This window comes from Heptranchias perlo, chromosome 2 (genome assembly GCF_035084215.1).
Source record: "Heptranchias perlo isolate sHepPer1 chromosome 2, sHepPer1.hap1, whole genome shotgun sequence".
In the NCBI taxonomy this organism is placed as follows: domain Eukaryota; kingdom Metazoa; phylum Chordata; class Chondrichthyes; order Hexanchiformes; family Hexanchidae; genus Heptranchias; species Heptranchias perlo.
This window is the reverse complement of record NC_090326.1, coordinates 83842476-83986654: the sequence shown is the minus strand read 5'-3', so window position 1 is coordinate 83986654 and position 144179 is coordinate 83842476. Positions and strand designations below refer to the sequence as shown.

The 144179-nt window shown below is 43.9% G+C and overlaps 1 long non-coding RNA gene across 2 annotated transcripts; it reads left to right on the top strand.

Annotated features, from left to right (window-relative positions):
• The first annotated feature begins 90904 nt into the window (after positions 1–90904).
• Positions 90905–143604, top strand: LOC137333968 (uncharacterized). Of its 2 annotated transcripts, none has more exons than XR_010966020.1 (3): positions 90905–90991; positions 142343–142518; positions 143406–143604. It is a non-coding gene; the product is annotated as an uncharacterized lncRNA (long non-coding RNA). The 2 variants fall into 2 exon arrangements; XR_010966021.1 differs by lacking the exon at positions 90905–90991 and adding an exon at positions 140024–140109.
• The last annotated feature ends 575 nt before the right edge of the window (positions 143605–144179 follow it).

The window sequence follows — 144179 nt, the reverse complement described above, 5'->3', positions numbered from 1 at the left end:
CTTTGTTACCTCTAGACTCGACTATTCCAATGCTCTCCTGGCTGGCCTCCCATCTTCCACCATTCATAATCTTGTGCTCATCCAAAACTCTGCTGCCCGTATCCTAACTTGCATCAAGTCCCATTCTCCCATCACCCATCTCCCATCTACCATCACTCACTGATCTACATTGGCTCCCAGTCCGGGAATGGCTCGATTTTAAGATTCTCACTCTTATTTTCAAATCCTGTCATGGCCTTGCCCCTCCCTATCTCTGTAACCTCCTCCAGCCCTACAATCCTCCTAGATCTCTGTGCTCCTCCAATTCTTGCCTCTTGTGCAATCCTGATTTTAATTGCTGCACCATTGGCAGCTGTGCCTTCAGCTGTCTAGGCCCTGGGCTCCGGAATTCCCTCCGTAAACGTGCAAATCTCCGCAAATCGTGTTTAACTAACTTGATAGAGTTTTTTGTTGAGGTAACAGAGGGTCGATGAGGGCAATGCGGTTGATGCGATGTATATGGATTTTCAAAAAGCGTTTGCCACATAATAGGCTTTTCATCAAGATTGAAGTCCATGGAATAAAGGGGGCAATAGCAGCATGGATACAAAATTGGCTAAGTAACAGGAAGCAGGGAGTAGTGGTGAATGGCTGTTTTTTGGACTGGAGGGAGGTGTACAGTGGTGTTCCCCAGGGTCAGTACTAGGACTATTTCTTTTCTTGATATATATTAATGACTTGGACTTGGGTGTACAGGGCACAATTTCCAAATTTGCAGATGACACAAATCTTGGCAGTGTAGTGAACAGTGAGGAGGATAGTAATAGACTTCAAGAGGATAGAGACAGGCTGGTGGAATGGGCGGACACATGGCAGATGAAATTTAATGCAGAAAATGTGAAGTGATACATTTCTGTAGGAAGAACAAGGAGAGGTAATATAAACTAGAGGGCACAATTCTAAAACGGGTACAGGAACAGAGAGATCTGTGGGTATATGTGCACAAATCATTGAAAGTGGCAGGGCAGGTTGAGAAAGCGGTTAAAAAAACATACGGGATACTGGGCTTTATAAATAGAGTACAAAAGCAAAGAAGTCATGATGAACCTTTATAAAACACTGGTTCGACCACAACTGGAGTATTGTATTCAGTTCTGTGCACTGCACTTTAGCAAAGATATGAAGGCCTTAGAGAGGGTGCCGAAAAGATTTACTAGAATGATTCCAGAGATGAGGACTTTAGTTATGTGGATAGACTGGAGAAGCTGGGGTTGTTCTCCTTGGAACAGAGAAGGTTGAGAGGAGATTTGATAGCGGTATTTAAAATCATGAAGGGTCTAGACAGAATAGATAGAGAGAAACTGTTCCCATTGGCGGAAGGGTCAAGATCCAGAGGACATAGATTTAAGGTAATTGGCAAAAGAGTCAAAGGTGACGTGAAGAAAAACTTTTTTACGCAGCGAGTGGTTAGGATTTGGAATGCACTGCCCGAGGGGATGGCGGAGGCAGATTCAATCGTGGCTTTCAAAAAGGAACTAGATAAGTACTTGAAAGGAAAAAAATTGCAGGGCTACGGGGATAGGGCGGGGGAGTGGAACTAGCTGGATTGGTTACAGCACGGACTCGATGAGTCGAATGGCCTCCTTCCATGCTGTAACCTTTCTACGATTCTATATAAATGCAAGTTGTTGTTGTTGTTGTTGTTGTTGTTTAGACTTAAACAAAACTCAGTGCAGCTCTTTTGTGGCGAGATTAGTTCGTTTCCAGCTGGGAAGTGCAGCAAGTTCGCACTTTGATTGCAGCCGGCGAGGTCTCTTACGCAAAGCTGACAGATCACCGGTGAACCAGGAAAACCAATTCCGGATTTTCACATTTGACTGCGCATGTGCGGTTGCTGGAATGTGTTTTTCAATTATGACATTTACCGTTATTTGAAAGCAATTTCTGGCCTAATGACTTTTGTAAGGGTTCGGGCACCTTTTTGTGCATCACTCAAGTGGCTATGTGTAAGTCTAGATAGTGAGTGTTGGCATGTTATTCAACAGTTGACAGGGGGATAGTTGAACATGATTGTGTCATGTCTGATGTCTGGTCCAGAGCATTTTCTAGTTGGAGTCACTGGATAGTGATGAGGAATGGGAACCTTGGCTGATGGTTCTCCTTTTTTAGTCCAGGAGCTCTGAAACCAATTACAACACCCCACCCCAAGTTTGGCTGAGCTCAGACAATTAGGGCTCGAATTTAGCAGGCCTGCGGGTTCCCAGCGGGTGGTCCTCCGGGAGCGTGGTCAACACGCTCGGCGAAATTAGTGGGTTGCCCGCGCGATCGTAGCAGGCAACACACTAATAGGAATCAATTACCTGCTCCTCCGGGGTCCACGCTGCTGGTCTGCGCGTCGGGCGGGCTGCGCATGCGCAGTACGATCTGTCAGCTGGAGGCTCTCTAGTTAAAGGGGCAGTCCTCCACTGACAGATGCTGCAACCAATGGAACAAATTGCAGCATGGAGCAGCCCAGGGGGAAGGCTGCTCCCAGTTTAATGATGCCTCACCCCAGGTATCATCAGATGGGGTGAGGAGGAGGGGGAGGACACAGATCTTCCCCCCGGCGGGCGGGAGGAAGCGGCCTGCCTCTGCCACCAAGAAGGCCTGGCTCGAGGTGGCAGAGGGGGGTCACCTGCGCCACCAACATATCGCCCACCTGCTTACAGTGCAGGAGACGCTGCAATGACCGCAGTAGGTCAGCCACAGTGAGAACACGAAGTCTTTCCCCTACACTCCGTCTGCCACAACACTGCCCCCACCCCACATCTCCTTCGGCACCGCCAACACTACTCTGTCACATCACCCTTCATACCCACTCAAACCCCATCCTCATCTTACCTCCATCTACTCACCTCGCCAGTACTCAGCCTGCCACTAACACGCAACCCAATCCTCATACAATCTCATTGCTCCATCCCATACTCACCCTCTCGTGCATCTCCCTCACGGCCAGCCTCACTCAACCTGCCACCACCTGTGCTGCAGCCACAGGGCATGTATCACATATGTGCAGTAGGCAGCGTAAGGCAAACGTCTCGTCAGCATGAAGGGGGTGCACAAGGGTGTCTGAGGGTTTGTCCTGGGTGTTACCTATATTGAATTTCAGAGCAACAAACAGCACACATTATATTGACACCACCACTGCCATGTCTCCGCGAATCCTGTCCGTTGTGTCCAATAATGCCCGCTCCTGGGTATCACTATGAGGACACACCACTGATGCCACCCATCGTGTTACTGCAGAGTAGGTGCAGGTGTATTTGCAGGGCTCTTCCGCGCAGACGACTGAGAGACATCGGCGATGTAGCCGGCTGCACCCTGGAAGGATGTGGAGGAGAAGTTGTGGAGGGCAGTGGTGACTTTGACAGCGACAGGTAAGCAGTTGGTGCTGGGGCCAGCCAGGAGCAGCTCGGCACGAAAGAGCCTGCAGATCTCCACGACTACATGTCGAATGAATCTGCGCCTCCCTGTGCACTGCTGCTCGGAGAGGTCCGGGGAGCTGCGCCTCGGTCTGTGGACCCTGTGGCGAGGGTAGTGCCCTCTGCGATGCGTCTCTCCCTGCGGTAGCCCTCCCTCCTGCTGTGCAGGTGGGCGTGCAACAACACCGTGTTGGGGGGATCCACGTCTCTGCGGCGGACGGCGTGGACTGCGAGGCTGCTGGGGCTGGTCATGCTGTTCGTCCTCCGAGGGTGTCCACGCACCACCCAACTGGCAGGTGTTGGTCTGAGGGGTTGTGCAGGGTAGGTGGGTGATTCCTCGGACTGGGGCTGCGGTTTCGTGTCGGTCTGTCCTCTGGCTTGGCGGGGGGTGGTGGAGGGCAGGGGTTGCCCTATGTGACGCGGTGGCCTCCTGCGTGGGTGAGGGCTGTCCCCCGTGGAGTGCACCTTGGCACCTGCCACAGGCTGCTGGCTGCAACACGCCTGGTTGGAGAGAGACTGTTTCCCCCAGTGTGTGAAACTCACTGCCTTGAACCTAAAATCCCACACTTCCTCTTTTGACAGCTGCTTCAGCTCATTAACTGACCTCAACGAGCAAGGTAAGTACTCTCAAGTGGAACCCCGCTGGCTTTAATTGCCTGCGGGATTCCCACCAGCGGGGCTTGCGCGCGCAGCCCCGCACGTCAGCGCGGTACCCGGAAGTGGCCGGGATTTCGGCGTGATCCGGTCACGTGACCGGATATCGGGATTTTCGGGGCCACCCCGCTGGAAACCCGCAGGTAACCCGACGCGAAAATCGAGCGCTTAATCACAGACTAGGGATTAAAATGGAGGCTTCCAGGTCTGTATGTCTCAGTTCCACATTAGCCAGTGCAGTTAACAACTGAACCAAGGAAGGAGCTGTACTCAAAACATTTAAATGTTCCCAAATATGTCAACAACTCTACTATTTTGGTGTTTCTCAAGCAAACAAGCTGTAAAAAGATAAACGAAAAATAATTTTTTGGAGAAAATTTTACCAAGGAAAAAATTACCTCACATTTAACAGATGAAACATTTGAAATATTGGTTATAAGAAAAAAATTAAGTGATGATCTTAAAGGGATCCATTATGGAAAATATTTTCTTAATGTCTCTATGTGTACAAAGCATAGAGAGGATTATTTAACTGTTTGAAAGGAAATCTTGCTGTAGAAAATGATGGAGGAGGATGTATTTTTAAGTTTTCTCAAGAAATAATATGGATAATGAAGGTGTGCTTTAACTAACAGATCATACGGATGGGAGTAACAGTAAGGAGCTAAGGATTAAGAAATAGTCTGGATCATTCAGGTTGCATTTTATTGTTAAAAAATTCTTCAGCATGCATATTAGACAATATAACAATCTACCGAATCGACATGCACTTACAATGTCCCAACAACAAAGGTAGTCCAGCAACTGGCAGAAAGTAAACTATGATTGGTCCACGTTCAACAAAAAGACCCGCCTGGTTCCTGCTATAATTGTCTTGAGTTTTTGAACGCGCACACACACACACACACACACACACACACACACACACAAATCTAAAGTGGCAACACTCCATAAATTCACATAGCAAGGTGACATCCAAGTAAACAAGAGAGACAGCATTTACCTCAATCGGGTGCATTAGCTTCTGTTACAGCTGTTACAGACCATTAAAGTTGCTAATTAATTTACATTATGTGGCTTTACAGTTCAAAATGAAAGTGCACCAACTAACTTTACTGAAATGTACCGCACTTTTTTATGCAGGATCAATGTGTTCTGTTTGCGTGCTTATGTTTTCACAGACCCATTCAAATCATCTCCATCTTGTGATGCCTGTTCCTGGCTCCATGATTGGGAGGAAGCAGGGTCATAGGGTCATGACTGTAAATCGTAAACACAGACACGCACATAAGATATCAATCTTGCACAGACAGATTTGAATATCTTCAAAAATAAAACATGTTAACAAACAAGATTCTTACTTTTTTTGACCTTCAACAGTTTAAAGGTGTTTCAAGGTAAAAACATATGTAGATATTTAAACTTTATAGCAAAAATCCAGTCCTTTCCTAGATTTAATAGATTTTTTCATGGTGCTTTGACTAATTCTGAAACATACTTTCCTTTTATTATATAAGATGGAGGGAAAAATGTTGCTTAAGGTATACCTCATTCGATAAATATTATCTGCAGTTGCAGGAGGTACAGTTGTTACCCTAAGGGTTATTAGAAAGCCTGGGGTAGAAGGCTGGCAGCATTATTGCTCAGTGGGGAATCCCCTAATGCTAAAGTGGGAAAAATTTCTAATTATAACTGGTAAACAGCAATCTGTATTCATTTTATGATACCCTTGTGTAGGTTAATTAAAAAGAAAATGGGAAATGTTTTCAACTATTTCAGCAAGTGCTCAAAGAGGCGATGATAGCTTCTCCGCTGTGACATCAGCAACTGATTGTTGGCCAAAATGTCGCTCAACAAAATTGACTGTCTGCTGGTATCAACCTCAAGGCATAGAAACATAGGGCGCTAAATTGGGCCATGTAGTGGCCGTTGTTTCGGCGTTACACGGCCTCTCCGACATCCAAGATGGCGTCTTCGATGCACACACACGTTTCCTGTGTGACGTGCGCCAGACTCCATCTTGGTATAGGAGTTAGCGCAGGCACAATAACGAATGCTCGAATCATGTAAAGTAGGGAGAAAATGGCTTCATTCGGTGTGCAACGCTGATTTAAAGTGATAGACACCATTTTGGGACTTAACACTCAACTCAACGCACAGTCTTAACACCAACAATCTGAACGTGTCTTAGAGTGACTGGAGGACCCCCCACCAGCGCTATTTAAAGGGACCATGCAGGATTTACAGGTTAGTGGCTGGATTATTGCTTCTGGCTGCTGAGACATTTGTAACTGTTTTTGGAGGTCTCCTAGACTTGAATACTAGGATGCGGGGACTTAGCCTAACATTTAGAGCCAGGACATGCAGGACTGAAGTTAGGAAATGCTTCTACACGCAAAGGGTGGGAGACGTTTGGAATGCTTTTCTGCAGACGGCAGTTGATGCTAACTCACTTGTGAATGTTAAATCTGAGATTGATAGATTTCTGTGAACCAAGCGTATTAAGGAATATGGGGCTAAGACGGGTATATGGAGTTAGGTCACAGGTCCACCATGATCTCATTGAATGGTGGAACAGGCTCGAGGAGCTAAATGCCATTTCACTTGCTGCCTCCTGATATGCGAGACCTTCTCCTGCAAAAATGCGGGACATGTGTCTGGGTGATGTGCCTGGTTGAATAGCTGCCAGTGTGTGTGGCCTGTGAGTTGTGAGTGGGCGACTTGAAACAGTGGTAATGTGTAATGGTGAGAGGAAGCATCTGATTGGAAGAGTTGAGTACTGATGGAAAGAGTTTATTGGTATGTGGGGGATGGGGGGTGTAGTGTGTGGTGCAGTTGGTAGGAGACACCACTTGACAGTTGACCTCACTCACCTTGACCACTCATGTCAAAGCATTGAACTTTTCCTGGACTGCATCCATGTTCATGATGCTGTGCACCTGGCATTGACTTCGTCCCCTGCTGCCTCCCACTGTCTTTTGAGCATATGTCTGGAGGGCCTCTTGCCACCCACCCCCCCACCACCCACTGCAGATATAGGATATCCCTCCTTCTGTCCACCTCTTGCATCCAAGGTGTCTAGTGCATCTGCAGAGAACCTTGGTGCATGCACACTCGCAGGTCTGGTACCAACTCATATCGCAGATTGGTGAGATCTAGTGTGCAGATTGGAGGATGTGGGATTTAGTAGTGAGCAACCTTTATTCAATGTTTTAACATAATTCATCAGTGTATAAACATAGGGATGGGATCTGCATCTGTGTTTTACATGTGCAATGTCTGATCTCTGTTCAGACTCCGTGCTGACAGTAGACCGTTATTTTCAGCAAAAGGTACCAGCTACCGTTAAGAGATTTCTAAGAAACATCCTCCCTTTAAGAGATTGAGCTCCCTCTGGTGGTGGAAAGTGCAAATTGCTTTGATTCCATGTGCAAGGCCTGGAAAGGAACACTGATTGAAGGTAAGTCCTCCCACGGGTCCAAACTTGTGTCCTGCCTGCGCAGGGTCCGTCGGGCAGGGTAGGAGCGTCGCGCTGCCACCGCTCAAAATGGACCCTTATCAAAATTTTCCCCCATAGAATCATACAGCACAGAAGGAGGCCATTCGGCCCATCGTGCCTGTGCCAACTCTTTGAAAGAGCTATCTAATTAGTCCCATTCCCCTGCTCGTTCCCTGTAGTCCAGCAGATTTTTCCTTTTTAGGTATATATCCATTTCCCTTTTCAAAGCCACTTTTGAATCCTCTTCCACCACCCTTTCAGGCAATGCATTCCAGATCATAACAAAAATTTCTCCTCATCTCATCATCTTCATCTCCCCCCTGGATTTTTTGCCAATTATCTTAAATCTGCGTCCTCTGGTTACCATCCCTCCTGCCAGTGGAAACAGTTTCTCCTTACCTACTCTATCAAAACCTCTCATAATTTTGAACACCTCTTATTAAATCTCCCCTTAACTCTCTTTGCCCTAAGGTGAACAATCCAGGCTTCTCTAGTCTCTCCACATATTTGAATTCCTTCATCCCTAATTCCTAATAAGTCCCTAATTCCATTGCAATTGTGCAAACAAAATTATATGTGCTACTTTTCTTTGCCCCCTCGGGCTCTTCCCGGTCCATTCCATCTATTGCAGAGGCCATAACTATTAGAAAGACTCTGACTACGCAATAGGGGTAATTTTATGAATGTGCATTGCTCCTCATGATCTTCCATGATTTTAAGTTTCACTCCTGCAGCATGAATTATGTAAAATTAATCAATATAAATCCACCACTGATGTGCAATCATAGTTTTCAGCTACAGAAAAATACACACCTGGAAAGGGAATCCACAATCTGCTACCAAACAGCAAGAAGATCTGTCCCTGGTTCCTCCACAGGTTCTTCCTTGCACAGTCAGGAGATTCTGCACCAGCAGTCGATGAGGTACTACAGCTCACCGTTCCAGAGCATTGTACTGAAGCATGACATGGAAAACATCTGTGGTGGTGTGCAATCTGACAATTGACGGACTTGCCTTCTTATTTCAGCAGAGATGGCTGAGAAATGGAGTTTCTAATCAATCTGCGTAAAGTGGTGATGTGTAGTCTGCTTCACCTGCAGCTGATGTGACTTCCACCTTCCACCCTGTATATCATCCTTTGAAGGGCAGGTCTTTTTAAAACTGGGCTTTCTTAAATCTGAAAAGCATAAGCTAGAAGCTGCTTTGTACAATTAAACACTCAAATGTGCGTGGTAATAACTATAAGAAAATAAGAAATAGGAGCAGGAGTAGGCCATATGGCCCCTCGAGCCTGCTCCGCCATTCCATATGATCTTCTACCGTCCTATCCCCATATCCCTTGATTCCCTTAGTGTCCAAAAATCTTTTGATCTCAGTTTTGAATATACTCAACGACTGAGCATCCACAGCCCTCTGGGGTAGAGAATTCCAAAGATTCACAACCCTTTGAGAGAAGAAATTTTTCCTCATCTCAGTCCTAAATGGTCAACCCCTTATCCTGAGACTATGACCACTAGTTCTAGAATCTCCTGCCAGGGGAGACAGCCTCTCAGCATCTACCCTGTCAAGCCCTCTTAGAATTTTATACATTTCAATGAGATCACCTCTCATTCTTCTAAACTCCAGAGAATATAGGCCCATTCTACTCAATCTCTCCTCAGAGGACAACCCTCATCCCAAGAATCAATCTAGTGAACCTTCATTGCACCCCACCTAAGACAAGTATATCCTTCCTTAAGTAAGGAGTCCAGAACTATACACAGTACTCCAGGTGTGATCCCACCAAAGCCCTATATAATTGCAGCAAGACCTCCTTACTCTTATACTCCAATCCCCTTGCAATAAAGGCTAACATACTATTTGCCTTCCTAATTGCTTGCTATACCTGCATGTTAACTTTCTGTGATTCATGTACAAGGACACCCAATCCCTCTGAAAATCAATATTTACAAGTCTCACCTTTTAAGAAATATTCTGTTTTTCTATTCTTCCTACCAAAGTGGATAATTTCACATTTCCCCACATTATACTCCATCTGCCTCCTTTTTGCCCACTCACTTAACCTGTCTATATCACTTTGCAGCTTCTTTGCATCCTCCTCACAGCTTACTTCCCACCTTGCTGTATTGTCAGCAAACTTGGATACATTACACTCGGTCCCCTCACCTAAGTCATTGATATAGATTGTAATCAGCTGAGGCCCAAGCACTGATCCTTACGGCACCCCATTCGTTACAACCTGCCAACCCGACAATGACTTGTTTCTTCATACTCTCTGTTTTCTATCCTTGTTAATATATTATTCCCAATCCCATGAGCCCTAATCTTATGTAACAACCTCTTGTGTGGCTCCTTATCAAATGCCTTTTGAAAATCCAAATATACTACATCCACTGGTTCTCTCTTATCTACCTTGCTAGTTATATCCTCAAAAATTCTAATAGATTTGTCAAACACGATTTCCCTTTCATAAAACCATGTTGACTCTGTCCAATCATATTATGATTTTCTAAGTGCCCTGTTACCACATTCTTGATAATAGATTCCACCATTTTCCCTACTACTGATGGCAGGCTAACTGGCATATAATTCACTGTTTTCTCCTTCCCTCCTTTCTTGAATAGCGGGGTTACATTTGCTACCTTCTAATCAAAGGGGACCGTTCTAGAATCTAGGGAATTCTGGAAGATCAAAGCCAATGCATCCACTATCTCTGCAGCCACCTCTTTTAAAACCCTAGGATGTAGGCCATCAGGTCAAGGGGATTTGTTGGCTTTTAGTCCCATTAATTTCTCCAGTACTTTTTCTTTACTAATATTAATTACTTTAAGTTCCTCACTCTCGTTAGGTCCTTGGTTCCCCTCTATTTCCGGTATGTTTTTTGTGTCTTCTACTGTGAAAACAGATACAAAATATTTGTTTAATGTCTCTGCCATTTCCTTGTTCCCCATTATAATTTCTCCTGTCTCTGCCTCTAAGGAACCAACGTTTACTTTTGCTAATCTTTTCCTTTTTACATACTTGTAAAAGTTCTTACAATCTGTTCTTATATTTCTTGCTCGTTTACTCTCATATTCAATTTTCTCCCTCTTTATCAATTTCTTGGTTATCCTTTGCTGATTTCTAAAACCCTCCCAATCCTCAGGCTTACCACTCTTTTTGGCAACATTGTAAGCCTCTTCTTTTAATCTAATACTATTCTTAACTTCTCTAGCTTTTATTTCCAAGACCCTGTAGAATATTCCATCAAAAAATAACAAAATGTATACGAGAGATATCTTGGAGTGCAATTGCTAAAATATGCTCTGAGGGCCATCTAGTCTTCAGTTAACAATATGCAAGTACCATTCATATCACTTTCCCCCTCTCAGAATTACAAGGTGAAAATAGTCATCTCCAAGAATGAACCTGGTTAATGACTAAAAAACATTAGGTAAAGAAGTTCAGCAACTACATGATTAAAGAATAACCATAGCACTCTCCCAGTAGTACGCAGGAAAGATGGGTTATGCCAACACTAGAACCATAGTGAAAACCATTACTTTCATAACTATAAGTCCAAAGGATTTGGAGGTTTCCATGATCTTTGTGGATATCTTCGGGTAGGATTGACAGTGGGTGATCTGGGACTAATAACAGGAGTAGTAGATGGTAAATTCTCAGGTTGGGTTCAACACCATCACATTTCACAACTTTCTTTGGAGACATTCCTGGAGAGCTCACACCGGAGTCAGGGAGATGGTTGGTTTGTTACACATGGGAATAGGCAAATCATTTGAGGAGTGGTAACAGCTATTCCCATAGTATCTGTTGTCAACTCCTGAACTTGGCTCATTGGACATAATTGTCCGGGTCTTACATCAAGTACAGCAACACATTTACACCCATTTCTTTGAGGTTATTTTTCTTCCTGCTTCAGCAAATTTAGCATTTTGAGACTTTTAGTTGTTGTGTCATTCTATCTGCCCCTCTCCTCCCCACCCCGGGATTTTTTTGTTCACCTGAGGTCTATTAATGGTTTTGCTTTCCTTCTAGTTTCCAGTTGTGTGAATGGGAAATTTCACCTCCTGCTGGCCCCAAAATCCCTCTAGAGGAGTTGTCAGGGCTAATAACTCCACAGCAGCAAGTGTGGCAGTCGATATTGGAGAATTGATCTTCTATATAAATGCAGAAGTCGTTTCTAATTATCTGGGCACTGGCCTGTCCCAGGCTAAGCTACTTGAGTCTTTTTGGAAGTTACACTCTTGGACCCTTCCCCCCCACCCCCGCAATACTTTTTAGCAATTCAACTTTTGAAGAACAAACAGCAAATGTGGCTGATGTGGCAAGATTTGATTGGTAGTACGGGCAGATGGAGCAATGTCTGTTCTTGGACAGTCCCTACTGGGAGGTGCCAGATAATAACTGGGAATGCAGATTGAAACTCATGCATATCTCTGCGGTCAGTTATTTCAGGCAAGGGAATGTGTCCTGGATTTGAAACTCCATCTTTCTGTGGCCAGAATATGGGTCCAGTAGCCTTGCTATGGGCTGAGATAATGGATCACTATAATACTGGCTTATGTAACATGTACAAACAGGAATATGTTGACAATATATTATACATTACATAAAGTCGAGAACAGTTCAGTGATTTATCTGTTTAGGATGAGATGTTGCTTCAGACAATCGTATACTGGTGTATAAAGAGGATTCTAAATTATGAAAGGCATGTTAAGGCCAGCAACATTTGCTTCAACTTGTGATATCTTACATCATGCTCACTGAAGCAAGTTATGAGTCCAAGTACAGAAAATGAGTAAATATGAGATTAAACCTTCTATGACTGTATGAAAATGAACTTGAAAAGATCACAGACCACAGTATTGAGAATCAGCAAATTGCTGGACTCTGGTATTTGTGTACATAGCAACCTAGAATACTAACAAAGGCTGACAAACAGCTATAAAAAAAACTGATCCAGCCCTCAAAAAGCTTACAACTCAAAAAACAACAGCCAAATCAAAAATAGGCCCCTTATTAGGGCCATTGCTTTATGGTGACTGGAAAAGATAAATTCCATTTTTATTACGTGGGATTCTAATGCTTTGGTAATTTGGTCTGTTTTTCTGTGAAAAACGAAATCCAATGGTTTTGCTATAAAACATTAAAAACAAATAGTTACACTGGGCGTGCAGTGGGACATGATGTTGTTGTAACTTAAGCTATGGGCAAAGTAGTGCCAATTCCATAATCTGGCCAAGAAATGGACCACGATCTCAGCACTCAGGCACACCGACTCTGCTTGTGTTGTTAGATAACTACACCAGATTCCATGGGGTCAGCTGATTTAAATAATTTGCCTCAGCTCTTTGTGTGTTTCTTATGTGTGCAGAGAATGCTGAATTACTGGAGGGGGATGGGGGGGAGGGGCGAATAATCCTGACTGCAGCAGCTCTTAAATGGCTGCTGCACTTAAAGGGATGCACCACTGTTTTTGGTGGAGTCTGACTGTTGTGTATAAAAATGGCTGGGAGAGCTACAAGAACAATCCCCTTCACTGCAGTGAGGCTAGAGGAGGAGGTACAGTTTAGGAAATGGGCCATTTTTTTGGGCAGAGGGGAACCTTTTTATCAGAGCTACTGCGCAATAGGCATGGCAGGAGATGGCAAACAGAGCAAATGCAACCTTTCACATCCATGGATCATGGGAGGAAATATACAAAATGTTCTCAGAACTGTCAAGGCAGGCTTCCATAGATGGTGCCCACTGAAAAGAAAGAATCCATGTACAATGCATGCAGCAAGCTATCGTATCACAGCATGATACAACATCAGCAATGTAACCAGCAAAGCAGTGGCCCAAACCCTCATAGTTAACACCCTCTCACTCTCAGTGAAGGTGCAGTTCTAAGTTGAGGGCAGATAAAGATCAGGGCTTGACTTTCACTCACAGATCTGTTGCTATAGTTTACCCACTAATTATGGCTCCTCAAACTACTTACATGCTCTCCACTTCTCCTTTCACCCCAGGTGCAGCATAGGTTCAGCACAGGGCTGTAACTAGTCTTCAATGCTAATACAGAAGTTCTCCGTTTGTTCTGCTTTAGTAGTTGAAGGCCACACACGAGCTTCATAATGGAACACGCAAGGGAGTGGACATCGAAGCTATTGAGAGAATGGGTGAGAGACAGCTTGGTGGCTTTGTCTCAATATGAAAGCATGGTGGCTGCTCCTCAGTGAGGACCTAGTGACTTGCCTTTGGTTGATGCTCTGTTCATGTTGGGTCATGAGATGATCTTGCAATTCCTGCGAGCACCTGCACTGATTGGCTACTGTTGTCCCCTACCTGCATCTTCTACAGTCTTCTGAGGGGGTTGGCTTGCAGCAGCAGATGGATTCTCACCCTCAAAGGTCAAGTTCTCATCCATCTCTCCTCCTGCCATACCCCAGCTACTGGCTGCTAATTGAAGATGACCGGGGATCAATGTGGGAACAGACCCTTTCTTGGCCAGCATTAAAGAGCATGAAACCTGTCATCAGAATGCTCTCACACAGATCTCCTAGCCCCTGTAGACCAGATGTGAAAGTGTCCTGTAAATTGGAGACCAAGCTCCCAATAACAGTGTTGGGTGAGGAAAACTACTTCAGCATTTGGCCCTCTGTCCTTGGGAGTTCCTCTCCAGGATGCCCTGGAGTTGCTGCTCACTCTATGGTGCTTTGCAGGCTCATGAAACCTTTTTGCATGTCTACACAGATGTTACAGCGGCACTGCTGTATGCTCCTCGAATTCTATGCAGAAGATTCTCAAAGGACTGCAACAGCTGCCTGTCTGACACTAGCTGTGCCTTCCTCCTGTTGCTGCTCTTCTGCTGCCATCTCCACCTACTCCTCCTTGTTGGTGTTCACTGCTCCTTCCAGACTCTCCCTGTCCAAAATCCCCTGAATTGGATGTATCTGGGCTGGTGCTTGCAGGGTCTCGAGTGTGTGATGGGTGCTGAGGTAAATGAGCTGTCTCCTGCTCCTCCCTGTTGTTAGCTTCCTATTCTTGAGAGACCCTTACACAAGGAGACAAAAAACATGGAGGTGGTTTTAAACCCGAAGAACGGGTGGGTGGGAGTTGAAAATAGTTGTTTTTTGGGGTCACGACTGCAACCTGGCTTTATTTCCGGGGTTAACGTTTGCACGTAAAAGTACAAGCTTCCCACTGGGAATGCAAAGTCCGAAAATTTTGCGGTTGCGACGCAAAAAACAACTATTTTCAACTCCCACCCGCCCCCAACCCACCTGTTCTTGGGGTTTAAAGTTCCCCCCACAATGTGTTAACATAGAGTATGCAGCCAATGCTATGCACACAGTATCATGGCTGCTACAGTACCTTGCTGTAGAGGGGCAAATGTTAGTCGCTGATTGAGTGTTAGATACTGAAAAAAGAGGCTAGGGAAGTAATCCCACCTGTGAAGTCCTGCTCCTATACTTATTTCCTAATTTGTAACCCAGCTAGATATTACCCACAGATGTTACCCAGGTGTAGATTATCCACAGATGTTACTGAAATTAAAAGGAATTTGAAGTGATGCTTTACCTTGTTGGGCTGGCACAAAGCCACCAAGCTCTTTCTCTGGATTCCTCAATAGCCTCCACACTAATTATTTGCAATGCCTGCTCCTTGTAGTGGATGAGGCATCGTAGGTTGGCTATTCCACCACCAAAGTGGGCTCAATGTTGATAGTTGTGTGCAGCTTTCGTCTTTGAAAAGAGAACAGACCCTTTAAGCATTGGGGAATAACACAGGGTACTCCAATGAGCAGACTACATTCACCTGGTGTGATAGGATGTATAGAAAATGTGCAAGGAGGTCTAGGAGCCATGTAATGAGTTGGTGAGGAAACATGCCAGAGCTGTGCGAGTGAGAGAATGTCCTTCCATTTGGGAGCTTCCAAGTTGGAAATGCAGTTTCCGATATTTAGAAGATTTAAGAAGTGAGAGTTGGGGCCAATCAGGTTGCCTTGCAGATGTGGCAGCTTACTGTAGACTGAGTGCATGGTGTATGCATCATCCAACCGCCCCATGCTTACTGTGGCACCTACTGGTGTGCCCTGCCTTAACAGTCTTCTTGAGTCTAACTTTTTTCTCATTCGTTCCCATGAGTGATAAACTGGATAACATTGGTGTGATTGGTCAGTACCTGCCATGCTTCCTGTACACAGGCTCCATTTGCAATATGTCCCTCTGCTCCTAAACTCGCCATTTCTTCCTGCAGTATGATCTCCAGGCTTTTTTTGCTGAAGGGTACAGTTCTGTGAGTTCCTTCACCCATTATCCATAAACTCCTCAGCCTCCAACAAAAAAAATACTGCGGATGCTGGAAATCTGAAATAAAAACAGAAAATCTGTGGAGATGCTGCCTGATTTGCTGAGTATTTCTAGCATTTTCTGTTTTCCTAACAAAAAAAATTGCCTCCCTTTAAGACTGCAGCTCTTTAAGGGCTTCTGCACTCCTAATTCTGCTCGTGTTCTAGCCTTTATTCCATCTATTTTCTTTGTTTCCATGACCACAGTGAATATCACTCCTGCTTTGTTTGTTAAGTAAAAGAACCCAGAAAACAGATGGAGACAGATACAATCCAAGAAAGAGTCGACTTATTTATTTACACAATCTGAATAATTTCTTGTTTCCTTTTTCATCCAATAGATGTCAAAATAAAATCAACATATACTACATTTAAACTAAATAAGGGATACAAAAGCAAATAAAAGCAAAAACAGATGTCTAAACAGATCATTGGGGGCGATTTACAACTGCAGGCTGCCCATTTCTCACCTGAAAAGTGGGCATCCAGCAGTTCAAAATTGGGGGAGGGGCACATCGACCACCCATGGATGCCCAAGGCCTATCTGAAGCAGGCTTGTAAAAGGCCAGCAGCACGCCTGCCTGTTACAGGCGGGAGGCTGCTTATATACACAAATCAGGGTCCTAACAAATTATTTGATCCCCTTTGCAATTTTCAGGTAGAAATGGGCAGAATGGCCTAACCAGTGGTCCTTAAAGAGACTGCTGGAGGCAACTCCAGAAAAGGCCCCAAAATTTTTGCTTCTCTTGGCTCCATAAAACTACTGTGACCTACTGCTGGCCCTTGCTCGACCCTTTCTGGGATCAACTCTCTGTACCTTGGCCCAACCTGCCTGCTGGCTGAGTGTGGGAACTGGCCGATTTCCTGACCTTCCACAACTGGTGAGCTGCAGCAGAGCACCCATTTGGCTTCAGTAGATCATTGGCTCCATTCAAATGAGGCCCCAACCTGAAAATAGTTTGGGTCTCCGGATGCCAGCTTTGGACGGGTGGCACAGCCACTCCACCAACTTCCCGCTCACTTTGGGTGGCAGTCAATAATTCACCCGCCCTTCCCACTGCCCCAGGGCAAAAAATATATTTCTTCATGCCCCTGTCATGGAAGTTTTCCGCAGCTTTGAAGGCCACTTATCCTAGAAGGTACTTTTTCTTCTCTCAAGTGGTTCTTGGTGTTGGCGTGATCTGGTGGTCTCAGACAGGCTGAAGAGATGGAATAATGAACACTGGACCATTCCTCATTTTCCATCCCTGGGGAAGGCTTCTGAGCAACTGCCTGGACATTGAGTTCCAAATTATCATCTCCTTTGCTTTTGACTTTGATGGATCATCAATTTTTAGTTGTGTCTGGCTGAATCTTGTCGTTAATGCCACCTAATATAACAAAATAAAAAGCATGCTGTTTAGCTCACTAATTTGTTTTATAAGGTAGTGATACTGAACTATTGCCATGAGAACTGCGTGCCAAAAATCTGTGGGTCGTTATCCTGATGGTTACGCTGGGATAATGTCTGCTGGTGCCTTCCAGTGCTGACCCAACTGGAATGCATGGGGTTAGTAGGAGGGCACATGGTGAACATAGAACAGGCAAGCAGCACTTTGGGCGCATCTCTGGCATATGCCTGTCCATAGTGCATGGATGCTCCAACGCCAGTGCACCCTTGAGGAGTTGGGGTGTTTACTCAGGTCCCAACACCCCCACCATCCCCCCCTCCCCCCATAACAACCATGGCCATGGTATTCACAGTCCCCTTATAAGAGGTTGAGCTTTCAAAAAAGAATCCTTTACTTCGGGGTGTCCATGCCACTTCCCTACCCTGGACCCTACCTGTGGAGCCCACATTGGCCATACTGGAGGTTGGTATGCCTGAACTCACTTGGTGTAGACCTCCACTGATATACTGGGCTCCAACTGAACCAAAGGAGTAGGACCTTCCTGTGTAGATAGCCCCACCCTTGGCTCCATCCCCTTGACATAATTTCCCTTATAAGGGTTGGACAGAGGGTTTGACCCCTTCCAACGGGAAACTCACAGAAATTGTAGAGATCCAGTGCAACTGGGACTCTGCCACTTTCCGAGGGGTTCCGCTGGTCTACTGCCAGAGTTACGGTGGGCCAGCAGGACCCTTGAGGGATTGTGGCCTTCCTATCTTGAGTGGTATTAAGAGGGTTCCCACTGGGGTCAGACTATCCCTGTGGTAGAAAGGTGTAAGTGTGGGTCCTCATAGTGATCCTCAGGAAAGGGCATTATTGCACAAACCAGACAAGATTTTCAAAGACGTGGCAGTAGTGGTGACAATATAATATGTTATGTGAGTTGATCAGAAATCAAATATAAGTAAAAACCATGACAAACCCTCAAACACCCTTATGCATCCCCTTCATGCTCACGACACGTTTGCCTTATGTTTCCTACTACACTTATGTGATGCATGCCCTGTGGCTGCAGCACAGGTAGTGGCAGGTTGAGTGAGGCTGACCGTGGAAGAGATGCATGAGAGGGTGAGTATAAGATCGAGCCATTAGATTGTATGAGGATTGGGTTGAGCGGTAGTGGTGGGATGAGTACTGGCGAGGTGAGTAAGTGCAGGTAAGATGAGGATGAGGTTTGAGTGGGTGTGAGGAGTGATGTGACAGAGTAGTGTTGGCAGTGCAGAAGGAGATGTGGGGTGGGGGCAGTGATGTGGCAGACGGAGTGTAGGGGAATGAGTAAGTGTACTCACTTCGGCTGACCTAATTAGGTGATTGAAGCGCCTCCTGCACTGTATGCAGGTGCGCGATATGTTGGTGGTGCAGGTGACCTCCTCTGCCACCTCGAGCCAGGCCTCCGTGGTGGCAGAGGCAGGCTGCTTCCTCCTGCTCGCCGGGGAGAAGATCTCTGTCCTCCCCCTCCTCCTCACCCCATCCAATAGTACCTGCAGTGAGACATCATTAAACCTGGGAGCAGCCTTCCCCCTGGGCTGCTCCATGCTGTAATTTTTCCTATTTCCTGCAGCATCAGTCAGTGGAAGACTGCCCCTTTAAATAGGGCCCCTCCAGCAGACAGTCTATGCAGTCCACCCGCTGCACAGCTTTCCAGCACGAAACCCGGAAGCAATGGTAAGTGGATCCAATTAGCCTGCGATTCCGTGCGGAGCACCCCGATTTCACTGGGTGTGTTACCCACGCGCCCAGTCGACCCCCCACTACAAACCCGCCGCCCTCCTAATATCAGGCCCTTTATATCTGTAAGATTTAATTGAGACTTTATGTTTGTTTTTAATATGTAACATTTCACAATTATTGGACTTTTAATAATTTTTAATTTCTGTACACTCTACCACTAAATCGACTACCTAGACTGAAGTACTAATTCAACAGGAAATGAATGTTTCCTACATTGCGTCAGAAACTACATCTTAAAAGTATTTTATTGGCTGAAAAACACTTTGGGATGTCCTGAGGTTGTGAGAGCCGTTATATAAATGCAAGTTTTTTTTGTTCTTTAACAGCAAGAGCATAAAGTTATCCAGTATTTAATTCTTACAGATGTTAACCATGGAGGTGTCTCTCAATCTGTTTGCCGATTCTGCTATCCTTATTACGTTACTAATTGTCTGGAATGTCTTCATCTAAAATGTTTCATTCCACATTCCACATTCAATAACAATATTCCAGCCAAATTAAGGCACTTCTGGTTTAAACCTCATGCTGTGGAGTTGAACTAGGATTAAACTATGATAATTAAGCACATATTGAACCAAACGGTCTACCAGGTGTACATCCTGCAACTTTGAGGCATATATCTCTGAACCAATCACCTCAGTCAAATCCTTATTCTAGCTGGACCTCAATAAGTGCAGCCATTTTCAGACAATCTAAGAAAGGTGTTTGCGTTGTTTGTGTAATGAAGGTGTCTTGTTGTCTAGATCTCATTCTCTTTCTGCATGTACTGAAGGAGCAGATTCCGTTGTTTTGGTTAAAGCTGAGTGTATGTAATGAAAACATTTACATAGAAACATGGAAAATAGGAGCAAGAGTAGGCCATTGGGCCCTTCGGGCCTGCTGCACCATTCAAAATGATCATGGCTGATCGTCTAACTCAGTAAACTGTTCCTGCTTTTTCCCCATAGCCCTTGATCCCTTTGGCATTAAGAAATATATCTATCTCCTTCTTGAATACATCTAATGACTTGACCTCCACTGCCTTCGGTGGTAGAGAATTCCACAGGTTCGCCACCCTCTGAGTGAAGAAATTTCTCCTCATCTCCGTTCTAAATGGCATACCCCGTATCCTGAGACTGTGACCCCTGGTTCTGGACTCCCCAGCCATCGGGAACATCCTCCCTTCATCTAGTCTGTCTAGTCCTGTTAGAATTTTATATGTTTCGATGAGATCACCTCTCATTCTTCTAAACTCTAGTGAATATGGGCCTAATAGACCCAATCTCTCCTCATACATCAGTCCTGCCATTCCAGGAATCAGTCTGGTAAACCTTCGTTGCACTCCCTCCATGGCATGGACATCCTTCCTCAGATAAGGAGACCAAAACTGCACACAATACTCCAGATGTGGTCTCACCAAGGCCCTGTATAACTGCAGTAAGACATCCCTGCTCCTGTACTCAAATCCTCTTGCAATAATGGACAACATACCATTCGCCTTCCTAACTGCTTGCTGCACCTGAATGCTCGCTTTCAGCGACTGGTGTACAAGGACACCCAGGTCTCGTTGCACCTCCCCTTTTCCCAATCTATTACCATTCAGATAATAATCTGCCTTTCTGTTTTTACAACCAAACTGGATAACCTTACATTTATCCATGTTATACTGCATCTACCATGTTCTTGCCCACTCACCCAACTTGTCTAAATCACATTGGAGCCTCTTTACATCCTCCTTACAGCTCACATTCCACCCCAGCTTTGTGTCGTCTGCAAACTTGGAAATGTTACATTTAGTTCCCCGATTCAAATCATTGATATGTATTGTGAATAGCTGGGGCCCAAGCACTGATCCCTGCGGTACCCCACTAGTCACTGCCTGCCACCCGGAAAAAGACCCGTTTATTCCTACTCTCTGTTTCCTGTCTGTCAACCAGTTCTCAATCCATGGCCAGTATATTCCCCCCAATCCCATGTGCTTTAATTTTGCACACTAACCTCTTGTGTGGGACCTTATCAAAAGTTTTCTGAAAATCCAAATACACCACATCCACTGTTTCTCCCCTATCTATTCTACTAGTTACATCCTCAGTACCCTTGAGGATGTAACTAGTAGAATAGATTTAGTACCCCGAGGCGATTATTGTAGATGGATAAAGGAACAGAAACTGTCTTCAGACCTGCTATGGTTAATATACCTGCCTGTGCATATCCATGAAACAGCTACAAACTTGTAATATGATTAGAAAATGTCCTTTTGCGATTCTCCTCTCCATGAGATGTGCTATTTGGGCTACCATCTGCTCATGATAATTCAAAGTCCTTTTATTTTGCATTAAAAAGAATTGAATTAAGCAATGTAAATAACACAGCAAAGTGGGAATCTAGTGCTAAACCTTTTTTGAATTATCTGATAATTTGGATGAAGTAACTTTGAATTCCATCCCTCCCTTGCCTTCACATGGTCCATCTCCGACTCTTCCCTTCCCTTCCTCGACATCTCTATCTCCATTTCTGTGGATAGGATATCTACAAATATCTACCATAAGCCCACCGATTCCCACAGCTACCTTGATTACACTTCGTCTCACCCCGTGTCCTGTAAGGACTCTATTCCATTCCCCCAGTTTCTCTGTCTTTGTCACACCTGTTCTGACGATGCCACCTTCCATACCAGTGCTTCCGATATGTTTTCCTTTTATCTCAACCGAGGATTCCCCTCCACTGTAGTTGACAGTGCCCATTTCCCGCACTTCTGCCCTCACCCCTTCTCCTACCTCCTACAGCCACGATAGGGTTCTCCTTGTCCTCGCCTTCCACCCCACCAGCATCCACATTCAAAAGATCATCCTTCAACATTTCCGCCACCTCCAGCATGATGCCACCACAATTTCCCCTCCCATCCCCTTTCATCATTCCGATGGGAACGTTCCCTCCGCGACAACCTGATCCACTCTTCCATCAGCCCCAACACCCACTCTCCTCCCCACGGCACCTTCCCGTGCAGGGGCAGGAGACGCAACACCTGCCCTTCCATCTCCACCCTGCCCATTGTCCAGGGCCCAAACACTCCTTCCAGGTGAAACATTGATTTACTTGTACTTCTTTCAATTTAGTATACTGTATTCGCTGCTCACGATGTGGCCTCCTCTACATTGGGGGGACCAAATGCAGATTGGGTGATTGCTTTGCTGAACACCTCTGCTCAGTCCGCAAGCATGACCCTGACCTTCCGCTCGCTTGCCATTTTAATTCCCTGTCCCACTCCCACTCTGACCTCGGCTTCTTACACTGTTCCAATGAAGCTCAACTGAAGCTCAAGGAACAGCACTTCATCTTTCGATTAGGCACTTTACAACATTCCGGACTCAACACTGATTTCAGTAACTTCAGATCATAATCACTGCTCCATTTTTTCGGACAGCAGGTGGTGGTAATGGTTCTGCTGTTGTCATTTACAGTTCCTCTACACCCATCTTTTGTTTCTTTAATTGTCTCATTACCACCCTCCTTGTCTTGCACCATCATCCCTTTTGTCAATTAATCACTCCTGCCCTCCACCCTATCACAGACCTTCCCTTTTGTTCTTTCCTCCCCCCCACCCCCACTTTCCCAGACGCTGTACTTGCTTTTAAACTTTTCACATTGTTCACCTGACGAAGGAGGAAGCCTCCGAAAGCTTGTGAATTTAAAATAAAATTGCTGGACTATAACTTGGTGTTGTAAAATTGTTTACAATTGCTTTTAAACTGTTAAATCTCTAACTTCTTCCAGTTCTGACAAAAGGCCATCGGCCTGAAACGTTAACTCTGTTTCTCTCGCCACAGATGCTGCCTGACTTGCTGAGTATTTCCAGCATTTTCTGTTTTTATTTTGAATTAAGGGTAGTAGAGGGGTGAAGTTGGTCTTGTACAATATTGCAAAACAAGCGATAGAGAACCATTGAAGTCAATGGGCAAGAAAATCAGGCAGGTTGTAAAAGGTGCTGCCAATTCGTCATTGCCTGTTGTACACTACAGCCCAAGACCAATATCGCCCCGTATAGTCTAGTACTGTAGCACAGGCTGAACAATCCATTTCGCATCTTACACTAATCACGATCAATGGAGAAAGAATAGTGAGGATCTCTTTTATTATATAGAAAGTGTTTGTTATCTTCTTACTTTGCAACTCTAGACTTTGTTTTACAGATGTTACATATTAAAACAACACATGCACGATTTCCAAGTTGCAAAGCATGTTCAGTCCCCCAAGAGTTAAAATTTAAGGAGAGAAAAGCTGTATCTTGTTAATTGTGGCAGGTTGCGGAATTGTGTATAGACAGCTGAGAGTCATTTCCTACCATACAATCAATCACAGCGGCCCCTCCCATTCAATAAAGTAATGTTTTGAAAGAACTGTAAGGAGACCATTCAAAACACCGCTTGGGACTGTTTACCCAGCAGGCTCTTGGCCAGCTCTCTTCCTGCTTACAAAGCACCCCAGAGCAGACCTCTTTACTATCCATGATGTGGAGATGCCGGTGATGGACTGGGGTTGACAATTGTAAACAATTTTACAACACCAAGTTATAGTCCAGCAATTTTATTTTAAATTCACAAGCTTTCGGAGATTTTCTCCTTCCTCAGGCAAATTTACTATCCATTAGCCCTCACTTCTTAGACCACATGACTTTGAAGCCTGAGAAGCTGCCAATCAGGGAGCCGCAGCATCAAAGGCATCTATCATCTGTGTGCACAATGGATCTTTTGTACTGTTCTCACACCGAGATGCTGGCGGCACTCAGGCAGGCAGGGAACTTGAGCTTGTCTTCTCATCAGTCATTGAGTCACACCATCTGCTTGGTGCTTTTACTGTTGGCTGGAGAATGTAAATGTTAGAAGTAATTGATCTTTTAAGTGAAAGACTTAAAAAAAACCAAACTTCTCTGTCATCTTACTTTTCCCTGTCAGTATTTCTAAAAGTGTTCCACACAAATGCAACACATTTGAAAAGATGTTGATAGATGGGAAGTTGGAACTGTTAATGTTACCTCACATTCTTAAACTAACAAACTGTCTCTGTTAATTCGCACACCCTTCTCAATAAGGCAGTCCAAAACCTCAACAGAACTGAATTAAGGTGTGCTGATGGAGATTTGCCCTTCATTTATCCAGATAGTTTGAAACTGAGCATAAATCTGGGACTTCAATCTAATCAGCATTTGGGAATCTTGAGTTGGTACATTTAATGGAATGGAATCAGATGGATGCACATTATATGTAAATTGGCTTACATTTAGTTACTAAGCACCTGAATGAATTTTATATTATGCACTCTATTTCGACACCAAATATGCTGAATGCTATTATTGGAAAATGCAACACATTCTAGTTTTTCTTTTAATCTAGTTTTAATTTTTATGTGTCTGCACATTTGTGCATATGTTAATGAGGCATCCAGTGACTGATTTTAGATTTTCAACTAGGGATTGGGGCGGGTGGTAGAAGTTCCCTTCTGAAACAGATGGGAGTTTCATAACATAATTAACAGGACGTGACATCATACACACGTTGATGCAAATTTGTGTTTGCCTTGGAGGTTGGGTGCAGGTCATCTTGAAGCATGGGACGCAACGCTGTTATTCCCAGAAACCTTAGGCGTTCACAGATGGTAGACAGCCATTTCAAGTCCGACATATTTAAAGATAAGAGGGGTTAAATTGGATAACCCAGGAAAATGGGTGGGGGGGAGTTGGGTACACGATTAATCTGCGCCCAGTCGTTACACTGCAGGCAGCACGTTACATTTATGCTGTCTGGTGTTTTAAATGATTGCTGCATGCAGCCAGCGCTATCTGTGCTGTTGATTGGCTGCACGCATCAGTGGGGGGCCCCGATATTGCGAGTAGCTCGCACTTCTTAAAGGCAGCCTGCACCTCTTAAAGGGGAGGTGCATTGTGGCTGCAAGAAGTGGTGGGAGTCATTTCAAAACTGAATCTGTGCTGTGATACTTTGTAGAATGGCTGCGCCTGGGACAGAGCGTGCACCATGGTTTTCTGATGATGCATTGGAGGCCTTGGTTCAAGAGGTGGAGAAAAGGAAGAGCATCCTGTATCCGCAGAGGGGCAGGAGGCCCTCCAGACATATGTTCCCGAGGCAGTGGGAGGAAGTAATGGGGGAGGTAAATGCTAAGAGCATAGCTCCAAATTCATGAATGCAGTGCAGGAAAGAGTTCAATTATTTAACACGAATTGTCAAGGTGAGTAAGGTCATGTTTCAAGTGGCATATCCTACCAACTGCATCACTAGCCTCATTCACTGCTCAATTTACTACATCCCCATCACCCACCTACCAACAATCTCTTTCAGTCAACCGTTCAAATCATATGCTTCATCTCACCCTCACACACTTAGCACTGTTGCAAGCCTCACTCCCACAACTCACAGTTCACACACACTGGTAGCTATTCAACATTGATAGGTATATCACCCAAACATCTTGCAGGACACTCACTGACACACTTCCCTCTTTCTTGCAGGAGAAGGTGGTGCATAACTGGAGGCAGCAAGTGGCAGTGGCTCCATGGAACATGAACCTACTGTCGTCTCTCAGGATGACAGTATTCCAGCTCCCACCCCTGCAACTCTGCTAGTGCCCTTGCTGTTGCCTGTTAGCTAGCCACCCCACTCCCTGTAGAGTATTGAGACATTATCCAAGTATAGGAAACCTTAAAAACACGTACAAATGCACCAGCAGCCAGAAGAAATAATCCAGCAACTAACCTGTAACCCCAGCATGATCCATTTACATAGCGCTGGTAGGTGGTCCTACATGCCCTTTAAGTCACATTCAGCTGTGCAAGATTAAGACAGTGCATTGAATGGAGTGTGGAGTTCCAAAATAGCAGATGTCCCTTTAAATCAGCTTTGCACACTGATTTGCGTCATAATCACCCTACTCTGCGTGCTGATGGCTGTCATTAGGTGCATGCGCGCAAACCCCTTTACCAAGACGGCGTGATGGGAAGTGCGTGCACGCATCTTGGACCCCATTTTCGAGGGTTAGTTGACTGCTTAGTGCCGAAAAAATGGGCACTATATGGCCCAATTTCACCCCAATGCAGTTCTCACCATGTACTTTTATATCTCAAATTTATTTAGTGTTGGGATTAACTTTCACTAACTTATTTGATCTTTGTGTATGAAGGGGTATTACAGGAAGGATTTTGGTATGGCTATTTTTGCCAGCCTCCTAGCTCTTTGTCCCTAGGAGAATCTATTTTTATTTGGTTTACCCGAAGGAAGAAAAGGAGGAAGAATGATGCCAGGATTCGGGTAAAAGAACACCATGTTAGAGAAGAACTGTTCCTACCCACCTTTAAAACCCCCTTCCCCCACCCCCCCATAGCCACCCCCCCCCCCCCCATCACACCAACTGGGTATAGAGGCCAAGGCATACATTACTAGATTTATTAAAATAGCAATGCAAGTGGAGGGTGCAGATGACCTGCACCCAACCTCCAAGGCAAACACAGCAGTACAGGTCACTGCAGCCCTAAACTTTTTTGCCTCTGTCTCCTTCCTGGCTCCCAAAGGGGATATTGGTAATATCAACCAACCTGCGATCCATACAAGTATAAATCCAGATCAAAAGACGTTGTCACTTCCCCAATGGACAACTGGAAACGGCAGGAGAGGGCCTTGAGTTTTGGCTAGATTGCTGAATTTCCCAAAGTCTAAAGAAATGGATTGCATACATGTTTCTCAGCCAGCTCCCGAAATAATGCAGCCTTCATGAACCACAGGGTTTCCACTCAATCAATGTGTGGCCATCTGTATAGGATCATGCAGGTTAATGCCTGCTTTCCAAATGTGATGCTTTCTTTCTTCGACAACCCCCCATTTCTCCTTTGCTTGATGCTGGACACCAAATGCTCCACGCAATCCATGGCTTCCCACAGGCCTGGCTTACGATACCTGTGTACCATCCACAATGCCTATGGAACGCAAGTATAACAAGGTCAATATATCCACAAGAAACAACATTGAGCACACTATAGGAATGATGAAGCAATGATTCTGATGCTATGATAGGTCTTCCTCAATACAGCCTAGACAAAGTGTTATACACCATCATTGTTGGCTGCATTCTGCACTGCTGTGCAATGCAGAAGAAACATGGAGCTGCCAAGGGAGAAGGGTCCTCAGCCTACTGAGATACACCTGAGGTTGAGGATACTGAGGATCCTGCTAGTGACCTACATTTGCCAGCCAACATAGCAATCCATCAGGATCTGCATAATGAGTGATTCATACAATGACACTTTAGCTTGCTTTCACGAACAGTCCTCCCAACATTTTCACTATTCCTTAAAATGATGCACCTACACCACAATTAACAACTACTCCATACAGTCTCGCAGACCATTCATCTCATAGGAACATTAGGGACAGGAGTAGTCAATTTAGTCCGTCAAGCCTGCTCCTCCATTCTGTTAGATCATAGCTGATCTGCACCTCAACTCCATTTACTTGCCGTGCTCCATATCTCTTGATACCCTTATCTAACAAAAATCTATCTATCTCAGTCTTGAAAGATCCAATTGACCCAGCATCCACAGCCTTTTGAGGGGGAGAGAGTTCCAGATTTGTGCTACCCTTTGTGTGAAAAAGTGCTTCCTGAATTGCCTAACTCTAATTTTAGGGAATACCATCATCACCAAGTTCCCCTCCAAGTTACATACCATCCTGACTTGGGCATATATCTCCGTTCCTTTATTGTCGCTGGGTCAAAATCCTGGAACTCCCTACCTAACAACACTGTAGGAGCACCTTCATCACACGGACTGCAGCGGTTCAAGGAGAAGGCCCACTACCAGCTTCTCAGGATAATTAGGGATGGGCAATAAATGCTGGCATCACCAGCGATGCCCATATCCTGAGAATGAATAAATAATGGATTGAGTGTATATACAACTAGCTGAAAGCTAGTGAACTAACAGCTGTACTCTGGGGATAATTTTATCCGAAACCATCCGGCAGGAACCGCCTGCTTTGGTTCGGATGCCCGTTTTACACCCTGAGATTGGTCGCAAGCTCAGACATTATACAAGAATTTTCTGCAACTAAAGCATGAAAAGTTAGTTTCTAAGTTGTCATATGGTTCATATATTAAGATAATATTAATGTTTCAAGACCTTTAAAATCATTGGATGTTATTCTAGTGTTATCTATCACTTATCATTTTGTCAACTATTTTAATATTACCTAATGTAAATGTACCTTTTCACGATTGTACGTCTGCGGCTTTGGCACCAAATTAAGTAGGTAGTATTTAGTATCATTGTTTAGTAAAATGTAGAGGCCCCAAAACTAATCTCTGCATGTGGCCCCCGCAAGGCAAATGCTGCTCCTGTTTGTGCTGACTCTCAGAATGAGCTATCTACTCAGTCCTATTCCCCTGCCCTTTCCCCATACTTGTTTAATTTTTAAATTCTTTTTTCAAATATTACTCTGTTAAAGCCTATTTTGGACTCTGCTTCCATTTCACTGTGGTTTCTGTCCTAACAATGTTTTGTGTAAAAAGATTTCTCCTAACCTTTCCCTTCATTCATTTGGTGATAATTTTATATTTATGCCTTTTAGTTACCACCTCACCTGCCAAAGGAAATAATTTATCTCTATTTACCTTATCCAAACTCCTCATAATTTTATCAGATCTCCTCTTAACATTCTTTGTTCTAGTGGAGAAATACTCCAGTTTCTTTAGCTAACATCTCTCATCCCTGGTATCATTTTAATAAATCTCTTCAGTACCCTTTCCTTGGCCTTGCATCCTTCCTAAAGTATGGCATCCAAAACTGGACACAAAATATTCCAAATGTGGCCCAACCAATGATTTGTGGATGTGAGTGTATGGGTAATATCTTTCAAAGTTGAAACACTTCATTAATATGAGTTTTAATTGGGATTACCTATCTTGACTCATCTGATGAAATCATGAAACCTTTAACGGCACTGCAGCTAGGTCCTTGGAACAATGCTATTAACATTGGTGTGGTTTAATTATGCATGCTGACAGATTTGTATGAGGTAAAAGTAGCCACCCACAGGGTAAAAGACCTCCTTGCGGTGTTGCACATTTTCCAATTAACATTCCATTGGTCGGTCAGAAAACAGAATCACCTTGCTGCTTGCACAACTGCTCGTTGATATGGCTGCTCACTCACAATTCTGTTTTTGCATCTTTGTGCACTTTGGACAATGTCCCTCTAAGTTGTTGAAGGCCTTTGAGTGCTGCAGCAGCTTATGATTTCCCACCTCATTAATGAGTAGGCTTCCAATCCTAGCCATAGCTCTTGCCTGCAGCTCACTTACTTTATGTTAATTAGGTTGAATCTGGAAACTCAACCAGGTTCAGTGATTGTGGACTCAGGTGGTGACTATTCCACCCCCGCTGGCAGTTCCACTAAATTGGTCGCATTATGTTTAAAATACTTTTATTTGTGTTTAAATTTGGATTACTGTTCAGGTCAGCTGAGCTATTCATTTTTTTCCCAAGATGCTGTGGTCATCTCCTCCTCAGCCTCAATCCATTGAATATTTTCAAATTAAAATGTTTTGGGATGAACAGCCATAAGAATTTTAATGGATATTCTCGGATATATATTTAGCGTCAATTTATCAGGTCTTCTTCACTGAACATATGTACATGATTTAGAAACTGCTCTCATATCCATTGAAAAAAGTTACAAAGTTACAGCAGTATTAGTATTGATTCATTCAAATGCAAATTAGATATATTTCTTTCAGAAAATAACATATTGGGATTCAGTATATTTGAGACATGACATGTGTAGCATACTTGGAAGGAAAAAGGTAATTTTGAACCTATGGTTCCCAAAGCGCTCCAGCATTGCGATTTTCCTTGTGTTATTTTTGGGTCTTTTGCAGACTAATTGATAGAGATTTATTGTTATGGTTCATCAACAACTCCATTATTATTGACTACCAGGATGGTAGAAAGCAAACTAGATGGACCTTGGTCTTTTTTCATCTAGCAATTCCTAGGTTCCTATGTAGAGACATTCTGAGGTCACTTACAGACTACAAGAACCAAAGACTAGAGAGTCACACCAATTCCAATGAATCTATACAGTAACTTACACACACATATTCATACACACACAAAGACACACACACGCACAAACACACAAACACATAACCATACATGTACAAACTTACAAATATAAATAAATCATTAAAGGCTCTTTATAAATGCAAGTTGTTATTATTGTTGTATGCTATGCCATGTTTGAGAAGTGAACTTTCACACTATGTCACATGTCATTAGTTATGTAGCTTCATTTTTTTACCCCAAGGCACAAGTCTGTTAACATTGTTATGATTAATAAATAAGAGCTTAGATTTTCCTAAGAATAACTCCTGATTTCAGGGGTTATTTGGGTGGGTGGGTAGCGCAAAATGGATCTGGGCTCTATTATGCCAGATACCCACCCATTTTGGCACTCACCCAAATTTCTGCCATCATTTCTGGCAGTGGAAGTGCCTGCTCTAAAATGGGTGGGTCTATTTAAGAGAGCTGGTAATGATGTGGTAGTGTCAGGCATGCTTTTTCCTGTCATCATTTACACTCAGCATAACCGCGCCTGTATGAAATGGGCATCTACGTTGGCTTGGTGCCACAGAAAAGGATGGAGGTGGATTCAAAGCAGCTTCTTTACAAGGATTGACAAAAAGCTTATAGGGCTGATTTTGCTCTGCTTTGCACCCAGGGAATGTTCATTCTTCAGGTGGAAAGCAGAGGAAAAAAGGGACAGAGATCCATTATTCCAGATTTCCATCCACTTTGATTTGCCTGAGAGATTCCAGAGCTTCCCCTAGGAGGGCAGAGGACGTGCACTTACAAAAGGCATGAGCAATGAAATAATATAGAAATGGGACAGGAGTGAGGCCTCCCAACTCAATTTTCTTTATTGATTCCAGGTGGATGCTCATTCGGGAGTGGGCCGGCATAATTGGGCCTTTGGCCTTGTATCCAACCCAACTCAGATTGGGCTGGGTGAAAGCTTGTGGCCAGCTGGAAAAATATGAGCCTTCCACAGGGCTAGCAGGACAAGGATCATGGCCAGAGGCCCTCTGGCTGGATTTCAGCTCCTGCCCCCAGGTGCAAGGCTCTTACAAAGGGCAGGCCTGTGTCTGGAGCATGTCACGACACGTCATGTCGTAAAAACGAGGCAAGCTTAGGTCAAGTCAGGCAGAGTGCACTTCAAATGCATTCTATTTGACAATTGTATGGCTGGAGTGGGGAGGGGGAAATTGGGTCCGTATTTTCAGCCACTTTTGGCCATTTTTTTAGGGGTAATTATCCACTTTTGTGAAAATCAGGTAGGCTGCATAACAGGCAGAATATGCAGCCTACCTGATTTTCACAAAAGTGGATAATTACCCCTAAAAAAATGGCCAAAAATGACTAAAAATAGGGAGCCAATTTCCCTCTCCCCACCCCAGCCGTACAATTGTCAAATAGAATGCATTTGAAGTGCACTCTGCCTGACCTGACCTAAGCTTGCCTTGTATTTATGTCATAAAGAGGGAACAATGGCTTTCCCATTGGGAAAACCCTTGCATCTTTGTGTTTTGGAGGAAAAAGAGGAGAAGCAACAGAGATAAGATGGACTGGTCAAGCAGTACAGTAGGCACACGTCACCCATCTGCCCGTAGTCCCATATTAAAAAGCCTCCCCTATCAGAATCACACAATTGTCTTTTGTACTTGGTAACTGATTGCCCTCAACACTGCAGAGGCTGTGCTTCACAAAGGAAGCTATCAATTCTGAAACTCAACCTATCACTCATCTGCATTATAAGCAGGGCAATGCCAGTGGCTATAAAGGTCACATCAGCAACAGGGTCATTCCAGAGTGCTGCTGGGGTCATTGACCAATCAGCTGTGCACAGATGCATAAGGTCGCTGATGCATTGTTTGCTAGAACAAGTCAATTCATCCACTTGCTCATGGGCAACCTGTAGCCGCATGACAGGATACTACAATTTTAGGGAATAGCACGATTACCTAATGTCAAAAGATTGCACCAGTGTGGTCATCTGCACTCTCTTGATCAATGCTATTATATACAACTGTAAACAATTTTACAACACCAAGTTATAGTCCAGCAATTTTATTTTAAATTCACAAGCTTTCGGAGGCTTCCCCCTTCCTCAGGTGAACGATGTGAAAGGAAGGGGGAAGCCTCCGAAAGCTTGTGAATTTAAAATAAAATTGCTGGACTATAACTTGGTGTTGTAAAATTGTTTACAATTGTCAACCCCAGTCCATCACCGGCATCTCCACATCATTATATACAACAACAGGAAAGGATTCCAATCTGGCACCACATCACGTGAATACTCCTTTCTCTGGCAGCTGCTATTTTAAGGCAGTCCACTATGTCAACATTCTGACACTGAAAGGAAAGCCCCTGGATGGCTGTGGGAGATCAAAGCCATGGTTTCTCGGGACACCAGCTGAGCACAAATACAATGACGTCTATTCTACCACCACAGTCATCATAGAGCTCACAACTGGAATGTTAAAGGCATGTGTCAGGTGCCTGGATTGGTCTGTGCTCTATAATATAGTCAGTGGACTTAAGAACCGTGGTTGCATACTGCCTGCTGTACAATTTACAAAGAGGCCTCATTATGAGGGCCTCAGAGAAAGAAGGCACTCAGGGACAACAGGGGATATCAGCAGAGGAATAGCAGCATCCTGAAGAGGATGCTGAGGGCAATCAGTTACCAAGTACAAAAGACAATTGTGTGATTCTGATAGGGGAGGCTTTCTTTTGACCATATCTGGTCATTACATGAACAATCATGTCTACATCCTTTCACACTACAAATATGCCATCACTTGAAAACATTTCTCTGTGCACCGTCAATTTACACAGCTTTTATTTGTGCCACCTCATCAAAGTTACTTCCAAATCTTGCCCTGTACAATGTCTGCACGCACACCTGCCCCAAAATTCTTTGGGGGCTCCATCAGGAAGAGCAGACATAGTTCAAATAAGAAGATAAACAGAGGAGTCTGAAAATTGATTGCCGCTTTTAGGAACATAGGAACATAGGAACAGGAGTAGGCCATTCAGCCCCTCGTGCCTGCTCCGCCATTTGATAAGATCATGGCTGATCTGTGATCTAACTCCATATACCTGCCTTTGGCCCATATCCCTTAATACCTTTGGTTGCCAAAAAGCTATCTATCTCACATTTAAATTTAACAATTGAGCTAGTATCAATTGCCATTTGCGGAAGAGAGTTCCAAACTTCTACAACCCTTTGTGTGAAGAAATGTTTTCTAATCCTGAAAGGTCTGGCTCTAATTTTTAGACCGTGCCCCCTGCTCCTAAAATCCCCAACCAGCGGAAATAGTTTCTCTCTATCCACCCTATCCGTTCCCCTTAATATCTTATAAACTTTGATCAGATCACCCCTTAACCTTAGAAACTCGAGAGAATACAACCCCAATTTGTGTAATCTCTCCTCGTAACTTAACCTTTGAAGTCCGGGTATCATTCTAGTAAACCTACACTGCACTCCCTCCAAGGCCAATATGTCCTTCCGAAGGTGCGGTGCCCAGAACTGCTCACAGTACTCCAGGTGCGGTCTAACCAGGGTTTTGTATAGCTGCAGCATAACTTCTACCCCCTTGTACTCCAGTCCTCTAGATATAAAGGCCAGCATTCCATTAGCCTTATTGATTATTTTCTGCACCTGTTCATGACACTTCAATGATCTATGTACCTGAACCCCTAAGCCCCTTTGGACATCCACTGTTTTTAACTTTTTACCATTTAGAAAGTACCCTGTTCTATCCTTTTTTGATCCAAAGTGAATGACCTCACATTTGTCTACATTGAATTCCATTTGCCACAGTTTTGCCCATTCACCTAATCTATCAATATCGCTTTGTAATTTTATGTTTTCATCTACACTGCTTACAATGCCACCAATCTTTGTGTCATCGGCAAATTTAGATATGAGACTTTCTATGCCTTCATCTAAGTCGTTAATAAATATTGTAAATAATTGAGGCCCCAAGACAGATCCCTGCGGGACTCCACTAGTCACATCCTGCCAATGTGAGTACCTACCCATTATCCCTACTCTCTGTCGCCTTTCGCTCAGCCAACTTCCTAACCAAGTCCGTACTTTTCCCTCGATTCCATGGGCTTCTATCTTAGCTAAGTCTCTTATGTGGGACCTTATCAAATGCCTTCTAGAAGCCCATATAAATAACATCCATTGACATTCCCCTGTCCACTACTTTAGTCACCTCTTCAAAAAATTCAATCAGGTTTGTCAGGCACGACCTACCTTTCACAAATCCATGCTGGCTCTCTCTGATCAACTGAAAATTCTCGAGGTGTTCAGTCACCCTATCCTTAATTATAGACTCCAGCATTTTCCCCACAACAGATGTTAGGCTAACTGGTCTATAATTCCCCGGTTTCCCTCTCTCTCCTTTCTTACATAACAACAGTCGCTATGCTTCAAAAATAATTAATTGGCTGTGAAGTGTTTTGGGACATCCTGATAAAATGAAAGACACTATATAAATGGAAGTTCTTTCTTCCATTGACACCCTGCAGTATTTACAGATGATCAGCATTGAAGCCTTCTAGCTGCTGCTGGAAGGCACAGTGGTCACCAGATTAGGCAAGTGAGTTGGGTGGCTGGAAACACTCCCTTCTGCCTCATTTACATCTACTTCAGGTGGAGTCCTCGTGCCACAGGAAATACCATGGCAGCGTGTTGGGGGCAGAGACCTCATATAATGGGTCTTCTCTCCTTTTTCCTCTTCACTGTGCCTTGGAAAACAGCATTCCCCAAGTACAGCAAAGAGGAAAATCCACCCTCTTATCTGCAGGTCAGGCTTAAGGAGACGGCATAACTCCATGACAGTATCCCTCATGAAGCATAGATGATGAAGACAGATCTCTTCAGACATCTCCAGGTAGGTGTGCTTACGTCTGAAGACTCGGCTTCCGAGAGTAGGCTGAGTGGAATCCAGATGCCTGAGGTACAGTCGCACCTGCTTTAGTTCTGCCTGCATGAACTGCTGTTCCTCCTCCAAATCCATCATGGCCATTGAGGTGTCCAGTGAAATTCCTGTGCTGAACGCTGTGCTTACTGCTAATGAAGCAGGTGCTGTCAACAACAGTGATGTGGGAAAAGCTAGCTACAAAACAGGTTGTGCAATGCAAAAATGCAGCAGCAAACAGTAGCAGCAACCAGTGCACCAAAGATAATGCAGACACAGTAACGTGAAAAACACAAAAAAAAAACTTTAAATATGCTAAACTGTCAGTCACGCCTTTAAGAATCAAACTCTAAAGGCCAAAGCAGGAAATCTCATCATCAGTTTTAACAGATCGAACAGGTGAAAAGATTGCTGATTTCTTTGTAGGGCCAATTTAAATATGGTTGACTAAAATTAAGAAATGCAATGAGGTTCACACATGATCGGCGCAAAATCTCCAAAGAGTTAGAAAATTTTCTCCCCACTGAATTTGCCGGCTCACAAATCGGACACTGGGGCCTACTGGCTTACTGGTCCAATTCAGCAAGACATGCTCCTGGCATGCGAGAGTGCACTGTGTGGGTTTATCATCATTAAATTGGCTCTCTGACTCCCTTGTGGTAGTGACCATTTATTAAAAACAAAATGCTGTGAAGTAGCCCATACATGGAGTTAAAATCTATTCTTGTGCCTCTTAAAATCAAGTGCGGTAAATAATGTAATCATAGTTTGTAGTGTTAAAATATCACACATTTATTAAAATACCTAGAATGCATCATGATTACATCAAATTGAAGGAAAATGAAACTGTATAGTTTTATAATTCACAATGGATTCATATTTAGCAGAAAAATTAGGCAGTAAACTGTACAAGTACCAGCATGTGAGAGTGCAAAATGTGACTTAGATGTACATGTTTTGTGCCTTCCCAAAATTTGGCTTCTACTGAGATTCACCCTCAAATAATTGACTTATTGGTATTGCAGCCAATGTACAGTATTGTATTAAAGCTTTAGTTAATATTCAAAAATGAAGAGTAGCAGTAATTAATGCGTGTTACATTACTGTTAACTGTATTTTTGCCTCAGTATGTGGCAAAAATGTTGCTACATAAATGTAAACAATTTTACAACACCAAGTTATAGTCCAACAAATTTATTTTAAATTCCACAAGCTTTCGGAGGCTTCCTCCTTCGTCAGGTGAACGGTGTCGAAAATCTCATTTCCACACCGTTCACCTGACGAAGGAGGAAGCCTCCGAAAGCTTGTGGAATTTAAAATAAATTTGTTGGACTATAACTTGGTGTTGTAAAATTGTTTACAATTGTCAACCCCAGTCCATCACCGGCATCTCCACATCATGGCTACATAAATGAGCACAGGATAGTCAACTGCATTTGCTTATCCTGCATTAATTAATCTTGCTTTAAATCAATAGTCAAAATTCTAATCTGAAAAACTGGAGGCTATGTCAGTGCATCCTTTTTTTTGTTGCAGTGATTGTGTTGCAAAAAAAAAATTGGAGAAACAGAGAAGGAATTTCACACAAAAATAAATGGACAAAGCTGATGTTAATGGACACACTGCAAGCTCCCAGTTAAGAAAACTGACTATTGTGTCAGCTCGTACGATAAAGCAAGTACAGCAACCTCAAACACTGGGGGAGTGAAGCCAGGCGAGATGGGTGGAGGAAGCATTACATAAGCACAGCCAAACATCCACTTTATAACACTCATCACGTCTCACTGGCAGAATAGCCAAAACCCCTGAGGATATTTAAAACAGTTCATAATTTAGAAAAAAGCATATTGAATAACCCAACCTACAATGGAAATGGAACTAAAGAGACAAGGATGTATTTCCAAAAAGAGCAAAAGCACATCTACAGATACCCCTCAAAATAATAAAAGATCTGCTCCCTAATCACCCAGAAAATACCCTCAAAGAAATGAGTAGCCCCAGTTTGAATTTGATATTGTTTGTTTACCTTCTTGTTCCTATTTGCATTGGATTAATTTTCTTTCTAGAGTAGATTTTATGAATTTGTGCTTCCAGCAAAGAGTTTTGCCGCCAAGAGCAAATATCAGAAGAGGACAAAAATTCCTTTGGGGCATGCTGACCTCCCCACTGAATTCCTGATATACTTTCCTGGTGGGCAAGGCTGCATGCCAGGACCTCAAATTGGTAAAATTCTAACCTTATGGAATTTGAAAGACTTTCTTTGATTTTGATGGCTGGCTAAGATGTGGTTTCAATGTTGATTGGAAGGTGCCATCGACGCGTCAATCAGGCATGTTTTCTATGCCAGCAACCACGAGGGTTGGCGTTAAAAAGGGCAGAAGACAGGAAAAAGAGTGCCAGCAGTGTTAGCTTGTGGTTTTATTGCTGTTCCAAGTTTCCATCCTGAAAAAAAATAACTTATGGGTTGATTTACTTCAGCTATGTGCTTGGACTTATGGACCCTTCACCTCTTAAAGGGCATGTAAGACAAAGCAGTCACACCAATACATCCTGCATAAGCATATTTCTTTACTCTCTGGATATTCTTTTATTTGCCACAGACATATGTGCTCAGCACATGGCATGTACATAGGCATACACAGATCTTCATGGGGTTGTGGGCTGGCCACCTAGGGGTGGGGGGGAGTTCCTCCTTCTAGAAGGGCCTTTGACCTTTAAATTCAACTAGGAATTCCTCACAGGGCAGCAGGATCTTTTCCGTAACACCCCCTTCAACAGAAGTTACATCAGAAGGGAATATTTGCAAAGGAAAATCACAGACATCGGGTGTGCAAATTCCTGATATGTGATACTTGTGAGTTGGGACTGCCGAAGTGGAAAATTTACCCTTTAGTAACCGTTGACATTCATTTAATGAATAATTCCCTTAATGCGCTGATTTAATATATTTTACAATTTAATATTTAGGTTTATTCGATTAATTTTATGAATTTGGAATCTTGGCACAATGCTATGCTCACCGAGACCACACATTGGAAATTTGGCCACGGAAGCAGTAAGCCCTGTGAATTTATAAAATTCCTCCTGTCATCTCATCTGATTAGATTATGAACAATCACATCTACAGCTGCCACAACAGATAATTATTTTCCATAAAATGAGTTTTCATATGTCCCATTCCATCAGGCAGGAGGTGGGCATTGCAAGCAAATCTGTAGAATTCTGTTGTTGTGTCACGTTGATACTGTTGGTCAGTGGCATAAGTGATGAAGTAATTGGTCCTACTGAATAATGCATCTGTGACTTCCTTGATACACCTGTGGACAGTAAAAGTAGTTAACACTGCTAATGTGCCCAGTGGCAGCATGAAAGGAACCCAAAGTAAGAAAATTGAAGGCCAGGATGATTTAACAGTCTTTGGTAATGGCGTACAGATGTTATATATTGTTCCAAATTCTAAAGTCTTCCTGAAGGAGATGGCATATCTCTGTCACAGCCTGGCGGCTTATACTCAGCCGCTGTAGGGGTACTTCTTCTGTCATTTCCAGGCAGCTGTGCCTTTTATGCTAGGCCTGCTGTGTTGCAGAGCAGCAGGACCTGACGTTACTGTTTGCCTGCCACCTGACATCAGTCAGCCATTTTCTGTCATCGCTGCTCCTCTTTTATCAAGTCCAGTACTAGTGGAGAACTGAATGTAATCCCCATAGTGTGCAGAAAACATGGGCCACAAAATTCCTCAAGGGTTCCGCTGGTCTCCCACTGTAACTCTGGTGGGAGGCTAGCAGACCTGATAGATCGTCATCTTTTCTTGGAGTCTCTTGTGAGGAGCAGAACCTACAACCACTCCTTGCAAGGCAAATGAGAACCAAGCAGTGGAGCCAGGAGCCAGGACTCCCTAAACCACGAGTTCACATTCCTGATGTGACCTGTCATTCCTGTGATAGGCAGTATGCTGAGTGAATGGCGATGTACCGGTCTTCACAAACAACCAGATTTGCCCTCTTGCTTAAGATGCCAAGAAAAATGGGCCCTTGGCTGGTACAAGGGTTTCTGGCAATCGTAGGCTGGTGGGCACCAGAGATGGACTCAAAGTGGTGCTTGTGCCTGCCTATCCCATGTAAATGATGTTCTGTCTCACTGATCTCCCAAACTCAGATGGGGCCAGTGCTGGAGGGCACCCTTGGCATAATCCCAGCGTAACCACTGGGATTGCGGCCCACAGAATTTTCAGGCCTTGAAATTTCAACCAAAGTATGCAGCAGTTCACCTGAAACTAAAGGCCCCGGGTCACATATGGTTGTCTCTGCAGCAACTACTGTTCAAAATTAGGAATAGCAATGCATCAGATTAGTGATACATTAGTATTGAAATATGGGGGGTAAGTTTATGAAATTGTGCTCCTGGCACAGAGCGTTACCTGCTGGTAATGCAAATTCGTAAAATTCCCCCCATAGTATGCTGTGAGCTTAACAAGTTATTGGCCCAGAAATTGCTTTTAAAATAATGGTGCGCCTAATAGCGCTCACCGTTATTAATAGCGAAATGAAAGAGCAAATTTTGCGCAGTTAAATGTGGAAATCCGGAACTTGCTATTCCTGGTTCACCGGCGATGTGACAGCTTGGCCTTAAAGGGATATCGCCAGCTGCAATCAATGGAATCAACGGACCACCGCCAACTTGCTCTCCTGCCCAGCTGGAAACTAACTAATATCGCCACAAAACAGCTACGCTCAGTTTTTTAAGTCTAAACTAAGTTTTAACAGTGTGGTAAGTCTTAATGACTGCTAAAGAACCTCTCTGGCACTAAAAATTAACTTTTAAAAATGTGGAGTCTCATCACTCCTGGTTTTAATAGTTTTTGGACATTTGGAAAAATGTTTTAAATTAAAAAATGTAACCTTTATTTTACTTTTTCCTTCTGTCTCTTTTATCTCAGTCTTTTAATCTTATCCTCTCTTTATTTCACTTTCTCTATGTCATTTTATAATACCTTATTGGTCTGCGCTGTTTGTCAATGAACTGCATTTCCTGATCTCACAGCGAGCTTGCTTCAAGCTGATTGGTTGAGAGGCCTTAGCGATCCTTTCACCACTCACACAGCCCCGGAAAGAACGCTGATGTTTTTTAAACTCGCAGCTCAAGGAAATTGCTGCCAAAAAGAACGTGGTAACTTAGTAGGTGAATTTAAATCTAATGAGCAATGACCATTGCTGGTTCACCGCTCGGACCAATTTATGGGTTATTATGCCGGGAAAAACAATAGTTTAATGACTGTAAATAAGGATCATTAAAGTTAGATTTTATTGCCAAGTTAAAGACCCGTGTTTTCTCGCGTGCTTTCAGGTCTCGTTATTAATGTCATAAAATAGGTGGAAAATATAAAAAATCGTCCCAGCCCCAATAATGTACAATGAAATAAAATAAAATGAAATAAATCAAATAAGTACAATAAATGCAGCACGCTGACTATTCTTATAGCCATTAGTGACCTCTAGGAAAGTTTGAGCAAGCTCAATTTCAATGTCAGCTTTTAAAAAGAAGAAACTACGTAGAGTGGGAAGTGAAAGATCAACAGTATAAAAGTTGCTCCAGCTATTTTTTTAAATTTAAAGAATTTTTTTTCCAGACACCTGGTGGATCTATAATTAATTGCATCCACACCAAGAGATTCACAAATAGCAACTAGTTGAAGATAACAGGGCTGCATTGTTCATTTTTCTCTGGCGGTGCTAGGGTCAGATCTCTGACCAGAATTATGATTTACGATATTTCAGTCTTTGATATAATATTCATGCTCTCTGAATATTAATCGCTCTGTGCCAGAGGGATCACCACAGTATCAGGCTGCCGATTTGGTTGGCATCACAGTCTCCAGGTTGACAACAGCTTCTACCTAAAATGTTTGTAAGCCAGCCAAACAATTGGGAGAGAGGACGAGTAGAGATCAGATAGTGCCCTCCCAAGCAATACAGAATTGAGGCTGTTAAGATGCCTGCTGAGGGCAACTTGAAAACTCATCTCCGTCACATTTGAAACCTTGAGGGCAACAATGACTTTGACAGCCACTGACTGTTCCTTTTGGGCATTGAGATTGGCTGGGTTCTTGCAACTTTTCTGGGATCAGGATTGTGAATGGCAAATAGCATAGCAGGTACAGAGTGCAATGTGCACACATTTCTACAGCTCTTTCTCGGTGAAAAAAAAGCAAGAAAGTTTTTTTTTAAAATTTGGGAGGAAATCATTTTTTTACTAATCTGCCAAGTGATAAAAAAAAAAGAGAATTTATGGTGGAAATCAGTAAAAACTGCTTTTAATGATCCTTAATTGTACACACGTCTTCAGTGATGCAGTGCTCAACAATTTTGCAGCATTTAGGATAACCAGCACTCACAATTACTGTATAGTAAAGTTCAAATATTGCAGGTGTTAGTTTAACACTGACAGTAATTTACAGGCTATAGTGGAATCTAAACTTTCATATTCTCTTCTTTTGAATATAATTTCCAGATCCAATCTAATTACCAATAACTGTCACTACCTCCTGACAGCCCAAACAGAGATAAGTTGCTATCATGTTTTCATTGCATCACCATTTTTTCTGATTAATAATTTTGAGCTATAATAGTTCATCTATGTAATTCTGAAATGAAATAATAACTTATGTCTAAGCAGCTGTTGTATAATTACAATATAATAGATGGGCCGCTGCAAATTGTACGGACTAACAATTTAGGGCTGTGACTGTTTCAAAATATTAGATGGATTCCAAACAGCTGCTAGAAATGATCAAGGGTGGGGTTGTCTCCCATTTTTAAAATTAATTTAACTTGAAGGGTATAATAAAACAAATATTGACTGCTGAATTCGATGTTAAAGGGGAACTGTTATCCTTAGATCAATATTTTACTGCTATAGACCACAATAATCATAGTATGTTGTAATACAGAAGGAAGCCATTTGGCCCATCGTTCCTGTAAAAGAGCTATCCAACTAGTCCCACTCCCCTGCTCTTTCCCCATAGCCCTGTACATTTTTTTCCCTTCATGTATTTATCCAATTCCCTTTTGAAAGTTACTATTGAATCTGCTTCTACCACCTTTACAGACAATGCGTTCCAAATCATAACAATTCTCTGCACAAAAAAAGTTTCCTCATGTCGCCTCTGGTTCTTTTGCCAATCACCTTAAATCTGTGTCTCCTAGTTACCGACCCTTCTTTCACTGAAAACAATTTCTCCTTGTTTACTCTATCAAAACCGTTCATGATTTTGAACACTTCTACCAACTCTCCCCTTAACCTCCTCTGCTCTAAGGAGAACAACCCCAGCTTCTCCAGTCTCTCCACATAACTGAAATCCCTCATCCCTGGTACCATTCTAGTAAATCTCTTCTGCACCCTCTCTAAGGCCTTGACATCCTTCCTAAAGTGTGGTGCCCAGAATTGAATACAATACTTCAGCTGAGGCCTAACCAGTGTTTTATAAAGATTTAGTATAACTTCCTTGCTTTTGTACTCTATGCCTCTATTAATAAAGCCCAGGATCCCATATGATTTTTTAACAACCTTCTCAACTTGCCCTGCCACCTTCAAAGATCTGTGCACATACACCCCTCTGTTCCTATACACCCTTTAAAATTGTACCATTTAGTTTATATTGCCTCTCCTCATTCTTCCTACCAAAATGTATCACTTCACACTTCTCTGCATTAAATTTCATCTGCCACGTGTCTGCCCATTTCACCAGTCTGTCCATGACCTCCTGAAGTCTGATACTATCCTTCACATTGTTTACTACATTTCTGAGTTTCGTCTCATCTGCCAACTTTGAAATTATACCCTGTATACCCTAGTCCAGGTCATTAATATATATACCAACCTCTGGGGAACACCACTGTATACTTCCCTCCAGTCTGAAAAACAACCATTCACCACTTTTCTTTGCTTTCTGTCCCTTAGGCAATTTTGTATTCATGCTGCCGCTGTCCCTTTAATCCCATGGGCTTTGATTTTGTCAACAAGTCTATTATGTGGTACTTTATCAACTACCTTTAAAAGTCCAGATACACAACATCAACAGCACTACCTTCATCAACCCTTTCCGTTACTTCATCAAAGAACTCAATCAAGTTAGTCACACTCATTTAACCTTTAACAATCTATGCTGACTTTCATTTATCAGCTCATACTTTTCCAAGTGCCAGTTAATTTTGTCCCGGATTATTGCCTCTAAAAGTTTCCTCACCACCGATGTTATGCTGACTGGCCTGTAATTGCCAGGTTTATCCCTCTTCCCTTTTTTGAATACGGGTGAAACATTTGCAATCCTCCAGTTCCCTTGCACTGCCCCCACATTGAAGGAAGATTGGCAGATTGTGGCCTGAACCTCTGCTACTTCTACCCTTCCCTCAGGAACTAGGATGCATCCCAATTGGACCAGGTGACTTTTCTACTTTGAGGACTGCCAACCTTTTAGGTACCTCCTCTTTATCTATTTTTATCCTATCCAATATTGCTAGTACCTTCTCCTTTACTGCTACATTGGCATCATCCTCTTATATAGTGAAGTCTGATGCAAAGTATTCATTTATTACCTCAGCCATACCTTCTGCCTCCACAAGAAGATCTTTTTTGTCCCTAATAGTCCGCCCACCCCTTCTGTTGACTACCCTTTTACTATTGAGATGTTTATAAAAGACTTTTGGGTTCCCTTTTATGTTAGCCACTAATCTATTCTCATACTCTCTCTTTGCCCCTCTTATTCCCTTTTATAGATCTTCACTGTACTTTCTATATTCAGCCTGGTTCTCTACTTAATATGAACCTTACATTTATCAGAAGCCTCCTTTTTCTGTTTCATTTTAATCTCCATAACTTTAGTCATCCAGTGACCTCTCGCTTTTAATGTCCTTCCTTTCCCTCTCATGTGTCATAAACTGGATAGTCAGGTGGTGAAGGATAGATAACTAGAACCTGATCTTCAGTTGCTTCCAGGCCTTTATCCACATTACCCACACCACACCGTAGATCAGCTCTCTTATAAATGGATATGAGAGTTCCCAATTGATACGCAGCACCTGAATATAATTAACACTAACTGATATAAATCACATGGATACAATTAACATCATGGGAATGTGTCCACTCTGTACCCGAATTATCTCCTCCATGAAGGCCTCCCGATGGTCAATTATTGTTTTGCCTAGCAATTTTTGATTCCAATCCACCAGGGCAAGGTCCCTTTTTAATTCACTGAAGCTAGTCCTCCCATTTTTACACTTGATTGTTCCTTGTCCTTTTCCATAACTATTCTAAACCTAATAATATTATGATTACTGTTTCCCAAATGCTCCCCCACTGAATCAGTCTCCACTTGCCCCACTTCAGTCCCCAAAAGTTGATCCTGCACTGTTTCCTTCCTTGTTAGGCTGGAAACACATTGATCAAGAAAGTTCTCTTATATACATTTCAGGAATTCCTCCCCCTCTTTGTCCTTTACACTGTTACTATCCCAGTCTATATTGGGATAATTGAAGTCCCACATTATCTCTACTCAATTGTGCTTGCATCTTTCTGTAATTTGCCTGCAAATTTGCTCCTCTATCTCCTTCCCACTATTTGATGGCCTATAGTATACACCCAGTAGCATAATAGCTCCTCTATTAACATAAAAACATAGAAAATAGGAGCAGGAGTAGGCCATTCGAGCCTGCTCCACCAATCAATATGATCATGGCTGATCCTCTATCTCAATACCATATTCCCGCTCTCTCCCCATACCCCTTGATGCCTTTTGTGTCTAGAAATCTATCTAGCTCCTTCTTAAATATATTCAGTGAATTGGCCTCCACAGCCTTCTGTGGTAGAGAATTCCACAGGTTCACCACCCTCTGAGTGAAGAAATTTCTCCTCATCCCAGTCCTAAACGTCCTACCCAGTATCCTGAGACTGTGACCCCTCGTTCTGGACTCCCCAGCCAGGGGAAACATCCTCCTTGCATCCAGTCTGTCCGGCCCTGTCAGAATTTTATATGTTTCAATGAGATCCCCTCTCATTCTTCTAAACTCGAGTGAATACAGGACAAGTCGACCCAATCTCTCCTCATACTACAGTCCTGTAATCCCAGGAATCTGTCTTGTGAACCTTCGCTGCACTCCCTAGATGACAAGTATATCCTTTCGTAGGTAAGGAGACCAAAACTGCACACAATACCCCAGGTGTGGTCTCACCAAGGCCCTGTATAACTGCAGTAAGACATCCTTGCTGCTGTACTCAAATCCTCTTGCAATGAAGGCCAACATACCATTTGCCTTCCTAGCTGCTTGCTACACCCGCATGTTTGCTTTCAGTGACTGGTGTACAAGGACACCCAGGTCCCTTTATACATCAACATTTCCCAATCTATCACCATTTAAATAATACTCTGCCTTTCTGCTTTTCCTTCTGAAGTGGATAACTTCACATTTATCCACATTATACTCCATTTGCCATGTATTTGTCCATTCACTCAACTTGCCTAAATCGCCTTGAAGACTCTTTGCATCCTCCTCACAACTTACAATCCCACCGAGTTTTGTGTCGTCAGCAAACTTGGAAATATTGCATTTGGTTCCCTCATCCAAATCATTAATATATATTGTGGATAGCTGGGGCCCAGCACTGATCCCTGTGGTACCCCACTAGTCACTGTCTGCCACCCCGAAAAAGACCCATTTATTCCTACTCTCTGTTTCCTATCTGTTAACTAATTTTCAATCCATGCCAGTATATTACCTCCAATCCCATGTGCTGTAATTTTGCACACTAACCTCTTATGTGGGACTTTATCAAAAGCCTTCTGAAAATCCAAATACACCACATCCACTCATTCTCTATAATCTATTCTACAGTTACATCCTCAAAAAACTCCAGTGGGTTTATCAAACATTATTTCCCTTTCATAAATCTATGTTGACTTTTTCTAATCCTGTTGATATTTTCTAGGTGTCCTGCTTTCACATCCTTTATAATAGACTCTAGCATTTTCCCTACTACTGATATTAGGCTAACCGGTCTCTCTCCCACCTTTTTTAAATAGTGTTCCTTATTTCTAACCAAATAGATTCTGTCTTTGACTCCTCAACTACGTCATCCCTTTCCAGTGCTGTAATAGTTTCTTTGATCAATACTGCCACCCCCTCTCCTTTCTTTCTTTCCCTATCTTTTCTGAATACCTTGTAGCCAGGAATATTAAGTACCCAATCCTCCCCTTCTTTGAGCCTGGTCTCTGTTATTGCCGCTATATCATAGTCCCATGTGGCGACTAGTGCCTGCAGCTCACCTACCTTATTTATCTCGCTCCATGCATTTAGGTACATGCACTCCAAACTCATCTTAGACTGCCTTGCATTTGCCCCTTGTTTGATCCCTCATATTTCTGAACTATTCTTTACTCTAGTGCTATTTGTCTCTCCCAGTCATCTGTGCACCTTGTTTCTCCTTTCAAATGTTTCATCCTGGTGCCCACCCCCCTGCCAAATTAGTTTAAACCCTCCCCCACAGCACTAGTTAACCACACCCGAGGACATTGGTCCCAGCTCTGTTGAGGTGCAGCACGTCCGGCTTGTACAGGTCCCTTCTGCCCCAGAACTGGTCCCAATGTCCCAGGAATCTGAAGCCCTCCCTCCTGCAACATTTCTCCAGCCAAGCATTAACCTGTTTTATCCTACTATTCCTATACTCACTAGCACGTGATACTGGGAGTAATCCAGTGAATACTACCTTTGCGTTCCTGCATTTTAACTTCCTCCCTAGCTCCTGAAACTCTTAGCAGGACCTCGACCCTCTTCCTTCCTATGTCATTGGTTCTCACATGGACCACAACTTCTGGCTGTTCCCCTTCCCCCCTCAAAATGTTCTGCACTCTCTCAGTGATGTCCTTTACCCTGGCACCAGGGAGGGAACATACCATTCGGGACTCATGTCTGCGGTTGCAGAAATGCCTGTCTATCCGTCTATCGAATCCCCTATAACAACTGGATTTCTACGCTTCCTTGTGTCTCCCACGGTGCCATGGATTTGGTCTGACTGCACTCTCCCGAGGTGTCAACACCCTCACAGTTATTCAACACTGAATAGCGGTTTGTGAATGCCACACTCCCAGGGGACTCCTGCACTGCCTGCCTGTTCCTCCTAGTCTGCCTGGTGGTCGCCCATTCCCTCTCTGCCTGAACTCTCTGTAGCTGCAGGGTGACCACCTCCTGAAATGTGCTATCCACAAAACTCTCAGCTTCCCGTAAGCACTGTAATGACGCCAGCAGCCCCTCAAGCTCAGAAACTCTGAGCTCGAGCTCGAGCAGTTGGCGGCACTTCCTGCACATGTGGCTTTTCAGGACACACAAAGTGTTCTGAAGTTCCCACAAGGCACAGGATGTGCAGGCGATGGGCCCCAGCTGTCATGTTAGCTAACAATTATTTTAAACTTTTTTTAGACTAAGGCTATTTAACTGTTTAGCTAGCACTAAAATATTGAAAGTCTAACCACTATAAAAAACACTAACCACTACTAAAACACTAACCAAACAACTAAATACTTACACTAACTTAACACGAACCACCCAAAATCACTAACCAATAAACTAAATAGGTATCTGTAACTTACCGCCTCCGCTCCTGCTTGTGTTGTGACGTCACTTTTTGCTTTTTCCTTTTTTTAGCTTTTTTGGGGAAGGAAACCTGCTGTCCTTTCCCGGTCTGACCTATACGTGACTCCAGTCCCACACCATCACGGTTGACTTTTAATTGCCCTCTGCAATGGCCCAGCAAGTCATTCAATTGTATCAAACCGCTAGAAAGAAAAACAAGAATCAAACTTGACGAATCAATTAGTGGCGACCCAGGCATCGAATCAGGAAATAACAAATGCACAGTCAACCCAGTCGGCCCTTCAAAGTCCTCCTCACTAACATCTGGGCACTGGCGCCAACATTGAGAGAGCTGTCCCACAGACCAGTCAAGCAACAGCCGGATATAGTTATACTCACAGAATCATACCTTTCAGCCAATGTAGCAGACTCCTCCATCATCATCCCTGGGTATGACCTGTCCCACCAGCAGGACAGACCCACCAGAAGTGGGGGTTACAGTGATATACAGTCAGAGGGAAGTGGCCCTTGGAATCCTTAACATTGACTCTGGACCCTATGAAATCTCCTGGCTTCAGGTCAAACATAGGCAAGGAAACCTCCTGCTGATTACCACCTACTGCCTTCCCTCAGTCAATAAATCAGTACCCCTCCATGTTAAACACAACTTAAAGGAAGCACTGAGGGTAGCAAGTTACAGAATGTACTCTGGGTGGGGGACTTTAATGTCCATCACCAAGAGTGGCTTGGTAGCACCACTACTGACTGACCTGGCCGAGTCCTGAAGGACATAACTGCCAGACTTGGCTTGCAGCTGGTGGTGAGAGAGTGAACATGAGAAATCACCTACTTGACTTCGTCCTCATCAATCTATTTATCGCAGATTCATCTGTCCATGACAGTATTGGTAGGAGTGAGTATCGCATAGTCCTCTTGGAGACCAAGTCCCATCTTCATGCAAAAGACACCCACCGCGCTAAGTAGACTAGATTAAGAACAGATCTAGCAGCTCAAAACGGGGCATCCATAAGGTGCTGTGAGCCATCAACAGTAGTCAGGTGACCAACCCTGATTCAATAGTAATAAAAATCGGAAGAGATATAAAACGGCTGTCAACTCGCTATCTCCCGTTTTACACAATTGCACTTTCAGGCAGTGCATTCCAGATCATAACAAATTCTCTGCGTTGTACCCCATAGAGTACAAAAGCAAGGAAGTTATGCTAAACCTTTATAAATCACTGGTTAGGCTTCAGCTGGAGTATTGTGTCCAATTCTTGGCGCCACACTTTAGGAAGGACGTCAAGGTCTTGGAGAGGGTGCAGAGGAGATTTACTAGAATGGTACCAGGCATGAGGCACTTCTGTTACGTGGCGAGATTATAGAACATAAGAGCATAAGACCATAAGAAATAGAAGCAGGAGTAGGCCATACGGCCTCTCGAGCCTGCTCCACCACTCAATAGGATCATGGCTGATCTTCGACCTCAACCCCACTTTCCCGCCCTATCCCCATATCCCTTGATTCCCTTAGTGTCCAAAAATCTATCAATCTCAGCCTGGAATATACTCAACTGGGATTGTTCTCCTTAGAGCAGAGAAGGTTATGAGGAGATTTAATAGAGGTGTTCAAAATCATGGAAGTTTTTGATAGAGTAAATGAGGAGAAACTGCATCCACTGGCAGGAGAGTTGGTAGCCAGAGGACACAGATTTAAGATAATTGGCAAAAGAACCAGAGGGGAGATGAGGAGAATTTGTTTTACGCAGCAAGTTGTTATGATCTAGAATGCACTGCCTGAAAGTGAACTGAGGTTCTAGTAATCATCATTGATTCGACGTGATTAATGGGCTCTTTCACAGCAGCCAATATACCTGACAAGGGGCTACTCACCAGGAATTGAGGCTGTTTAGAATGTAATATTGCATTGGATGCCGGCCCGGAATAAGAAAGGAAAAATGAACAAACTTGCATTTTTATAGCATCTTTCACATCCTGAGGAAGGTGGCAAAGTGCATCACAGCCAATAAAATATATTTACCGTTGTAATTTGCGCACAGCAAGGTCCCACAAACAGCAATGAGATAAATGACCAGATATTATGTTTTAGTGTTGTCGACTGAGGCATAAATATTGGCCAGGACGCTGGAAGAATTCCCCATTTCTTCTTTGAATAATGAGGTGGGGTCTTTTACATCTATCTGAGGGGGTAGACAGGGCCTCAGTTTAACATTTCATCCAAAAGACAGCATCTCCTTTAGTGCAGCACTCCCCTCAGTACTGCACTGAAGTGTAAGTGCAGATTATGTGCTTAACAACAACAACTTGCATTTAAATAGTGCCTTTAACGTAGTAAAATGACCCAAGGTGCTTCACTGGAGCATTATCAGACACAATTTGACACCAAGTGACATAAAGAGATATTAGGACTGTTGACTAATAGTTTAGTCTTTAAGGGGGTCATTTTAACTGACGGGAAACTAACAGGATCAGATCAGCTGCTCGTTTGAAGTCAATTGGTCACAAAATCAGGTGGGGCTGTAAAAGTGGTGGCCAATCCGATCAGTCTGTTGCTGGGTTAGGTTTAATTATCTCCTAAATCTCTGGAGTGGGGCTTGAACCCGCAATCTTCTGACTCAGAGGCAAGTCCTACCATCGAGCCAAGGATGGCATTAATCCTGGAGTTTGGAATCTGAGGGGTTCTTAAGCTAGCCCTCTGACCAGCATTTTCCTGCTCTGTTGCTGCAACCTTGACTTGTTACTCCTCACTACGCTATTTGTGGGACCTTGTGTGAAAATTGGTTGCCACATTTGCCTTCATTATACAGTGACTATGGAGTCATTTTAACCCCTCCAACCCCTCTCCCCCCCTCATCCCTCCCCCCGCTCCTCCCTGGCCCAGCAGGAACCGTGCATGGCAGGGGTTAAAATCGTCCGAGTCCACTTACCGTTCCAGCCCGATAGCATTTTAATCTTCACCGGCTTTGGTGCTCCCGTTGCAGGCAGGCGGGGGACCTAATTTAAATCTAAAAGTCGTGGCCCAGTGACATCATTGACACTGCAATCACGTTTAAACTCACAGATTCGGGAGGCTCGCATGTGGCGGGAATCCACAGAGTGGCCAGAAGAGGCCATGGTAAGTTAAAAATTGTTACTTTATGTGGAAACCTTGTGGGCTAGGAGGAGTAATAGTGCTCCCTCAAAGGCCTAGAGCTATGGAGTGCTTTTTCCTCCATAGCCCTGATCGGCATTGGCTCTGCAACCCCCCTCAACACTTAGCTTATGCCAGGCACCGTTCCCTTGGGTCTTTGGCAGTATCAGTCTCCCGTCCCAGTTCCAGCTGCCGTCCCAATTCCCACTCTGACCATGATGTCATTCCCGGCGGCTTCGAGCGGGAGACAGATTTAAAAAATTTAAATGAGTCCCGGCAGTTATAATCGGCCGTGGCTTGCTTCCTTCATGGCTGCCAGTTGTGCCACCCACTTCTGGCCCCCCCCCACTCACTGATCCCGCCCCGAATTAAAATCAATCACTATACTTCAAAAGTACTTAATTGGCTGTGAAGTGCTTTGAGATATTGTGAGGGTGTGAAAGGCACTATATAAATACAAGTTCTTCCTTTCTTATCGAGCGCCCTCTTCAAACTCGAAAGCCAAATCCCCCAAGAGCGGCTGTATCCTATGCTGGTGCCCGATACAGGAGGAATGAGTGACACTGTGTGCTGTGAGGCGGTGCACTCTTTTTTGGGTGTGGTTGCTGCTGGTTCCTTGCAGACACCAATAGAAAAAGAAGATGGACAAGAAAGAAAAGAAATGAAAGAACTTGCATTTATATAGCACTTTTCACATCCTCAGGATGTCCCAAAGTGCTTTACAACCAATGAAGTACTTTTGGAATGTAGTCACTGTTGCAATGTAGGACAAACATTATTACAGAATCAGCAACAGACTTCTTGTAACAAATATAGCTTGACAATACATAGTTTGTGGGGATATATGCAAAATTTATGAATAACAGAATGCCTGAGTGTACAAAGGATTAGGGGCAAGTAGAATAAGCAATGGTGATGGATTCTAGACTGCAGGTGTTCAGTAGTGCCCTGCACAATCTTTACCAACTGCCTCCAAATATCTTGGCCCCATTTCAAGGGTCATTTCTTGAAGGCTGTTTAGGCGCTTAAAGTTGGCTAGGCCACCTCTCATTGCTTGTACCTCTTGGGGGGAAAAATTGGACAGGGCCTGTTTTTGGGCGGGAGTAGCACGATCCGCTATTACCCCGTGCCCAATGGCCCCTGCGCAGGCAATTTGAGATTTTTGTCAGGCCTGAGGACTTACCTGCAATCTGCGTTGGAAATCAGCGTTGAACGAGGATTCCATGCAATTTGCACTTTCCACCAGCAGGGGGAAGCTCCAACCTTTTAAAGGCAGGCGGTCTGTTAGAAATCTCTTCAAGGTAGCTGGTACCTGTTATTTGCTGAATATAACAGCCTGCTGTCTGCATGGAGTATGAATGGAGATCAGACATCGCACACATAAAGCACAAATGCAGGTCCCATCCCTATTTTTACATACTGATGAGTTATGTTAAAACATTGAATAAAGGTTGCGCACCACTAAATCCCACATCCTCCAATCTGCACACCAGACCTCACCAATCTGCCGATCTGAGACTCCATGCACCAAGCATCTCTGCTAATGCACCAGAGGCCTTGGTGCAACAGGTGGACAGAAGGACGGACATCCTATATCCGCGGGGGGGGGGGGGGGGGCGGTGGGGGGGAGCGGGGAGCAAGAGGCCATCCAGACATACACCCAAAAGGTAGTAGGAGGCCGTAGGGGATGAAGTCAATGCCAGGCACATAGCATCATGAACATGGATTCAGAACAGGAAGATGTTCAATGTTTTGACATGAGTGGTGAAGATGAGTGAGGTCAACTGTCAGGTAGCGTCTCCTACCAACTACACGACGAGCCGCATCCATCGCTCCATGCACATAGAAACATAGAAACATAGAAAATAGGAGCAAGAGTAGGCCATTCGGCCCTTTGGGCCTGCTCCGCCATTCAAAATGATCATGGCTGATCGTCTAACTCAGTAAACTGTTCCCGCTTTTTCCCCATATCCCTTGATCACTTTAGCATTAAGAAATATATCTATCTCCTTCTTGAATACATCTAATGACTTGGCCTCCACTGCCTTCTGTTGGTAGAGAATTCCACAGGTTCACCACCCTCTGAGTGAAGAAATTTCTCCTCATCTCCGTTCTAAATGGCATACCCCGTATCCTGAGACTGTGACCCCTGGTTCTGGACTCCCCAGCCATCGGGAACATCCTCCCTGCATCTAGTCTGTCTAGTCCTGTTAGAATTTTATATGTTTCGATGACATTACTTCTCATTCTTCTAAACTCCAGTGAATATAGGCCTAGTCGACCCAATCTCTCCTCATACGTCAGTTCTGCCATCCTAGGAATCAGTCTGGTAAACCTTCATTGCACTCCCTCCATTAAAGGACATCCTTCCTCAGATAAGGAGACCAAAACTGCACACAATACTCCAGATGTGCTCCCACCAAGGCCCTGTACAACTGCAGTAAGACATCCCTGCTCCTGTACTCAAATCCTCTTGCCATGACGGCCAACATACCATTCGCCTTCCTAACTGCTTGCTGCACCTGAATGCTCGCTTTCAGCGACTGGTGTACAAGGACACCCAGGTCTCATTGCACCTCCCCTTTTCCCAATCTATCACCATTCAGATAATAATTTGCCTTTCTGTTTTTACAACCAAAGTGGATAACCTCACATTTATCGACGATATACTCCATCTGCCATGTTCTTGCCCACTCACCCAACTTGACTAAATCACATTGGAGCCTCTTTGCATCCTCCCCACAGCTCACATTCCACCCCAGCTTTGTGTCGTCTGCAAACTTGGAAATGTTACATTTAGTTCCCTCATCCAAATCATTGATATATATTGTGAGTAGCTGGGGTCCAAGCACTGATCCCTGCGATACCCCACTAGTCACTGCCTGCCATCCGGAAAAAGACCCTACTCTATGTTTCCTGTCTGTCAACCAATTCTCAATCCATGCCAGTATATTCCCCCCAATCCCATGTGCTTTAATTTGTATGGGACCTTATCAAAAGCCTTCTGAAAATCCAAATACACCACATCCACTGGTTCTTCCCTTTCTATTCTACTAGTTACATCCTCAAAAAACTCCAGTAGATTTGTCAAGCATGATTTCCCTTTCATAAACCCATGCTGACTTTATCCAATCCCGTTGATGCCCTCCAAGTGTTCTGTCATCACATCTTTTATAATGGACTCTAGCATTTTCCCCACTACTGATGTTAGGCTAACTGGTCTGTAATTCCCTGCTTTTTCTCTCCCTCCCTTTTTAAATAGTGGGGTTACATTTGCCACCCTCCAATCTGTAGGAACTGTTCCAGAGTCTATAGAATTTTGGAAGATGATCACCAATGCATCCACTATTTCCAGGGCCACTTCCTTTAGTACTCTGGGATGTAGATTATCAGGCCCTGGGGATTTGTCAGCCTTTAGCCCCATTAATTTCCCTAGCACTATTTTTTTTACCAATACTGGTTTCCTTCAGTTCCTCCCTCTCACTAGACCCTTGGTTCCCTAACATTTCTGGCAGGGTATTTGTGTCCTCCTTTGTGAAGGCAGAACCAAAGTATGTGTTTAATTGTTCTGCCATTTCTTTGTTCCCCATTATAATTTCCCCCATTTCTGACTGTAAGGGACTGACGTTTGTCTTCACTAATCTTTTTCTCTTGACATATTTATAGAAGCTTTTACAGTCAGTTTTTATGTTCCCTTCTAGTTTACTCTCATACTCTATTTTTCCCCTCTTAATCAATCTCTTTCTCCTCATTTGCTGAATTGTGAACTGCTCCCAATCCTCAGGCTTGCCGCTTTTTCTGGCAATTTTATATGTCTCCTCTTTGGATCTAATATTATCCCTAATTTCTTTTGTAAGCCACGGTTGAGCCACCTTTCCTGTTTTATTTTGCGCCAGACAGGAATGAATAATTGTTGTAATTCTTGCACACGTTCTTTAAATATTAGCCATTGCCTATCCACCGTCATCCCTTTTAGTAAAGTTCCCCAATCTATGATAGCCAACTCGCACCTCATACTTTCGTCATTTCATTTATTTAGATTCAGGACCCTGGTTTCGGATTCAACTACTTCACTCTCCATCTTAATGAGGAATTCTATCATGTTATGGTCGCTCTTCCCCAAGGGACCCCCACAACAAGATTGTTAATTAATCCTTTCTCATCGCACAATACCCAGTCTAGGATCACCTGTTCGCTAGTTGGTTCCTCAATGTATTGGCCTAGAAAACCATCACTTACACACTCCAGGAATTCCTCCCCCACAGTATTATTGCTAATTTGGTTTGACCAATCTATATGTAGATTAAAGTCACCGATAATTATAGTTGTACCCTTCTTGCATGCGTCTCTAATTTCCTGTTTAATGCCCTCCCCTACATCTCCACTACTGTTTAGGGGCCTTTCGACAACCCCCACCAACGTTTTCTGCCCCTTGGTGTTTCTTATCTCCACCCATACAGATTCCACATCGTGATTTTCTGAGCCAATATCCTTCCTCACTATTGCATTGATTTTCTCCTTTACTAACAATGCTACCCCACCTCCTTTCCCTTTTTGCCTGTCCTTCCTAAATATTGAATACCCCTGGATGCTCAGTTCCCATCCTTGGTCACCCTGCAGCCATGTCTCCGCAATCGCAACTATATCATAACCGTTAATATTTATCTACGCTGTTAATTCATCTAGCTTATTGTGAATGCTCCACGCATTAAGACACAATGCCTTTCGACTTGTTTTTTTAACATTGCTAGTCATCTTAGTTTTATTTTGCACTACGGCCCTATTTGTTTTTCACCCTTGTTTTCTCTGCCTTCCACTATTGCTTCTTCCCTTTCTGTCTTTTGTTTCTATTCTTGTTTCCCCCTCCTCTGTCTCTCTGCTCAGGTTCCCATCCCCCTGCCATTCTAGATTAAACCTTCCCGAACAGAACCAGCAAACACCCCCGCGAGGACATCGGTCCCAAGCCAGGGGATCAACCCTGGTTCAATGGGGAGTGTAGAAGAGTATGCCAGGAGCAGCACCAGGCGTACCGAAAAATGAGGTGCCAACCTGGTGAAGCTACAACTCAGGACTACATGCATGCTAAACAGCGGAAGCAACATGCTATAGACAGAGCTAAGCGATTCCACAACCAACGGATCAGATCAAAGCTCTGCAATCCTGCCACATCCAGTCGTGAATGGTGGTGGATAATTAAACAACTAACGGGAGGAGGAGGCTCTGTAAACATCCCCATCCTCAATGATGGCGGAGTCCAACACATGAGTGCAAAGACAAGGCTGAAGCGTTTGCAACCATCTTCAGCCAGAAGTGCCGAGTAGATGATTCATCTCGGACTCCTCCCGATATCCCCACCATCACACAAGCCAGTCTTCAGCCAATTCGATTCACTGCATGTGATATCAAGAAATGGCTGAGTGCACTGGATACAGCAAAGGCTATGGGCCACGACAACATCCCGGCTGTAGTGCTGAAGGCTTGTGCTCCAGAACTAGCCGCGCATCGAGCCAAGCTGTTCCAGTACAGCTACAACACTGGCATCTACCCGACAATGTGGAAGATTGCCCAGGTATGTCCTGTCCACAAAAAGCAGGACAAATCCAATCCGGCCAATTACAGCCCCATCAGTCTGCTCTCAATCATCAGCAAAGTGATGGAAGGTGTCGTCGACAGTGCTATCGAGTGGCACTTACTCACCAATAACCTGCTCACCGACGCTCAGTTTGGGTTCCGCCAGGACCACTTGGCTCCAGACCTCATTACAGCCTTGGTCCAAACATGGACAAAAGAGCTGAATTCCAGAGGTGAGATGAGAGTAACTGCCCTTGACATCAAGGTAGCATTTCACAGAGTGTGGCACCAAGGAGCCCTAGTAAAATTGAAGTCAATGAGAATCAGGGGGAAAACTCTCCAGTGGCTGGAGTCATACCCAGCTCAAAGGAAGATGGTAGTGGTTGTTGGAGGCCAATCATCTCAGCCCCAGGACATTGCTGCAGGAGTTCCTCAGGGCAGTGTCCTAGGCCCAACCATCTTCAGCTGCTTCATCAATGACCTTCCCTCCATCATAAGGTCAGAAATGGGGATGTTCGCTGATGATTGCACAGTGTTCAGTTCCATTCGCAACCCCTCAAATAATGAAGCAGTCCGAGCCCGCATGCAGCAAGACGTGGACAACATCCAGGCTTGGGCTGATAAGTGGCAAGTAACATTTGCGCCAGACAAGTACCAGGCAATGACCATCTCCAACAAGAGAGAGTCTAACCACCTCCCCTTGACATTCAACAGCATTACCATCACCGAATCCCCCACCATCAACATCCTGGGGGTCACCATTGACCAGAAACTTAACTGGACCAGCCGTAAATAACGTGGCTACAAGAGCAGTTCAGAGGCTGGGTATTCTGTGGTGAGTGCCTCACCTCCTGACTCCCCAAAGTCTTTCCACCATCTACAAGGCACAAGTCAGGAGTGTGATGGAATACTCTCCACTTGCCTGGATGAGTGCAGCTCCAACAACACTCAAGAAGCTCGACACCATCCAGGACAAAGCAGCCCGCTTGATTGGCACCCCATCCACCACCCTAAACATTCATTCCCTTCACCACTGGCGCACCGTGGCTGCAGTGTGCACCATCCACAGGATGCACTGCAGCAACTTCGACAGCACCTCCCAAACCCGCGACCTCTACCACCTAGAAGGACAAGAGCAGCAGGCACATGGGAACACCACCACCTGCATGTTCCCCTCCAAGTCACACACCATCCCGACTTGGAAATGTATCGCTGTTCCTTCATCATCGCTGGGTCAAAATCCTGGAACTCCCTTCCTAACAGCACTGTGGGAGATCCTTCACCACACGGACTGCAGCGGTTCAAGAAGGCGGCTCACCACCACCTTCTCAAGGGCAATTAGGGATGGGCAATAAATGCCAGCCTTGCCAGTGACGCCCACATCCCATGAACGAAAAAAAGACAAAAAAATCCTGCTCGGGTATAACCTGTCCCGCTTGTACAGGTCCCACCTTCCCCAGAACCGGTCCCAATGTCCCAGGAATCTAAATGCTTCCCTCCTACACCATCTGTGCAGCCACGCATTCATCCTGTCTATTCTCCTGTTCCTATACTCACTGGCTCGTGGCACTGGTAGTAATCCTGAGATCACTGCCTTTGAGGTCCTGCTTTTTAATTTATCTCCTAACTCCTTAAATTCACCTTGCAGGACCTCATCCCTTTTTTTACCTATGTCGTTGGTACCGATATGGACCACGACTACTGGCTGTTCACCCTCCCCCTCCAGAATGCCCTGCAGCCACTTCATGACATCCTTGACCCTAGCACCAGGGAGGCAACATACCATCCTGTAGTCACGTTTGCGGCCGCAGAAACGCCTATCTGATCCCCTTACAATTGAATCCCCTATCAATATAGCCTTGCCACTCTTATTCCTCCCCTCCTGTGCAGCAGAGCCACCTGTGGTGCCACAAACTTGGCTCTTGCTGCTTTCCCCTGATAAGCCATCTCCCCCAACAGTATCCAAAGTGGTATATCTGTTTGAGAGGGAGATGGCCCCAGGGGACTCCTGCTCTACCTGCCTAGTCCTTCTACACCCCCCCATCACCCACATACCAACAAACTCTTTCCATCAGTACTCAACCCTTTCACCCTTGCACATTACCACCGTTGCAAGCCGCCCACCCACAACTCACAGGCCACACACAGGCAACTATTCAACTATGATAGGCACATCACCCAGACACACATCCCGCTTTCTTGCAGGAGAAGCTGGCACATATCAGGAGGCAGTGAGTGGCGGTGGCATTTTGCCCCTCGAGCCTCTTCCACCATTCGATCAGATCAGGGTGGACCCACCTTAGCCCCATAACCCTTAATACCATTGGTTCACAGAAATCTATCAATCTCAGATTTAGAATTCTCAATTGAGCTAGCATTAACTGCGGTTTGCAGAAGAGTGTTCCAAACTTCTCCCACCCTTTGCTGATAGAAGCATTTCCTAACTTCTTTCCTGCATGTCCTGGCTCTAAATGTTAGGCTATGTCCCCGCGTCCTAGTATTCAAGTGTAGCAGACCTCCAAAAACAGTTACAAATGTCTCGGCAGCCAGAAACAATAATCCAGCCACTAACCTGTAAATCCTGCATGGTTCCTTTAAATAGCGCCGGTGGGGGGTCCTCCAGGCACTCTGAGACATGTTCAGATGTGCGTTGAGTTGAGCGTTAAGTCCCACTGTACACTGATTGAAGTAATTTTCTCCCTGCTTTACATGATTCCAGCATTCGTTATCTGCGCCTGTGCTAACTCCTATACCAAAATGGTGTCTGGCGCACGTCACGCTGGAAACGTGCGTGCGCATCCAAGACGCCATCTTGGATGTCGAAAAGGCCGTGTAACGCTGAAACAACGGGCGCTACATGGCCCAATTTAACGCCCCTTGTCTTTTGTGGGTTTCTTTTTCCCACAATCATAAACAGTTTGGTGAAGTGCTGCAGGGTTGAAGGGACCCGACATAGCAACGCATGCAGCCACCCTGCCTGCCAAAACATATCTGAGACCCAATTCATAGTGTGCCAAATTCTATGAGACACGATTCTGAAGGGAGAAATGAAGGAGGGCTGATTCATAAAATCTGTGTCGAAGGTACAATTGTTACTGCATGCTAAATAATTCCTACTGTTGGCACCAAACACAGCAGCACTGTCATACATACGTGCATTTTAGTGCCTTTTTAATGAACCAAACAAACAAACGACACATGCTATTAGTTTATATTGATGATGTGGCTGGAGGGCATCTTTACAAACGTTTACATGGATGCATCACAAAATCGCTGTAGTAAAACCACCAACACACCCTTGTGGTATTACTTTGAAACAACTAGTTCAGTCTTGTGCAAGATGTGACACGATAAGATTCTCACTTAAATGGCACAGTGTGAAAACTGCATACCATGGTTTTTACATTGAAAGAAGTGTTGATATGACTCTGTCAAAAGATAATGCAGCAGCATACAAGAAAGACTACAGAACATTATAAATATAACTAGGATCTTCAAATTGGATTTATGTAGAATTTAAGAAGGGAAAAGAAGAATCCTTTCAATTGAGCTCATTTACATAGACAAAATGAGCCAACCCTTTTGTGTGGTTAAAAGAAGATAAATAAAAGACTGAGTCTGAACTGATTCCCAGCAGTTTGGCTTGCACAGCTGCAGTATGACATTTAAAAGCTTGGACTCTGGTTTTCCTAAATGAAGAAAGATCCTACCATTTCATCTGACATTGTGTGAGTCTGTCTGCGTTTGTGTATGAGGGAGGTCTGAATCATGCTTTAAGTAACTGCCTAGTAAGTTAAATTACAATGTCCTGTCTGGAAAACTTTTTTTTTGTCAAGTTGGTTTGTCAGAAATAGGCTTGTGTGAAAACAGTGAGGTCTGTGTTCTAACATTGGTGAAAGTTGCAGTTGTGGCCTTAGGGAAGAATCACTGAAAGTGGTTATTTCTCTCCCCAACCCCCCCCCCCCCCCAACCACAATAACAATTTCAAACATCTTTTTCTCCAATCAGTTTTTCCGTTTTACAAAGATTATTACATTTCTTTTAAATGCTCTTGTATAGAGTAATTAGGCATTCTGTCAAAACTTCAGAAACATTCACAAACAAATGAACTATTTTGGGACAGATTGAGATTCCTCATTCAATTTCCAATAAAGTATTACATATGAGAAGTACAGCCATATAAATTACCCAATTTCAAAAACTTTCACCAATGGAACTTAAGGCTATGAGGACACAGACCTTTGTTTATTACGGACGGAGGATTCTCCAGGGCCCAATGACCCCTGTGTCCAAATTCCTGATATGCACAACCACAGGCAAAGCTCTCCCCAGCAGCACAAAGCTGTAATATTTACTCTGTTTGGTGAAGAATTGCTCTGGCCACATTGTAGCAAAATCATAAGTACATCCTTTTTAAGTTTCAGCTTGGCACAGTGATAGCACTCTTGCCTCTGAGTCAGAGGGTTGTTGGTTCAAGCCTAGTCCAGATCTTCAGCACATAATGCAGGCTGACCCTTCAGTCCAGTGCTGAGGAAGGTGCTGTCTTTTGGATGAGATACTAAATTGAATCTCCATCTGCCTGTTCAGGTGAATGCTAAGTACCCCATGGCACTATTCAATGAAGAGCAAGGGAATTTTCGCAGTGTCCTGGTCAACATTTATCCCTTAACAATAGATTAACTAATCATTTATCTCATTGCTGTCAGTAGGACCTTCCTGTTTGCAAATTGATTGCCACATTTCCTACATTACAACAATGACTACATGTGAAAAGTACTTCATTGGTTGTGAAGTGCTTTGGGACATTCTGAGGTTGGGAAACTACTACATAAATGCAAGTTCTTTTTGAATGTGACCAAAATGATTCTTTCCCCATTATTGACCTAATTGAATCACAGCCCATAGCCTGGGCCCTTAGATTTCTGTGGTATGTCAAGACCAATTTCTGTGGCGATTACAACCAATTTTTTCAGCAATAAGAGTGTAGATTTTGTGGCAAGTCTGTCCAGGGTTTGGGGATATTGGAATCTCAATCTCAATTTAATAAATATTTTTAAAATACTGCATAAAGACAGTGCTAAAGTAATGGCTTTTGTTTAGAAAAATTGTGCAATTTGATCTGATTAAAAATAGTTTACTTTGAGTCGCCAATAATAGCTGCAACTTAACACCTAGCTGTCATACCTGACTGTTCACCATGTGAGAAAGCTAGGTGTTAACTGGCAACAAAGTGTTAAGTAGTAGGTAACCAATACTTGGTATACCAAAACCAGTCCGAATTGGAATAGCATCAGTTGACACCAATCTTCTAATCCCTCTCGATTTGCCATATTTTAATCAACATACATTTGACACCAGCCTGCTGAATTGGATTCAGAGCTTCTACAAAGTCAGTTGATTAAGAAATGAAGATCAACTGCATTAGATAATCCCCTTGCACTTCACATCATGCACAATTTTGCAGGTGAATTGTGTAAAGTGTGAAATGCACGGGGATTATGGAGCTTCATATCAACAGATATGCTGATTAGAAAATTAATGTCACCTGACACTATTCAAGTGACTTTCATATTGTTCTTCGGCTATCAGTCTCCTGCAGATGACAGCTGCATCATTGTAAATCTGACAATTTTTTTAGACTGGCTGTGAGGACGACCCATTTTTCAATGGGCTTTAATGGCTGTTGTCAGTCTTATTAGGTTAATAAATATGATGCTGTAGTAACAGCTGTGTATTTCAGTGATGACATTGTGAATTAATGTCCTGATGTTACCACGCAAAGAATTTCCTGTTCTCTTTACAGTGATGTCATGACAAAACATCATGACGCCACTCTTCCGCACAATGTAGCTGGCCAAAATACAACAGCTCTGCACATGCGCAGAATGTTGGACCCTCATGGGGCTGCCAGTTTACAGGAAGACCAGCTACAAAATACAAAAGACATGTTGGGCATCAGCTCAATTAGTTTGCTCTCCTGAGTAGCTGGCTGCAATCTAAAAGCAGCTTTGGAGTCAAAGCACTAGGTATTGGTATTAAGGATATCAGGCACTGGCTCCAGTACGGTTACAATGGGGAAACTGTTAAGGGAATGAAAGAAGAGGAAGGGAACAAATTCCATGGCAGGTGTCAAAGTCTGCAGTGTTTCAGTGGTGGAATCGCAGAGCACTCGAGCTCCTGCCCATAACTAAGGCAAACAAGTTTGATTTTAGTTTTTTTTTCTCTGAAACTTCCTGAAACATGTTTTATTTATTTTCCTATTTCCTATTATAAAATCTGGCATATGTTGAACATATTTTTGTGCCTCCTAAATAACATGGCTCACACATACGCACAACTTAGAGGGCTTTTATCATAATGGGAATTAAATGATAAGGGAGGGACTCAGACATGGCTAGAGCACTGCCTCTGACAGAAGTTATTTCTCATTCCTACTCTTTTAGCATTAAAGACCTGCTGCTTTCTGATGGGAAAGGAACCAAATTGTACTGTACTTCTGAATCAAATCTGTTGCCAATAGCACTTTGTGGCTCAGTTCACAGGATACCTGCAGCCTTCATGAGAGGAAATGGATACCTCAGATGGAGTGTTAGTTTTTCCCTTAAGCCAAATAATCTGTGGTTGAGAGCTGGTCAAACTTCAGTTGGCTGTTTTCAATGTTAACGCTGCCATGAGTACAAGCCACATCACTTTACATTTTGTATTTGTTCTCCACTTCAGCACAGAGCTTTACTGTTAACCAATATTTTGTATAAAGTCAGGCTATTGTAAAGGCTAATCTTGAGCACAATAGCAAAATATTAATCTGTGCCTTATGTATTTCTAAATAAAATAAACTGGAAAATATGAGAAAGCCAGTTTACTGTACAATTGAACTCAAAAGTTGTACGTTCTGTTGCCTGAAGGTTAATCAGAAGTTATCTGTTCTTATCTGCCATTGTGGTTGCAGCAGTTTTGGATTTTGAAACTGAGTTATTTGTACAGCATGTCAGTAAATCCTTCATTCTTTCTCGTCTCAATTGCAAGCCAGAACAATTATTAAAATGAATGCAGTATTTCTTTGAATACGTGCATTAACAATAAATGTAACCTTAAAAAGTCAGTTACATAAGTGATATTTATGGTCTAGCCAATGTCATTACTTCAGTTCCACTGCTTCAGTGCTGCTGCCTATAAAAATGAACAAACGTGTTTTGATTTAACAGAGGACTAGTAATCCTTCTTAGATCATGCAATCTGTTTTATTTCATTAACTGAAGGAAAGTTCTATTAACCCTCAAATAACTACCCAGGAATGTTTGTGCACAACGTCACTAGATACAACAAGGTCAATGTTACTCTTGCCTGGTAATAATAAGCTAATGCTTCACTAATGTCATAGTGGTATGCAGGAAGTCTACAAATCTAATGTTTTTCGCTACCTCAATCTTGAAGAAGCTTGGTGTAACCTGATCGAGATTTGGCAGAATTTAGTTTTGTGCTGTCATTGGACTTTCTTCATGTATCTATTGGTATACATCTGGATCATCTGAGGCCCAATGAAAAAGAGTCAAGACTACCTGCTGCCCTTACTGCTGTTTGCATTTGCACCTGTGACGGTGGTCTTCAGTTCTAATCTTAGCATCAGGTGAGTTGGGATCTAATGCAGAATTCACATGGTTGTCTTGTACAAAAATAACAATTTGGTCTTCCATTGACTTTAACGGGAAAGAAAAATGGGTGGGGTGTAAATTGGATGGGGTGTAAAATGGAAGGGGTGTAAAATGGGCAGGGTGTAAAATGGAAGGGGTGTAAAATGGACTGGGTGTAAAATGGACGGGGTGTAAAATGGACGGGGTGTAAAATGGGCGGGGTGTAAATTGGACGGGGTGTAAATTGGGCGGGGTGTAAAATGGGCGGGGTGTAAATTGGACGGGGTGTAAAATGGACGGGGTGTAAAATGGGCGGGTGTAAACTAGGCGGGGTGTTAATTGGACAGGGTGTTAATTGGACGGGGTGTAAAATGGGCGGGGTGTTATTTGGGGTGTTAATTGGAAGGGGTGTAAAATGGGCGGGTGTAAAATAGGTGGGGTGTAAAATGGGCGGGGTGTTAATTGGACGGGGTGTAAAATGGGCGGGGTGTTAATTGGGCGGGGTGTTAATTGGACGGGGTGTTAATTGGACGGGGTGTTAATTGGACGGGGTGTAAAATAGGTGGGGTGTAAAATGGGCGGGGTGTTAATTGGACGGGGTGTAAAATGGGCGGGGTGTAAAATGGGCGGGGTGTAAAATGGACGGGGTGTAAAATAGGCGGGGTGTAAAATGGGTGGGGTGTTAATTGGGCGGGGTGTTAATTGGACGGGGTGTAAAATGGGCGGGGTGTAAAATGGGCAGGGTGTAAAATGGGCGGGTGTAAAATGGGCGGGGTGTAAAATAGGCGGGGTGTAAAATAGGCGGGGTGTAAAATGGGCGGGGTGTTAATTGGGCGGGGTGTAAAATGGGCGGGGTGTAAAATGGGCTGTCAGTTTGCTAGCATTTGTTTTGAGCTACCACCAAAGTCCAATTTCACCCCAAAAGGGTCTCCGCTAAATTACAACGTTTTTGTTTCTGCATGATGTGTGTAGTTAGTGACTCAGTTGGTAGCACTCTCACATCTGAGACAGAAGGTTGTGGGTCCAAGTTCCACTCTAGATACTTGAGCACAAAATTTAGGCTGACACTCCATTGCAGTACTGAGGGAGTGCTGCACTGTTGGAGGTGCTGTCTTTCGGATGAGACATTAAACCAAGGCACCATCAGCCCCCTCGGGTGTACGTAAAAGACTCCATGGCACCATTTGAAGAAGAGCAAGGGAGTTATCCCTGGTGTCCTGTCCAATGTTTATCTCTCAACCAACACCCCAAAAAAATGATAATCTGGCCATTATCACATTACTGTTTGTGGGAGCTTGCTGTGCACAAATTAGCTGCCGCGTTTCCTACATTACAACAGTGACTACACTTCAAAAGTACTTCATTAGCTGTAAAGCGCCTAAGGATGTCCTGAGGTCATGAAAGGCACTATATAAATGCAAGTCTTTCTTTCTTTCTATGGTGAATTTTAGCCTTTTCTTCTCTAGCAAACTTTCCATACGACTTTGTCCCTCAAGCAACGAATGATACTGAGACTCTGATTCAGATTTTATAACTAGCTTTAGAAAGAACCCTCATACTCTTTCAGATTCCCTGGCTTTAGATATGAAAACCAGTATTTCAGTTAATTCACTGATGTACTGTTCCCATTGAAACAACAATACTTCATGCATTGAATAGAAAACAGATGTACAAAATACAATGACGAATATCCAAGACAATGTGAATATTTCACTTCTGCATTGAATGCACAAATTTTTACAATGGAACAAATCAGTTCTTTTCAATCAAAGGAACAATGTTATTAATTAAATCAAGTTATCAAACTAATTTGATCTTTACATAACAAGCACCAGAGCTAGCTGCTTCCTTAGCCAAGCTGTTCCAGTAGAGCTATGACACTAGAATGTACCTGACAATGTGGAAGATTGCCCAGGTATGTCTTATTCACAAAAAATGGAATAAATCTAACCTGGATAATTACTACCTTATCAGCCTTCTCCCAATCATAGCAGAGTGAAGGAAAGAGTCATCATTAGCACCATCAAGCAGCAGACACTCATCAATAATCTGCATGCTGATGCTCAGTTTGGCTTCCACCAGAGTCACTTGCTCCAGACCTCATCATAGCCTTGATCCAAATGTGAATACAAGAGCTGAAAGCCAGAGGAGAGGTGAGACTAGCTGCCCTTGACACTTGTCTGCATTAAATGTTATCTGCCACTGCTCTGGCACATTTATGTATTTTGTCTAACTCATTCTATAATTTCTGATTCCATTGCCTCTCTTAGTTTGCAAATTTGACCACTTTGCATTGAGTTTCTGAATCCAGGTCATTGATGTAAATTACAAACAGTAGTGACCGAACCTCCAAGCCTTGAATTAACCTATTGTGACACAACGCCTCTTGAGTACACATTGGGGTAAATTTTGAGGCCTCCCATCGAGTGGAAATGGGATGGTAGTGTTCCAAAAATCGGGGGGAAAGACTTACCACCACATTGCCGTCATCGGTGCGGTCAGTGCCATTATTCCGGGGTCCTTAGTCTAGGCGGCCTGGGTGGCTACCTTATTGCAGCAGTAGGCTCATCAGTGTATGCAAATTGGGTTCCTATGATGTTGGCTGCACATACTTGCATTAAACTAGTAACAGATGCTTTATTCAATAAGGCAAATCAGTACATCAAGTTCCTTACGGACGCCGCCAGACAACATGACAGAGCAGTGGGGTTTGCAGCAATTGGCGGGTTCCCACAAGTCCAGGTTGCTACTGACTGCACTCATGTTCCCATTAAGGCACTGCCACATGAGCCAGCACGTCTTAGGAACAGGAAGGGGTTCCATTCTCCCAATGTACAGCTGGTGTGTGACCATCATCTACGAATTATGTAGGTGTGTGCACGATACCCTGGGAGCAGCCATAATGCATTTGTTCTGCGTCAGTCCAACATCCACATACTTTTTGACCAAGAGCAGTAGGTCCAAAGATGCCTATTAGGGGACAAAGCCTACTCGTTATTGCCATGCCTGGTGACACCCGTCCAGCACCCATGTACCCAAGCTGAAAGGCACTACAATCATAGCCATGGGAGCACCAGGACAGTAATCTGGCTATCCATTGGTGTGCTGAAACACTGATTCAGGTGCCTGGATAAATCTGGGAGTTCTTTCAACACTGAACCCATTAAGTCTCCTGTATTGTGGTCATTTGCTGCATCCTGTGTAGCCTGGAATTGCAGCCTGGGGTAAGAGATTGAGCCAGCAGCAGCTGAGGAAAAGGCATCATCAATGGAAGAAAAGCTCTAGGAACAAGAGAATCCAGGAGAAGCTACAGCAAGACCTGCACAGCAAGCAACCAGGGCTATTAGGCAGCAGCTCATAGCCCAGCACTTCCAGTAAAAGAACAATCAAAACCAACCCCATCACATGACCCCTGCAGTAATAGTCCTTCAATACCAACCCATCCTCCACATAGAAAGAAAAACCCCCAGACTCTGACCGTCATTTATGTAGCAGCCATCTTCTATTGATGGCTGAAGGCCTCAATATAACCCATGAAACAGACAAATTTGCACCGCTCAGCTATTATAATTTTAATGCATTCACAGACTAGTATCACAGAATAATTTAACTCTAATGTTACCCCATCATGCCAATCATAAGGGTTCTCTTATCTAACCTGGTGCTCCCCCTCTAGCTTCAGCAGGGGTGGTGGAAGTCGGCTGATGCTCAGATGAGGGTCTTTGAGATGTTCGTGGTCAGCGACCTCTAGCAACCTGGGGCCTTGAAGGGCCAACTTGAGACTGCGACATCTTGACTGGTGCCAGGACAGGCTGACTCAGCTACCTTTCATGCAGCATGGTGGGCACTGGTTGCATGGCTGGTGTGGGAGCAGACATGCTGTCATTCTGAGACAGGGCAGCATGCGCCACTCCCATTGAGCTACTGCTAATCCCATGGGCCTGTAAGATCTCACTCCTTGTGACCTGCAGGACAGCAGACTGTAGGAGATCAGAGACAATTTGGAAGCCCATATCAATGTGTTCCACCAGCCTTTTGAAGCTGGTAGAGACTGAGGAGCCCAGAGCCTAAGTGGCACCAGTCTGAACTTTGATCAAAACTGCCAGAGCTGGTGACACAGACTCCTGTGCGGAATAACATTTAGCCCAGTCATTGAGTATACTGGGATACCTTTGAAGAGGGTGCGTTAATACTCGGAGGAAGTAGTCATTCAGAATGTTTACTGTTTTGTGTCATGGCTGTTTGCTCCTAAGGAAAGGCCTGTAAAATTTTCTTTGCTTCTCAAAAGCAAATCAAGTAAAATTCCTAAATACCTATCCAACTTTGCATTTAACGTTATGCATCCTGACTCCTTGCTTTTCTTGGCATGACATTTTGAAACTCTCAGCAGCTCAGGAACCACCATGATTCACTAGTTCATGATCATTACTGATTGTATTTACTCTTAAGTCCCCTCTATCCCTCAGTCCCATGCCTAATCAGATATCCATGCAGCCCGTTTTAAAAGATTAATCAATACAGCATTAGTTGGGAATCACTCACTTACCTCAGAATTTCCCATTTTTCCCAGAGGATTACTAGACTAAAGGGGGATTTAGATATGTATAACAAAATCTGGGGTTCCAAAGGAAGTATTATTTTCCTGACTACTTCCTTTTTGGTTGGCTCTCCTGTAGAGTATCTCGTCAGTAGAAATTATATTATTCCTAAGAGTGTTATTAATGTGACTATGTACTGTAACCATGAATTGTATAACTTTAACTGCAATGCTCTAAGGGTTTGCCTTCATATTTTATTGTTTCTGTTTTTCTATCTTAGAATCTCTCATCTTCTCAGTCTACCACCACACTGCCAATTTTTTTCCTCCAATTTTCTTCCCTTCTCTCCTGGAAGCACTGGGCTAGAAATTCGTTTTGACCCGTTTTTGAGCGCAGAATGATTGGGATGCTGGGAGGGCAAGGTAGAAGCCAGAGGCCCGAAGCTCAAACGAAACTGAGTCTATGGCCTCATCAGTATATTCTAGCAAGTTGCGGATGCCAATAGGGCATCCAGAGGCAACTCGCTGGTTTGAAGAGGAGCCATTTGGGCCAGCTGCCTCACCAGTAGTGACCTTTGGGTAAGTCCTGGAGTGGGAATCCTGCTCCCCCTGGCTCCACATTAAGGTAAGATTAAAGGATAATACTTTCCTTTTTGGTGCTGGCCTCTAGTGTTCCCCTTAAGGACCACTGATTAGGCACTGAAGAACCCAAAAACCTGAGCAGAGCATTGCCCACCTAGTTGTAATAAATTTCTGGGAGAGATTCTACAACAGGAATAAGGTCACTTAGTAACATATGCAAGGAGCCTAACACCTGTTTTAGGTGGTTGTCAGGGATGCCTGAATATCGCCCAACCCAATATGGCATCAGAAGTATTTCAGGCGCCCTTGGAGCGGAAGACATCACCAGGAAAGTTGTGCTTTTTGCCCCTGTTATGCGCCTGAGAAACAGGCGTAGCAGGGTCTAATTTACTCTCCACTGACTCATGCTGGGGTAGTGTTCTATGTGTGTCAACTCTTCTCCAATATCTTGTCCAAGAGGCCATTCTTCATTTGCGAATCTAGGAAGTGAACTTTGGCAATCTATTCAGCTATGGGGAGGCTTCATGGCTGAGCCCCATCCTATTCTCACCCAACAAACACATACACACCCATACTTTCCAGCAGATAGTGAAAAGGAGTGGGAATGTTGGAACTCCCTAGCCCAGGGGTTCTGAGACCAACCGTTGTGCCCCTTCCTACACCCGTATTAACTAAGTTGATATAGACTGGAGATTACACATGGGACCTTCCTGCTCTGACTGGCTCAATTCCACTTTGAGCAATACATTTACCAAATGAAGCATTGGGAAAGCGGACAAAAAGTATTTTAAAGGCTGTTTTGTCCTAGTGTTACCTGCATTCATTTCCTCATGCACTGCAACTTATGTACTTATAAATATATATATTTCTTTTTAAAGTAAGAGATGCCTTGTTATGAGTAGCTTATTTTTCCATGAACTCCTTTTCATACAGAGCAGCTGAACGTAATTTACTTTAAATTTAATCTAAGTTCACGAGCAGGACTACAGTTGATTGTAATATCTGGCAGTGGCTTGGGGAGGTTGGAAAGTGCTGAGACCATATGAGAGGCAAGCAGTGCGCAGTGCAGCTGAGTCAGGTGTTAACATTTGACATGCTGTAACTGATGCCATCAGTCTCGAGCAACAAAGGTTACTGTAGGGCTTCAAAGTGCAAGTCTTTCACATACGTACCATAGTAAATTCACCTAGGATCCCAGTGAAGGGAGCGCAGGTCAGAGGCAGGGCCACTTTGGACCTAAGAAAGATAGATCAGACTATTCTCTAGGAACTGTGAATGATCAGAGAGATTATGGGGTCCATGTACAGAAATCACTAAAGGCAAGTGGACAGATACAAAAAAAACATTTAAAAGGCTAATGGAACCTTGGCCTTTATTTCAAAGGGGCTGGAACACAAAGGGGTGGAAGTTATGTTACAATTATATAAAACTCTGGTTAGACCCCATATGGAGTACTGCATTCAGTTCTGGGCATTGCACTGCAGGAAGGATGTATTGTCCTTGGAGGAGGTGCAGCGCAGATTCACCAGAATGAAACTGGGGCTAAAAGGGTTAAATCATGAGGCTAGGTTGCATAGACAAGGCTTGTATTCCCTTGAATTTAGAAGATAAAGGGGTGATCTAATTGGAGTGTTTAAGATGATCAAAGGAGCTGATAGTGTAGATAAAGAGAAATTATTTCCTCTGGTGGGAGAATCCAGAACAAGGAGGCATAACCTTAAAATTAGAGGTAGGCCATTCAGGGGTGATATCAGAAAGCACTTCTTCACACAAAGGGTAGCGGAAATCTGGAACTCTTTTCCCCAAAAAGGTGTTGAGGCTAGGTCAATTGAAAATTTCAAAACTGAGTTTGATAGATATTTGTTAGGTAAGGGTATTGAGAGTTATGGAACCAAGGTAGGTAAATGGAGTTAAGATACAGATCAGCTATGATCTAATTGAATGGTGGAGCAGGCTTGAGGGGCTGAATGGCCTACCCCTGTTCCTATGTTCACAACAGTCTATTGCTGATTCTCTGACTTGCACTTCTATTGAGCAGGCCACCCCACTGGAAAGCAGGATTGGTGAATTCACCCTCAAGTTTATAGTTGTGTGTGCTTTACTCCAGGTTTCCTTGTTTCTCAGCTTTTGCAGAAAGATAGTTAAATTAGACAGTTGTTTTGTGCTAAATCCAAAGCCTGTGCAAAGTGTCCACACACTGTACGTTCTATCACAGTTTGGCTTATGTGAAATATTTTAATGTGGATTACTGGCACTTGTTGATAATGTAACCGTATCTATTTTTTGATTACTTGATATACAGACTGTATAAAAGTAATGAGAAAGTAATTCCAACCCCTATGTTTTGTTAATGTAACCCTTAGTTCAAACCTTAGTTCAGGTTTATGTTTGTTAAGATTCTTATAATATTTCATATATGGTCGAGAATTCTGAGAAAGAGAAACATAAGGACAAATTACTCTTCAACTGCTGGATTAATCCTTCATGAACCGAATGTCTTTATCATCATATGAAATATTTATAATGTAACACTGTACAAGAAAATGAAAATAGTGGTAACAGAACACATTTCTTGTAAAAGTGCTCTGTTCTATCATATGACGTGAACCAGAAAGAGAAAAAAAAGTCATGGGAGGGAGTGGAAGATATAAACTCAAATTAGCAGTGGTAATTAAAGCCAGATACTGAAGGACCCAGCAGTCGATGACACAAACTTTAATACTGGTGCTTGTAGTGAAATATAGGCATCCTGAGGCAAAATTTAAACAGCAAGACTCATAAATGAGGGGGAAAAAAAATCAAAGAATGTGCATACATGATTTTAAAAAATAACAGACACTAGGAGCAAAATATATTACCAAATTTAAGTGCATATGAAGGACAGAAAGACAGAGAGGGTGATAGCAAGGAACAAAGAAATTATTTGGGTTCTGTTTTTAAAAAAAATATTTTCACTATTGCAGAGCTGATGCCTTTAATGCTTTTAAAACTACAGAAATCATTTTCACAGGAATAGTGGGAGCAGTAAGTTTTTTATATGGCGCCAAAATCAACATCTCAGGCTCTATTGCTCTCCAACTGGCAACCACTAAAATTTGTCCAGAAGTTATAGTCACGGAATAAATTGCTTTTCCTGCCGATAAATATGGCACATGACCTGAATATAATAATTTTACTTCCACTGCTAACAAACAAAGTTATAGTTGTAATCACTTCCCGTTATGCAGATGGAGAGATCTAAGTCCATTGCAGCTTGTCAAGAGTAACGGTTGAAGTATCCCCTCATTACTCAGTTATCCAGTGAGTATCTGAACCATACAAACTTGGAAGACTCCAATCTGTGTGAGTCAACTGATCTCAGCCAGGGCAGTGGTAGGTGTTCTAATATTGGCCTCAGTGCCCCTGAGCTAGAGAGGAGATAATTGACTGAGTTGCTCATCTTTAAGTGCCCTGCACCTGCCCAGACCCAGGCTTGCTCCTAGTTCCTGTCCTGGCCCATTGGCCTAGCTTCAGCCACAGAATCAGGAAAATCAGGTGTAAGCAAATGTAGGCCTCTACAGATTGGCAGCCAGAAAGCCTTGAATTTAGTTTCAATCTGTGAGATGAGAAGTGTGGTGGGAGGTGTGATACCGAGGCCTATCATCAGAATTTTCAGCTTGCTCCCAGGGGTTAGGCCTAATGCCAGCTTTTTCAGGATGTTCCTGTTCTTGGGCACTGTAAGCTTTCTGGGAATTTCACCTTTTCCCTGAGGATGTAAAACTTTGGCCATTGACCAAAATCCTAAGATGGAAGGATAGGTGAGAGGTCACCAGACGAATCAACAACACACACAGTGGAAGGTGAGAGAATTACTGCTTCAGACATGTCTCTGTTTTAATGCAAAACCTACAGCAGGTGGTCAACACTCAGCACTAATTCGAGAGGCAGTCGGCCATTGAAAGAGGCAACTGCTCCAGACATGGTGGGGCCATGTCTTTGTTTTAAAGCAAAACCGATCAACACCTAGGATGTTGGATACAAAAGGAGGCCTGTATAGCAGGTGATCAACAATCGGAATGAATTCGTAGAAAAATGGCCCATCGAGAGAAGCAATTGCAACATGATGAGAGACCATTGATGGCTATCAAAGATTCTTAAGGACTTTGTAAGAACTGTTTAAACAGACATGAAGTGCCTCATTTAAGTGACGAAGACCATTGTAAGAGAAGGGTATATAAGTGGAAGCTCAAAACCCCTCTCTCTCTTGTTCTGCTCTGTTGTTTTGCTCTCTTGCTCACCCGAGCTCTCCAGGGAGGAGAGCAGCTTCCAGCGAAACCAACGAACCCTACGTGAGAGAACCGGTCAGCCAGACCTGCAAGTGCAAAGGATTGGTGAGCCTCGACCATACGTGTGTGTGTGTGTGTGTGTGTGATAGGTATCTCCAGGGTCCCCACCAATCTCTTAGTTTAGCGGGATGAAGTACTGTAGCGGGTGTGTGTAACTCAATGTACAGTGTAGGACCGTTTTTATTGTTATTTTCTTCGTGTTGACGGTATAATAAAACCAACATTCCAATTCAATTCAAACACCGAGTTTGTGTATTCTCTGTGCTATTCGGCTACATGATCCATCACCGGATGCGTTAGCGTAAGTCCCGTTTTCCTGAACCCCCGATCCGTGAGGTATAAGTGTTCCTTGGCTAGACCGGGGACCAGATATCTGCACCGATCAATAGGGTGAGAATAACCCCAAAACACCCTACAGCACCCAACAATTATTAGCTCTGGGAAATGAGGCGGGAGGTTGTGAAAGTCCCCTCCTGCCTCATTTAAATGGTGTTGTCTTGCCTGCATCTTCTGCAAGAACAGTCCAGACTGTGCCCGCCTTGTAAAGCCCTGCGAATCCTGGGGTGGCAATAAAGGAGCGCAGCCTCGGTGATCCAAGTCTCTGACCTTTTCTTGTCACATTCCACAATTCTTATGCCCCTACATCATGAACAGTTCAAGCCAAAATTAGAAAATGGAGATACTATGGACTCAGTTCCTAATGAACATAATTCCACAACACAAAACAATTTAGGTAAATTACAGGATGCGTCATGCAAATTTTGGATCGCTTGAAAGGTAATTGATAATGAAGTTGGACAATCTATCAGGATGTATATGAAACTCTGTAATTTGGTAATAATGATGGAATACAAACCTCTGTGTTCAGTAAAAATCTTCCTTTCACAGTATAAATTGGTAGAATGCTGCTTTGTTAAATACTACTTGCTAGCCAGATATAAGATTAATAATTTCAGAGCTATATTTCTCCAGTAGTTATTTACTGACAGTAATGATTGCTTTCCGGGGACTCAGTACAATTTTCATTTTTTAAAACGAGGGTTGTAATTTTCAACATTTGTGCAAGTGCCTAATGACTTTCTTTTTAAGATTTCTTACCAAAGACATTCCTCGAGATCAGCTGTGTTTCCTGATACACCACATGTCTTGGTTACATTTTAAACAAAAATAGTCCATTATTGAATTAATAAAACATACAACTCAGAATGAAATGGCTGATCCCAGTGATAATATTCTGTGCTATCTCCTTTTTAAAATTGCTGGGTGACTACTTTTCTCGAGAGTTGTCAAGGGCTCTAGGGACTCAGTTTACAAAGGGGACGATTTGCAACATTGACAGTGAGACCGTTATTAGCTATGTCATGCTTGTGACACAGCCTCTGGTAAGGAGTGAGAGTGCAACAATTAAAAATTGAAAAGGAGTAGAGGAGGTAAACAACATGGGGCATATCGAATTGCCTGGGTGCAGTGATTAGAGGAAAACCAAGTGTGGAAGAACGGCTCAATCCATTTAAATTAATGAATGCCCAGGTGTAGGGGCTGGAAAATCTGCCCCATGGTCTCTTCCAGCTAGTATTAAATTAGAAAACATATGGGAGAAAAAAAGTACTTGGTCAAAAGATTAACTCCTTCAAAAAAGAGGAGAAAAGAAATGTTAGACTGGAGTATGGAATAGAATAAGCACTTGCAAAGGCCAATATCAGGGTCAGCATGACATTTATTAGACAGGCAGACCAACCCAACATAAAATGAAGAATTGCTTCTCCAATATATTATAATGTTCAGTCTGCCTTTTGGATAGATAGTGTGCCAGATTTTTTTTATCACAGGCATATGTAGGAAATATTAATGTTTTGAAATTAAGGAAATCACATGTCGCAGAATTTCACAATTCTGGTGAAATAATTATTGTAAGCTGCAATGACGTGTCATAGAATGTGATATCATAATGGACAGTACAATGTAATGTATATTACATTTTTAAAAAACTTTCACTAATGCTACAGAACATTCAATATTCATGTACTACATTGTAATTTGTCAATCTCTGGTAATCTTATGTACTAAAGCAGATGTACACTGTGAGTAAAACATGACCATTATTCCAATGGAAAGAAAATTGATGCTGAGTGCCTTCTGTTCCAAACGCTGAATCCTTTCATCAGTGAGACATGTAATTGGGAGAACAGGATGATTCATTGTGCCTGGAAATGCCAATTATTGAATCTGTAAAACTACAGTTCATCACTAAAGGCAGGTTATTATGTAATTAACTGAAGCAGGAAACTTCAGTCTTACCATATTTACTGAATGTAGCATTTGGAAAATGTGCCATGAAGACGATATATATCTTCATGACTCATCAGGGCACATAATCTAATAACAGTATAGTACAATAATATAATGAATCATACCATGTATCACAACTCCTCATGCCAGCATTCTTTAATATAAAACACATTGGGGGGAATTTTAACTTTGGATGATGGTGTAAAATGGGTGATATTGGATCAGCTGCCCATTATATTTCAGTGGAAATGAAAATCAGGAGAGGTGTATAATGGGCGGCATATCCAATGTCACTCGTTTTACACTATCGCTCAAGGTTAAAATTATCCCTATTGTTTGTGACTTCTGTTTGGAAAAATCTTCCATAACCTGTAACATATTTTCTTATGCCTTCTGAAGTGTTATAGAGAGGAGTTACTGTATTTTTTTTCTTAATCTTTAATAACGTTAAATTGGACTCATTTTCACATCTGTCTTGGGTCTTGCATATTTAAGTGTTATGAAGTCTGTCTTGGTTGGTGAGTGTTAACAATGCCCTGAGATATTTCAAGACTGACTATGTTGAAAACCATGCAATTTGCTACTGACATTAAAAAAGGTATGTGTTTGGTCAACCACTAACTATGTGGCAAGAAGAGCGCTGTTTAGTATGTCTTTCTGGCCAAAAAAAAACAGAATATGTGCAGGGTTTCACTCATTGACATCCAAATGCGAGTTCAATTTTTGTGTTATCAAAGAACTGAATGGACAATTTGCTCTTCGCAACCATTAAAAAGGTTAAAAATTCAGATTAAAAAGTTCCTATGTAGTCCAAGCAACTGTCTGAGAACTTTATAATCCTTATTTTGCAACAATTGCTGTCACATTAGAGCCTGTGTGAATTCAAAACGGTGTAAGACTACCTCCTTGGCGTGGTCTCATGTCACCTGCCTAAACTCAATTCAAGATACTTCACATCTGAATTTCATTGCATGGGGTGTGTTGATTCAAAGCTGAACCAGATTCACAGTGACACAAACTGCTCAGTACAATTGGCTTAAAAGTGAAGTTCCTACTATATTGTGCCGAGTTTGTGGCCCTATTAAAGAACGACTCAGGATGAAGACTTAGAAGAATTTCTGACAAAGTGATGAAGACTTAGAAGAATTTCTGACAAAGAGTGAATTAGGAGTAAAGGGACAAAAGAAATCCCTATGTATTGGGGTGTGGAGGAAATACTGAAACAAACTACCAGACCAAACTACCAAACTACCATATGCCAAATTCTTGCACTGTCCCATCAAGGTTTCCCCTGTTATGTCCCCGTTATTTCTTACTGGTAGATCCTAGCCCACTCTGCACTGATCAGAGGGTTCTGCCTCCTGAGCTCTGGATGGATTTCAAGGGTGGGGACTATGTTCAGGTAAGCAAAAGTAACATCGTTGAGCAGTCGGCCTTGTTTACCTGGAGAGAGTCCCCACCTATCACCTTATTGTCCTTAAAATACTGTATTAGAAATATTGCAGTTCATCATGGGACTTCATGTACATTTAAAGCACAATGAATCTATTTCTTACCAGTGCTTGAATTTTTATTATATTCGTTCATGGGATGTGGGCGTCGCTGGCGAGGCTGGTATTTATTGCCCATCCCTAATTGCCCTTGAGAAGGTGGTGGTGAGCCGCCGCCTTGAACCGCTGCAGTCCGTGTGGTGAAGGTTCTCCTGCAGTGCTGTTAGGAAGGGAGTTCCAGGATTTTGACCCAGCGACGATGAAGGAACGGCGATATATTTCCAAGTCGGGATGGTGTGTGACTTGGAGGGGAACGTGCAGGTGGTGTTGTTCCTATGTGCCTGCTGCTCTTGTCCTTCTAGGTGGTAGAGATCACGGGTTTGGGAGGTGCTGTCGAAGAAGCCTTGGCGAGTTGCTGCAGTGCATCCTGTGGATGGTACACACTGCAGCCACTGTGCGCCGGTGGTGAAGGGAGTGAATGTTTAGGGTCCCAATCAAGCGGGCTGCTTTGTTCTGGATGGTGTTGAGCTTCTTGAGTGTTGTTGGAGCTGCACTCATCCAGGCAAGTGGAGAGTATTCCATCACACTCCTGACTTGTGCCTTGTAGATGGTGGAAAGGCTTTGGGGAGTCAGGAGGTAAGTCACTCGTCGCAGAATACCTAGCCTCTGACCTGCTCTTGTAGCCACAGTATTTATATGGCTGGTCCAGTTAAGTTTCTGGTCAATGGTGACCCCCAGGATGTTGATGGTGGGGGATTCAACGATGGTAATGCCATTGAATGTCAAGGGGAGGTGGTTAGACTCTCTCTTGTTGGAGATGGCCATTGCTTGGCACTTGCCTGGCGCGAATGTTACTTGCCACTTATGAGCCCAAGCCTGGATGTTGTCCAGATCTTGTTGCATGCGGGCTCGGACTGCTTCATTATTTGAGGGGTTGCGAATGGAACTGAACACTGTGCAGTCATCAGCGAACATCCCCATTTCTGACCTTATGATGGAGGGAAGGTCATTGATGAAGCAGCTGAAGATGGTTGGGCCTAGGACACTGCCCTGAGGAACTCCTGCAGCAATGTCCTGGGACTGAGATGATTGGCCTCCAACAACCTCTACCATCTTTGTGCTAGGTATGAGTCCAGCCACTGAAGAGTTTTTCCCCGATTCCCATTGACTTCAATTTTACTAGGGTTCCTTGATGCCACACTCAGTCAAATGCTGCCTTGATGTCAAGGGCAGTCACTCTCACCTCGCCTCTGGAATTCAGCTCTTTTGTCCATGTTTGGACCAAGGCTGTAATGAGGTCTGGAGCTGAGTGGTTCTGGCGGAACCCAAACTGAGCATCGGTGAGCAGGTTATTGGTGAGTAAGTGCCGCTTGATAGCACTATTGATGACACCTTCCATCACTTTGCTGATGATTGAGAGTAGACTGATGGGGCGGTAATTGGCCGGGTTGGATTTGTCCTTTTTGTGGATAGGACATACCTGGGCAATTTTCCACATTGTCGGATAGATGCCAGTGTTGTAGCTGTACTGGATCAGCTTAGTTAGTAACAGTAACAGTAACAGCTTGTAACTTCGATGATTGATTTGATCCATTTCAAGCCTGTCACAGAAATGAAACTATGCATTCAAGCTGATTTACATTTAAAGGTAAGTAAATGGAATTCAGGTACAGATAAGCCATGAGCTAATTGAACGCCGTAACCGGCTCAAGGGTCTGAATGGCCTGCTCCTGTTCCTATGTCAACTCAGATGGCAGTAGAGCACCATTATTGGCTTCAGCATCCTCGAATTAGGGAGAGGAAATCAGCTCGGGATCCCACCCGTGATTATTAGCCAGTGACTGCTTCTGGTAAGTGCACAATGGTGGACATTGAGTAAGAACAGGATAGGCTTGGTTTTGTTACCCTTCTTGGTCAAAAGGCCTGCTGACACTCACTCTCTAGACTCACACATGAAGAGTAGCCACTTGGGGGAGGTGCAGGAGGGTGACTGATACCTGTGGAATTGTATCCCAGCTCAAGTCAATACCATCAAGGAAGAAGAAGGGGAGAGTTAATGTGACATGTGGCCACCAAAGTAAAACTAAATGTCGGAAATTGAACCTCAAAGTAATTAGAAAAAGTGAGACACCTTGTGCTATCCTAAGATATTGAGCAGAGTCCCAATAATGATAGCCATTCCACACAGGAGGAGTAAATGGAATACTATTTCTGTGAAGAGGAAAGCGATAGAAGGAACACCTGATCAAATGATTCAAAATGTTTTCATTAGGGCTATTTCACTTTAGTCTTTCTCGTGTAAAAAGGGGTCACAGCTAATGGTTTCATTAGAAGAATTTCTCCATCTACACTTCTACAAATTGGTGGTTAATTGAATTATGTTACTATGTGTCAGAGAATTACATCATTATGTGCTTTCCATGTGGTGGTTCTTGCCGTCCACAAAATAATTATTGGTTGACTTATAGGTTCCGATACAATGCTTCCATTTACTGATACCAAAATTGTCAATACAGAAAAAAAATCAAGCAGTTTGTGACATCTGATGGAAATTAGATTAAGACTCTGAATGTTAGTTTTTGTTCTCCGCAGCCACAAATGTCCTCAAGTCGACCTGCTCCTCTCTCAGGTCTCCACCATAGTCACTATCAGCTGGTTCCAAGAAGATACGCAACTAAAGGCCAGTGATGGGGCTCCCGATGGCTCATGAGATAAGTGCATTGTCTACTGTGATACTCAGTGACAATTCATGAAAATCCCTGATCTGAGTTAGCTGATCACAACTGGGCTACTAATAAAGGCATTATGATTGGCCTCAGTATCCCCAGGTGAAAAATAAATAGCCAAGGTTCCTGATTGCTGTGCAATGACTGTTGCTGATAAGTGCACATATGTGGACACTGGGTGAGTCGATCATGGCTGTGATGGCACCTCATGGTAAAATGGCCTGCAAAACATCTGCTCCTGAAATTTCCACTGGGATTCTTCCGACCTTCTGCCGTAACTACAGTGGAAGATCAGTGGAAACCTCAGAGAAATGACGTAAACACCTGTTTCCACCGAACTTCTACTGAAGTTACGGCAGGAGATTGAGATTGAGAATTTCCATTTGGAAATTCTATTTGGAAATTCTACCCTTTACTTTTTAGCTTTGCACATGAAAAATGGTCACTTAGGTAGAACATTAGAGGATTACTCACACCAGCATGAATCATCTTCAGGAGAGGAGGGGTAAAATAAAAAGAGGGGAAAGGTCAAGCTCAACTCCCCCCTCTAATTTTTAGCAAGATATTTGGGTGTAGATTTTGACTTTGGGCGATAGTGTAAGTGAAGTCAATGGAAATAAAAATTGGGAGAGATGTAAAAAGGGCTGCCGATTTGCTGCCATCCATTTTACGCGAGCGCATAAAGTCAAAATCTATCCCTGGCCTCTGCTTGGCACATTGAGATCAAGAACTTAGTAGTATTGGGGCACTGAAACTGACCTGTTGGCAATCAGCTAATTTCACAGGGGTTCCCCGATCTCCTGCTGTAACTTCGGCAGAAGATCAGAGGAAACCCCGAGAAAATGGCATAAATGGCTCACTCTATTTCTCCAGGGTTTGTGCCAAAGTTATGGTGGGAGTTTGGATGAACCCCCGCAGAAACTCCAGGTGAATGACACTGTGCTGCCATGTTTGTTTCTATTGTAGGACTCAGCACTGTAATGTCAATATATCAAAGTTCCCAACCTGAAATAGTTTTACGTAATTTAAGGCTGATGCATCTCGGGTACATAAAATTTGACATCTTAATGCTTATTTCCATGCATAAAGTATTAAAATAAATTGTATTTTTCAACTTTCCACCCTCCTTGTTCCCATTAGATAAGAAAGTATGAGCAACTTCAGATAAACACAAACTTGATCTAAGCATAATTCGAATCCAGAAGTAGAATTCCAGCATACCAAACGATATCCCATCCTTCATCCAAGTATGATATCTAAATATATAAACCTTTATCCAATCATGAAATATGCCTTGGTAACCGATTTTTGTAATTGAACACATAGGCCCCGATTTTCAAAGGAAATTGCAGGTGCGTTGGGGGCAGGGGTAGAGTAGGGGGGGGAGGCGGCTGCAAAAATCGTGAAAATCCCGAGCGGTTGAGGATGCCGGCCCCAACCCGCCGACTTCCGGGTTTCCGGCAATTAAAGCCGATAGTTAAAGAACCAAATGTACCTCATTGAGGTACTTAAGGTACTTTATTTCTGACATATTAGATAATTAAAACGATTTTAAACTTACCAGGGCGGCTTTCCCACGGCTTCCGGGACGGATCAGGAAAAATTAAACGCAATAAATTAAATAAAAAGTCATTGCACAAAGTTAAAAAACAAAATGAACTTACCTTTCCACCTTACTCCGATGTCCGATGTCCTCCTCTCCCTCTGATGTCTCCCTCTTTGATGTCCTTCTCAGCCCCCGATGTCTCCCTTTCCAATATTCCTCTCAGCCCCCGATATCTCCCTCTCCGATCTCCCCCCTCCCCCGATATCCCTCTCCGATCTCCCCCTCTCCCGCTACCGATGTTCCTCTCCCTCCCGTTCTTCCCCTCTCCCCCCCTGATCTCCCCCTTTCCCCCCGATCTCCCCCTTTCCGCCCCCTGATCTTCCCCTCTCCCTCCCGATCTTCAGCGCCCTCCACTCTGTGTTCCAGCGCCGAATGACGTCTCTCTCTCTCTTTCTCCCCCCCCCCTCCCCTCGGCGTTGCAGCTGCTGCCAGGTGGGAAACCAGGAAACAACTTTAATCACTATCAATTATATCGCAATCATGTCGGAAAAGGTAAGATTTTTTTATTCGGGTTTGCCACATGCACCTTCACCACCCATCCACCCGCCCCCCGCCGCACCCCCCCCCCCGCTGCCATCCCGCCACCATTTCAAAATTGAGCCCTTATAGTCAGTGTCTTCCCAAATGTCACTTACATACTTCAGCAAGTTTTAGAAATGTGATCATTTTTGCATGTGGTAGATTTTACAAATCAGCTCTCCCAGCACAGAGCTTTGCCTGTTATGAAGCTTTACATCAGGAGTGCTAATTCGTAAAATCTCTACAGTGCTTCATGTTTGATTTTGACAGAATAATCAAATGCAATCATTTTCAAAAAGCAAAAAATTGCAGCTGCTGGAAATCTGAAACAAAAAACAGAAAATGCTGAAAGGATTTAGCATCCGTGCACAGTACAGACAAGTTAATATCCATACTTGTGATTGCACCCTCCCTCAGGAATCCCCAGGAAATTCCTGGGAAACTTAAATGCGGCAGAGATTTAGCATCATGGGTCTCTTTCTTTTACCTTTTCCTTTGCACCTGGGAATTGACCATTCCCCAAAACATTCAGTTTTCTTTCTCTATTGTCCAGCCAGTGAGATACTTCTTTCATACTTAAGTTGGCTTTGGCCAGTTACTGCAAGACACATCATAGCAACCTGACAATAACTTAACCCACTCAGTGCAGCTCAAATCAGGAACTGAAAGGAATAGAGACTGAACATGTGTCCTCCCACTCCATGGCATGAGCAGCAGAGTTGTAATGCATGGTGCCATCGTTTCAGCCCGGCAGCATCAGTTTGTGTGCATCAAACCGGGATTTTTCTTCTTTAGTTTTTTTTAATACGTTTGTTGAAATTAGTTTTATTAAAATGAAGTCAACTGAAGGGTTCTGATAAAGGGATAAACCCAAATCATAACCCACATTTTTCTTTCCGATGCTGGCCAACCTGATATTGTATTTTCAGCAACTTTAACATTTTTTATTTCAGCTTTCTGATATTTGTAGTTTTTCTTTAATTAATTCTTTCTCAACAATGGAAGAATCTTGGTGACAACTTTGAGCCAGACCAGATTCTTTATGTGGGGTAATTATCCCCTAGCCCTCAGAGATAATAACAATTTGCTGTTTTTCTGATCTTGAGGATAACAATGTGGAAGAATTATTACACAGCTGTTGGGACTAGAGCTCTTGCTCAGCTGGCAATGGTCTATGCATAAACTAATAAGAACATAAGAACATAAGAAATAGGAGCAGGAGTAGGCCAATCGGCCCCTCGAGCCTGCTCCGCCATTCAATAAGATCATGGCTGATCTGATCCTAACCTCAAATCTAAATTCATGTCCAATTTCCTGCCCGCTCCCCGTAACCCCTAATTCCCTTTACTTCTAGGAAACTGTCTATTTCTGTTTTAAATTTATTTAATGATGCAGCTTCCACAGCTTCCTGGGGCAGCAAATTCCACAGACCTACGACCCTCTGAGTGAAGAAGTTTCTCCTCATCTCAGTTTTGAAAGAGCAGCTCCTTATTCTAAGATTATACCCACTAGTTCTAGTTTCACCCATCCTTGGGAACATCCTTACTGCATCCACCCGATCAAGCCCCTTCACAATCTTATATGTTTCAATAAGATCGCCTCTCATTCTTCTGAACTCCAATGAGTGGAGTCCCAATCTACTCAACCTCTCCTCATATGTCCGCCCCCTCATCCCCGGAAATGATGAACTATATCATATAAAAGTTTGCAAGAATATTGAACATGGGAAAACTGTCGTATTTATGCAAAAGCAACTGATTAAGGTCCAAGGACATTGCCTTTCATTTTATGCACTAACTGATAATGGTAGCTGTGACTGCAATATCTTAAATAACGGAACAAGACTTTGAAAAAGCAATGGCCTAAATTTTCCCTCATCGTCAATTTTGGCAATGTAAGCCATAAGTTAAATCAATGTGCACCCCGATGTTCCAGTGGCAAATTGACGCCAAATTTTACTGGAAAACTGATCTGAATATGCCACAACAAAGATAGTGGCAAATCAGAAGCGATGCAGCCAATGGTAAATAAGGAGAATTTGTTTTACGGAATAGAACTGATAACAGCCGTCTTCATTTTTCTTCATATGGACTTGATTTTCATATATGCAGAATTAGATTGACACAGGATCAGAACCATAATCTACAGGTTTACATTGGAAGTTGAATGAATTGATTTCCAGATTCATTTTATTTTTTTAAAAAAGCTACTTTGGATTGTAATTTTCATTAAGCTGCTTCACTTTTTAGAATTATGGAGAATAATATAAAAGTCGGAATGTTAAGGCTTGCTCGTGCTGCATTTCATCTTATCAGTCTTATTTTCATTGAGTAATTGCATGTTTCATTTGAGCTGTAATGTCCATTGAAATCTTAATTTTAAAAATAAAAATAGCAACCTTATACAGAACGGCCATGAAATGAAGTTTTCTGAAACTAGTTTTGGTTTGAACTTTAAAAGAGTTGATAAACGTACACCGTTGGTGAAACTGCTGATGTTTTATAAATGTTTATTTTTACCTGGAACAACACAATCTTAATGTTTGAGCTTCAGTTATTTTCCTGAAACATCTTTCTTTGCTGTACGCTTGGCTCAGAGATCATTGCTATTTGTACTCTGAAAGGAAACTAATTATTTGGGGGCTCAAAATTATTTTCAATGTCACTTAAAAGTAAAAATCTGATTCAGTGAATGTGTTATAAAGTCACCATCAGGCAAACTGGGCCATTACTTTTAAGTCCAAGTGGCAGCAACTTGAAAACTGGCTTAAATGCAGGAAAATGGCGATCACCATTGATTTCAATGGGGAGGGGGATTATGATAATTATCTGCTAAATGTTTTAGACAAGGGTAAAGGCGGAATGCGGCTCTAAAGTTCCAGGAAAATATGGTGTGGCATAATTAATGGCGTAAGTCACTTACTCCACAATTTCCTCTTTCCTTTGCACTGTTCAAAGGTCCTGATGCCATAGATGGGCCATTACAATGGTGCCAAGTGCTCAGGAAAATCTGGCCAAATGAAATAAAATACTCATCAATATCATTAGAATCAGAGGAGGTCGACAACATTCACAAAATAGAGTGCTTCACCCACCTTTGGCTGTGCTCACATTACAATTTTCTGTTTTGCCTCATAGGTATGTCACCTGGTGGCTCTCATTATAAGCAATCTTTTGTCAAGAGCTATGTTGTAAGTCTCCGAAGCACTTTTGACAGTCCTCAGATGTTTGAGCTGCTCTGTCAACTTTTGCAGTAATAACATTTCACTTACATTGATAGAAACATAGAAAATAGGAGCAAGAGTAGGCCATTCAGACCTTCGGGCCTGCTCCGCCATTCAAAATGATCATGGCTGATCATCTAACTCAGTACCCTGTTCCCGCTTTTTCCCCATATCTCTTGATCCCTTTAGCATTAAGAAATATATCTATCTCATTCTTGAATACATCTAATGACTTGGCCTCCACTGCCTTATGTGGTAGAGAATTCCACAGGTTCACCACCCTCTGAGTGAAGAAATTTCTCCTCATCTCGATTCTAAATGGCATACCCCGTATCCTGAGACCATGACCCCTGGTTCTGGACTCCCCAGCCATCGGGAACATCCTCCCTGCATCTAGTCTGTCTAGTCCTGTTAGAAATTTATAAGTTTCGATGAGATCACCTCTCATTTTTCTAAACTCCAGTGAATATAGGCCTAGTCGACCCAATCTCTCCTCATACATCAGTCCTGCCATCCCAGGAATCAGTCTTGTAAACCTTCGTTGCACTCCCTCCATGGCAAGGACATCCTTCCTCAGATAAGGAGACCAAAACTGCACACAATACTCCAGAGGTGGTCTCACGAAGGCCCTGTATAACTGCAGTAGGACATCCCTGCCCCTGTACTCAAATCCTCTTGCAATGAAGGCCAACATACCACTCGCCTTCCTAACTGCTTGCTGCATCTGAATGCTCGCTTTCAGCGACTGGTGTACAAGGACACCCAGGTCTCGTTGCATCTCCCCTTTTCCCAATCTATCACCATTCAGATAATAATCTGCCCTTCTGTTTTTACAACCAAAGTGGATAACCTCACATTTATCCACGTTATACTGCATCTGCCATGTTCTTGCCCACTCACCCAACTTGTCTAAATCACATTGGTGCTTCTTTGCATTCTCCTCACAGCTCATATTCCACCCCAGCTTTGTGTCACCTGCAAACTTGGAAATGTTACATTCTGTTCCCTCATCAAAATCATTGATCTATACTGTGAATAGCTGGGGCCCAAGCACTGATTTCTGTGGTACCCCATTAGTCACTGCCTGCCACCGGAAAAAGACCCGTTTATTCCTACTCTCTGTTTCCTGTCTGTCAACCAATTCTCAATCCATGCCAGTATATTCCCCCCAATCCCATGTGCTTTAATTTTGCACACTAACCTCTTGCGTGGGACCTTATCAAAAGCCCCCTGAAAATCCAAGTACACCACATCCACTGGTTCTCCCCTATCTATTCTACTAGTTACATCCTCAAAAAACTCGAGTAGATTTGTTAAGCATGATTTCCCTTTCATAAACCCATGCTGACTTTGTCCAATCCCGTTAATGCCTTCCAAATGTTCTGTTATCACATCTTTTATAATGGACTCTAGCATTTTCCCCACTACTGATGTTAGGCTAACTGGTCTGTAATTCCCTGTTTTTTCTCTCCCTCCTTTTTTAAATAGTGGGGTTACATTTGCCACCCTCCAATCTGTAGGAACTGTTCCAGAGTCTATAGAATTTTGGAAGATGATCACCAATGCATCCACTATTTCCAGAGCCACTTCCCTAAGTACTCTGGGATGTAGATTATCAGGCCCTGTGGATTTGTCAGCCTTTAGCCCCATTAATTTCCCTAGCACTATTTTTTTTACTGATATTGGTTTCCTTCAGTTCCTCCCTCTCACTAGACCCTTGGTTCTCCAACATTTCTGGGAGGTTATTTGTGTCCTCCTTTGTGAAGACAGAACCAAAGTATGTGTTTAATTGTTCTGCCATTTCTTTGTTCCCCATTATAATTTCCCCCATTTCTGACTGTAAGGGAGCTACATTTGACTTCACTAATCTTTTTCTCTTGACATATTTATAGAAGCTTTTACAGACAGTTTTTTGTTCCCTTCTAGTTTACTCTCATACTCTATTTTTCCCCTCTTAATCAATCTCTTTCTCCTCCTTTGCTGAATTCTGAACTGCTCCCAATCCTCAGGCTTGCTGCTTTTTCTGGCAATTTTATATGTCTCCTCTTTGGATCTAATACTATCCCTATTTCTTTTGTAAACCATGGTTGAGCCACCTTTCCTGTTTTATTTTTGCGCTAGATAGGAATGAATAATTGTTGTAATTCCTGCACACGTTCTTTAAATATTAGCCATTGCCTATCCACCGTCAGCCCTTTTAATAAAGTTCCCCAATCTATCATAGTCAACTCGCACCTCATACTTTCGTAATTTCCTTTATTTAGATTCAGGACCCTGGTTTTGGATTCAACTACTTCACTCTCCATCTTAATGAGGAATTCTATCATGTTATGGTCGCTCTTCCCTAAGGGACCCCGCACAACAAGATTGTTAATTAATCCTTTCTCATTGCACAATACCCAGTCTAGGATCACCTGTTCTCTAGTTGGTTCCTCAATGTATTGGTCTAGAAAACCATCACTTACACACTCCAGGAATTCCTCCCCCACAGTATTATTGCTAATTTGGTTTGACCTATCGATATGTAGATTAAAGTCACCGATAATTATAGTTGTACCCTTCTTGCATGCGTCTCTAATTTCCTGTTTAATGCCCTCCCCTACATCTCCACTACTGTTTGGGAGCCTATAGACAGCCCCCACCAACGTTTTCAGCCCCTTGGTGTTTCTTAGCTCCACCCATACAGATTCCACATCGTGATTTTCTGAGCCAATATCCCTCCTCACTATTGCATTGATTTTCTCGTTTACTAACAATGCTACCCCACCTCCTTTCCCCTTTTGCCTGCCCTTCCTAAATATTGAATACCCCTGGATGTTCAGTTCCCATCCTTGGTCACCCTGCAGCCATGTCTCCATTATCGCAACTATATCATAACCGTTAATATCTATCTGCGCTGTTAATTCATCTAGCTTATTGTGAATGCTCCGCGCATTAAGACACAATGCCTTTCGACTTGTCTTTTTAACATTGCTAGTCATCTTAGTTTTATTTTGCACTACGGCCCTATTTGTTTTTCGCCCTTGTTTTCTCTGCCTTTCACTATTGCTTCTTCCCTTTCTGTCTTTTGTTTCTATCCTTGTTCCCCCCTCCTCTGTCTCTCTGCTCAGGTTCCCATCCCCCTGCCATTCTAGTTTAAACCTTCCCGAACAGAACTAGCAAACACCCCCGCGAGGACATCGGTCCCGGTCCTGCTCGGGTGTAACCCGTCCCTCTTGTACAGGTACCACCTTCCCCAGGACCGGTCCCAATGTCCCAAGAATCTAAATCCCTCCCTCCTACACCATCCCTGCAGCCATACATTCATCTGGTCTATTCTCCTGTTCCTATACTCACTAGCCATGATGTGGAGATGCCGGTGATGGACTGGGGTGGAAAAATGTAAGCAATCTTACGTCAGGTGAGTGAGGTAAGCTCCAAAAGCTTGTGATTTTCAAATAAAACTGTTGGACTATAACCTGGTGTTGTGAGATTGCTTACATTTATACTCACTAGCACATGGTACTGGTAGTAATCCTGAGATCACTACCTTTGAGGTCCTGCTTTTTAATTTATCTCCTAACTCCTTAAATTCACTTTGCAGGACCTCATCCCTTTTTTTACCTATGTCATTGGTACCGATATGGACCACGACTACTGGCTGTTCACCCTCCCCCTCCAGAATGCCCTGCAGCCGTTCCGTGACATTCTTGACCCTAGCACCAGGGAGGCAACATACCATTCTGGAACGCATATCTGTTACCCTTACAATTGAATCCCCTATCAATATAGCCCTGCCACTCTTATTCCTCCCCTCCTGTGCAGCAGAGCCACCCGTGGTGCCATGAACTTGGCTCTTGCTGCTTTCCCCTGATAATCCATCTCCCCCAGCAGTATCCAAAGCTGTAAATCTGTATATTTGTTTGAGAGGGAGATGACCCCAGGGGGCTCCTGCTCTACCTGGCTAGTCCTTTTACTCTGCCTGGCGGTCACCCATTTCATTTCTGCCTGCGTAATCTTTACCTGCGGTGTGACCACCTCACTGAACGTGCTGTCCACGATAATCTCAGCATCGCGGATGCTCCACAGTGAATCCACCTGCAGCTCCAGCTCCGAAATATGGTTAGCCAGTAGCTGCAACTGGACACACTTCCTGCACACTTGATCGCCATTGATGATATTCAATGGTGGGCATTTTTGTTCTTGTGTCTACAAAGATGCTTTGTAATCTAGTAAATTGTTTTACAGGATGCCTTAAGCCAATGTGGAAAATTTAGGCTTCAGCTGTGCATCTTTTGTTGACACCAATTTCAATTGTTTACTAGTCTTTGTGAAATAGGCAGAAAAATAATTTGAATTGGTCAAGTGACTCATTTCACAAAGCTAACATGGTAATTGCCAACTGTTACACCCAAATTCTGATTGGTTGGTTGTCTTATTTTTTCACTGGCTAATTTTGTGTTATAGTGTTGACTGATTCAGCAAAGGATGCAAAGAATTTTCTCCTCAAAACCATTAGAAAATCCACCAAAAATAACCTTCTGTTTGCAACCTGAGAGATAGCCATAGTGGTTGAAATTCCCTTGAGCATTATTTTTAGCTCACTAGTTAAATTTTGTCAAGTTCCTTTATGTGCTATTTTAACAAAGTCATTGACCCATTTATTTTAAACAGTTTAACAACTTCAATGAAATAGCATGCAGAGGAATTTGAACCTGATAAAGTTTAACCTTTTTTTGAAAATTACAGACTGAGGTGAATTATTTAATTCTTGATGGGAACTGGGGGATGGGGTGGAGTTTACAGCATACAGCCACATGATAAAATGGGAAATTTCTGCTTGTGTCAGGATGAATTTGAAGAAGATAAGCTGCTTTTATATTGGGTTTTGGCATGCGAGGGCCATCAGCTTCCAATGTGTGGGTTTCCCTCAGCCAGTAGCAAGCCCAAAATCACCTTGCCAGAGTTGCTGAGGCCAGGCTGTTAGGAAGACTAGGCAGAAAACAGATAACGGATCTGTCAAATTTACTTTGGGGTTGCTGCTGGCAGCATGAGACCCATGGGTCAGGAGCAGCTCATTCCCAGCCTGACACTAAATGCCATTTAAAAGCAGCTAAATCTAGCCTTCTTTAGCTGAATAGGTGAATGTTCTATTCGTTCAAAAACGTTTGCTTTTGATGTCAGTTGTTTTAATGATGTGGGCAAGCAGACAGGATTTTCCACATTTAAACATGAAAGGAGCCATGTAAATATGGTGTCCTTTGCCGAGAAACTCAAATTAGATGCTCAGCATTCTGAATAGAGGGTTATTGCAGTCTTTTCCTTGTAGAGTCCTCTTTTTATTTGCTTTAAAAACCTATAATTTTCAAAGGGAGTGTTTAAAACAAGAAGACCACATTTGGCAAAGTCAAAAATGGACAGATTGAAAGAGGCAAAAATCTGAATAACAATTTTTGTACTTACGCAATGGCTAATCCGATTTAAATTTGCTAAGCACATTTTTAAGTTATTAATTTACTAAGTCCATTTCTGCCTGAAGCTGATGGGAATGACTCACCGCTAGTAGGTGGGAGTCAAAATTAGTTGGGGGGGGGGGCAGGCCGCTGCCGGGGACCCCCAGAAACAGCAAGGTAAGTAACAATTTAGGGAGGGGTTGGCAAGTCCGTGATCGGGGGAGGGGGAAGGCTGGGGCAGGGGAGGTTCAAAGTATCGTTGTGTGGAGAGGAGGAGCTTCTCTTGGGTGGGCGGCCTTCCCGTGACTGAATTCAGGCAAGTAAAAATGGTGGAAGGCAAGAACGGGTTGGGAATGTGGTGCAAATGCCCCCCTCCGCCATCTTAACCTGCTGTCTGCACTGTTTCCACCGGGTTGAGGGAGGGGGGTAGTTAAAATCGGCCCACTTTTTTCTATATTGTATGTTAATCGAAATTAAGGCTGGTAGATTAAGTAAATGCAGGCTCTAGATTTGGAAGGGCATCTGCAATCATTTACTCATTGTAATCCCTCAGCCCTGCCATTTAACAATAATCATTTTGATTATGAGCTGTTTTCGGGAAAGCATTCTATATTTGGTGCTAATAGGGCAATACTTACTTTGTAATTCTATGTTTGAATCATTGGCAATGAATAATGAGGTTTTAAAGTACATTGAATAATTATAGTACATGTTTCTAATTTTGGTAGTTACAGTACTGAGCAGGAGGGGCAGGTTATCACCAAACACTGAAGATTATTTTCGTATGCACAAGTGTTTCAGAATCTTCCCCCAGAATGAGAAGACGGGGCTCATATTTTAAATTCTTTGAACTGAAGTCTGCTGGGTTTATTCAATTAAAAGCTGTAATCCGACAATATTTTTTTTACTTTTCAAACATTGAACTAAAAGGAAAATCTGTGGGGTGAATCTTCATGTGTCCGGCTCCATTGGCTGGGAGGCGGGCTTTGTAATGGAATCGGTGGGAGTTCGGAACCATTTTCATGGTCCAGCATTATTTGAATAATGTCGGCAAACTGCTAGCGCTGACAGAGAGCTTGCTGATCGGGGGGCTGGGTGAGGTGGGAAATTGGCAGAGCAAAACAAGAAGTGGAGTCTTAAAGTGGATGGGGAGGCAATCTGAGGAGGGGGTGGGGGGGGGCATGGATTGACCTCCAGTGGCTGGGAAGATTTTTCAAGGGTCAGGAAATTTCCAAAACTTGTATTTATTGGTTTTTGAACAGGCTGCAGTGGTCCCTTTAAGGACTGCTGGTTAGGCCGCTCTACGCCAAGTACGGATGAGTGGGGTGTGCCCAGCACATGCTTTGTCCGTTGGTATCTGAAAATTGCATTGGGGTCCTATGTACTTTACAGGATCCCAATTTGCACACCTTAATGAGGTGCTAATATGAAACACGAGTGCACTCTGGCTGCCTATTTCTAGGAAATGTTGATGGGCAGATTAGCAGCAGGAATGGGGAAGTAAGTCGTGCACTGCTATTCTTTCTGCATTACCCTTCCATTCCCACCTGAAAATGGAGATGGAAATCAGCCCCTGTATCTGTATAGTCACAGCATAAACAGAAAATAATAATTACCAGCAAATGGTTACTATCTGGATTGTTTCAGTGTAAGTGCCAACGGGAAAAATTCAGTCTGAGGCTGGTTCAGTTCACTGCCAATTCTATGTGAATAGTCTCTCACTACTACAGCTTCCATCATTCTTTAACCATTTAGGTAACAAATGATTTTACAGCATTTATATTGTGTGCACAAATTCTGTCAAATCACTTCTTATTCAAATTTAAAATGAATAATATAATATTACTGTAATTGGAATCAATGACAAAAATGTGGAGAAGGACAAGACACTTCATCTTTTGCAGTATTCTCTGAATAATCCAAAATTATAATTTTGTTATTTTTTAAATTTTGCTGCAAAATGCTGCTATAGCCTTCAAAAGGCTGAAAACATTTTTTTCCCGAATAGTATATCAACAATTTAAATTGTTATGTAAATGATCTGATTTCAATCAGGTAAGGGTCTTAACTTGGTCATTACTGTGCACTTGGTCATTGTTAAGTCTGTATCCTTCCTGTACCATGCGCACTTTATATATTTTCTATTTTGTCCATATTGTTTGAAAAAATCATAAATAAAATATTAAAAAGCAAATGGCTTGGAAACCCATCAGCAAGTAACAGAATACCTGTCCGTGAATGACAAAGAAAGAATTTTAAGTATTTGAGTGTATAAAACATTAAAAAAATCATCTGAAATTCTACTTATCTGACCTGCACAGAGTACTGAAATGATGCAACATGGAATAACATTATAAGTATTCTGTTTGATAATTTCTGTTGGGATTAAGTGCATTATTGAAGAGAACATTCATAAGGAGTTTAAATCAAAGTTTGAACAACTGTTGTTTCAGTTATAAAAATCACTCAGGACTTTGAAAAGTGATTGTTTCAAGTGCTTGGTGCTCTAGTATAAACACACATACTATCCTGAATAATTGAATCACTAAGTTAATGAAAAAATTCAAAAGCCTGTAAGCGACCAACATAGAAGGGTTTAATAAAGCAGATTAGATCAATTTGTGATAGTCTGCTAAAGTAGTAATGAACATAAATATGTGAGGGTGGATTTTCCTGTACAGTCGCTGTTTGGACAATTTGGGCGGAGCACACTGGAAATATACTCTGCGGGCCATTGAAAGTCGCGTGCAACCTTCCTGTAGGCTCTTATGTAAATGAAACGGGTGGGCATTGGGTGCATGTGGGGGTGCATTACTGAGCACAGGGCAAAGGCAAGAGAAAGTCCAGGCATTCCTTAAAGGCAGCATAATTAAGTGTTGTTTGTTTCCTCTAGTTCTCTGTTTAACTTTTATAATTTTGGCAGTTTTGTGGAAAAAGCTATATAATCTTTAGTGAGCTGATTGAAAATGCAACCAATATGTTGAGCTTTCTTTGTCCCTGTATTTTTATTTTCCTCTTGCATGGGAAAAGGGTTGTGCTGATAGTTCCATCTTTCGAATTCGTGGAAATGCAGTAATTTCACAATGAATTCATTGATCAGTAACAATTTTATGGACAAACTCCTTGGGGATTCTTCTTTGCACGATAGAATTGGTGGTAGTTAATTTGGGGGTGAGAAAGGAAGAAAGGGGGGCAAGCTGCTTTAAAAGCCTCAAGAGAGGGACCCATTGGTTTTGTACTTTGGATCTACTCAGATTCTAATGTAATCAGGCTTGTACACCATAGAGAGGTGGATTGATTTCTGTGCAGTTGAGAGTTTACGGAAGCAACAATGTTAACATCAGCTGTTCCTGAAGTGTTGGAATCCATTTTTGTCAGCCAGGAGCTAAAAGCTGCATGTCTCTGCTGGTCTCATTTATTTTAAAGCGCTTTCCCCTGTCAACATGCTCGTGCTGCTATACCAGGCTGGGGTGCCAGCAGTACTCCAAGCAGGTTCTGCAGCATCTGCCTAGGAGGGAGTTGGTAAAAAGGCAGCATCATGGTGACAAGCAGTAGGGGGTGGACAGGTAAAGAAAGCATGGGTACTAAGAATGATGGTCTGGGCATAAGAGAGTACTGGTTTGACTATGAGGTTTCTCTTTTATTTCAAAGTGGCACGCAGTAATTGTATGGTCAGAGGAAAGCTGGATTCTTGCCTTGTGGTGGAAAGCAGCTGTTGGTGTCTCTGAGCTGTGCTTCCGACCCCATATCTGCTCCATCACTAAGACCGTCTACTCCCACCTCCATAACATTGCCCGTCTCCACCCCTGCTTCAACTCATCTGCTGTTGAAACCCTCATCCATGCCTTTGTTATCTCTAGACTCAATTATTCCAATGCTCTCCTCCATAAACCTGAGCTCATTGAAAACTCTGCTGCCCATAGCTCAACTCGCACCAAGTCCTGTTCACCCATCACCTCGGTGCTCGATGACCTTCATTGGCTCCTGGTCCATCAACGCCTCAATTTTAAAGTTCTCATCTTTGTTTTCAAATCCCTCCATGGCCTCACCCCTTCCTATCTCTGAAGCCTCCTCCAGTCCTACATCCCTCCGAGATCTCTGCCGTCGTCCAATTCTGGCATCTTATTCATCTCCGATTCCCTTCGCCCCACCATTGGCGGCCGTGCCTTCAGCTGCCTAGGCCCTAAGCTCTGGAATTCCCTCCCTAAACCTCTCCACCTCTCCACCTCTCTCTCCTCCTCTAAGACACTCCTTAAAGCCTACCTCTTTGGCCAAGCTTTTGGTCACCTATCCTATCCTAATATCTCCTTATGTGGCTCGGTGTCAAATTTTGTTTAATAACACTCCTGGGAAGCGCCTTGGGACATTTTACTATGTTAAAGGCGCTATATAAATGCAAGTTGTGGCTGTTGTTGTTGGTGGTGGTTCAGGAGAGGACGAGGTGAATTTCTACAGCAACTTTTAAGGGGGCTTGTGATTGTTGTTCATCTGCCTCCAAATAAGCCATTTAGCAGAAGGAGGGGGAGGGTTGCACAGTACTGAACATGGCCTCCAAAACTAAGTATAAAAGACTAAAAGCATTCTGCACTAGCAACAACAATCTGCATTTATATAGCGACTTTTAATGTAATAAAAAGTCCCAAGGTACTTCACAGGTGTGTAATCAGACAAAAATTGAAACCGAGCCAAAGAAAGAGATATTAGGAGGGGTGACCAAAAGCTTGATCACAGAGGTAGGTTATAAGGAAGGTCTTAAAGGAGGAGAGAGAGGTGGAGAGGCAGAGACCTTTAAGGAAGGAATCCCAGAGCTTAGGGCCTAGTCGGCTGAAAGCACGGCCACCAGTGGAGGGGCGAAGCGAGTGGGGGATGCGTATGAGTCCAGAGTTGGAGGAGCGCATAATTCTCAAAGCATTGTAGGGCTGAAGGAGGTTACAGAGATCCGGAGGGGCTGAGGCCATGGAGGGATTTTAACATGAAGATGAGAATTTTAAATCTGATGCATTGGTGGACCGGGAGCCAATATAGGTCAGCGAGCACAGGGGTGATGAATGGGCGGAACCTGGTGCAGGTTAGGATATGAGCAACAGAGTGTTGGACGATCACAAGCATATGGAGGGTGGAAGATGGGACGCTGGTCCGAAGAGCTTTGAAATAGTTGAATCTGGAGGTTTGCTGAGTCAGGGGCAGAGACGGGCAATGTTACGGAACTGGAAGTTGACAGTCTTTGTGACGGAAAGGATATGTAGTTGGAAGCTCAGCTCAGAGTCAAATAAGACGTCGAGGTTGCAAACAATCTGGTTCAGCCTGAGACAATGGCAGGGCCGGGGGATGGTTGAAGACAATGGCTATGCTTATCTCACTGTTTTATTGGAGACTGAGAGCTACGTGGATAGCATATTTCAGGAGGTGGTCACCCCGCAGCTTAAGAGTGTACAGGCAGAGAGGGAATGGATGACTGCCAGACAGACAAGGAGGCAAGTAGTGCAGGAGTCCCTTGAGTGCATCTCACTCTCCAATCGGTATTCATACTGGTGAGGGCAATGGTTCCTCTGGGGAGTACAGCCAGAGCCAAGTCCATGGCACCATGGGTTGCTCAGCTTAATGGGGAGGGGAGAAGGAAGGTCAGGAAAGCAACAGTGATAGAGGATTCAATAGTTTGGGGAACAGACAGGAATTTCTGCAGCCGCAGACATGATTCTAGGATGGTATGTTGCCTCCTGGTGCCTGGTGCCAGGGTCAAGGATGTCACTGAACAGCTGCAGAACATCCTGAGGGGGGAGGGTGAACAGCCAGAGGTCGTGGTCCATTTCGGTACCAATGACATAGGTAGAAAGAGGGATGAGGTCCTGTAGGCAGATTATAGGGAGCTAGAAAGATTAATAAGCAGGACCTCAAAGGTAGTAATCTCCAGATTACTCCCAGTGCCACGTGCTAGTGAGTATAGAAATAGGAGGATGGAGCAAATGAATGGATGGCTGGAGAGATGATGCAGGAGGGAGGGCTTTAGATTCCTGAGGCATTGGGACCAGTTCTGAAGGAGATGGGACCTGTGCAAGCTGGACGGGTTGCACCTCAACAGGGCCGGAACCAATATCATCGCGGGGAAGTTTGCTAGTGCTGTGGGGGAGGGTTTAAACTAGCTTGGCAGGGGGATGAGAACCTGAGCATAGATTCAGAAGGGAGAGAAGCAGAGCTGGAAATGGATTGCAGAAAATCAGTAGGTGAGTTTGGAAGGCAGAGGAAACAAAGGCTAGAAAATAGACAACAAAGGAGTTTGGCAGTGCTTAATGGTATATACTTCAGTGCAAGGAGTCTAGTGAATAAGGCCGATGAGCTGAGGGCACAGATAGACACGTGGAAGCATGATATCCTAGCTATTACTGAAACATGGCTTAAAGAAGGGCAGGAATGGCAGCTCAACACTCCTGGTTACAGGGTTTTCAGATGAGATAGAGAAGGAGATAAAAAAGGAGGGGAGGGTCGCAATATTGGTTAAAGAAACAATTACAGCTGTGAGGAGGGATGATGGGCTTGATGTTAGCAGGGCTGCGGGTTTGCGGCGGGGGGGCTATCGGGCGCGTGGGTAACGCGCCCGGTGAAATCAGTCTGCCACCCGCGTGATCGCAGCCCAATTGGATTCACTTACCTGGTCTTCCGGCTTCCCCACTGCTGATCTGTGTGTCGGGCGGGCTGCGCATGCGCAGTAAGATCTGTCAGCTGGAGGAGATCGATTTAAAGGGGCAGTCCTCCACTGACAGATGCTGCAACAAATAGAAAAAATTACAGCATGGAGCAGCCCAGGGGGAAGGCTGCTCCCAGTTTAATGATGCCTCACTCCAGGTATCAATACATGGGGTGAGGAGGAGGGGGAGGACAGAGATCTTCCCCCCCGGCGGGCTGGAGGAAGCGGCCTGCCTCTGCCACCAGGAAGGCCTGGCTCGAGGTGGCAGAGGAGGTCTCCAGCACCACCAACATATCGCCCACCTGCATACAATGCAGGAGCCGCTCCAATGACCTCAGTAGGTCAGCCAAAGTGAGTACACTTACTCATTCCCCTTCACTCCATCTGCCACATCACCGCCCCCACCCCACACCTCCTTCTGCACTGCCAACACTACTCTGTCACATCACCCCTCATACCCACTCAAACCTCATCCTCATCTTACCTGCACGTACTCACCTCGCCAATACTCATCCCGCCACTACCACTCAACCCAATCCTCATACAATCTCATGGCTCTATCTCATACTCACCCTCTCGTGCATCTTTCTCACGGTGAGCCTCACTCAACCTGCCACTACCTGTGCTGCAGCCACAGGGCATGCATCAGATATGTGCAGTAGGCAGCGTAAGGCAAACGTGTCGTGAGCATGAAGGGGATGCACAAGGGTGTTTGAGGGTTTGTCATGGTTGTTACTTATATTGAATTTCTGACCAACTCACATTACATATTATACTGGCACCACTACTGCCATGTCTTTGCGAATCTTGTCTGATTTGTGCAATAATGCCCTTTCCTGAGGATCACTATGAAGACCCACAACTGATGCCACCCATTGTGTCACTGCAGAGTGGGTGTAGGTGTATTTGCAGGGCTCTTTTGTGCAGACGGCTGAGAGACATCGGCGATGTCCCCGGTGGCACCCTGGAAGAATGCGGAGGAGAAGTTGTTGAGGGCAGTGGTGACTTTGACAGCGACAGGTAAGAAGATGGTGATCGGGCCAGCCAGGAGCAGCTTGGCATGAAGGAGGCTGCAGATGTCCACGACTACATGTCGAGTGACTCTGAGCCTCCGTGTGCACTGCTGCTCAGAGAGGTCCAGGAAGCTGAGCCTCGGTCTGTGGACCCTGTGGCGAGGGTAGTGCCTTCTGCGACGCATCTCTCTCTGCCGTTGCCCTCCCTCCTACTGTACAGGTGGATGTGTCACAGCACTGTGTTGTGGAGCTCCACGTGTCAGAGGTGGACGGCGTGGATGGCGAGGCTGGTGAGGCTGGTGATGCTGTTTGCCCCCCGAGGAGATCATGACTGCAACTACGGCAGCCCCCATCCGGAAGATTTACATCGCCAGACAGGAGGGTTCCCTCCCAGTCGGGGTAGGTACATGTGTCTGGACCCCGGGGTAAGTGTGCAAGTTGGTGACTTTGATTGTCAGGAGGAGGGTGGTGGAGGCCAAACTTTGTCCCAAGTGACAGGGTGGCCTCCTGCAATGAGTCAGGGGCTCCTCCCCCCCACCTGTCAAATGGACCTTTGCAGCTGCCACAGGCTGACAGCTGCAACAGGTCCATTTGAACTGGGAGTGTTTCCCCCAGTATGGGAAACAGTCCCAGTTTGCTATAAAATCCCACCCCTCCTCACATAATCCCTTAATCAGGTCAGTTAATGACCTGAACAAGCAAAATAAATACCTTCAAGTGGAACCCCGCTGGCTTTAATTACCTGCGGGATTCCCACCAGCGGGGGCTGTGCGTGCACGCTCTGGGTTGAACTGAAGAACAAAAAAGGAGCAATCACACTGCTGGGAGTGTAATATAGACCTCCAAACAGTCAGAGGGAGATAGTAGAGCAAATATGTAGGCACATTTCTGAGAAGTGCAAAAATAATAGGGCGGTAATAGTAGGGGATTTCAACTACCCTAATATTAACTGGGATACAATCAGTGCAAAAGGTATAGAGGACGCAAAATTCTTAAAATGCATTCAGGAGAACTTTTTTAGCCAGTATTTAGCAAGCGCAACAAGAGAGGGGGCAGTTCTGGACTTTGTTTTAGGGAATGAAGCTGGGCAGGTGGAAGGAGTATCAGTGGGAGAGCATTTTGGTGCTAGTGATCATAATTCAGTTAAATTTAGCATAGTTATGGAAAAGGACAAAGATAGACCAAAAGTTCTCAATTCGGGAAAGGCCAATTTTACTAAGCTGAGATGCGATTTAGCAAAAGTGGACTGGAAACAGCTACTTGAAGGTAAATCAGTGTCAGAGCAGTGGGAGGTATTCAAGGGAGAGATAGTGAGGGTTCAGAGCAAATATGTTCTCATAAAGAAAAAGGGTGTGACTCCCAAATCTAGAGCCCCCTGGATGTCAAGGAGCATACAGGGTAAGATAAGGAACAAAGGGAAGCTTATGTCAGATACCGAGAGCTCAATACTGCAGAAAGCCTAGAGGAGTATAGAAAGTGCAGGGGTGAAATTAAAAAGAAAATTAGGAAAGCAAAGAGAAGGCATGAAAAAATATTGGCAAGTAAAATCAAGGAAAACCCAAAGATGTTCTATAAATACATAAAGAGCAAGAGGATAACTAAGGAAATAGTAGGGCCTATTAGAGACCAAAAAGGTAACCTGTGTGAGGAGGCGGAAGACGTGGGTATGGTTCTTAATGAATACATTGCGTCTGTCTTCACAAAAGAGAGGGACGATGCAGACATTGTAGTTAAGGAGGAGGAGTGTGAAATATTGGATGGGATAAACATAGTGAGAGAGGAAATATTAAGGGGTTTAGCATCTTTGAAAGTAGATAAATCGCCATGCCTGAATGAAATGTATCCCAGGTTGTTAAGAGAAGCAAGGAAGGAAATAATGGAGGCTCTGACCATCATTTTCCAATTCTCTCTGGCTACAGGCGTGGTGCCAGAGGACTGGAGGACTGCTAATGTTGTACCGTAGTTTAAAAAGGGAAAAAGAGATAGACCGAGTAATTACAGGCCAGTCAGCCTTACCTTGGTGGTGGGCAAATTATTGGAAAAAATTCTGAGGGACAGTATTAATCGTCATTTAGAAAGGCACGGTTTAATGAAGGACAGTCAGCATGGATTTGTTAAGGGAAGGTCGTGTCTGACTAACTTGATTGAATTTTTTGAGGAGGTAACAAGGAGGGTCGATGAGGGTAGAGCATTTGATGTAGTCTACGTGGATTTTAGCAAGGTCCCACATGACAGGCTGGTCAAAAAAGTAAAAGCCTATGGGATCCAACGGAAAGTGGCAAGTTGGATCCAAAATTAGCTCCGTGGCAGGAAGCAAAGGGTAATGGTTGACTGGTGTTTTTGTGACTGGAAGGCTGTTTCCAATTGGGTACCGCAGGGCTCTGTACTAGGTTCCTTGCTTTTCGTGGTACATATCAATGATTTAGACTTAAATGTAGGGGGCACGATTAAAAAGTTTGCAGATGATAAAAAAAATTGGCTGATAGTGAGGAGGAAAGCTGTAGACTGCAGGAAGATATCAATGGACTGGTTAGGTGGGCAGAAAAGTGGCAAATGGAATTCAGTTCAGAGAAATGTGAGGTAATGCATTTGGGGAGGGCAAACAAGGCATGGGAGTCCACAATAAATGGGAGGATAGTGAGAGGTTTAGAGGAAGTGAGGGACCTTGGAGTGCATGTCTACAGATCCCTGAAGGTAGCAGGACAGTTAGATAAGGTGGTTAAGAAGGCATACAGGATACTTTCCTTTATTAGTGAGGCATAGAATTTAAGAGCAAGGAGGTTATGATAGAACTGTATAAAACACGAGTTAGGCTTGAGTACTGTGTACAGTTCTGGTCACCACATTACAGGAAAGATGTGATTGCACTAGAGAGGATACTGAGGAGATTTATGAGGATGTTGCCAGGATTGGAGAATTTTAGCTATGAGGAAAGATTGGACAGGCTGAGGTTGTTTTCTTTGAAACAGAGGAGACTGAGGGGAGATTTAATTAAGGTGTATAAAATTATGAGGTGTCTTGATAGAGTGGATAGGAAGGACCTATTTCCCTTAGCAGAGGGGTCAATAACCAGGCGGCATAGATTTAAAGTGATTGGTAGAAGGATTAGAGCGGAGTTGAGCAGAAATGTTTTCACCCAGAGGATGGAGGGGATCTGGAACTCAATGCCTGAAAGGGTGGTAGAAGCAAAAACCCTCAATGCACTTAAAAAGTACTTGGATATGCACTTGAAGTGCCGTAATCTACAAGGCTACGGACCAAGAGCTGTAAAGTGGGATTAGGCTTGATAGCTTTGTTTTTGCCGGCACAGACATGATGGGCTGAATGGTCTCCTTCTGTGCCATAAATTTCTATGATTCTATGATTCTAGGAAATTGCAGCTCATCCAGGGTTAGATGTTGAACAAGCAGATTGATGACGTAGAGGCAGTAGAGAGGTCATGAGAGATGGTTGTAAACAATCTTACAACACCAGGTTATAATCCAACAATTTTATTTGAAAATCACAAGCTTTCGGAGGCTTCCTCCTTCGTCAGGTGAATGTCAGGAAATCCTTGAACGTTTCGCATTTATATTCAGAGAACAATACCTGGTGATTACAGATAATCTTTCCAACTGCCCGTTGTCAAGGCAATCAAAGTGTTCAGACAGAGAGGTGTTACCTACAGGACCACTGAATATACAAACGGCCAGAACACAAAACAGAGAGAGAGAGGGAGAAACATCCAAAAGGAAGAGAAAGACAGAAAATGACCCGTTGAATTAAAGACAGATAACTTTTATTCGCTGGTGGGGTTACGTGTAGCGTGACATGAACCCAAGATCCCAGTTGAGGCCGTCCTCATGGGTGCGGAACTTGGCTATCAATTTCTGCTCGACGATTTTGCGTTGTCGTGTGTCTCGAAGGCCGCCTTGGAGTACGCTTACCCGGAGATCGGTGGCTGAATGTCCTTGACTGCTGAAGTGTTCCCCGACTGGGAGGGAACCGTCCTGTCTGGCGATTGTTGCACGGTGTCCGTTCATCCGTTGTCGCAGCGTCTGCATGGTCTCGCCAATGTACCATGCTCCTGGGCATCCTTTCCTGCAACGTATGAGGTAGACAACGTTGGCCGAGTCACAGGAGTATGAACCATGTACCTGGTGGGTGGTGTCCTCTTGTGTGATGGTGGTATCCGTGTCGATGATCTGGCATGTCTTGCAGAGATTGCCGTGGCAGGGTTGTGTGGTGTCGTGGACGCTGTTCTCCTGAAAGCTGGGTAATTTGCTGCGAACGATGGTCTGTTTGAGATTGGGTGGCTGTTTAAAGGCGAGTAGTGGAGGTGTGGGGATGGCCTTAGCGAGGTGTTCGTCGTCATCGATGACATGTTGAAGGCTGCGGAGAACATGGCGTAGTTTCTCCGCTCCGGGGAAGTACTGGACGACGAAGGGTACTCTGTTGGTTGCGTCCCATATTAGTCTTCTGAGGAGGTCCATGCGATTTTTCGCTGTGGCCCGTCGGAACTGTCGATCGACGAGTCGAGCGTCATATCCCGTTCTTACGAGGGCGTCTTTCAGCGTCTGTAGGTGTCCATCGCGTTCCTCCTCGTCTGAGCAGATCCTGTGTATTCGCAGGGCCTGTCCATAGGGGATGGCCTCTTTGACGTGGTTAGGGTGGAAGCATCGTGAGGTTGTCAGTGGGCTTGCAGTAGAGTGAGGTGCTGAGGTGCCCGTCTTTGATGGAGATTCGTGTGTCCAAGAAAGAAACCGATTCTGAGGAGTAGTTCATGGTGAGCTTGATGGTGGGTTGGAACTTGTTGATGTTATCGTGTAGTCTCTTTAGTGATTCTTCGCCGTGGGTCCATGGAAAGAAAATGTCGTCGATGTATCTGGTGTATAGCGTTGGTTGGAGGTCCTGTGCAGTGAGAGATGGTGGTGAGGTAGAGCTGGGTGTCGTCAGCATACATGTGGAGCCTGACGTCATGCGCTCAATAAGTACTGAAACTGCAATACCATTTCCAATATCAAAAGCCAAAAATAAACACTTTTCTTGACAATGCCAGTCTGTTCCTTTAAGACAGATATCACCTAAGCAGCAGCTCTTACATAAGCAGCAGCAGGCTTCTATGGGAACACTCTGCCCCTAATTTTCATAGGAAATCTGTGTACAGAATCATCTGACATTCATTTTCATGTAATCCATATTGTATTGCCATGCAGTCGGGTGCAACCAGAGTGCAGTGTATTCAGGCACAGAATTGGGAGTGAGGGGGAGAAAACAGATTAGTGATAATTTTTTCTATGCATTGCACTCGTTTTCAGATGCTATTTGGGTGCTAACCCCGGGAAGATCTACCCTATTTTTTCTGTCCATTCATAGTGTGTGATCAGAAAAAATGATTCTTTTGAGGAAACCCTTTGGGGGTGAAACTGGTCTTTGTGATAGTGCGAAATGGTGATAGTGAATCGGCAGCCTGTTTTATACCGTGCCACTGGAAAAGAAAATTGGGCGCACTGTAAAATGGGCTGCTGATTCACTATCACTCGTCTCAAGCTGTCACCAAAGACCAATTTCAGCCCTCATAAGGAGCGCTGTTCAGTAAAGCTTGGAGCAGCAGCAACTGGGGATTAGTAGTATCCTTCTGAAAAAACTGGGAGCATCAGTCAAGGGAAGCATGGAACACCAGTAGCAAGAAATATTTGAATGACTGGAGTTGGTGGAGGAAGGTAGTGTTGGAGAGCCTGGAGTTAAAATATATTGATGAATTTAATAAGGATTGCATCAAAGGAAAAAAATGGATTTCATTAGAGAAAATAGGCTGCCAATAATGACAGAAGCCTGGATCAGGATGTTGTCAATTCTGGACTAAAGGCAAGCAACCTGCTTTATTGGGATTTATGTTAATTAGTGGGAGAAATGGAGATTGAGTGGCACAGTGAGCTACAATGTTAAATGAGGCGCTTACACACTGGCAGTGAGCCCTCAAAAATTTACGGGGTGAAATTGGTCTTCGACCAAAGTGCGAAGCAGGTGACTGCGAATCAGCAGCCCATTTGACACCATGCCCAATTTTTTCTTCCATTGAAGTCAATGGGCACCCATTCGCTATCGCCTGTTTTGCATTTTCACCAAAGACTGATTTCACCCCATCACCGGCATCTCCACATCTTCACCCCCTTAGAAATATTTTACAGCACTGCACCAGACCTCTTACTCAATTCAAGAATGTCTTTGGTCCAGAAATTTGCAACCCCACTCAGAGTGGTCACAGGGGCAGTTGTTGAAGGAAACGGGATTGTAAAACTGATGCAGTACGAGGTGCTCTTCTGAGAAAAGTGTCATGCAGAACATTGGAAGCATTTGTGTTTTATATTTAATCCTGGCACTGGGTATGAAAAATTAAAAATATTTCCTTCCCAGCAATTACACCTTTATATTAATAATCATAAAAATAATACATCAAAATTCTTAATTTAAAAAAGTGAAGTGGTAAAGGATGTTAGGGTTAACTTCTGCAAGGATTGAATATAAATATTGCAACATTAGCAGAAACGATGAGGAAGTTGGAATTGTAGTTAATAGTAAAAGTTAAGGAAGCCTGCTGTGACTTGGTTTGATTTTATTGCATTCAAATGGAGACTCCAAACCTTAACCAGTTCAATTCTCCCTAAATTGTGGAACCATTCCCTTTTTACAAGAACTTGAAACTAAAGCTGAAAATTAAACAATACATTACTTAGCAAAACGTAACAAGATTAAAATGCGGTGATAATGCCTCTGCGTTTGTTCAAACTGCATGTTTTGAAATTGGTTATGCAATCTGATTGGTTATGCAATTTATATTCTATTAAACCCTTATTTAGAATGTAAAGCAACTTTTCACATGTTGATGTGTTGGGCACCAATGTAATCCTACTGAATCAGAATGTTATTCTCTGATTTGCCGTCATATTTTGCATGCAGTGGAAATGAATGACCTTCCAGTCACAGAACTCAGTGTTTCACAACATGCTATACTGCTACATTGATGCTGTGGGGCTAATTTAAATGAATTTATATGGATAACATGTGAATAGGAATGGTGCTTACAGCCAAAAGGCTAAAAGAACAAGCTGATGAAAGATTAATGTACTAGAAACTAAATTAATGGTTGAAATGGCAATCTCTCCATGGAGAGAAGACTTTCATTTTGAGTGTACGTGCCAAACAAACCATACAAGAAGGGGGTCAAAAGTGTATTAGTTGTGTGGAGCTACAAATGACTATGTTTGGAATTTTGAAGAGTACATTGAAAATCTTACAAAGGCAACGTGCCAACTGACATGTTTTAGTGATAACAGACAACTGATCATCAGACATGCTTTGGACCTTGTGGAGCCACAGTTCAACAAAGAATTCTTACATATTCATGGACAATTTCTACGTATGCCAAAGACTATTAGGGTTGCCAGAAACTTACAGGATGAAAATTTACACAGTGATTGCTGTAATACCAGACAGAGAAACCTCAGCAGAATATATGCTGGAAGCTAATTTTTGGCATAACAACATTGCAGAAACCAGCATTTAGCTCAGTCTTCAGGAATGGGGTTCTATTGTTTTTTTAAAAATATCTGTTATAGTTCTTACAGTGGTTAAACCAGCTGTTGTTTTAGGGTACCACAGTCTCCCAAACTTCAAGGATGCCAGAGCTGATTGTCAATATGTGAACACTAAGCATGGTAAGACATAAATGGAAGAAGCCTTGCCTGTGTTTATTTGTTTTGTTAATGGGCTGAAACAACACGGGACCTATGCTCCATCAACAAATTTTCAATGCTCATCAGTAGCTTTAGGGGCGAAATTCATAATTTTTATATTGTCAAAAATCTCCACCAAAATAAATGCCTCCATTTCCAGAAAAAAAAACAAAAGCAAATGAAAACAGATTCATCTGATGGCCTAAATGTTCTATAGTGCTGCTTTCTTTAAAACAAGATAGCAGATTAGTTCTTCTTTTCATTAATGACATTTAATTTTTAGCAGATTCCTGAATAAAAAAAGTATTTGCTGTTGTACAGAGTCATAATTATAAATCAATATTTCTAGCTTTATGCCTGCATTGGCAATTAAAATGTTCTGTGCCCATAATTGGTACATAACAATAAGTTTAATAAAAAGCAATACTTTAGCATTAATGCAACAAGAAGGCTGTCAGTGGATTTTCAATTGGTTTGGGACTTTGTTTAAAAAGTCACTTTCCATTCTGTCACAGCACAGTGACACAATTTTTTTTTACAGATCACTGATAGCAAAATAAGACATTGGGCCCGATGTTAGCAGGGCTGCGGGTTCTCGGCGGGGGGTTTCCCGCGCGATTATAGGATCCAATCCACTAATTGGATGCACTTACCTGCTCCTCCGGGTTCCCCACTGCTGATCTGCGCGTCGGGCGGGTTGCACATGCGCAGTAAGATCTGTCAGCTGGAGGCGCTCTATTTAAAGGGGCAGTCCTCCACTGACAGATGCTGCAACAAATAGCAAAAATTACAGCATGGAGCAGCCCAGGGGGAAGGCTGCTCCCAGTTTAATGATGCCTCACTCCAGGTATCAATACATGGGGTGAGGAGGAGGGGGAGGACAGAGATCTTCCCCCCGGCGGGCGGGAGGAAGCGGCCTGCCTCTGCCACCAGGAAGGCCTGGCTCGAGGTGGCAGAGGAGGTCACCTGCACCACCAACATATCGCCTACCTGCATACAGTGCAGGAGGCGCTCCAATGACCTCAGTAGGTCAGCCAAAGTGAGTACACGTAGTCTTTCCCCTTCACTCCGTCTGCCACATCACTGCCCCCACTCCACATCTCCTTCAGCACTGCCAACAAAACTCTGTCACATCACCCCTCACACCCACTCAAACCTCATCCTCATCTTACCTGCACCTACTCACCTCGCCAGTACTCATCCCGCCACTACCACTCAACCCAATCCTCATACAATCTCAAGGCTCTATCTCATACTCACCCTCTCGTGCATCTCTTTCACAGTCAGCCTCACTCAACCTGCCACTACCTGTGCTGCAGCCACAGGGCATGCATCACATATGTGCAGTAGGCAGCGTAAGGCAAACGTGTCGTGAGCATGAAGGGGATGCACAAGGGTGTCTGAGGGTTTGTCATGGGTGTTACTTATATTGAATTTCTGACCAACTCACATTACATATTATATTGGCACCACTACTGCCATGTTTTCGCGAATCCTGTCTGGTTTGTGCAATAATGCCCTTTCCTGAGGATCACAATGAAGACCCACAACTGATGCCACCCATTGTGTCACTGCAGAGTGGGTGTAGGTGTATTTGCAGGGCTCGTTTGCGCAGACGACTGGGAGACATCGGCGATGTCCCCGGTGGCACCCTGGAAGGATGTGGAGGAGAAGTTGTTGAGGGCAGTGGTGGCTTTGACAGCGACAGGTAAGAAGATGGTGCTCGGGCCAGCCAGGAGCAGCTCGGCATGAAAGAGGCTGCAGATGTCCACGACTACATGTCGAGTGACTCTGAGCCTCTGTGTGCACTGCTGCTTAGAGAGGTCCAGGAAGCTGAGCCTCGGTCTGTGGACCCTGTGGCGAGGGTAGTGCCCTCTGCGACGCATCTCTCTCTGCGGTAGCCCTCCCTCCTGCTGTACAGGTGGATGTGTCACAGCACTCTGTTGTGGAGCTCCACGCGTCAGAGGTGGACGGCGTGGATGGCGAGGCTGGTGAGGCTGGTGATGCTGTTCGCCCTCCGAGGAGGTCATGACTGCAGCTACGGCGGCCCCCATCCAGAAGATGTACATCTGAGGGGGTCCGCAAGGTAGGTACATGTCTCTGGACCCCTGGGTAAGTGTGCAGGTTGGTGACTTTGACTGTCAGGAGGAGGGTGGTGGAGGCCAAACTTTGTCCCAAGTGACAGAGTGGCCTCCTGCAATGGGTGAGGGTCTCCCACCCCCCACCTGTCAAATGGACCTTTGCAGCTGCCACAGGCTGACAGCTGCAACACGTCCATTTGACCTGGGATGTTTCCCCCAGTGTGGGAAACAGTCCCAGTTTGCTCTAAAATCCCACATAATCCTTTAATCAGGTCAGTTAATGACCTGAAATACCTAAATAAATACCTTCAAGTGGAACCCCGCTGGCTTTAATTGCCTGCGGGATTCCCACCAGCGGGGGCTGCGCGCGCACGCTGGCGCGTCAGCGGGGAACCCGGAAGTGCGCGGGTTCGGGGCGGGCTCCGGTACCGCGCCGGGATTCTCCGATTTTCAGAGCCCCCCCGCCAGGAACGCACCTGATAGCGGGTGCTAAAATGACGCCCATTCAATCAGGTGAAGACACAATTAGCCATTCATAATGATCGCAGCAAACTGGAAACAACTGCCTTGGCCCCTAAAAGAAACATTTCAAGATTTTGCTTGCAAACATGGGCAGAAAATTGTGTTCAACATGTCAAAATATGGGCAGGAACACATGTATGCATTGAGATAGATGGAGCTTTCATTTGTGGAGGCCGTAGCCAGAGGGTGGTCACTGTTTAGGAGCAACGATGAACCTTGAGTCTCAAATCCAGAAAGGCTGCAGGGCAGGCTATAATTTGTAGGTTAATAATATTCCCACTAAACTAATCTGACAGGCAGCAAACAGAAGGTTGAATCACATTAAGTGGATTGCAAAGGAAAAATTAGTAAATGTCCAGAGGGACAATAGATGAATCATAGAATCCCAAAATGTTACCAGAAGCAGAGAAATAGTTCCCCAAGTTTTCACTGCCGCAAATATGCCTGGTGTGATTGGAGAAACCTCCACAGATTGAGTGGATTCATCGTTTTCTATATCGCCACTAATAATATATGTTTTTTATTTTTCAATTGCCATTGCTACCCCATCTGAGATCAGCTAATGCAGCACTTAGCAGAGATCCAAACTGGAACCTTAATGGTCTGTTATGGCTCCATATCACATCAAACAGTGCAATTAATTACTGAGCCATTAGCAAGATAAGTTTCTTGTGATATAATTGCATTGAGTATAAAATATTTGCACTTACACCTGGGTAATTTAGCTTCATTCATACTAAAATCTTTCTATTTTTCCGGTCTCTTTCTTTTGCCTGGGTAGTCCATAATTCCCAATTTTTTAATGCTTTTCTTGGTCAAACAAGTTTCTACACAAATGAATTCTGTTTTCCCCTCATCTCAGGTTAATTTGTGTCCTTTGGTTGTTGTCAAAATTTCTTTTATTAGTAACATCGCACCTCCCCCAATCTATTATTCCATAATATCTAAACAGTTGTCATTGAAACTTGTATCCATTTTAGGTGTTGGCCAAATTTTCATTAAGGTAAGTAGGAAGGATATCTTGGTCTTGGAGGGAATGCTGTGTAGATTTACTAGAATGATACCTACTTTTGGATGGCCAAGCGGATGCGTTGGGGGCAGGGGGGCTCCTAAAATGGCAGAATCCCGGAGCGGGTTCGGAGCCCGGCTCCAACCCGCTGACTTCCGGGTTCCCCAATGATGCGTTCGGGTGCGCGCGCAGCTCCCGCATGCAGGACTCCCACCGGCAATTAAAGCCGGTGGGATGATAATTTACATTGTTATTTAGGTAGTTGAGGTACTTGACAAACCTCATTGACTGGAGATTTTGGCAGGGGTGCAATTTTGAAGGATCCTCAGCATGTTTCCCGTGCTGTGGGAAACACTCCCTGTTGGAGCAGATGTGTTTCAGCCAGTAGCCAGTGGGAGATGCAAAGGATTATTTGACAGTTGGGGGGAATACCTCATTTATTGCAGCAGGGCACTCTATCACTTCAGACAAAGTTTTGGCTGCAACACCTTTGTCTTTCCACTCAAAATTATTAATTTATACCCTAAACTCTGCTGTGCAAGCACATTTACCTACTTTGTGGATCTCCGCAAACTCACGCCGTCAGAATGGAAGGCGCCATAACTGCATTCATCACTTCATCCGCGTACAAGCAACATCACCAGCCTCACCAGGCACACCGTCCACCTCCGCCACATGGAGCTCCACAACACAGTGCTGCGCCACAGGCATCTGCACAAAATAGTCGTGCAACTACACATACACCCACTGTAGGGTGACCCAATGGGTGGCATCAAGTGTGGGTGTTCATGGTGAACCTCATGAAAGGGACTTATTACACAAACCAGTCAAGGATGGCCAAGACGTGGCAGTAGCGGTGACAATAATAATATTTAATGTGCCATTAACAAAAATCAAATATAAATAAAAAACATGCATCCCCTTTGTGCTCACAAAACCTTTGCCTTATGCTTACGAGTACTTCCACGTTGTGCTTCCACTGTGGCTGCAGTAGAGGTAGTGGCAGGTTGCTCTTGTTTATGCCCTGACTGATTAGAAGCTTTGGGCCTACGCCCTCTGGGTTTCGGTGCCCGTGAGGGCCCCTTCAAAGACTGCTCCACCTGTACCTGTGCAGGGGTAGACACCTGGAGAGGAGGCAGCATTGCAGGTACTGATTGAGAGGGGGGCAACGGGTGAGACGTGGGAGCGCTTTGAGTGGCGTCCCCACTTCCATGTCCCCTTTCGCCATCATCCCTCTCCTGGGCCAGGCCCACATCACTCCTTCCACCCTGCTGGACGACAGTTTGGAGGACATGTGTAAAGCCTTGTAAGGCCAGTGCTAGTGTATCTGCCTGCCTGTTTAAGGCAGCAAAAAGTTGCTCACCTTGAGTCCGAAGGGCCGTTGTCAGGGCCTCAATGGACTCATTGGTGAACCGTGCCTGAAGCTTGATGGATGCTAGCCTTCCCTCCATCGCAGTCATTCCTGCATTTGCCCGCGATACTATCTCAGAGATGCCCTCACATCCCTGTGACAGTATCTGAGAGATTCCCTCCTGTACCTGTGCCACCTTTCCAATCATGCAGGAGTTGGACTCCTCCATCCTCTGCGCGATTGTGGAGTGCGCGCGTGGCACTTGTTCCAGCACCTCGCAAATGTGCTGCTGCCCCTCGATCATTCTCCTTTTAAAGGATGGCCCCCAGGGTTCAGCATCTGTGTCCAGCTGAGCAGAGCCTGGAAAAGAGTGCTCCCACCGAAGTGGACTCTCCACAGCTGCCCCTGCCACAGTGTCTGCTCATCATCACATGTGTGTGATGACTCACCATGTGCGACCCCAACTAACCGAGGACTGGGACCCACCGAGGTGTGTGTATCTGCGCTGGTGGATGGCTCGCTCAGATGTGACAGTGCATTCTCAGAGGCCACGCGCCCAGTTGCCCCCCGCTGCCATCCCGCCTCCCTGGTACTATCGGGGCCCTAGACTCCAAGGGTTAAATTGCAAGGATAGATTTCACAAACTAAGGTTGTATTCCCTGAAATTTAGAAGATCAAGGGGTGATTTGATCAACGTTTTCAAGATATTAAGGGGAACTGATAGAGTAGATAAAGAAAAATTATTTCCGCTGGTTGGGGAGTCTAGGACTAGGGGACATAGTCGAAATATTAGAGCCAGGATATTCAGGAGTGAAGTTAGGAAACATTTCTACATGCAAAGGGTGGTAGAAGTTTGGAACTCTCTTCCACAAATGGCAGTTGATGCTAGCTCAATTGTTAATTTTAAATCTGAGATTGATAGATTTTTGTAAACCAAAGATATTAAGTGATATGGAGCTAAGGCAGGTATATGGAGCTAGGTCACAGGTCAGCCATGATCTCATTGAATGGTGGAACAGGCTTGAGGGGCTAAATGGCCTACTCCTGTTCTTATGATCCTATGTTCCTATTCATGACCATCTTCTTTCCTACCTGACATATATGCTTCAACACTTTATTGCTCCCAGCACAGGTTATTTCCTGAATTGTGTGCAGAAAGTGCTTTTTCTGAATCCTCCTCTAATTTTGAGGCAAGAAGTCTGCCCAACTTCTTAACTGAATCACCCACGATGACACAAAAAATCTCTGATCAAGAATTTTTTTTCCTTTACTGGGAAAATAAGTCAACCTATCCAAATTCTATTGTAATAATTAATAATCACCATCTTAAGCTGCTGGATGTAAGCCACGTGACTTATGCAAGTTGTTTTTTTCCACTCTGCATCAACAGTAAACAACCAAATTTGTTCTAGGAGCATGGTGAAAGCCTGAATTATATACATGAACTTTATGTATACTTGTAAATCAATTTATAAAATCATAAAGTGGGCACAGTTCTTCTGTGTATTGCAACTACAGCAAGCACTAAGTATGTATTACTGTGTAGTAATTTTATGCATTAGCAATAACAGAGCATTTACTGATTTTTACCCACACTCCTAAAATTCCACTGGTGAGTATTCTAATTTAATGCAGGTTAACGCACAGACCCGGCTCTTATAATTTTTGTGTTCTAACCAGTAATTATTCTCATACTCAGCACCAAGGACTCTACCTGTATGTCCTCATTCCCCATCAACTGATGTATGTCCAAATATGCACAATATCTGGTAATGGAATATTGCCCAGGATTGAACAAGACGTCCTTGTTACTGTAATAATTTGTTAACTGGAAATTATACAAGAATTCTCATCGCTTCCAAATTCTACGGACGACAGAAGAATAATCACTTTGTTAGGTTATAGCCTAAGCCACACAGCCTATCAATCAGGTTTATATTAAAAGTAAAATTACACAGTAGCTAAAGATCAATCCATTAGATTACAGCATTTAATGTACAAAGTTCACAAAATAATAAAAGAAATGAGAAAAGATTTGCATTTATATTGTGCAATTCACAAACTCAGGACTTCCCAAAGTGCTTCACAGCCAATGAGGAGGTTCTGAAGTGTAGTCACTATTGTAATGTAGGGAATCGCGGCAGCCAATTTGTGCACAACTGTAACAAGAACAAAGAGTCAACTCTTAAGTACATGTGTATAGTTAGATATGATATTGATGTGCCGACAATATATGGCACATTTTGAGGGGCACTCTAGTCTCAGCTTTACAGCTCCTGAAACGCTTGTTTAGATGTAAGAGCCCTGATATTTTCAGGGAGGCGGGGAGGGAACAGGGGAGGTTGAAAACAGCCGAAGAACCCAGCAAGGCCGTGGACACGGAGATCCTGCCGATCAGGGCTGGGGGGGAGATAGGCAATCAGGGCGGCTGGGGGGAGGCTAGAGATCGGGGCTGGGGGGTGGGGGAAGGAGGCTGGCAATTGGGGCTGGGAGAGGTCGAAGGCTTCCTTGAGGGTCATGGGGGGAGCACAAAGAGTGTTGAAAGAGACACTTATCTTGGGGAGCTGGCAGCTCCCGCCTCTGTTTCACTGCCGAATATCCCGACCCCTGGGAAATCAGCGCATCATCGGTAAATTTTAAATCGGGTTCCCAATTGCACTGTGGGAGCACGATTTAAACATGTTAATTAAGCGTCCCGTCTCTCAGCGGCAGCGAGCCTGCACAGCGGGTTGGGGTCACGTTCAGCACGTTTCAATTTTTAACGACCCTCTCTAGCCCATCATGGGGGGATTAATATCAAAGCCAAGGTATTCAATAATAATTGTACAATCAGGAGCAGATTTCTCGTCTCCCACTTGTGTATCAACCTCTCCATGTATTGCTTTTCAGCTAATGACCTTCATTACAGCCTCTACGAGAGGGCCTGAGCTTTCAATTGCGATATATCACCGTCCCTCTGAGATTAGCGCCTTCTATTAATAACACCCTTTTCAGCAATGAGAGAAGCAAAATATATTTGGGGTAATTTTGAGTTTGGGCAATAGTGTAAAACGGTCACTAGTGATTCAACTGCCCATTATATATTTCTCCCGATTCTCAGTTCCATTGACTTCAATAGAATTAAAAATCAGAAGAGATGTGTAACAGGCAGCTGAATTGATATGATTCATTTTACGCTATCACCCAAAGTCAAAATTACACCCATTGAATGAAGAGATATAAGGGGTGACTATTATTGGGAGCCAATGGAAAACAAGAACGGCAGAAGAGCCCAACAGAGTCAATGCAGTCTCAAATATGCCTCGGTGATGGGAGCAAATGCGAACAAAGTTCTTCAGACTGAAGAAAAGTGCCAAGGTAGGCTTGAATAAATGGAGCCCACTCAGAGGAAAGACATGCCTGCAAAATGCATGGACCATGCACTTATTCCACAGCAATGCCGTCTGCAATACACTGACTCCAAAGCTCACATCTTCCATCAATAAATAGCATGTCTGTGAAACTGCAGCTCTAATTCGAAAACAGACAAAGGCAAAGGCTACCTTCACTTCATGTAACAGTTCCATGTTTTCTTACCCACTCACTGTGGCTCTTGAAACTACTTGCATGCTCTGTCCTCATTCTTTCACACCAGGTGGAATGTGGGCTACTCACTGGGGTACCTCCTATGTTACATGCTGATGTTATTTGTTCTGTGTTTAAAGGAGAAGGCAAACCTTTACTTTAGGGGGACATACTAGTGCCAGACCAGCTATCCTGTGATGCCTCACTTGCAACAAGGAACAGACCTTACAAATTATTGATGTGGAGGTCATAGAGGGAGTAGGCAAGGGAGTGCTTGGTGGCTTTGTGGAGGCTCAACAAAGTAGTTTTCTCTCCAATTTATTATTGCTAGGCCTTTCAAATGAATCAGTGATGTAAAGGCAGGCACTTCTATCCTCTAACACCATGGCCCCCTGTTGGCCTTATCCTTTTGTTACATTCCCTATCTGAATACATGTTTGATTTTCCTTTGTGTAAAGAAGTTGGCACCAGGGAGGAACAGGAGGCTGCTTTAGCACACCAGCATCAATCAAACCCACCAAATCCTGCAGGCATCAGTACAGATAGATCCACTTCAAGGGCAGCAGAAAGGGAGAGTTAGGAGGGAACACCTGGTCGTGCACTGAGTACAAGAGAGCAGAAGCAAATTGGCATGGCAACAGAGCAGCAACAACAACAGGGAGGGCTATGCATCCGCTGTAGGTCCCACTGATTCGTACATTACAGGCCTGCACATTAAGCTGCACTGATTAATCGTCAAAAGCTCTTCATATAGTCCTTTGGGAATCTTCAAAGATACCCGCATGGAATGGCAAAGAACATTGCCATACCATGAGAACCAGTTCCATCAGAACTCCCACACCTGTGTAGGAAAGCAAGAGGGTTTAGAGAACCGGCAGAGCACCATGGAATCAGTGGCAATTCAGGAAGACCTACATGGAAGCTACCCAGGGCAGAGAGCTCAAGCACACATCCGGTTTTGCTCACCAACAATGTATGCGCCACTATTCAGACCTGTAATTCCAATTTGAAGAAGGGTCTCACTCTGGGCTTTGAGCTGCCATTGTTGGCTTGAGATAATCGTGATAGTGAGATTCACCCTCCTTCGTGGCAGCCAAGAGTCTGGGTTGGAGAACATAATTCTTTGATCGTAGATGCCTGGGACAGACCACCAATAATGAGAAGGTGAAGCAGATGTGGGAGGCCATCGTCCCGGCCTTTCGTCCCTCTGGCTTACTTCCCTCTGCCAGAATTCCTCTTCTTCGAATCTAGAACAGTCATTAGCAGATCCAATGGAATGCCCTTGCTGAGCAGTGTGGTTCTATTTGAGGTTGGCAGCTGATGCCAGCAAGAATACCATGGTTGGAAGTCAAAGCTGAAGGCGTCCTGCATCACAGAAAATCAGCAGCAAACAGTGGAAATAAAATATTGCACAAGCAAATACACAAATAGAGCAGTATGTTCAAAAAAGGCTGGAAACATAGCTCTTCCAAAAACAACAGGTCACAGTCTTAATAAAGGCCTTTTATGGAGGCTGCCTGTTTTAAACAGGCGCACAGCGAATGGAGCAGAGCTGCAGGAAAGCATGAGGAATTCATTGTGGGATGAATTAGCGTATATTTAAATAAAATTCAAACCTTTAATGAGACTGTACAAGCTCTCAGCACAACCCCAAAAACTCTGAAAAAATGTTGTGATCACCTAATCCAACCTGCACTGCCCGCACTCGGGCCTTCCACATCGATTTCACACTGGTACACCGTTGCAGACTTGGATCCACTCCCCAAACATTATGTTGGGGAATCAGCCTTAGAATGTATTGTGTATTCAGGCACCAGCACAGTTTTCAGGTTTTATGGATTGCTCACCTGAATGTAAAGTACCTGGCCTTCAGAATGTTTGAGAGCAGATGTAGTACTGTGGAGATGTCAGATTACATAGAATTTGTAACACAGAAACAGACCATTCAGCCCAATCAGTCCATGTTGGTGCTTATCCTCCACATGACCAACTGATGTATGAATGACAGGCAGTCTTCAATCTTTCTGGTTTTCTCAGGGAGATCCCCATCCAAGTACAATCCAGGCCTTACTTTGCTAGGCCTCCATGATGTGATTAAATCAGGTCATGTAAGAGTAGTGTGGCTATCAGTAATAGCCTACTGCATCTGGTACTCCCAGGGAGGTCCCATTTAATACTAACTAAGTCTCACTCTACTTAGTTTCCTAAAACCTGATGAAATCAGGCACTAACACAGTTGTGCAAATACTGGCAAAATAGATGCACAGGAGCAATGCATCAAGCCACAACTATAACATTGACAAGGATGCGTTGCGTACCCATGCGTACAAATCACAATGGATTAGTAGGCCTTTACTTTAACTGCTTGGCTACCTCATCTTGCGCTTATTTCTGTCTCTCCAGGTTTTCTTGCCGGCCAAGTGTACTAGGTTTCAAACGTGCTCTTTTTAATTCTCTTTTTGTCATAATTGTAACAGTTTATTGGATGACTTTGGATTAAGTATACCAAGCTAATTAAGGTAACGTATCTAACACTTATAACTTACTTTGATTGACACAAATGGTTTTCTAGATGGCAGCCTCCATATATGGCAGTCTAAGTTTACTGATGGTCATTATTATTGTCATTATCTTAACATTTCTTGATATTAAACACCTATTCCTGACATCTTTCCAAGTATGTGATCTTAGGGTCGTAAATCCTCAAAACCGTTTTGTCACCATAAGTGGCACCTACCGTGCGACTGACCTCCACTCATAACCTTGCCAGAGTAGCTGGGATCCGAGCAGAATCAGCCGATTTAAATACTGCTGGTGAGTGCTCATATCAGTATGGATGCAACTTGGGTGCCTGCTTAAGGTGAAGGAAGATATAGCATTGGACAGTCGTGTGGCGATGCCGCTGAATGGCCCGCCCCAAAAGTTGCTGCCATGCAGCCAATTGGCCCCGTTTGTAAGAAGGCTGATGTAAAAAATTTTAAATACTCAATTCTGTGGACTTCCAGGCCAAGACTCTAGCCTGGGGACCCTGATTGACCTCACTTGCGCTCCTGCAGGGACCAAGAAACCAGTGCCTTGTTGCCATCCAGACTGCAGGGTGCTTAGGAGGGAGCTGCTTGAATTCCAGTGTGGGGGGAGAGGGAAGCCATCCCACCGACTCCGCCTCTTTCCAATGTCATGGGCCTTTTATGGGGTGGACGGAATTTCCGCCCACCATATGCCTCAGTGGGATTTCGCACCAGTGATTCTTTGGGCTGGTGATCATTTTTTGGGTCCAGCCTGATTTTCTGCCACCATCAGATCTCTACTATCCCCTTTGACCCCATATTGTGCACCTGGCTGCATGGAAACGCAGTGTTCACAGCAAGGGCCTCCTACACCTGTCCCTATCTCGGTAATATTCTTTAGCCCTACAACCCTGCCGATCTCTCCATCCCTCCGACTCTTAGCTTCCTACGCATCTGCCCCCTCCCTCCCATCATTCTCGCCATGCCTTCAGCAACCTAGGCCCCATACATCCCTCCATTTCGCTCTCCTCCTTTAGGTCACTCCTTAAAACTCATCTCCTTAACCAAGCCTTTGATCATCCCTCCTAACATCTCCTTCTTTGGCTTGGGTTCCATTTTCTTGATTCTGCCCTTGTGAAGTGCCTTGGGACATTTATTTGCATTAAAGCTGCTATATAAATGGAAGTTCTTGTATCCAAAGTTACTAAGTTCCCTCAGAAAATATATTGTACAGCTAACAATGCTAAATGGCTGTCGGAGACCGAAATCAACTGATACTCAAGAGACGTTTAAAGGAAAAACTGTGTTCTTTGTTGAAGTTTAAATCAAAAAGCGAGCTGACTTGTACGTTTCTGTAGGTACATGCATGATTGGAATCATGATTTAGCTGTTTGTTAAGCTCCAACAGGAATTTTTTTTAAAACACCACTCCTTATGGACATGCTATGTAGATATTTTTGTTAAGCTACACTGTTTCTTTCAGGTTCACAGCCTAGGCACTATACCGATGTCTTGTGAAAAAGTAAAAAATTAAAGCAAAATACAATGGCTAGACCCAACAACCACAGAACATTGATTGGAACCTTTAGGAAAACTGACAGCAAAAACGTAAACCTCGTTGCACTGATAATTTACAATAATTATTAATACAACTGAATAATGAAAGGTGTTTTAAAATATAGCCCCAATATTAACCTAACCCGCTCGGTGGGAACGAGGCGGGTTTGCGTCAGATGCCATTGAAAGTAATGGAACGTAAATTTGAGCAGAGTATAAAGCAGGCCACTGACCTGAACCTGTCACATTCCCACAGGGTAGGTTAGGTTAAAATCAAGGCTTATATGTGCAAAATTGAAAATATTTGAAATGAGCAATTGTTATAAAAATCTGGAAGCTGCTGAAGCACTGAAATCACTCCTAAAGCAAGCTGAACACAAGACCATATTAAGGCTCCAGTGGTCAATTACTTGTCTAATGAGAGCAGCTGTTTGAGTTTATGGTACTTTATAAGGTCAGTTTTATTGCTTCTTTACAATGGGATTTGAAATGCGTAAATATTTATACAGTTTAGACCCACTACATCACTTGACTAGCATTTTTTTCATATCATTACTATGATGGTTCCCCTTTTTGACCACTGATGTTGATTTATGTATAAAGTGCAGGACAATCCCAAGCGGGGAGGCCACGTTTCAGAATACAAAGCTTGACCTCCTCATGGACAAAGTGGAGTAATTCTCTCTGCACCTCATAAGAAGCTCTTTAACCCAACTAACTTAAAACACATCTGCAATGAAATAGCCAATGTCATTAGTTGGGTCAGATACAATGAGCTGTGAAGCTGTAGAAGAATAATTTTAATCTGCTCTACTGAGTAGGTGGCAAGGATGCCCGCACAAAGTTGGCAGGGTCCTTCTTTACACATGCATGTTGGGTCCCAATGATGCCAATGGGACCCGACTTCAATTTCAAGTGGATGGCCTGAGCGGGAAGCCACAGTGGCAGTATAAGAATGTGGAATAGCAACAACAACAACAAGCATTTAAATAGTGTCGTTAACATAGAAAAACATTCCAAGATGCTCCACAGAGGAGTAATCAGAAAGAAAAGGACGCTGAACAAGAAGGAGATACGTAAGAACATAAGAAATAGGAGCAAGAGTAGGCTCATTGAGCCTGTTCCGCCATTCAATAAGATCATGACTGATCTTCTATCTCAACTCCACACCTACATCCCTTGATTCCCTTAGTGTCCAAATATCCATCGATCTCAGTCTTGAAGATACTCAACGACTGAGCATCCACAGCCCTCCGGGGTAGAGAATTCCAAAGATTCACAACTGTCTGAGCGAAGAAATTTTTCCTCATCTCGGTCCTAAATGGCCAGTCCCTTATCTTGCGACTATGATATCTAGTTCTAGACTCTCCAGCCAGGGGAAACAACCTCTCAGCATCTACCCAGTCAAGCACTCTAAAAATTTTCTACGTTTCAATGAGATCACCTCTCATTCTTCTAAACTCCAGAGAATACAGGCCCATTCTACTCAATCTCTCCTCATATAGCAACCCTCTCATCCTAGGAATATTAGGATGGGTGATCAATGGCTTGGGAAAAGTGGTAGGTTTTTAGGAGGGTCTTAAAAGAGACAAAAGAAGTTCAGAGCTGTGATGCCTGCCCTGAAGTTTGGCTGGATATCCTCCTGGAGAATGTTGCACCACTCTGTCATCACCTCCCCGGTGAATCTGATCCTCCAGACTTATTGCTTCTCTGTCAGGTTAAGATCATTCTGCCTTGGCCGATGTATACAGTTTTCAGGATAATGGCACATAGCCTCCTCTTGCAATATAGTCTTTCTGTCTTGGCATCCAAACGTTCGTCCTCATCCTCTTCTTCCTCTCAGTAGCAGGTGCAACGGTATTCCGAAGGGAACAACCACTGTGTAAAGGGATGTGATCTCCAAACAGTAGCCCAAAGATGCTCTAAAAATCCTCTTAACGCACACCATGTAAAAGAAAGAAAGAAAAACTTTCATGACCTCCGGATGTCTGGAAGTGCTTTACAGCCAATGAAGTACTTTTGAAGTGTAATCACTGGTGTAATGTAGGAAACGCGGCAGCCAATTTGCGCACAGCAAAGTCTTACAAATAGCAATGAGATAATGGCCAGATAATTTGTTTTAGTAATGTTGGTTGAGGGGTAAAAGTTGGCCAAGACACTGGGGAAAATGCCCCTGCTCTTCTTCGAACAGTGTCATGTCCATCTGAGAGGGTAGACTGGGCCTCGGTTTAACATCTCATCCGAAAGACGGGGCCCCTCCGACATTGCAGCACTCCCTCAATACTGCACTGGAGTGTCATCCTGGATTTTGTGCTCAAATTTCTGGAGTGGGACTTGAACATACAACCTTATGACTCAAAGATGAGAATGCTACCACTGAGCCAAGGCTGACACCGGCAGCACAAGTTGAGCAAAAAATGGCAGAAAGTTGCTATCATACAATTCCAAATGGAAATTTCTGGTTGCCTTTTAACAGCTTATGAGCCAAAGGCACAGCGTAATAAAGTTGAATGCCTTATTTATATGAGCAGTAATGAAAAGTGATGTCTGCCCAACCATATCATAGGAAACTGATGCAGTAGACCATGGGGTGTCATTTCCTATGTTTTCCATATCATTTCCTGTACTTGTCCATTCACAGGCTAGAAATGCACAACATCTCCGGCAGAAAATCCTACAGGATATGTTGATCTCCACACCCGAGTTTCCAATATACGCAACCAGCAAACTAAGCTCCGCATCATGAACGCAAATATGTAAAATCCAGGCTTAGGCTCCATTATGTATGTGTCATAGTTTTCCAGCCCTGGACTGAAAAAAGAGAGAATTTGCATTTATATAGCACCTTATAACATCCTCAGGATGTCCCAAAGTGCTGTACAACCAATGAGTTACTTTTGAAGTGCAGTCACTGTTACATCTGCAAATGCAGCAGCCAATGTGCAAGACCCTACCAATGTCAAATGATGTGGAGATGCCGGTGATGGACTGGGGTGGACAAATGTAAGGAATCTTACAACACCAGGTTATAGTCCAACAGTTTTATTTGAAAATCACAAGCTTTTGGAGGCTTTCTCCTTCGTCAGGTGAAGTGACGAAGGAGAAAGCCTCCGAAAGCTTGTGATTTTCAAATAAAACTGTTGGACTATAACCTGGTGTTGTAAGATTCCTTACAAATGTCAAATGAATTAAAGACCACATAATCTGCTTTTTGGTGGTGTTGGTTGAAGCAAGAATATTGGCCAGGACACTGGGATGTCCTCCGACTCTTATTTGAATAGTGCCATGGGATCTTTTACATCCGCCTAATTAGTAAAAAGTAATTTTGCATGAGATCAACATCTGTAGTTACTGGTCTTGAACTGGATGCTGAATTAGATGATTATTATTTTCGAGGGAACCTCATCAATCTAATATAAGTATTCGCCTTGGCTCAATAGTAGCACTCTTACCACTAAATCAGAAGGTTATGGGTTCAAGCCCCACTCCAGAAACTTGAGCATATAATCTAGGATGACACTTCAATACAATATTGAAGGTGGCGTCTTTTGGATGAGATATTAAACTGATGCCTATCTGCCAAAAAAGATCCCATAGCACTATTTGAAGCAAAGTAGAGCAATTGATGTGGTTAACATTTATCCATCAACCAACATCATTAAAACAGATTTTCTGATCATCTATCTCATTGCTGTTTGTGGGACCTTGCTGTGTGCAAATTATCTGCCCCATTTGCCTAAATACAAAAGTGACTACATTTTGACAGTACTTTGATCGAAGTTTTCAAGATATTAAGAGGAACTGATGGGGTAGATAGAGAGAAACTATTTCCGCTAGTTGAGGAGTCTAGGACTAGGGGACATCGCCTAAAAATTAGAGCCAGGACTTTCAGGAGTGAAGTTTGGAAACACTTCTACACGCAAAGGGTGGTAGAAGTTTGGAACTCTCTTCCACAAATGGCAGTTAATGCTAGCTCAATTGTTAATTTTAAATCTGAGACTGTTAGATTTTCGTTAACCAAAGGTATTAAGGGATATGAGGCTAAGGCGGGTATATGGAGCTAGGTCACAGATCAACCATGATCTCATTGAATGGTGGAACAGGTTTGAGGGGCTAAATGGCCCACTCCTGTTCCTATGTTCCTATGTTCTTATGTTCCATTGACTGTGAAGTGCTTTGGGATGTGCTAAGGATGTGAAAGACACTATATAAATGCAAGTTCTTTCTTTAATGGCTGTCATCCTGTTAGCCTTTGACTTACTGTGGGTATTTCAAATGTTGTCTGTCTTGATAATCTCTATTTCCTATGGGTGAGTTTTGACACAGAATTAAGTCATAAGTTATGTGAAAACCTAATTTTATGTAATTACTGTCCATGTTTGCAAACTTTTTCAGGAAGATGATGAAGATGTCTCCACCCCGAATGACATTCCAATTTGTTCTAGCTTCCCCCAAAATCTTCATCGTGTTACTGGTCAGGCCTCATATAAAATGCAATTTTGGCCCCCTCACATCTTGCATGATATAGAGGCCCTGAAAATGGTTCAAATGAAGGCCACCAGATTGATAACTAGTTTAAAGGTCCTCAGTTACCATGGGCTCGATTTTCCAGGAAATCGCGGGTGCGTTGGGGACGGGGGGGGTCTCTGAAAATCGGGGAAATCCCGCTCGGGTTCGGAAGCCAGCTCCAACCCGCAATTGAAGCCGGCGGGATGATAGTTAAAGAGCCGAATGTACCTCATTGAGGTACTTAAGGCACTTTGCTTGCGACATATTAGGTAGTTGGAATGATTTTTAACTTACCCACCACTTCTGATTCACGCCTGCTGAAACCAGGCATGAAGGGCCGAATCAGGCAAAAAGAAGCTAAATAAATTAAATAAAAAACCATTGCATGAAATTAGAACACAAAAACAACATACCTTTCCACCCTGCTCCGATGTCTGATGTCTCCCTCTCCGATCTCCCCCTCTTCACCCCCCCCCCGATGTCCCCCTGATCTTCCCCTCTTCACTCCGATCTTCCCCTCTCCCCCCCGATCTTCCCCTCTCCCCCCCAATCTTCCACTCTCCCCCCCCAATTTTCCATTCTCCCCCCAATCTTCCACTCCCCCCCCCCCCGGTCTTCCACTCTCCTCCCCCCCCCCCCCGATCTTCCACTCTCTCCCCCCGCCCGATCTTCCGTTCCAGCTACGGATGACGTCTCGCTCTCTCTCTCTTTCTCTCCCTCACCTCGCATTGCAGCTCCTGACGGCAGCCAACCTGTCAATCAGGCTGGCTGTCAGGCACGAAACCCGGAGAGCACGTTAATCACCATCAATTATGATGCGATTGCGTCGGAAACGGTAAGTTTTGTTTATGCAGGTTTGCCACGCGCACCTTCACCCCCCCCCCCCTGCTGCCAACCCGCCATCATTTCAAAATTGAGTCCCATAATAGGATTTAGAGAGTTGGGGCTTTTTACTCTAGTAAAGCGTAGACTTTGAGGAGATTTCATTGAGGTCTTTAAAAAGAGTTAGACTGGTCCATTGTGGATAGGCTATTTGAGTTAGATAGGTTAGGGAAGACCAGGGGGCATGAGCATGAGTTACATAAGCATAGAACTTGGGTATTTGCTATGAGGTACCTCTTTTCACAGAGAATCGTTGAACTCTGAAACATGTTACTGACACGGCATGAATTTTACCTGGAGATGGGAATTCAGCGGGTGGGTAGATAATCGCATGGAAAACTTGGAAGTAAAGTGAGCACGTCGGAATCTACGATCACAACTCAGTTGAAGGCACCGAGTTTCGCGTCTCCAAGCTATGTATCTGCATAATGCGATCTGGAGTCCACTATTTAAAGGGCCAATGCAAAAATAGATTTTGCAGGAGAATGGAGGAAATGAAGCGATGGGTGCACATAGAGGAAAGGCAGCACCCAGGTTCTCGGATGTGTCACTTGAAGTACCACTAAGTGCTGTGAGAAGCAGGATGGAGGACATCTTCCCAAGTGATCGGAGGAAGAAACCTGGTTCTGCCACCAAGAAGGCGTGGCTGGAGGTGGCTGAAGAGGTCAGCAGCAGGAGCATGGTGCCCAGGTCTTGGCTGCAGGAACCGTTTTAATGACCTAACCAGGTCAGGAAGAGTGAGTACATTTTCTGATTCATCCACATCCTGCATTGTGCAAGATCCCCCATCCCTCTCACTCTGTGTTGGCACACCTACTCAATCACATCATTCCTCACACCCACTTAAGCTTCAGCATCAACCATCCTTCATTTTCTATGCACTTCCTCACCTTCCCATTTATGCAACCACCACTGCCACTCACCCCAGTCCTGATGCAATGTGATGCATCTGTCTAATAGTCACCTTCTGATGCATCTGTTTCATAGTCACTCTCACCCAAAGCAATGCATCCATCGGGTGAATACGGCACCTTCAGCCACTCACAGGTCTGTTCTTTCTCCCCTTGTAGGAGAAGAGAGCACAAAACGCAAGGGAGACGATGAGGACTGGAGGTGGACCACCACAAATAGTCCAGCTCAAAGATGCAGAAAAGGAGGCCATGGAAATAAGTGGCAAAGCTGCATCCCTATCCATCGGAGATGGAGACAATGGGAACCCGCAGATGCCTGGTGAAAGAACTTAAACAACTTTCACACACATGATGACTTTATTTCATCAATCACTGAATTCTGACAGACCTGACTATGGTGATTGGCAAGATTATTACTTTGCCAATGACTAATTCATATCACTTTCTGTTGTCTTCCAGGGCCTTCACATGCTCAAGAAGAATGTGGCATAATGGAAGACATTGATTCCTCAGAGGAGCTCATTCCTTCTGAGGGTGCACTGTCACAGAACATACAGCCATGCACCAGCGCAAATACTAGCACTTCAGTGGGTCCTGTTAGCCAGTTAATTGGGTTGTCACCTGGTGATTCACAACTCATAAGTGAGCACAAGCAGACTCTGGTGGCAGGGGCAGCTGTGGAGTCTCCGTGTCAGAGGGCGCACTTCTCTTCAAGCTCTGTTCAGCTGGACACAGATGCAGAACCCTTGGGAACCATTGTTGAGAAGGAGAATGATTGAGGTACAGCTGCACCTTTGGGAGGCACTGGAAAACGTGCCATGCACACTCTCCACAATAGCAGAGAGGATGGAGGAGTCCAACTTCAACATTAGTGGATTGCTGTCGCAGGTAAGTGTGAGAATGTCTGTCTTGGAGAGAGTGGCCGCCTTCATTGAGCTTCAAGCACGGCTCTCAATTGAGTCTATGCAGACCATGACCACGGCTGAGCAGACTTTGGATCCCAACATGTCTGCCGCCTTAAATAGGATGACAGATATCTTATCCATGATTACAAGGCATCACTATTCTGCACCGAGATGATCTCCAGCAGAGTGGTATCCCTGGTCTCCAATGAGCCAGCCCTTATGGCTGTTTCCTGTCTGGAAGAAGTATGGAATGTTGGATTTGCCTCAACAAAGAACTCTTAGCCTCAACAGTAGAAGAACTCTCAGACAAATGATTGCCTGACAGAACTGAGAGACCAGTTGCAATGCCTGAGCTTTTATCCAGATGTGTCAATCACAGGTTTAAAGGGTCAAATCAACTTCTGCATGAATCTCACCTCCGTTTTACTGGCAAGATTGGGAAACCAGTGCAGGTGAGATTAAGTTTGTTTCAGACTTAGAATCCACAAAAAATTAAGCACCTCAACTATTTCAATTAGGTAAATTGCCCCTTTAGCAATCCGCCCGCTAGCATTAAGTGGGAACAGGACTTCCGGGTTTCGGATGAGCGCGCACATCCAAATGTTCCTGGGTTAAACTCAGAAGTGGGCACATTGGAGCTGAGTTGCGGTTGCGCTTGAAAAAGTTGTTATTTTAAACCACCCCCCCTCCCCGCCAAACCCACCCCATTCTTTGGGGTTAAAATTACCCTCGTGCAGTAAGTGTGGATTCGCTGCAAGCATTAAAAAGGCAGCTGGATGAGTTCCTGAGTGTAGCTAATGTAACTGCATATAGAAGGTAGGTAGGTCATTGGGGGATGTGTTTCCCAATCAGTAAAATCAGTAAAAAAAAACTAGTATCAGTAATGGAGGCCATCAAACTATCGGATTGTCGTAAAAACCCATCTGGTTCACTAATGTCCTTTCGGGAAGGAAACCTGCCGTCCTTACCCAGTCTGGCCTATATGTAACTCCAGACCCACATCAATGTGGTTGATTCTTAATTGCCCTCTGAAATGGCCTAGCAAGCCACTCAGTTGTTCAAGAAGGTGGCTCACCACCACCTTCTCAAGGGCAATTAGGGATGGGCAATAAATGCTGGCCTCGCCAGCGACGCCCACATCCCATGAACGAATAAAAAAAAAATCACTGTGATCTCCTGGAACTTGTTTGATTGCCTTCAGGGGTCGGAAAGTCATTTAGCAATGTTTTTTTCCTAAATTGGCTTAACATTTTTTTCTCTTTGTTTTTACCTGCCCTGAAAGATTGCATGCCTGGTGGATGGCATGCAGATGTTACAGCGTGACAGTATAGTCACACTCAACTGACCAGTTGGTCTTTATTTATCCTTTTTCCTATATTTGCATGTCAGGTTTCTTAAGCACATAGAAACATAGAAAATAGGAGCAGGAGTAGGCCATTCGGCCCTTCAAGCCTGCCCTGCCATTCAATATGATCATGGCTGATCCTTTATCTCAATACCATATTCCCGCTCTCTCCCCATAGCCCTTGATGCCTTTTGTGTCCAGAAATCCACCTAGCTCCTTCTCAACTTTAGCACTTAGATGATGTATCCAACTGACTTCACTAACTGTCATTGAGGTGAGTAGCAATTAGCTATCAACATAGTTCTGGATCCTTGGTGAATCTGGTGCTTGAGGTTAGAAGTTCAGCATGTAATCTGACCAGCACTGAGTTTTTGAATTGCATTTATTATTTCACCTTACTGTATCAAGTGTTCCTCAGTTTATGTCAGGGTTTCGGATTCTTCAGAAATTGTATTACTAATTTTGTCAGAAGAAAAAAATATATAATTTAGTAAAGTTAATCACAGACCAATAAAATGAATAACAGCTGGAAGCTCACACTGGTAATGGAAAGCTACTGGGGATGGGAAACTGAAATCTCCTTCAAAAGTGAAGCACCAAAATACAATGTAAATGGAGTTGAAGCAAAAAAAGCGAGATTCACCTGGTGAAAATGAGGGAACAATAACCTAATTCAGATCTGGTAATAACAGACATCAGTCTCAAAAGAACTCATACAAAAGCACTTTTATTATTTAACACAATACCAGTATCCTGCAACACCTGCAGAATGAAACTAGACGCCGAAGATTCGTATCTGATATTTAGACCAAATCTTATCATTTAGGAATGCAAATGCATGATGGGGCAATCTTTGCTGAAGCAAAGTCAGTGACTGAGGAAGTTGACACAGTAGTCAAAACATCCTGTATGAATTTCCAGACAAGTGAAGAATGGAATAATATAGGAATTGCAATTTGCCATGAATACGGTGTACAATTAGTTTCCCAGTATGGAAATTTGAAATAACAAAGACCCAGAATTAGCTGTTGCAGGGCATCGAATGGCCTCCACCATAGTTGACTTGCCCTTGCCTGTTTAATCTTGATATTTTACGCCGCATGTTGCTGGAAGTGTGAGATGGAAACATTGCAGTGAAGGAATCCGGGCGTCTGGGATCTGAGTGAGGGAAACCGGGCGTCTGGGATCTGAGTGAGGGAAACCGGGCGTCTGGGATCTGAGTGAGGGAAACCGGGCATTTTGGATTTGAGTGAGGGAAACCGGGCGTCTGGGATCTGAGTGAGGGAAACCGGGCGTTTTGGATTTGAGTGAGGGAAACCGGGCGTCTGGGATCTGAGTGAGGGAAACCGGGCGTCTGGGATCTGAGTGAACAGGGCAAGCAACACTACATCTCCTTAACCAATCAGATTGAAGGATTGAGAAATTAACACTGCAAGGACTGAGAAGGAAGTGTAAATTAGAATGGGTGAATTCAATGTCAAATCAGGTACAGAAAGAGAAATAAAGAGAGGGAAAGAAAGATTGGATTAAGAGAGAGAGAGAGTGAGAGAAAAGAAACAGAAAGAAGAGGTAAAAAGACATTTTAATTTTAAAAAAATTGAATCTCCAACAACAAATAAAACCTGAAGGAATGAGACTTCACACTTGTAATAGTTAATTTTCAGTGCCAGAGAGGTTGACTGGCATAATTAACACTTGTCAAGTCATTAAAAGGGTACTTAGACTGAAATGGACAAGACTTAACTTTCTGTGGAGAGTTTAGTTTGTATCTACTGCACAAATACAGGAACTTCACGCTGGTCAATGCGTTTCACTGGTGAGTCAGATGGTGAGATGCCATTTTCACGGCGGAGCGGCGCATCTTGGACAGCAACATTTGGATTTCCTTGTTTAACCGCACATCTGCCCTCACCGGAAGTTGCTGTAGCATTTGTGCATAAATAATAGCGAGCGCCATTAGCCTCACTATTATTTTGACATCAGATTCTGGGCCAAAGTCATATTGAGCTCTACAATTCTGTAGCAGTTGTCCCAGTCTCCCACCATAACTTTGACAGGAGACTGGGTGAAGCCCTATGACATTTCAGGGCCATGGTTTGGTTGAAGTCACATGCTACACGCACGATTGTCTAAATTGTAAAACACACCAACACACAGTCGAACTTTCTTTCATGCAATTCCAATTTACAAATGAAAACATGATTTCAAGAGGGAGACCTGTCCTGTTCCTCAGCCTGCTTCCTGAGTCTCCGCTCCAAGTTGTTGTATTGAATATGATGTTAGGAATTTTCTGTGCTATCAGAATGATTTCCCGTCTCCAGTGTTCCAGAAGATTTATTTTTTAAGATAGCGCGAAATATCCCAAAGACATCAAAATTTAATAAGATTAAAGTCAGAAAAGTTTCAATACTATACAGATCTCTGTTGAGGTTGTTTGACTCTATCCTCAAGTATTTCTGATATAGAATGAACTTAGGAGGGTAGAAATTGCACCTCGGGGGAGGGGGGCAATTCTGGCAGAGTTGTGGGGTGGATAATCTAGGTGCTGCCTGATCCAAGTTACTGCATGGCAGCCTGGATCAGGCTGACCTGAAGTGACAAACAGGGAAAACAATCATTGCATCCACCTCATGCAGCAACACATCCATTTTACCAAACCTTAATCAGGGGTTTGGGTGAAATACTGCTCCGCCAATTGTCTGCAGACTCCATTTTGTGCCGTTACATTGGGTTTATCTTTCTTCGCTTTTGGCCTGTTACTTCTTTCCTTTCATACAGCTTTTGGAAAGGCTGACAAATATTCAAAACTATTTTCAGCTTTTCTAAAGGCTTAAAGAATTTTTAACCCCCGATATGGCCAGTACCTTTGGTAATTTTCCCAGCTGCTTGCTTACACTGGATATCCTGCCTGTACATCAATCGGGCACCTGAGCCAATTGCACAGGGAGAACCTTCAAATGATTGAGATGAGTTGACCTCATAAGTTCATGCACGGTTAGCTCTCCTCATTCAGTGTATGCCATGCACATAACCCCTTGCACAATCAGCTTGATAACTTAATATATTGTTCACTACTTCAGAAAAACTTGTCATTCTGCTTTTCAAGCCCTTCAGGGAGCTTGACAATTGATGTCCCATCAGTGAGTAGTTCTATAAGGACCAACATATATAGGCATCCTTTCTAGTCTCGGATGCTCATTCAGAAGCAGTTCAGCATGAAAAGTTCAGTGTTGGGCAGGCACTGTCATGGACCTAATACATTGAGATTTTTAGGCTCAGACACACAACTGACATTTAGAACCTGAAAGGATGTAATTGTGGTGTGGGCCCAATGAATCTCCTTAATGGGGTCTGTAGCTGACAACAGTTGAATAGTTTCCAGGTGAGCTTGGAGACCTAAGTCAAACATCTCTGTGGAGATCTTCCAATTGTAAATATATATGTTTAATCAAGCCTAACTAGACAGCAATTTTGTATTAAATGTACCCCATCACAAATTTACATTCTGAGAGCACTGAAGAAATTGTAAGAGTGAACATTGAACTTGTACAAATAATGAGAGTGCAAAGTAACTTAAATCATTCAAATATTGGATGAATAATGAGCTAATATGGCAAAATAATAACACTTTGAAAATATATCAAAATGAATAATTTTTTAATGGGTGTCTAAGATCCTGATGTCTGACATTATCTGCAATAGGTGGCACTATTGTCAGTTCACTTTTACAGTCATCAGACTACACTGACACCACAGCAATGTCTAAAAATAAATATACTCGCATGTAAACGTCCCAGACTCCTCCATCACAATCTCTGGGTATGTCCTGTCCTACCGGCAGGACGGACCCAACAGAGGTGGTGCTCAGTGGTATAAAGTCAGGAGGGAGTGGTCCTGGGAGTCCTCAACATTGACTCCGGACCCCATAAAGTCTCATGGCATCAGGTCAAACATGGGCAAGGAAACCTCCTGCTGATTACCACCTACCGTCCTCCCTCAGCTGATGAATCAGTACTCCTCCATGTTGAGCACCACTTGGAGGAAGCACTGAGAGTAGCAAGGGCACAGAATGTACTCTGGGTGGGGGACTTCAAAGTCCATCACCAAGTGTGGCTCGGTAGCACCACTACGGACCGAGCTGGCCGAGTCCTGAAGGACATAGCTGCCAGACTGGGCCTGCGGCAGGTGGTGAGAGAACCAACACAAGGGAAAAACCTACTTGAACTCGTCCTCACCAATCTACCTGTCGCAGATGCATCTGTCCATTGGTAGGAGTGACCACCGCACAACTCTTGTGGAGATAAAGTCCCGTCTTTACACTGAGGACACCGTCCAATGTGTTGTGTGGCACTACCACCATGCTAAATGGGATAGATTCAGAATAGATCTAGCAGTTCAAAACTGGGCATTCATGAAGCAGAATTGTATTCCAGCAAATCTGTAACCTCATGGCCCGGCATATCCCTCACTCTACCATTACCATCAAGCCAGAGGATCAACCGTGATCCAATGAGGAGTGTAGAAGAGCATGCCACAAGCAGCACCAGGCATACCTAAAAATGAGGTGCCAAACTGGTGAAGCTACAACACAGGACTTCATGCATGCTAAACAGTGGAAGCAACATGCTATAGACAGAGCTAAGCGATTCCACAACCAACAGATCAGATCAAAGATTTGCAGTCCTGCCACATACAGTCGTTAATGATGGTGGACAATTAAATAACTAATGAGAGGAGGAGGCTCTGTGAACAGCCCCATCCTCAATGATGGCAGAGCCCAGCAAGTGAGTGCAAAAGGCAAGGCTGAAGCGTTTGCAACCATCTTCAGCCAGCAGTGCCGAGTAAATGATCCATCTCGGCCTCCTCCCGAGATCCCCACCATCACAAAAGCTCGTCTTCAGCCAATTCGATACACTCCACGTGATAGCAAGAAATGGCTGAGGGCACGGGATACAACAAAGGCTATGGGCCCCAACAGCATCCCGGCTGTAGTGCTGAAGACTTGTGCTCCAGAAATAGCCGCGCCACTAGCCAAGCTGTTCCAGTACAGCTACAACACTGGCATCTACCTGACAAAGTGGAAAATTGACCGGGTATGTCCTGTCCACAAAAAGCAGGACAAATCCAATCCGGTCAATTACTGCCACATCAGTCTACTCTCAATCATCAGCAAAGTGATGGAAGGTGTCGTCGACAGTGCTATCAAGCGGCACTTACTCACCAATAACCTGCAACTTGATGCTCAGTTCGGGTTCCATCAGGAACACTCGGCTCCAGACCTCATTACAGCCTTGGTCCAAACATGGACAAAAGAGCTGAATTCCAGAGGTGAGGTGAGAGTGATACCTAGCACAAAGGAAGATGGTAGTGGTTGTTGGAGGCCAATCTTCTCAGCCCCAGGACATCGCTGCAGGAGTTCCTCAGGGCAGTGTCCTAGGCCCAACCATCTTTAGCTGCTTCATCAATGACCTTCCCTCCATCATAAGGTGAGAAGTGGGGATGTTCACTGATGATTGCAGAGTGTACAGATCCATTTGCAACCCCTCAGATAATGAAGCTGTCCGTACCCATATGCAGCGAGACCTGGACAACATCCAGGCTTGGGCTGATAAGTGGCAAGTAACATCCGTGCCAGACAAATGCCAGGCAATGACCATCTCCAACAAGACAGAGTCTAACCACCTCCCTTGACATTCAACGGCATTACCATCGCCAAATTCCCCACCATCAACATCCTGGGGGTTACCATTGACCAGAAACTTAACTGGTCCAGCCACATAAATACTGTGGCTACAAGAGCAGGTCAGAGGCTGGGTATTCTGCGTCGAGTGACTCATCTCCTGAATCCCCAAAGCCTTTCCACCATCTACAAGGCACAAGTCAGGACTGTGATGGAATACTCTCCACATGCCTGGATGAGTGCAGCTCCAACAACGCTCAAGAAGCTCGATACCATCCAGGACAAAGCAACCCACTTGATTGGCACCCCATCTACCACCTTAACCATTCACTCACTCCGCCACTGGCGCACAGTGGTTGCAGTATATACCACCTACAAGATGCACTGTAGCAACTCGTCAAGGCTTCTTTGACAGTACCTCCCAAACCCGCCATCTCTACCTCCTAGAAGGACAAGGGCAGCAGACGCATGGGAACACCACCATCTGCACATTCCCGCCAAGTCATTCACCATCCCGACTTGGAAATATATCGCCATTCCTTCATCGCTGCTTGGTCAAAATCCTGGAACTCCCTACCTAACAGCACTGTGGGAGAATCTTCGCTACACGGACTTCAGCGGTTTAAGAAGGTGGCTCACCACCACCTTCTCAAGGGCAATTAGGGATGGGCAATAAATGCCGGCCTCACCAGCGACGCCCACATCCCATGAACGAACAAAAAAACATCTGGACCATATTTTCTTGTGTTTGCTAATTTTAACAAAAAGTAAACCTGATAAAGGGCTGTGGTGGTAGAAAGCGCTAATAGATTCCTTGTGCTTCTCTGGATATTCCCAATCCTCCAAAATTTACGTGAATGACTATTAGTGAAAAGTTCAGGATGAAATGATTTGCGGTTATAAACGTTTTGTTGAGGTCATTAAAGAGCATTTCACAGCTGCACAGTTAAATGGAAAAGTGAATCCTTATTGGAGGTTAGACCTCACATTAAAGAACTTGAAGAAAGGGAAGAGTTTCTAAGTATTGCCACAGCAGCGACAGAAGTTAATAATACAGGACTACGTGCATGCTAAACAGTGGAAGCAACACGCTACAGGCAGAGCTAAGCGATTCCACAACCAATGGATCAGATGAAAGCTCTGCAGTCCTGCCACATCCAGCCGTGAATGGTGGTGGACAATTAAACAACTAACGGGAGGAGGAGGCTCTGTAAACATCCCCATCCTCAATGATGGCGGAGTCCAGCACGTGAGTACAAAAGACAAGGCTGAAGCATTTGCAACCATTTTCAGCCAGATGTGCCGAGTAGATGATCCATCTCGGCCTCCTCCCGATATCCCCACCATCACAGAAGCCAGTCTTCAGCCAATTTGATTCACTCCACGTGATATCAAGAAACAGCTGAGTGCACTGGATACAACAAAGGCTATGGGCCCCGACAACATCCCAGCTGTAGTGCTGAAGGCTTGTGCTCCAGAACTAGCAGCGCCTCTAGCTAAACAGTTCTAGTACAGCTATAACACTGGCATCTACCCGACAATGTGGAAAATTGCCCAGGTATGTCCTGGACAAAGCAGAACAAATCCATTCCGGCCAATTACCGCCCCACCAGTCTACTGTCAATCATCAGCAAAGAGATGGCAGGTGTCTTCGACAGTGCTATCAAGTGACACTTGCTCACCAGTAACCTACTCACCGATGCTCAGTTTGTGTTCCGCCAGGACCACCCGGCTCCAGACCTCATTACAGCCTTGGTCCAAACATGGACAAAAGAGCTGAATTCCAGAGGCGAGATGAGAGTGACTGCCCTTGACATCAAGGCAGCATTTCACCGAGTGTGGCACCAAGAAGGCCTAGTAAAATTGAAGTCAATGGGAATCAGGGGGAAAACTCTCCATTGGCTGGAGTCATACCTAGCACAACGGAAGATACTAATGGTTGTTTGAGGCCAATCACCTCAGCCCCAGGACATTGCTGCTGGTGTTCCTTAGGGCAGTGCCCTAGGCCCAACCATCTTCAGCTGCTTCATCAATGACTTTCCCCCCATCATAAGGTCAGAAATGGGGATGTTCGCTGATAATTGCCGAGTGTTCAGTTCCACTGGCAACCCCTCAGATAATGAAGCAGTCCATGCATGCAACAAGGCCTGGACAACATCCAGGCTTGGGCTGATATGTGACAAGTAATCTTCGCGCCAGACAAGTGCCAGGCAATGACCATCTCCAACAAGAGAGGGTCTAACCACCTCCCCATGACATTCAACGGCATTACCATCGCTGAATCTCCCACCATCAACATCCTGGGGGTCACCATTGACCAGAAACTTAACTGGACCAGCCACATAAATTCTGTGGCTACAATAGCAAGTCAGAGGCTGGGTATTCTGCGGCGAGTGACTCGCCTCCTGACTCCCCAAAGCCTTTCCACCATCTACAAGGAACAAGTCAGGTGTGTGATGGAATACTCTCCACTTGCCTGGATGAGTGCAGCTTCAACAACACTCAAGAAGCTCGACACCATCCAGTTCAAACCAGCCCGCTTGATTGGCACCCCATCCACCACCCTAAACATTCGCTCCCTTCACCACCGGCGCACTGTGGCTGCAGTGTGTACCATCCACAGGATGCACTGCAGCAACTCACCAAGGCTTCTTCGACAGCACTTCCCAGACCCGCAACTTCTACCACCTAGAAGGACAAGGGCAGCAGGCACATGGGAACTACACCACCTGCACGTTCCCCTCCAAGTCACACACCATCCCGACTTGGAAATATATCGCCGTTCCTTCATCGTCACTGGGTCAAAATCCTGGAACTCCCTTCCTAACAGCACTGTGGGAGAACCTTCACCACAAGGACTGCAGCGGTTCAAGAAGGCGGCTCACCACCACCTTCTCAAGGGCAATTAGGGATGGGCAATAAATGCTGGCTTTGCCAGCGACACCCACATCCCATGAATGAATAAAAAAAAGCCTATATAGCACAGCCCTATGAATTAGATACAATTCATGTGGATTAACAGAGGGAGGGAATGGCTTGGTAGTAGGAAGGAGCTGATTACCGAAGGTCTCTTATTTCTCTTACAATTAGTCCCCAAATCCAATGGAAACCAATTCTAATCACTGCATGTTTAAACCTGTGTTTGTGTACAAGATTTTGCCAATGTGCGAACCATGCATCTGCAACGAAACACTTCACAAGACAGTACTCAGCGTTATAGGCTGCGTGAAAGTTTACCATTGTAAACAATTTTACAACACCAAGTTATAGTCCAACAATCTTTATTTGAAATTTGAAAGTTTACCGTCATTATTGTTTGGGGGACGGAGGGATGGGGGTGGGGTGGGGAACAATAATGCTTAAAGGACAGTTGAGGAGGCAAATCATTATTGGCTTTTATAAAAGAACAACAACCAAGAGAACTGAATGATTCAGCACACACTCAGGTGAAACCAGCTAGCACCAATCGTATCGGTCTCTTCATTGTTTTTTCAATGCTGACCAGATAGGAATCCTTTGGAAGCTTTTGCATGCTTCATTATATTTCAGCTTGGCTCAGCTTCTAGCGCTCTGGAAATGATCTGCTTTCTGGTTGAACTGTGATTTTTCTCAATTTTGGTTGAGCCATTTAGCACAAAAATTTTACACTCCACGGCACAATTAATGAATTTTCCAACATTATAGAGGTTAAGTGCCTCTTTAGCGGCTTGAAAAATGTTAAAAGATAAGAGTGAAGATCTGTTGTGTGGTGGGCTTTGGCCCTGTAATTCAGTGTTCCTGTTAATGAAATCACATTTCCAAGAAAATCGCATTTCAAATCAGTGGGTTCCTGTAATTTAATTAGGATGTCAAAATAATGAAGAAAGACTGGGTTTTCTCCTGTTCTCTTTTCCCAAGAAAAATATAGGCCTTTACCTCTAAAATATTATGAATGATAAACAAGCATCGACAAGTTGCCACGAGCTGCCAGAGGCAGTAGTAGAGGCGGGTACAATTTTGTCTTTTAAAAAGCATTTGGACAGTTACATGGGTAAGATGGGTATAGAGGGATATGGGCCAAGTGCAGGCAACTGGGACTAGCTTAGTGGTATAAACTGGGCGACATGGACATGTTGGGCCGAAGGGCCTGTTTCCATGTTGTAAACTTCTATGATTCTAAGTTATTGCAAATATTTCTCAATTTTGCCATTAGTAGGCCATCTGATACTGCTCTGAAAGAAAATCATTTTTTAATTCATTCTCGGGATATTGGTGTCACTGGCAAGCCTGGTGTGTATTGCCCATCCCTAGTTGCCCTTGAGAAGATGGTGGTGGGCCTTCTTCTTCAACCACTGCAGTCCATGTGATGAAGGTGTTCTCACAATGCAGTTGTGATAGTGAGTTCCAGGATTTTGACCTAGCAACGTTGAAGGACCAGCGATATATGTCCATGTCTTAAATTTGTGTAGAACCTTGATTAGACCACACTTGGAGTACTGTGCACAGTTCTGATCTCCATATTATAAAAAAGATAGAGAGGCACTGGAGAAGGTGCAAAAAAGATTTACTAGGTTGATACCAGAACTGAGAGATGATACCTATCAGGAAAGATTGAACAGATTGGGGCTATTTTCTCTCGAAAATAAAAGACTGAGGGGTTATCTGATCGAGGTCTTTAAGATTATGAAATGGTTTGATAGAGTAGATGTAGAAAAGATGTTTCCACTTGTGGGTGAGACCAAAACTAGGGACCATAAATATAAGGCAGTTGTTTGTAAATCCAATGTGGAATTCAGGAGAAACTTCTTTACTTAGAGAGTGGTTAGAATGTGGAACTCACTACCACAAGGAAAAGTTGAGGCGAATGGCATAAATGCATTTAAGGGGAAGCTAGATAAATACATGAAGGAGAAAGGAATAGATGGTTAGATGAAGAGGGGTGGAGGAAGTCTCGTGTAGAGTATAAAAACTGGCATGGACCTGTTGGGCTGAATGGCCTGTTTCTGTGTTGTACATTCTATGTGATTCTATGTAAAAGTTAGGATGATGTGTGACTTGGAGGGGAACTTGGAGGTGATGGTGCTGCCATGCACCTGCTGCCCTTATCCTTCTAGGTGGTGGAGGTCGCAGGTTTGGGAGGTGCTGTCGAAGAAGCCTTTGCGAGTTGCTGCAGTGCGTCCTGTAGATGGTACACACTGCAGCCACGGTACTCTGGTGGTGGGGTAGTAGATATTTATGGTGATCAATCAAACTGCTTTGTCCTGGATGGTGTTGAATTGCCTGAGTGTTGTTGCAGATGCACCCATCCAGGCAAGTGGAGAGTATTGCATCACATTCCTCACTTGTGCCTTGTAGCTGGTGTAGAGGCTTTGGGGATCAGGATGTAAGCCACTCGCCGCAGAATAACCAGCTTCTGACCTGGTCTAGTAGCCACAATATTTATATAGCTGATCCAGTTGAGTTTCTATTCAATGGTGATTCCCAGGATGTTGATAGTGGGGGATTTGGTGATAGTAATGCCATTGAATGTCAAGGGGAAGAATTTAGACTCTTTCTTGTTGGAGATGGTCATTACCTGGCACTTGTGTGGCGCGAATGTTACTTGTCACTCATCAGTTCAAGCCTGGATGACGTGCAGGTCCTGTTGCATGCAGTCATGGACTGCTTCATTATCTGAGGAATTGCGAATGGAACTGAACACTGTGCAATCATCAGCGAACAGCCCCCCACGTCTGACTTATGATAGAGGGAAGATCATTGATGGAGCATCTAAAGATAGTTGGGCCTTGGATGCTGCACTGAGGAACTCCTCCAGTGATGCCCAGCGACTGAGATGAATGGACTCCAACAACCACAACCACCTTTCTTTGTGCTAGCTATAACTCCAGCCTCCAGCTTCACAGGAGCATTATCAAAGTTTGACACCAAGTCACATAAGGAGGTATTAGGACAGGTGACCAAAAGCTTGGTCAAAGTGGTAGGTTTTAAGGAGCATCTTAAAGGAGGAGAGGTAGAGAGGCAGAGAGGTTTAGGGAGGGAATTCCAGAGCTTAGGGCCTACACAGCTGAAGGCACAGCCGCCAATGTTGGAACGATTAAAATCAGGGATATGCAAGAGGCCAGAATTGGAGGAGCGCACAGATGTTGAAGTGTTGTAGAGCTGGGGGAGGTTACAGAGATTAGAAGCAGCGAAGCCATGGAGGGATTTCAAAACAAGGACGAGAATTTAAAATCAAAGCATTCCCAGACCAGGAGCCAATTTAGGTCACCAAGCACAGGGGTGATGGGTGAATGGGACTTGGTGAGAGATAGGATACGGGCAGCAGAGTTTAAGATGAGCTCAAGTTTACTGAGGCTGCAGTGTGGGAGGCCGGCCAGGAGAGCATTGGAATGGTCAAGTCTAGAGGCAACAAAGGCATGGGTGAGGGTTTCAGCGGCCGTTGAGCTGAGGCAGGGGCAAGTCTAGTTCTGGAGTACAGGTCTTCAGCGCTACAGCCGGGATGTTGTTGGGGCACATAGCTTTTGGTGCGTCCAGTGCACTCAGACACTTCTTGATGTCATGCAGAGTGAATCAAATTGGCTAAAGACTGGCATCTGTAATGGTGGGACCCTCAGCAGGAGCCACTTGGCACTTCTGGCTGAAGATGATTGCAAACGCTTCAGCCTTGTCTTTTGCATTCATATATCGTGCTCTGCCATCATTGGCAATAGGGATATACATGGGGCCTCCTACTCCTGTTCGTTGCTTAATTGTCCACAACCATTCAACCATTTATGACTGGATGTGGCAGGGTTGCAGAACTTTTACCTGATCTGTTGGTTGTGCGATTGCTTAGCTCTGTCTGTAGCATGCTGCTCTGCTGCTTAGCGTGCGTGTAGTCCTGTGTTGTAGATTCACCAGGTTGGCACCTCATTTTCAGGAACGCCTGGTGCTGCTCCTCGCATGCTCGTCTACAATCCTCGTTGAATCTGGATTGATGGTGTTGGAAAAGCGAGAGATATGCCGGCCCATGAGGTTACAGATCGTGGTGGTTCACAATGCTGCTGTCGCTGATGGCCCACAGCGCCTCATGGATACCCAATTGTGAGCTGCTAAACATATTCTTCATCTATCCCACCTAACATTATGGTAGTGCCACACAACATGATGGAGGGTGCCCTCAATGTGAAGAATGAGACCTCAGTTTCCTTAATATGAAAACTGGGGCCTGAGCAGGGAAACTGCCGTAGCCTTCTTGCCAAGCTGAAGCAGCTCAGCAGTGGTGTCAAGGACGAAGAGGCCCTCAAGGTAAGTGAAGAACTTTCCTTTGTGGGAAGAACAGGAGTGCTGCTCCGGACTCCACAAGGAAAGTTGCGGCCTCCCCTGCCCTGGACTAAGCCCACCACCACCTCCCCCCCACCATCCCCCTCCTGCGAGACCGTCCCAAACCCCATTCTTCGCCACTTACCTAGAAGCCAGCGGGTGGGCGACCAAGGGCCACCCGATCTTTGCGTGCCATCTTTCCGCCAGTTCCGGGCAGGAAGTGGACTAGCGGCATTTAAATGAGGCCCGGGAGCACAAATCCTCCAGGCCTAAAACTTAGGCCTGTGAGTACATTTTGTACCCTTCCCTCTCCCCACAAGCCTGAAACCCGCTCTGGGTTAAATCAACCCCATCATTCTGACTTGCAATTTTTTTGCATAATGTAGGTGTGACAGTAAACTATTTACGGTGATGGATTCTGAGCAGAACACTTCTTTTTAGCTCTACACATCCCCATTTCCCACTCCAAGTACCCACATCGGGCTAGATTTTGGCTGATAGCGAATCGGCAGCCCATTTTATATCTCAACTGATTTTTATTTCTACAGTGGTGGTTGCACTAGGGAAGTTAATATGTTCCCGTTTCAGGTACTCGGTGTCAGCATCAAGCACTCCCAGGTCAGGTAAAGTAGATGTAAAAATCACAGTAAATCTGGTGCCTTAACCTAGAGCACCCCATACTAAACGATTGTGACATTTTCCTAGTTCTTGCGCCAACTATGTCTGTAGCCGCTCTGAGAGTAAGAATACTAATTTAGGGCTAATTTTATATTATAGGCCGAAAGAGTAAATTTTGCAATGCCCAGGATGTTATCCATTGATTTCAATGGTCCATGATTTTGCAATATGCATGCAAGGCCCTACCAGTGGAATGGGGCCTTACAAAATATGCCCTGAGATCTAATAATAGCTGGTTTGAGTCTACCGAAATTCATTTCATGTTAAACCCTTGCAGCCAACAGAAAGAGAAAACTTTTAAGCCATCAGTCTGGGCTGGATCCAAAACTAGGCCACAAAGAATAATGTGCTAACCCACTGTGCCCCATAGGGTGCAATGTATGCTCAAATTGAATTCAGTTTTTACAAGTAATTTACACATTTATGAACAGATATTAATGTCTATAAAATTCAGTTATAATTAATAAAATGGATCATGAAGCATGTAATCTGTTTGAATGAATGCAAAGAACTTAATTTACACAATTTATTGCAGTGAAACAAACGAAATAAGTATACTTTTAAGATAATTAAACATAATTTGTAAAGTTTCATTGAACATATGATCACAATTTACATCATTTAGTTTTACAGATACATTCGCCACATAAATTGAATTTATCGGATTCCTAAAATTCTGTAGCATGAGATCACTTTGAAAACATTGTCAAATCTTCCTGAGAAATTTAATTTATTAAGTCCTACATGACATGTTTGACGTCCATACTATCTGATCAACTGAACAAGTTTAACAATTGCACCTTTGTACTCTGTTTCCAGTATATCACATGACAACAAGCAAATGCCATCTTCAGGTGACTGAGTACAATTAACTCCTTTTAAAGGAATTCTCCAGCTACACTTTCAGATTTAAAGGAATATGATTTCATGATATCATGTTTCAAAAACCTTTTTTTTTAAAGCAAGACAGGATGATGTAAAGCATCAAAACACATAATCACATCACTTGTACAACATCATCATGTTGAAAACAACATACAACTCATCTGCCTTCTTAAACAAAACAAGGTTTGCCAAAAGCTTTTTCATGATGCAAATGTCCCTTTAAATCAAATGTGGTAATTTTGACTTTAGGTGATAGTGTGAACGGGTGATATTGATTCAGCCATCCGTTATACATCTCCCCAGTATTCATTTCCATTGACTTTAATGTTATTAGACAATCTTCATGGAAAAGTGTTTGGTAAACCTTGTTTGCAAATATTTCTGGTTGATGTGAAAAATATATTAAATAAGTGTTAATTGTTTTTACACTGACTCTTTAAACCATTCTCAGGAATAACCAATCTTCAGCGCAGTGAGATGGGATTCATTACAACACACACACAATGGAGAAGCCAATCAGAGGCACATCTGCAATAATGCTGTCGAGTTGCTTGCGTTTTGTCTGTCAGCCTAGATTCTGACGTATGCGGAAAACTCATTCCTACATTTAAGAGTCTCCAAACCAAGGTACTGAGAAATCAATACCCAACTGTTGCTGTTTGTGCAATATGGTGTCCACTCTCTCTCCCAGTAGAGGTACATCCCACTTACCCAAGTACAGAAAGCTTAGACATAGGTTGGCAGAGCCAAGGGTTAGGATCCCCGGTGTGCACAGCAACTACTGCTGGAGTTTAACCAGTTAAACCTATGCAGCTTGTCAGAACTACTTCCTGCAGCTTGTCCGGCTCTGACCACTCTACCATTTAAGATATTGGCTAACAAGATTATCGGGACCCAAGTGGGAAGAATCTAGGCCCTCAGCAACAAGTCCACACCTCCGGATTCTGTTAGTGAGCCAGGGTGGCTAATCAATCAACAGTGCCCTAGATTACAACTTATCTGCCTGGTTCAGGCATTGGGTAACCAGCTCTGCCATAAGGAGTTGACTTGGTCCCAAGTCTCCATCACCAGGCATGTTTTCTTGGAGCCAACTTAATTCCAAAAAGATTCTGCCTAGTTGGTCACCAGACAATTCACAACTGAGAATATGACCCATGGCTAGGTGAATAGTAAGTACCAGGAGCTCCTCACAAGTGGCATAATGTGCAGCACAGTTCAGCATAAGATGTGTGAGTGCACTTCCACCATCCTCTTGAGTATAGCATGGATACACACACATACCCCAGTGGATCATGTTTCCACCAGTTAGAGGTGCATAGTTTCAACAGCAGCTGCTTGTCTCTATACAAACCCACGCTAGACACCGAGCCTTGATACATGAGGTCATGTTGTCCTGGTCTGCAGTCATGCCTTTCAGCACCTGTCATTTCAAGTCTTTGAGTTTCCTCATCAGCTGTATGACAGGAATCTGCTTTCAGTATACACATGTTCACTCTCCGGTTTTAACATTTCAGCGTGCTATGGAGCATCATCTTGATATTGAGCCAGACTGGGACACACTAAGAAAGGTGGATAATGATTGGCATCCATACTGCTGGAAAAAAATGTGGATTACCGAGTTCGTCACTGGAGATAAGTAGGACTGCTGTCAGTGCAAAATGTAAAGTGCAATGCATTTACCTGCTCTATAATCTTTTTAAAAATGTTTTTAACTAGTGTGGCTTAAATAAAGTTTGTGAACCCTCGTACACACTTGTTTACTTTGTTTACTGGTGATTTGCGAGCATTCTGAATGTCAGGTTAAAGTTTGAGAAGCGCTACTCATTAACATCACGCACCCAATGTAAGCGGTGGGGACTGTACCATGCATGGATCTCTCACCACTGCAATAATATGCCACTTGCAGTGCACCATAACAATTTGAGAAACTCTGTCTGGGTATATTACAAACCCCCTCATGAGCAGTCTAAACATCTGAACCACTATTTGAGCAGATCAAATGTCTGCCTCGCTGAAGCTGTGTCCTGCTGCTGTACAGGGGTGTCATTAAGTGTCATGAGCCACTGTTGCTGCATGTAGCTACAGCCTCCCTTCTCCTTCAACTTGATGTGGAGATGCCGGTGATGGACTGGGGTTGACAATTGTAAACAATTTTACAACACCAAGTTATAGTCCAGCAATTTTATTTTAAATTCACAAGCTTTCGGAGGCTACCTCCTTCCTTAGGTGAACGATGTGGAAACTTGATCAGGCGCGCATGAATACTGCAGGATGCAGGAGTCATGAGT